The 132,280-nt window shown below is 57.9% G+C and overlaps 12 protein-coding genes across 25 annotated transcripts in view; 5 read left to right on the top strand and 7 right to left on the bottom strand.

Moving 5' to 3' along the window:
* The window catches only part of BSG (basigin (Ok blood group)), a 10,556-nt gene extending 6,585 nt beyond the window's left edge, over window positions 1-3,971 (bottom strand). The window contains exon 1 of the mRNA XM_062509856.1: window positions 3,890-3,971. Within this exon, the coding sequence (XP_062365840.1) occupies window positions 3,890-3,971 (82 nt within the window). The remainder of the gene's footprint in view (window positions 1-3,889) is intronic.
* Window positions 3,972-6,481: 2,510 nt separating this feature from the next.
* Window positions 6,482-11,248, bottom strand: CDC34 (cell division cycle 34, ubiqiutin conjugating enzyme). Its single transcript, XM_062510066.1, has 5 exons — window positions 10,693-11,248; window positions 8,226-8,312; window positions 7,635-7,732; window positions 7,159-7,293; window positions 6,482-7,043 (listed from the first exon to the last, which is right to left on the bottom strand). The coding sequence occupies exons 1-5, from the start codon at window positions 10,867-10,869 to the stop codon at window positions 6,833-6,835; spliced, it is 708 nt and encodes a 235-aa protein (XP_062366050.1). The 5' UTR covers window positions 10,870-11,248; the 3' UTR covers window positions 6,482-6,832.
* Window positions 11,249-11,595: 347 nt separating this feature from the next.
* Window positions 11,596-13,055, bottom strand: TPGS1 (tubulin polyglutamylase complex subunit 1). Its single transcript, XM_062510065.1, has 3 exons — window positions 12,730-13,055; window positions 12,142-12,652; window positions 11,596-11,879 (listed from the first exon to the last, which is right to left on the bottom strand). Exons 1-3 carry the CDS (start codon window positions 13,053-13,055, stop codon window positions 11,757-11,759), a joined length of 960 nt encoding a protein of 319 aa, XP_062366049.1. The 3' UTR covers window positions 11,596-11,756.
* A 318-nt stretch (window positions 13,056-13,373) lies between these two features.
* MADCAM1 (mucosal vascular addressin cell adhesion molecule 1) lies at window positions 13,374-16,071 on the bottom strand. Its single transcript, XM_062510098.1, has 5 exons — window positions 15,750-16,071; window positions 15,255-15,521; window positions 14,852-15,166; window positions 14,041-14,604; window positions 13,374-13,877 (listed from the first exon to the last, which is right to left on the bottom strand). Exons 1-5 carry the CDS (start codon window positions 15,796-15,798, stop codon window positions 13,753-13,755), a joined length of 1,320 nt encoding a protein of 439 aa, XP_062366082.1. The 5' UTR covers window positions 15,799-16,071; the 3' UTR covers window positions 13,374-13,752.
* Window positions 16,072-18,443: 2,372 nt separating this feature from the next.
* Window positions 18,444-28,423, bottom strand: LOC134054311 (hippocampus abundant transcript 1 protein-like). 2 transcript variants are annotated; one of them, XM_062509972.1, is made up of 12 exons: window positions 28,143-28,423; window positions 27,542-27,637; window positions 27,000-27,062; window positions 25,850-25,977; window positions 25,338-25,452; window positions 24,628-24,846; window positions 24,332-24,445; window positions 23,379-23,450; window positions 23,025-23,137; window positions 22,828-22,925; window positions 22,107-22,273; window positions 18,444-22,023 (listed from the first exon to the last, which is right to left on the bottom strand). In XM_062509972.1, the coding sequence occupies exons 1-12, from the start codon at window positions 28,224-28,226 to the stop codon at window positions 21,814-21,816; spliced, it is 1,479 nt and encodes a 492-aa protein (XP_062365956.1). In that variant the 5' UTR covers window positions 28,227-28,423; the 3' UTR covers window positions 18,444-21,813. The 2 variants fall into 2 exon arrangements, with proteins under 2 accessions (XP_062365956.1, XP_062365957.1); XM_062509973.1 differs by having other exon boundaries at window positions 23,049-23,137.
* A 2,496-nt stretch (window positions 28,424-30,919) lies between these two features.
* Window positions 30,920-34,887, top strand: SHC2 (SHC adaptor protein 2). Its single transcript, XM_062509986.1, has 12 exons — window positions 30,920-31,384; window positions 31,840-31,910; window positions 32,285-32,345; window positions 32,527-32,646; window positions 32,734-32,787; window positions 32,983-33,034; window positions 33,213-33,339; window positions 33,470-33,650; window positions 33,743-33,809; window positions 33,901-34,065; window positions 34,282-34,583; window positions 34,759-34,887. Exons 1-12 carry the CDS (start codon window positions 30,920-30,922, stop codon window positions 34,885-34,887), a joined length of 1,794 nt encoding a protein of 597 aa, XP_062365970.1.
* Window positions 34,888-38,696: 3,809 nt separating this feature from the next.
* On the top strand, window positions 38,697-39,953 carry C2CD4C (C2 calcium dependent domain containing 4C). Its single transcript, XM_062510205.1, has one exon. The coding sequence runs from the start codon at window positions 38,697-38,699 to the stop codon at window positions 39,951-39,953; it is 1,257 nt and encodes a 418-aa protein (XP_062366189.1).
* A 20,413-nt stretch (window positions 39,954-60,366) lies between these two features.
* On the top strand, window positions 60,367-69,435 carry MIER2 (MIER family member 2). 6 transcript variants are annotated; one of them, XM_062509902.1, is made up of 13 exons: window positions 60,367-60,418; window positions 60,975-61,062; window positions 61,578-61,726; window positions 62,214-62,339; window positions 62,991-63,114; window positions 63,763-63,872; window positions 64,492-64,561; window positions 65,345-65,496; window positions 65,943-66,024; window positions 66,131-66,225; window positions 67,009-67,136; window positions 68,169-68,305; window positions 68,955-69,435. In XM_062509902.1, exons 3-13 carry the CDS (start codon window positions 61,586-61,588, stop codon window positions 69,428-69,430), a joined length of 1,641 nt encoding a protein of 546 aa, XP_062365886.1. In that variant the 5' UTR covers window positions 60,367-60,418; window positions 60,975-61,062; window positions 61,578-61,585; the 3' UTR covers window positions 69,431-69,435. The 6 variants fall into 6 exon arrangements, with proteins under 6 accessions (XP_062365886.1, XP_062365887.1, XP_062365888.1 ...); XM_062509903.1 differs by having other exon boundaries at window positions 65,330-65,496; window positions 67,009-67,112; XM_062509904.1 differs by having other exon boundaries at window positions 65,330-65,496; window positions 69,234-69,435.
* A 4,529-nt stretch (window positions 69,436-73,964) lies between these two features.
* On the top strand, window positions 73,965-78,408 carry PLPP2 (phospholipid phosphatase 2). Of its 4 annotated transcripts, none has more exons than XM_062510101.1 (6): window positions 73,965-74,069; window positions 75,930-76,081; window positions 76,426-76,703; window positions 76,888-76,945; window positions 77,056-77,232; window positions 77,326-78,408. In XM_062510101.1, the coding sequence occupies exons 1-6, from the start codon at window positions 74,018-74,020 to the stop codon at window positions 77,461-77,463; spliced, it is 855 nt and encodes a 284-aa protein (XP_062366085.1). In that variant the 5' UTR covers window positions 73,965-74,017; the 3' UTR covers window positions 77,464-78,408. The 4 variants fall into 4 exon arrangements, with proteins under 4 accessions (XP_062366085.1, XP_062366083.1, XP_062366086.1 ...); XM_062510099.1 differs by lacking the exon at window positions 73,965-74,069 and adding an exon at window positions 74,081-74,735; XM_062510102.1 differs by lacking the exon at window positions 73,965-74,069 and adding an exon at window positions 74,981-75,527.
* A 6,869-nt stretch (window positions 78,409-85,277) lies between these two features.
* LOC134054440 (transducin-like enhancer protein 1) lies at window positions 85,278-96,173 on the top strand. Of its 3 annotated transcripts, XM_062510219.1 has the most exons (21): window positions 85,278-85,309; window positions 85,841-85,989; window positions 86,647-86,710; window positions 87,177-87,221; window positions 90,457-90,519; window positions 90,617-90,691; window positions 91,027-91,029; window positions 91,235-91,430; window positions 91,881-91,903; window positions 92,077-92,181; window positions 92,326-92,370; window positions 92,643-92,798; window positions 93,064-93,190; window positions 93,277-93,461; window positions 93,533-93,609; window positions 93,883-94,132; window positions 94,334-94,581; window positions 94,801-94,948; window positions 95,030-95,180; window positions 95,514-95,590; window positions 95,760-96,173. In XM_062510219.1, the coding sequence occupies exons 1-21, from the start codon at window positions 85,286-85,288 to the stop codon at window positions 95,865-95,867; spliced, it is 2,319 nt and encodes a 772-aa protein (XP_062366203.1). In that variant the 5' UTR covers window positions 85,278-85,285; the 3' UTR covers window positions 95,868-96,173. The 3 variants fall into 3 exon arrangements, with proteins under 3 accessions (XP_062366203.1, XP_062366202.1, XP_062366201.1); XM_062510218.1 differs by lacking the exon at window positions 91,027-91,029 and having other exon boundaries at window positions 90,617-90,658; XM_062510217.1 differs by lacking the exon at window positions 91,027-91,029.
* An 830-nt stretch (window positions 96,174-97,003) lies between these two features.
* TLE2 (TLE family member 2, transcriptional corepressor) lies at window positions 97,004-111,008 on the bottom strand. The gene is made up of 20 exons (XM_062510156.1): window positions 110,811-111,008; window positions 110,629-110,726; window positions 110,106-110,169; window positions 109,135-109,179; window positions 107,266-107,328; window positions 106,967-107,041; window positions 106,255-106,447; window positions 104,160-104,176; window positions 103,095-103,187; window positions 102,756-102,800; window positions 101,558-101,683; window positions 100,382-100,523; window positions 99,811-99,971; window positions 99,390-99,466; window positions 98,698-98,947; window positions 98,249-98,496; window positions 98,006-98,153; window positions 97,774-97,924; window positions 97,572-97,648; window positions 97,004-97,490 (listed from the first exon to the last, which is right to left on the bottom strand). Exons 1-20 carry the CDS (start codon window positions 110,832-110,834, stop codon window positions 97,383-97,385), a joined length of 2,205 nt encoding a protein of 734 aa, XP_062366140.1. The 5' UTR covers window positions 110,835-111,008; the 3' UTR covers window positions 97,004-97,382.
* A 6,021-nt stretch (window positions 111,009-117,029) lies between these two features.
* TLE5 (TLE family member 5, transcriptional modulator) lies at window positions 117,030-125,870 on the bottom strand. Of its 3 annotated transcripts, none has more exons than XM_062510159.1 (7): window positions 125,705-125,869; window positions 125,297-125,394; window positions 123,799-123,862; window positions 121,533-121,577; window positions 120,232-120,294; window positions 118,889-118,963; window positions 117,030-117,538 (listed from the first exon to the last, which is right to left on the bottom strand). In XM_062510159.1, exons 1-7 carry the CDS (start codon window positions 125,729-125,731, stop codon window positions 117,479-117,481), a joined length of 432 nt encoding a protein of 143 aa, XP_062366143.1. In that variant the 5' UTR covers window positions 125,732-125,869; the 3' UTR covers window positions 117,030-117,478. The 3 variants fall into 3 exon arrangements, with proteins under 3 accessions (XP_062366143.1, XP_062366142.1, XP_062366141.1); XM_062510158.1 differs by lacking the exon at window positions 117,030-117,538 and adding an exon at window positions 118,042-118,261 and having other exon boundaries at window positions 125,705-125,870; XM_062510157.1 differs by lacking the exon at window positions 117,030-117,538 and adding an exon at window positions 118,042-118,264 and having other exon boundaries at window positions 125,705-125,864.
* Between the last annotated feature and the right edge of the window lie 6,410 nt (window positions 125,871-132,280).

Here is a 132,280-nt window from a genome sequence, read left to right as displayed (position 1 = left end):
TGTTAGTGCAAAGCAAGAATTCACCTTCCACAAGCAAAAGTAACCCTCGGCAACTAAGAAGAGGCTGCAGATTGTCGCCAGATCAGCACACTCTTCCCTCCCTCCCCTCCACACTCTGAACTCCGCCTGGCTCAGACAGGGCTGCTCGCGTGCATTTTGCATCTCCTGCAAAACCAGTACAGACAAACCAGCACTCAGTGTGTGCCACTATCCAAACTGGACATCCCTGGCATAGCCCACCTGCTGTGAGGGGCAGCCCAAAGCTCCTGTCTGGCCCCCAGCACTTGCAGTTCAGAATTAAAGCATTACATTTGTGCTTCAAGAGCTTATGCAGCCTCCACATTCCCCAGCCTGTGCTCTGGCAAGGTGCTGCATCACCATGGAAGGCTGGGGACAGTGAGACAGCAAAACCCTGACCAAGCCCACTCCCAGCCCAGTTTAAGACAACTGCAATGGGAAAAGGGCTTCACTGTGCCCCTGTGGCCCCAGGAGGAACGTATCTGTTCCCCCTCACTGCACAGCCTGGGGCTGCCTGACCATAATTCAGAGCTGGCTGGGGCCCAGACCCCCCCTTGCTGTGCCCTGGCACAGCCACACGTACCGGCCACACACACCGGCCCCTTGCCTGCCCACACCCTTGTTCCATCCCTCAGCCCCCACAAAGTGCCCAGCAGGAATTCCTGAGCACAACCCCGAGGTAGGAACTTTTTTGGGGGGAGGAGGAAATGTCTTGCAGTCCGCAAGATGTCACGAGCCAGGCAAGGAAACGTGTAAATTTGTTGTCATACAAACAGTGAAATCCGACTTTTCATCTCAGGCAATACCAGACTGCAGAGCTGAACTGGTAAAAAACAGACCAGAGGCACAGGCAGCAGCTGCAGGCTGGAATTTGGGTATTTTTCACTCTGCCCTTGCAGCCATAGGCTGGAGGGTTCAGTGCTGGAATCAGCCACTCCAAAGGTCGGACCCTGTCCTGCAGGGAACCAGGGAATGGAGCTGCCAAACACCCTCAGGCTCCCAGGCAGGCACAGGGCAGCAGCCACAGCCCCAGGAGCCCTTCCCAGGGCAAGCAGGAAGGGAGGCTCAGCAGCTCCACTTCGGGAAAAGCCATCAGGCACAGGTTGAGGTCACTACGTGACTCACCCCCAGCCAGGTTTCAGAAGGAGTTGAGCTTGAGACATATCCTTCCTGTACTAACAGGCAGCTCGCACCCCAAGAACCTTCCAGGAATTAATTTGCTCAGTTAAAAGCATTTCTTGATAATACACAACTCTCCATGAATGCACCATGATGTACAGGCACAGAGGAAGTGGGCTTTGGATAAGTTTTTGGGGGGTTTTAAAAGCCTCAAGATGTTTTAATGAGAAATCCTACAGATGCTTTTTGTGAGAGTGAGAACAAATCAGTGTCACAGACCCAAGTTTGCTCAAACTCAAGAAAGAGACAAGTTAGCCTGTAAACTAACCTTGCCTCCTAAAGAAATTAATTCCACACTCTTCAAAGGGAAAACCAGGTTTTCCTACTAAAACTTTGAAAGTCTCAAAGAATAAGCATGGCTGAAAGAGAAAGGACCTCCCATGGAGGGGGTCACCAAAGCTCCTAGGAGAAGGCACACACTAATTTTAACCAAACAGGAGGTTCAGGGGTATCCAGAGATGTTATGGGATGGGGGTATCAGCTGGGTTCCATCCCAGAACCACCAACCTGTGTGTCAGAAGGGGTTTTTCCACACCACAGGCCTGTGATCAAACACTCCCAACCCTGACAAGCCCTGGAACTGCCCACAGCACTTGTACGAGCCCGTCTGCTCCAACTGCAGCCCGAATTAAAGCAGGAGCTGGTAAAGATCAAGGGGTTTACAGCTACAAGGTGATTACTGTACGCTGACAAAATAAGCTGTGCAAGGTTATTTGCTCTGAGTTAGAGGGTGCCTCGTGCAGTTCAAACAGGTTAAAAGGCTCCAGCAAGCAGCAGCAGCAAGTACCATTTCAATTCCCATGGGATTAATGTCCTCCCTGTCCCTACCAGAAAGCTGAGAGCAGGAAATCCCAACCGTGGGCTCTCTGGGCTGGGGAAGGTGCCCGTCAAGCCCAAGGCACAGGACCACAGCCAGTACCAACCCATTGGAATCAATCAGGGCTGCTGCCACGTTTTCCAGAGGGTGACAGGCTGCAAGTAGGGCTCAGCTCCCAAAGCCCAGACGCTCCTCGCAGAGCTGAGCTGGATGCTTCCCCGGGCACAGCATGGTATCTGAGCCAGGAGGACAGCAGGGAGGGCAGAGACACCAGATAACATTCTCCAGAGTCACCTTCGAACTAAAAACAACCTCTCCCCCTACAGAGGGAGGAGTCCCCAGGGTGTTAACAACAGGGGGAAGTGGCTGAATCCAGCCAGAGTCCCACTGGGCACATGTTCCTGCCTGGCCTGACCTTTGTTTCTCAGTGTGGGAAGGGAATAGTTGAGGATCTAACATTTTTTGCCATTTAAAACAGCTATAAAATCTGCCCTTAAGCTTTGCACAGCCAGGTCAAAGTCAGGTTCCCTCCCCCCCCCGAGGGCACAGAGTCCAGGCACACACTGACCCATGCTCCATGGAGTGAGCTGCTACCCAGTATGCCCCATAAAGCCAAACATAAACATTGCTGAGAGGCCAAACCCCACTTTCCAGCCCCCACTCTGCTCCCTCGAGGCACCCGCACAGCTCCACACCAAGCCCAGGCATGGCCAGGCAGGACATGGGCATTACACAACTGATGGGCCAGCTGGGCTTTTCAGAGCCAGGACAGGAACTGCCTCCTCCACGTCCCACTGGTACCAGTCCCGAGACAGGAGGATGCTGGCAGGAAGCCCTCAGAGCCACACACGGAGCGGGATGCAGCTAACCTGGGCAGCACCAGGTGATGAGGTTTAGAAGGTTATGCCCTGCAGAATTAAACTGCAGTTCTGTAGCAAAAAAACTACTGGAACACACGCTTCTGTTTTCCAGGATCCTCCCACTCTTTTCGCCTTCACTATTAGGGTTTGGTTCTACTATGCTCTTATTTCAGCGAACAGGCTACAATTTGTTTTAAGTATTCAAAACGCCGAACAGCCGGGACCAGATGCTTGCCACTGGCGACCAAACCGAGCCTCTTCCATTTGCACCTCGTGCACGAGGGCTGATCCGGAGGCTGCGGGGAGAACACGGCCGGGTTTGCCATGAGCTCCTCCAAAACCTGAGAAGGTGAAACGTGGAGCCCCAGCACAGGACACAGCCCGCTCATCCCTGCGGGAAGAGCTCTGAGCGCCCACCCGGGGGCCGCCGGACCCGCTCCCGCCCCGGGGATTATCCTGAACATCTTTAGGGTTTAAAGCCTGGGAACCCGTTGCTCTTCCTCAGCCGCGGAAACAGGAGAAGCGACTGAGGGGATAAACTCGTTTTTCCTAAGGAAAAAAACAACCCAGCGCGGCTGAAGGCACCGGCGGATCCCATCACCCCTCCGGTAAGAGATCAGCGAGCACGCGGTGCGCCGGGGCATCCTCCCCCCAAGCCCCGGGACTGCCCGACGGCAGCTCGGAGCCCAGCCCGGCACGTCCATCGTCCCATAGCCCCAGGGCGCCTCCGTTCCCCTGGCCCCGGCCCCGGCCCCGCCCGCCGCGGACGTGCCCCGCCGCAGGCGCCCGCGCCGCCGCTCCTCCCCCCACGCCTGCCGCTGTCGGAGCCGGCCCGGAGCCCACTCGCGGGGCTAAGATCCCGCCAAGGCACCTCGGAGTCTCCTCAGGATACCCGTCGGTTCAACCCTGCACGGAGCCCCCCAGTAGGCCCCCGCGAACCCCCCGCCACCCCGGGCAGCCCAAACCGAGCCCTCCAGACCGGAGCCACCCCGGCCCTCCCCGGTGCGGTCCGTACTTGTCCCCGCGGCGCCGGCGGCCATCGAGCACAAGACGAGCAGCGCCAGGACCGCGCGGGTTCCCGCCGCGCCCGCCGCCATCTCCGCACGCGCCCCCGCCGCGCCGCGCGCGCGCTATAACCGCGACCGGGGGCACCGGGGGAGGCGGGGCCATGTCGGGCACCTTCCCCTCGCCCTTCGGTCAGCCAATCGCACGGCGAAGCGCCCCTCACGCCCCGCCCACTAGGCCCGGTGCGGCCAATCAGAGCGAAGATGACACCGAGCGCCTTCTCATCTCTCATGTCCCCGCGGGCAGAGCCGGTTCGGGCCGGTCCCGGTGCGGCCACGCCCACTGGCCGGAGCACCCAATGGGGACGCGCGTTGGGGGCGGGGCTGGGGGGTCCCGGGGGAGGCCCCGGTGCAGCCGCTGCCCCGGGCGGGTCCGAGACCGCGGAGGGACGGAGGGAAAGCGAGTCTGCACGTGTCCGTCCCTGCCGAGCCGGGGCACGCACCGGGGGCAGCACGGAACCCACACACCCCCCCAAGCCGTGTGGCTCCTCGGAGCGCAGCGTGGGCAGAGTCACGGGGGAGCCAGCGGGTGATCGGGTACGCGGTGGTTCCCGGAGCCGCTTGCGGGTCCGCCGCACAGCGGGATGTGCGGGAAGGAATCCGGGCAGCTCTTCCTCAGCGCAGGGAGTCCGGCTCAGACAATGGCTCCTGGGGACACCGCGGGGCCGCTGCCAGGACAAAGCAGCTGGCCCTGTCCCACAGCCCCGTGGTCAGGGTTGCCCCGAGGTGCAGGGAACGCACTTGGCCCCGGGCTCTCGGTGCAGTCCGTGGGGCCACGGGATGCTGGGCCTCAAGTCCCTGCTCCAGCCCAGCTGGAACTGCCTGATAACCCCAAGGGGCTGGGCAGGCAATAACCAACGAGGCAGCTGGGGCAAAGAGGCCTCTGCAGGACAGCAGCTTTGTCTCCAAGTCTTCTCTATCCCAGGCATGAACTCTTGACCGAATCAGCCCTGGAGCACTCGCGGCCGGGGGTACTGGGCAGGGGGGGCAGGAAACGCCAAAACAATGGGGCTATAGGCACCAGTCCCCACCACACTCTCCACGGGGATCTGCCAGCTCCTCCCAGAGCATTTCTTCCCTGTGTCCCGCCCCCCTTCATCCACTGGCCGTGCTCCCCCTGCACTGGGGGGGTTTGCAAACACGACTCCTGTGGTGCAGAAATTCGGTGGAGTATGGTGCCCACAGGCTGAGGACCTGGTACTGATCTGATAATGATCTGCTTCCAGCATCCAGTACTGGGGAGGGAACTGGCCACAAAGAGCCAGCAAAGGCAGAGGGCACACGGGCATGGCCCTAGAGATGGGGGTGGCTGCTGGGGGTGCACAGAGCAGCCCCCCAGGAAAGGAAGGAGGGGCCGGCTGTGAACAAGAAGCCGGGGCTGCTGGTCCGTGCCGGCCGGGTGACCTTGGAAGCTGTTTGCCAGGCCTGAATAAAGCGACAATAATCCTATTCACCTTTTAGCCTCATTTCCTAAGGCAATAAAGCACATGCCCTCGCCGCGTGCAGTCACAGGTGTCACTCAAGCCCTGATCCCATTTGCAAGACTACAGCCGAGGGAAGTTTTGCTCATTACCCCTCTGAAGAGCTTTGTGCAGCAGGGGCAGGAGCCCCAGGCAGGCGCTTTGCCAGGGCCTCGTCCTGCCCTGGCTCCGACCGAGGCTGCTCACCCAGCTCACCCCATCCCAGCCGGAGGAGGCACAGACAGCGCCCCGGGCTGGGAGCTCACCGCAGTCTGAGGAGCTCCTCGCAGCCTCTGCAGCTTGCATGTCCTAGCCAGTTCTGGTCTGTGGGCTCAGGGCACACCCAGCTGGGATCAGAGCAGCTGCAAGGGCCCTGGGCACCCGTCAGCTACCACTGAGCACAGGCAGTGGAGGGAGAAGGCAAACACCTTCCCCGTGCAACACTGGAGGGTTTGGACAGGCAGAGACTGAGTGTTGGCTGCAGCTCCAGGGCAGGGGCACTGAATGTTGCCCAAGAAAGGCAGAGATGCTCTCCAGACTAGAGGCAACCCTACCCAGACCCTTCTTGCCCACTCTGCAAGGTGAAAAGAGGGTTAATGTGAGACCCGTAGCTGCCCTGCAGCCTCAGGAGAGCAGTCAGCCCATCCAAACACTGCTCCATGCCACTCCATGTCTGACACAAATACCTTGTATGCTGGGCACAGACCAGGCAGAACCTCACCCGTGCATCACAACACTTCCCTGGAAGAACTTTATTAAATAGTGTCCAAAAAAAAAACAGAAGCAAAAATAGTCAGCATGAGCCTGTCCTCCCAGCTAGTTAAAAACCACAAACAGACCATCCCCATATCCCCATGCTGGTGGCTGCTAATGAAGTCCTCCCTGGTGCCCTTCTCCCTGTGAGCACAGGTCCAGCATCATGGGTGGGGAAGGCAAAAGGTTCCTGTGGGAACAGCCCAGATGGCTGCAGGGTAAACCCCAAAAGGTGCTGAAAGCCAAGGCAGCACTCACATACTGCCCCCCCCACAAAGCAACCACTCATCACCCCCACAAGCCACCCCCCCCTCCCCACCAAACTGCTCCTACCCCATGGGGCTGAAGAGAAGCTGAATATACCCAAATGAGGGGCAGCCAACACCAGACCTGGTTGTCACTCCTCAGCCAGGCAGAGCCACCAGCACCTCAGTTTCTGTGGCTTTGTGAACACCCCAACACAACTTCCCTCCTCTACTTGCCCCCACGAAGTTTATAAAATAGGGGGTTTAATCTTTTCCTACAAAGACAGCAATGGGATTTCCTTTGCAACAGTAGAACAGTCTCCCTGTGAGGTAGAGAGTTAATTTCAGGGCTGACAGATCCTAAATTCAAACCAGTTTGTTCTAGCTGAGGTAAAATTCAGCAGTTTATAATAAGTTTTGCAATGCCAGAGGCCCATCAAGATTCCTCATTGCCAGAGTCATCCTCATCACCATAACAGCTCTCTTCTTCCTCCTCCATCTCATCATCCTCGTAATAGTCATCATAAAAGAGGTCTGAGCCCTCATCTGGGGCTGGAGTCTTGGTCTTCACACAGTACTCAGCCAGCGTGGTGGGGACCTTCACTCCGTCCCGCTCAGCGTCCACCTTGGTGCCCAGCACTTGCTTCCTGGAGGGCGAGAAGTGGGGGGTGAGAACAGAGCTCTGCACCACAGTCCTCCAGAGCCCGTGTCCCATGGGATCCCAGCGAAGCCAGTGCTGCCAGGCCCAGGCTCAGCACACACCTGATGATGTCTGTGTACTCCCGGTCCTTCCCTTTGCTCTCCTTCCATTTGCGGTACATCACAGAGGCGTCCACGTTGGCTGGGGAAGACGTGTTGGGCTCATTCAGCAGTGAGATCACACTCAGCAGAATGGTTCTGGCATTAATAAACATGAGCGGGTCAGAGGTGAGGCAGGTCAGCAGCACCCCAGCAGTTCCAGCAGCCCCACTCTGTCCGTGGGAAAGCCTTGTGCTTTCCACAGAAAGAGAGGTCCCAGCAAAGGGGAGCAGGCCAGGCAATGGCCAGCAGCACATTGGCTGTTGGGCTTATACTCATCCACACACAAGCCCTGGCTTTTCTTCAGCAAATCCAAGAGCCTTCACCAGCCCCCTGGCACCTCCTGCAGGCTTTGCGAGCAGGAGGCTGTCCCCATCCTCCCACCTTCCCAACCCTGCCCTTGGATGAGCCTCCTGCCTGCAGTCCCCCCCAGCCCTCACCGCACGTTCTGGGTGGGGTTCCAGCGCTCCGATGGCAGCTCCCCACTCTGCGGGTCATCCACGGGTGGGTGGAGGATGGAGATGCAGACATCACCTGTCTGAAAGCACAAGAGAAATAGGATCCTCAGGAGCTGCTGCCCCAGGATCTCCTTACTCATTCTTCCCTTTGGCTGAAGCCAGGTGAGGTGGCCCCAGCTGTCCCTTCAGTCCCATAGGAGGGACACAAAAGTGGACAAGTACCCCATGAGTGCCAGCACTGTACAGGTCAGGCTGCCCAATGCCCAGCACTCTGTTCCCCTGGCATGGGCCCCAGGCCCAGGCAGATTGCTCACCCTGCAGCCACTCCTGGCATAGACACAATGTCCCCAAGCGTGGGAGCCATCAGGCCTGCAAAGCCTGGCTGACCTGGAACTAGGACAGCAAAGGGGCTGTCGTGAGCTCGTTAGCGGTGTTCCCTGTGCCAGGCACTCATCGCCAAAGGCACTGAGTGTCCACTGCCAAAGGTTGGCATTTGCATCCAGTGCCATCACAATAGAGGCACACGTGTCCACTGACTGTCCAAGAGCCTCCTGGCTGTGCCAGCGGACCTACCTCGTAGATATTGGGGTGCCACATTTTGGTTAGGAACCTGAAGGCAGGAGGAGAGTAGGGGTAGTCAATGGGAAACCGGAGACGAGCCTGGAAGGGAACAATAAGATGTGAACACCAGCTTGTGAGAAGGAAGGGATAAAAACCACAGAGCTTCTGAGAGCTCCAGGAAAAAGGAACCTCTGCCAAGCCCAGCTAAGAACCTGCTGCGACAAAGCAGCTCTGTGGGCAGAACACCGGTCCAGGGGCAGGATGGACACCGGCCCCAGGGGCAGGATGGACACCGGTCCCAGGGGCAGGATGGACACCGGTCCCAGGGGCAGGATGGACACCGGTCCCAGGGGCAGGATGGACACCGGTCCCAGGGGCAGGATGGACACCGGCCCCAGGGGCAGGATGGACACCGGCCCCAGGGGCAGGATGGACACCGGCCCCAGGGGCAGGATGGACACCGGCCCCAGGGGCACCCTCTCACCACAGAGTGGAGTAAGCAAAGGGGCTGTGAACAGCAGCTGCTCCTTGCCCTCCATCCTGCCCATACCCTCCTGTCCAACAGGGCCCACAGGTACTAACCCAATGCTCTCCAGTGCCGAGGAATCAGCGGGAGCTCGCAGTGCTGGCACCCAGCACAAGCCCCACAGCAGCACACAGAGCCAGGCAGAGAGTCTGGGTCACCCCCCAGAGCTGCTGTCAGGGACAAACCATGGCTGTGCCACTGGAAGAAAGGCTGTTTACCCTTCAGAGCTCACAGGAAGGAAGCATCAGGTGTTTGGTGCTCTGATGAACACACTGAATCTAAAAATAGCCTGTCACTTCTGAGAAGAGACACGGTCCAAACTGGCCACAGTGCGCAGCTTGGAGGCTAAAAATAAAATCACATGAAGCTCAGGCTGTAGCCCAGGGCTCCAGCAGGGACACTCCGCCACCACCGGCTCCTCCCATGGCCACCAAACCCGGGGAGCTGAGATTGGGCAAAGAGGGGTTCACTGTCCATCTCTGAGTGAAGCCTGAGGGGGCACAGGGACCTACAGCAACATCCCACAGTCCTCAGAGCTGCTGCCACAACCCACCAGCACCAGGAATCCAAGAGGATGGGGGCAGCTTCTCCCTGTGTGGATGCACAACTTCTCAGTGACTGATTCAGCTTTCAGCTGCTTCCAGGCCCTGGGAGCAGACTTCCAGATCAAGACTCAACACGACAACTCCCTGCACACTTCTTGCTCTCTCAGTTCAGGTACAAGAGAATCCAGACATCAGATCCGTGGCACAGGATGGGGTGGAAAGAGGGAAAAGTGCAGTGGGGGCCGTGCTGTGTGTGTGGAGTGCAGGGCAGTGACACTCAGCCCCATGCTGGGCTCTGGCCAAACAGCTGAACATCACAGAATAATCCCTTTTGTTGTGTCAGAGGGGATCAGAACAAAACCGGCTGAGGAAAAGCAATGCCAAAGGGGGCTTGGACAGCAATAAGCTCACCCTGCTGTGTGCAAACAGGTTGGCGTCCCCACAGGCTGGAAAAGACTCAGCCCCTCTGCTCTCCTCTTATTGCACAGTCTCACCAGCACCCTCGGTGCTGAGTTTGGAAGCATGAGTGGCTGAAAGGATGAGAGTTCAGAGGGTCTCATGCCAAGATGCTATGGGAGAAAAAAACTTCAGCGGAGAGATGAAATCTGGCTCTGAGGCACTAGCTTTATCAGCCCGGGAAAACAAACACAGCTAACCCTGGGTGACTCACCCTGTGCAATCCCCACCCTGACAGCAACAGGATGAAAACACAACAGCTCAGTGGAGGAGGGAGGATGAGAAAGAGGAAGAAAACAGCTACCCAGGTTGCACAATACCTGGGAACAGCACACACACATCCTGCCGAGGGGGGCTACGCAGTCAGACCTCCAAACACCTTCTTCCACCTCAAACCCCAAACCAAGCCACAACACTCACTCGCCAACCCAGCTCCCTGCTCCCACCCCGGGCTGTCTCTGTCTGCACTCGAGGGATCTTCGTCTCTTCCCTCCGGTCTGGTGGCAATCCCTCGGATCCCCTCCAGGAGAGGGAACATCAGCGACCTAGAGCCTGCTGTCCTGCACCCTCAGACCGGGGAGCAGGGGGGTGGTTGAGGCAGAGTCCCCAAAGGGGCCGAATGCTCCTCACAACGAAGGGGACGCCCGATAGTTTGGTGGCAGCCACCTGCGCACCAGCTCCCTGCCAGGAGCAATCACAAGCACCAGGGTCCCCCAGGTGTCCAGTGAAAGAAAGATCCAGCTCTCCCTGGCCCTCAACACGCCCTCAATCCCGGGAGAAGCTCTCACGATCCCCATACCTCATCCATAGCCCCCTCACAGGGTCTCACCCCTTCCCAAAACACCCAGCACATCCCCCGACACCACCTGCTCTGCCTTCGCCCCCCCTGCCCCCCCCAGCTCCATCTCCCCCCCACACCCCGAGCCGCCCCCGCTGTCTCCCCGCCGCTCACCTTGAAGTACCCGCCCTCGTAGTGGGTGTCCGGGGGTCCGAAGATGGCCACGTCCCAGGTGTACAGGTCCCCTTCGTCCACCAGCCTGACCCGGAACCCTTCCACGGGCTCCTCCTGCAGTCCCTTCAGCTCCAGCAGCAGCGCCTTCTGCGAGCTGGGCACGGGGGGCCGCGCCATGCCGGGGTACCGGGGCTTTCGGGGGGGCGCAGCGGCCGCTCCGGGGCGCGGGGGGGGGCGGCGGGACCGGGGCCACGCGGGGCACGGCGGGGGCTGTAGTCCCGTGTGGGGCGTGGCCACCTCGGGCACCGCCCCCACGGGGTGCCACTGACCAATCAGAGCGCGAGGCGGGGCAGGCGATGGGCGGGGCGGCTCCGCCGGTGCCCGCAGCGCTCCCGGTCGCACCCGTCCCACCGAGCGAATCCAGAGATCGGCAGCAGCCCCGCGGCTCTCCAGCACACAGAATCCCGGCCCGGAGCGCAGTCCCAGATCAGTCTGCAGGTGCCACACCTGTGTGACAATTCACAGCGCTGCCAGGGCAGCACCTGAAACGGGAGCAGAGGCTGCTCCTGGAACGTCCGCAGCGGAATGATGCCTCCGGCATCCCCGGCTCGCACCTCCCTTTGTGTCACATCCCGTCAGCTGTGCCTGCGTCAGGAGCCGCCACCCGCAGCCTCACCCAGATCAGCACCACGTCCTGCCTGCAGGGAGCAGAACATCCGCCCAACACAACATCCCGAGCCCGCGGGGATCCTCCCACCGGCTCCTCCACTCAGGTGCTCCACAGTCCTGCTCCTGCTGCCAACACTAACCCCTGAGCACGAAGCTTGCCTCAGGGATCTGGGCACTGCTGCAGCTCATTCTGGCACTTCATGCTGCCAGAAGGTTAAGAAACTGGCCACTAAAAATAATAAAAAAGCTTTAATGTCTTACAGCAAACCAGGAATTGAACAGTATAAATAATGATCAGACAAGTTTAAATAAATAACCCCAGCCTGACACACAGCTGGTCCCGGGAAAAGGGGATGTGTCTCATCCAGAGCCTGCACTCCACATCCCAAACCACCTTAGCACTCCCCAGCTGCCCCTATGCAGCCACAGCCCAGCCCCACACATTGTTCCTCCTGGGTCATTTCACTGCCCAAAGCAGCTCCGTAGGTCAAAGCCTCCATGTCAATCCTGGATAACACCTAAAAGGGATCTCCCAACACAGCTGAGCGAGAGGAGCCATGCCTGGGAAAGGCTGCACACAGGGACACAGAGCAGCTGGGCACCATCCGAACAGGGCAGGGAGCATGGAAACTGGGACTCTCTTGTTGGGAAGACCAGGGCTCTCCAGCCAGCACCCAGCCAACACTCCGTGCTCACCGTCCAGCTTGCAGGTGGCCCCGCAGGGCCAGCAGTGGCCACAGCCAGTGCTGCTCCCACCCCGCATCACTCCACGGGCTTCACCTTTGCTATGAACAAGGCGGTGGCTTTCCTCAGGAACTCCTCCCTGCTCATGGAGGAGCTGAGCTTCCTCTCCTGCAGCGCTTGGTCCATGGCCAGTGCCAGCCTGTCAGGGCCCAACCTGGAGCCAGCCTCCAGGTAGCGGCCAGGCCGTGAGCCATGCCCGGCACCCAGCGCATCCTCCAGCGCCCGCAGCACAGCCTGGCACAGCCGGGTATCCGCCGAGTCCCCAGCGCCCAGTACGGCGAACAGCGCGTCGGCCTTGGCCGCGAACTCCAGCAGCACGCAGCAGGTGAGGACGCCGTAACGGAACACGTCGAACGGGACGGCCTCGTGGTCGCGGCAGCGGACGCGGCGCAGCAGCTCGGTCGCCGCCTCGGCCGGGGCCGCTCCGCGCTGGCAGATGCGCCGCAGCAACTCGCTGTAGAGCCGCCCGTCCACGCCCGCCGCCCGCCGCCTCCCGCCGCACCCCAGAACCTCGTAGGCCGCGCCGGCGTTGCTGTCGAAGGCCGTCCTGTCACGACAGGGGACAGACACAGATAGGAGGCCTCGCCCCCCGTCCCCGCCGCCCCCCGCCATCGCCCGCCGCACCTGTGTGAGTGATGAGCCAGGCACACGTACCACAGCGCCCGGGCCAGGCGCTGCGGCGGCCCCGGGGGCTCCGCCGCCGTCTCCGCCAGCACCAGACGCTCGAAGTACTCGGCCAGGAAGGACACGGGCTCGGCGGGCCGCGCCTCCAGCACCTTGAGCAGCGCCTCCCGCACCATGGCCGTGACGCCGGCGCGCAGCAGGAACTCTGCCGCGCTGCCCTCCGCCAGCCCGCCCCCCACCGGCGCTGCCCGCCCCGGCTCCGGCAGCCCGCTGCCCCCCACCGGCACCAGGGCGGCGGCCCCTCGCCGCTTCTCGTACGCCGCCATCTTGAAACTCACTTCCGCCCGGGCCGGAAGTTTCCGTGCCGCCACCTTGCACCCTGGCAGCCAATCGGTGGGCAGAAAGGCAATGCGAGAGCGCCGCCATTGGGCGAGGCCGCGGCCGCCATCTTGCGTGTGGGCAAAGGAGCTGCGTTTTCAACGGAAACACGGCGGGCGCCGTGGCCGCCATGTTTACTGAGGGCAGATGCCCCGCCCTTAGCAACCGGGCGAGAGCCGCGGATGCCGCCGGTATCCTGGGCCGGTGACGGGCCGCGGGACCAGGACCGACCAGGCCCAAAGAACACTTGCTCAGGACTCTAACGGAAACAGCTCTTTATTACAGCACCGGTCCCACCCGCCCGCCGAGCCCGCGCTCCTCGCGGGGCTGCCTCGGACTTTCCGTCGTGACAGACAAGCCGCCTTCGAGCTCCCGCCCGTCCGCTGGTGCCGGGAGCCCCAAGCGCCGGACCCAGCGCAGTGTTCGGTGCCAGCCCTCGGGGATCCAGTCCCGAACGCGTCCCTAATCTCGTCCCTGTGTCACCTCTGCTCATTGCCCTGACAGGCTTTGCCTCCCACAGCAGCTCCTCCTGCTGCCCCTCCTGCTCCCACTCGCTCATCAGGGGCCGGGTGAGGCCAGCGACAGACAGGGGGACAGCAGGGACACGGCTGGAAGGCTGGGGCCACCAGCCGGTTGCTCCCACTTCTAGGACAGCTGCCACCGAGATCTGAATCGTTTCCACAGGCGTCGAGACACGGCAGCTGTCACGATGAGCCCCAAGAGCGATCCCGCCGTCCCCAGAGCAATGGCAGGGCTCGTGCTGAAGGAATCTGCAGACACAAGGAGTTGTTATTGCAGCCGTCGCTGCCCAGGGCGGCAAATGCCGAGGGGTGAGCGAGTCCCCCGGGCACCAACTGTGGCACCGACACGACATTACCCACCCAGACGATGAGGGCAGAGCAGGGCAGGGCTCCGCAGATCCCCAGCACTCACCGTCCATGACCATCACCTCCAGGCTGACCATCTGCATGCGGCGGCCGAGCAGGACACACTGGTAGTGGCCCTGGTGCCAGGGCTCGGCGCAGTCCAGCTGCAGCACGGAGCTGCTGCCCGCAGACTCCTCTCGGTACTCCGAGAGGTCTGCGGGGGTCCAGAGCCAGCCCACCGTGGCGTTCCCGGCACACTGAGCATGGCACTCGATGCGCAGGGCCCTGCCCCGCGTCCCGGTGGGAGGCAGCGACCAGATCTGCAGGCTGCAGGCAGGAATTGTCCCCGCAGATGGCTTTGTCCCTGTCGTGTCAGAGCCAGGGAGGGTGGTGGTGGTCACACGTGCCATGGGGCTGCCTGCCATGAAGTCCTGGGACACAGAGGACTCCGTGGAGGGGGGGTTGGTGACAGCAGCCAGATCCGGGGTGGTCCCAGTGTTGGGCTCCCGTGCTGTGGTGGGATCACCTGCAGGGACACTCAGCCCTGGAGGAAGTGTTGTGGTGACCACGGGCCTGGCGGTGCTTGGGCTCCCCATGGAGGTGAGCTCGGCTGCTGGCTGCTCCATCACAGCTGCAAACACACAGTGGCCTTGGTCACAGGTGACCTCGCTGCAGCCCCAACCTCCTCCACCCCCTGGGCACAGCGAGCAGGAGCAAAGGAGCACTGCCAGGAGCGACAGGTACAGGGATGGGGATGTGGGATTCAGGGGGCTGCTCCTGCTTAGCAGAGCTATTCTGAGGAGCACAGACCAGTGGGGGTTGGCTCCAAGGGATGAGGTACATGCGGGTTGGGGTCCCCAGCCCCTCCTGGCACTCACCCTCGGCACTTGCCACCAGAGATGCCACCCGGGTGAAGGTCTCCTTCCCGACATGTAGCGTCACCTCGCACCTGAACTCCACGCCTTCTGCCACCTCTGTCCCGTTCACAGACAGGATGGAAACGATATTGTACAGCTCCTCATGGGCCTCATCAGAATCAAAGTGTGTGTTCTCCACCACCTGGTGCCCCCGGTACCAGGTGAGGGTCACCCCAGTGATAGGATGGAGGTGCATGGCTGAGCAGTTCAGTTTGGCCGGGTATCCCGGGCGCAGTATGTGGGGAGCTGCCTCCAGCCTCAGCGTGTCTGGGAGGGCTGGAAAGGAGTGGCAGCGTCAAGGGGGATTTTTGGCAGCACAACATAGCTCAGGAGGAAAGGGGATCCAGGGCTGGGAACCGCTTACCGTAGACCTTCAGTGTGACGGTTTTCTGGTAGTGCTGCCCTTGGCAGCTGCCCTGGCAGATCTTCATGCCCTCCGTGGCCACGGTGGCATGCCTAATGTGCAGGATGCTGTGGGTAGAGAAGGAGGAGATGGTCCCCAGGGCGGTGTCCAGCCCCCTCCACTCTACCCTGCCCCCTGCGCAGGCCAAGGAGCAGTTCAGCTCTGTCGAGCCCCCAAACGGCACCACCGGGTCCCGCGGTGTCACCACCAGCCTGTCAGCGGGGCGCCCTGGGCAGGAGGAAAGCGCAGGGTCAAGAGAGGGGACAGCCACCAGCACCCTGCAGCTCCCAGCGCTGGGACAGGGAGCTACAGCAGCGACCTGGGGACAGGATGGCTGTCACAGATCTGTGACAGGGAGGTGCTGGGGCTGTAAGGCGAAGCAAGGAGAACAGTAGCAGGACAGGGCAGCACAGTGGGTCGGTGGATTAGGGTGGCTCTTGGCCCCGTGGCACTCACCGCTGCATCCCCAAAGCAAACCGAGGAGGAGGACAGGAGCCGGCTCCATCACCCACAGGGCAGCAGCAGGGCTCGTTTTCCCTTCTTTCCTTCCTTCCCCCCTTCCAGGAGCGGGTGCCGCTGGCCGGGGCTGTCTCTGTCTGGCTGCCGGCTCCAACCTCAGCCCTTCTTAAGCCCTGTAGGAACCGCCCCCACAGCACCGGCCCCAGGACCTCCACAACTTCCAGCCCAAGGGGTATTTCCAGAGGGAGGTTTCTGATTTTCTTCCAAGTTTGGCTCTTTCACACACCCAGCCCCCCATCAAACCCAGGAAAGCCCCTGTCCCAAAGGGTCCCCATGTGGCTACAGGGGCCCCCGTCACCCCACTGGGGAGCCCTGCACAGACACCTGCATGCCGGGGTGTGGCTCAGATCCAGCTTTCCCTGTTTTTTGCAGGCTACATCACTCCCCCAGAGCCCCTGGTAAAACAACTTTGCCATGACCCCAACAGCTGCTGAGAACGCACAGTTGTGAAAAGGGCTCTGTCAGCCTCTGCCCCCAAAGCAGAGCCAGGGCCCTTGGTCAGCCCTGGTGCTGAGTGCATTTATTCCTCAAACACGATATTTTCAGGGACAGAAACAGTTGTTCCTATGAGGGTTGGTCTTGCGGTACAGATGAAGAAAGTGTTGCCACAGAGAAGCTGTTGAACACCCTGCATTATTCAGCCTCAAGGCCCTCAGCATCGGTTCTGGGTCCACACCAGGTCTAGCATCACTCCCTCATTCCTGCCCAGCTCCCCATAGAGAGATGAATCCTGTTCTGCCCCATCCCATCCTGCCAGGCTGCAGCCAAGGCCAGGGAAGGTCCCAGAGAGCTGAGGGATGTGGCCATCTCTGCACCCAGTGTCATCACAGGACCTGGACATTTCCCATCTGAGAACTGTTCTGAGAGGCAACTCAAAGGCGTGCCACGCATCCTTTAAGGAGGTCATGCCATTAATTCTCTGAGGGTCTTGAGACCTCTGAGCAAGGAAAGTGCTCTGTAAACACTCCCCACCAAATGTGCACACTCAGCTGAAGCAGGTGATTAATGGTGCTGGGGTTTTTGTTCCTTCCATCCTGTGTTAACAGAGCCATTTCCCGGATTTTCCAGCAGCCACCAAAGCCCCCCTGCCCAACCCTGGGAAAAGCCATGGCCAGGGCTGCTCCTACACTGCCAGGCTCTTCCCAGAATTAAGTCTGGGAACCTTGAGGATACACACGTGGTGCCAGGGTTTCACCTTCCCCTCCCATAACCCCGATTGTGGCACTGGTGCAGTGAGAAAACCCCTGAATCAGTGTCTGAATGAAAGTTGAGCATTTATGGAACCACCTCATCTTAAAAAGAGGCTTCCCTTTTTCTTCCTGTACCTCAAGAAATTAGCAGTTATCAGAAAACCTAGCACCTTGGGCTGCACTTCTTCTGTTTTGAGGTTTGGAAGTGCCCAGAGCTGCCCCAGCCACCCCAGCAGAGGGGGCAACACAGAGGAAACTGAAGTCATGGAAGCCTCATAACTCTCCAGTTCCAATGGCTCAGCCACCGAGCCAGGGGCAGGTCAGAGGACTTGACCAAGCTCCAAGTGACGTGGCAATGCTCCCAGGACAGCTCTCCTCACCTGAGCAGTGGATCCACCTCAACCCCTATTCCACTACCTGCTTGGGACCTCTCCTCCATCGATTCAGACTTTCCCCCACCCCAGAGGAGCACAGGAGCTCCTGCTGCCCTGGGCACACCCCAGGGACATCACCAGCTTGCGTGCACAGGGCAGAAAGGGCAAGCTTACGCACCAGGAGTGTTTTCTACCCCACAGGAAGCCTTTGAAGAAATGAAGGGAATGATGGTTTTCCAGACTCAGGGGCCTGAACACCTTTCCTGGAAGCCGATTGTGCTTCCTCCCGCAGGGCAGGCGTGGGGATTTGTGCCGGGCAATACTTTGTCCAGAGATGTTGCTCAGGAAACAAAACAGTTCAGTGTGGAGACACAAACCACCAAGGGACGAGTGCTGGCTCCAGCACAGGATACCCCCAGAGCCCCTCGGGTCGGGGTTTAGCCCCAGGCTGTCACCACCAGATGGGACAAGGCTTTGCCACTGCCCCAGGAATCACCGCACCAGGGGGAAGGGTGGTCAACAACATCCTGCTCTGCAACACCTGCTCTTTGTTCTCCAGCGAAGTCACATGAGACAAGTTGGAGGTTTTCTCTCAATTAAAGATGGAAACAAAACAAAAGCTAGCTCCAATCCAGAGGAAATACATACAGAAGCAGCAGGCAATGTAATGGCTCATGTTTCCAGGATACTATCCATCAGGCACCAGTTCCCATCCCAGAGCTGACTTGGATGTGTTTATATTTTCTAGGATTATATTAGTCACTTAAGATCATTCTCAGCCACCACAAGGAGTGTTTAAATGAGTCAGATAAAATCTAAATTAGGCCTGGCTGAAAATTAAGACAATAGAGTCAGGGCTACTAAAAACCAGTCCAGGAGGAGGCTCCAGTGGGGCAGGCAGGAGCCAGAGACCTACTTCCCATCCTGGGCTGAGGCAGGAACTGGCAGCCCCGATCCAGCTCTCCTAAACCTGTCCCACATTTTCATATAATTCTCAAGGGGCATTTCAATTCTGGGCAGAAGGTGCCTGGTACCACTGGTGGTAGAGAGGAACAACGACAGAGACCTTCGACACAACAGGAAAGCAGCAGTTTAATAAATAATCCATCAGAGGGAGAGATTAGCCAGTTCCAAACACAACCTGAACCAAAATAATTACATTTTATCGTTAGCTTAAAAAAGAGACACACAAACGCACATGATGGTGTGAACTGTGAGAGAGCAGAGGTGGGGCTGAGTGCCCACGCTTAAAGATACCACAGCTGTCAACAGCCTTTGGAGTGCAGAAAAAGAATAACAGCAGGGAAGTAAAAAGTTACTACTTGGCAAAATTAATGGCAGAAGAGAAAGCAATGGTCTAACTCGGGTTTTTAATGCAACAAGAGCAGTTGAAACTCACTTGACCTGTCAGGACCGCTGCCAGGTGACTGAGATGATTTTTGCCTTGTGTTTGGGCATTGCTGTTACCATCCCAGATTTTAAGTCCCTGCAGACAAATCCTGGGAATCCCAATGTTAAACAGCCAGGCTCAGGCACTGCACAGCAGATCAAGTGGATTTTAAGAAAAGACTCCTTTTTAAAAAGTTGCTTTTTTATATAAAGTAACAAGAATTGGCAAAATTAGCTGAATGCTCCACACAGCCTTTCCAGCCTCCACGTGGGATGCTACAGAAGCACCGGCCCTTCAGAACAAGTCGTTCTTCATTTGGCTCTGGCAACTCTGGCTCCAGCACTGCCTGGCCCAGCTCCTGCTCTGTCACGTCAAGGCAGAACAGTGCAGGGCTCACAGCCCTGCACCAAGGGAAGGGGAGGCACTGGGCCAAGGCCCCACCAAACCAGGTAAGAGGAACCCCAACAAGGTGGGAAGGAATCCCTGCTTACTCCCAGCAACACTGCACCTCAGAGAGCCCCTGCTCCCAGGTCTGCACACCACCACAAGCCACCTTTCTGTTGGTAATGGCACCTGTAGAGGTCCTGCTGCTGCCTGGTGCTGTACCCCCCTTCCATCCAGTCACTGCCATATCCCCACCCTTGCTGACCAGTGCTGTAACCCCACTTGTGCCCAGTGCCATCAGCAATGACAGCACAGCTGGTCACCAACCAGACCACAGCCCCTGACCTGGCAGTCACCTGCTGGCAGCACCTGGCCCTGAGTTTAGGGGCTGACAAAGGGTCCAAAACACTCCAGGCCCACAATGTACAAGTCAGCATGACCAGAAGCTCAGAGATCACATCCTGAGGGACATGACCAGGGAGGGAAGATTGCTGGACAGTTCTGGGGTCTAAGGGGAAGGAGAGGCTAAGAGGCAACAGGCAGCAGCAGTGGTGAGAGGGAACAGGATTAGAAACACATTGGTTTCAATAAACTATGCAATAAGGGAGAGGAGTTTTAAAAATATATCTCTATATACTTTATATCATATAAATTATGCTCATTTTTTTGTAACGTGTCACTATATTGTACCCGTGAAGCTCCGAGTGCCTCCGTGTGAGCGAGGTAATGATTCCATGTTTTACTTCATCTGTGTGTGAGGGAAAAGCCTACTTCAGCTCACTTTAATCCATTGTAGATCAATGGGACTGCTGGGACTCAGCAAAAGTCCCATCTAAAAAAGGCATTTTTGTGAGGAACACAGAGGTGGGGGAACTGCTGCCTGGAAGTGCAAGTGACAGGATTTCCTTCAGGATAAAAGCTTGCCATGCATACACAGTACTGACCATCCCATTAATGTTTGGGAATTGGGAGTGTCACCACAAGGAGCTTGGGAAAAATGGAGTCACAGCAGGTCAAGGAAGTTCCTGCTGGCTCTGCTTCCCAGACCTGCAGCCAGACCCACCTCAGCATCCCTCTGTGTCCCAGCTGCTCCTAGTTCTGAGCACAGGAGCTGCCACCAGGCCAGATCAATGCAAAACACTGTCAACTCTTTCACTTAAACACCCACCTCTGATAACCAAATGGCATTTGCAGTAGCTGCTTTGTGTCTGCAAAGATCCACAATATAAAGGGCCAGCACTGCCTCCCTTTTGGTTGCTCTCCCCTGGGTAACCTTCCCCAAACCCACAGAGAGGGGGCCCCAGCCAGAGAACAGCCAAGGCAAGACTGGTTTGACTGCTGCACCCTCAATTTCTTTAACAAAGGATTCCTGAAGTGTCCTCAATTTGGTCCTTACTTCCCAGAACTGCTCAATGCCACCACTTATCTACTCAAAGGAGAACAATTCTTTCCTGCCCTCTGCCACATTTCTATAAACAACCACACATTCCCTGTTTGCCTCAGCTCCTTTCACAATGCTCCAGGCACCTCCTGCTCTTTCTGAGCACAGTTCAGCCTGCAGCAGAGGTTGCAGTTCCACTGTTTCATAAACAAAAGCCTTCACAGCAGGCTCAAAAATACCACATGGAATCCAAACCCCTAAGTCCAAATCAACACAACCTTCACCATCAGGATCTATTGGGTTGAGAACAAACCTGCTCTGGACACTTTGGGTTTAGCATCAGATGGCAGGAGCCCAGGGGCTCCAACGTGCTTTACACAAGGTAAACAGTCATTTCTCTGACCTTTCACTCAGGAAACCACACATGTCCAAAGTGTTCAGCACAGCCAAGTTGTTTCTCCAACTTGTCAGAGAACTGTGTCTCTTAAACAACCCTCACAGCTCCAGAAAAACATTTCTGAAAAGATCCTTCTACCTACTGCCCGTGGCGGCAACAGGCAAATGCCACCTCAGAGTGACAAGAAAAAGTAAACCAAACAGAACCACAGCTGCTGTGGCCATCCAAGAGTTTGCAATTCATGTAGTTACCCTTTTCTCACCTGCCCATTCTCCCTTGTGTCAGCTGCCAACTTCTTCATTTTTATCCTTTTCATGACATTAAGTTAATAGATTAATGTTTTTTTGGTCTAAGTTTCACTAATGAGCAAATTCCTGAGGCCCTCCAGCAGAGAGGAAGCTCAGATCTCCACTCCCTGTGCTTCACACATGCACCCCATCCCCTCAGCACGCAGCATGCATGGGTGCCAGTGGCCAGCAGCAGGAACCAGCTCTTTCAGGGATGGGGCATGGAGCAAATGCCATCTTTTATTCCAGGGGCAGCTCAGTGAGCTCCCAAACAGCCCACGCTGGCTCCATCCCTTGTGACTGGAGAGCAGAGGGTTTGGCAGAGCACACAGGGGTCACGCACAAGGGCAGGTTTGCTTTCCAGGACTATCCCTCCAGTGGAGCAGTTCCTTATCTCCCCTTTCCATCAGCACCAGGTGATACAATTCCATTTTTGCACCAGCTGGGTGTATTTGGCTCGAAGGGAAACCTCATCCCTCCTCAGTAGTTGTTAGTGGCACAGTCTGTTACCTCGGATCCCTCTCTCCCCCTCCCCGAGCTCCTGCTGAGTCTGTCCTTGATGTGGAGTCGAGCCACAAGGCAGGTCCCCTGTCCCACCTCACACACTGCTGTCCTCCAGCAGAGGCTCCTTGCCATCAGACCCCCCAGCTGGTGGGCTGTGGGGGTGAGCCTGGGCCCCTGTACTGTGCTTCTTGTGGCTGCCTGACCTCAGTGTCAGGTTGTGTTCTGGAATGAACAGGGCCACCAGCAGTGACAGCAGCACGGAGCACGCCCCGAACAGGAAAGGTGGCCCAGGGATGATGCTGCTCTGTAGAGAGAGAGAGACAGGAATGATTCAAAGCATGAGGGCAAACACAGCCCAGAAAACAGAGTGAGAAGTTGAATGGGTACCTCATCTGTAGGGTTTGCCATGTTGGGTTTGGAGGCCTTGCCCAAAGTTTCCACCTCAGCCATTTCGTTCAACTCCACGTGGAAGAGATAGAAGACAAAACCATAGAGCGCCGGCCCCAGGCCATTACACAGACCCCGAATTCCAGTGATCATCCCCTGCACCACACCTGGGGACAGAGTGAGAAAGGGGGGAAATGCCTCCAGCTTTCCAAAGAAACTTGTTTTATTTGAGGATACATATTTAGAGATATTTAGAGACAGGATCAAGCAGTTGGATCTGGGCTGATGTGCAGGGGGAGGGTTTGCAGATGAGCAGCTTCACTCAGTGCCAGGTTCTACAAAAATCAGTAATGTTGGGCTTGCTGCTTCACAGACTCAAATAAGCATGGGCACAGCAAGCAATAATTTCCAATGAACTGGAATTTAATTGAGGACTCGGAGATGTACTGTGAGGCAGGCAAAATGCAGCAGCCTCCTCTGCCTCAGACAGACAACACTGAACACCCACTTGCATGACTTGGGAGTTCCCTCGTAAAGCACAAGCCATGATCAAAGTGACTGTCAATACAGCTGTGATTACAGTGACACTCCACAGCTGGCACAGCTGGCAGTGGGTGTTCCTGCCCACCCATCCACCACCATGGCCAAGAACCTGCCCTTGTGGCAGCTCAGCACCTTCTGGAATGAACTTCCCCCATCAAATGGGTCCCCAAGCACTCACCCTGCTGGTCAGGGTCTGTGTTCCTTGATACCATGGCACTGATGGCTGGGAAGGTGATGCTGGACATGGCAGCCACAGCTCCTGCTGCCCACATCATCCTGGGGAGGAAGGAGGCAGCTGTGAGGAACAGCCACAACCTCGCCCTGTGCTGCAGGGTTGGAGTGGCCACAGAGGGAGAAATGTGGGCAAACCCTCACCAAGGCTGTGATCCAAAGCCATACCAGGCAAGCTGCAGGATCTGGAAGCCTAGTCCCAGGAGAATGGTGTTTTTATTTCCTATTGAACGCATGAGAATTCCCAACACGACTGTCTGGAAAGAAAAACAGGTGTTTTCAAGACAGAAGCAAAGAAAGAGGGCAACACCAGGAGACAAGAGGACAGGAACCTAAGGGACCTTGATGATCCTTATAGGTCCCTCCCAATTTAAGATCTTCTCTCTTTCAAAAGTCTGTGTGGCCACAGGAGCTCTGACAACTCAGTGGCCCTGAAATCATAAATTTTGGACATTCTTACAGCAGACTGCTCAAGCAAACACAGAAATTGCTTCTCACCTGAGCCAGTATAGAGAGAATTCCAACTACACCAATAAAGGCTGCTACAGTCTCTGAGGAAAAACCAATAACCTGTGAAAACATCAAAGAGGGACTTTTCAGGTAGATTTGCACCAGGTGACAAGAACCCCTCCAATATGTCATTCATGTTTGTTGCATACAGGTAGAGATATTGTAAAAGAAAGACCTTATAAAATCAGGCCTTGCTGTGCTGAATTACCAGCTGGCCTGTAAGTTCCCATAAGGAAGAATTAGAGGAATGAGAAGCAGTTAGCATAACAAACTATTCTCATAGAGAAAAACAGTTTGCACCTGTAATAAACAGGAAATCTGTCCCATGGGAATCAGTGAAAAAATATGTAAACTAACCAAAAATAGATTTGACAGATGTACACCCTGGCCATTTACTGACCAATAAACTGTCAGAGTATTGCTAGCCAATTAGGTCTAACACAGTGCCTTGTGATATTTCCTATAAATATGAGCTTTGTGAATAAAGAAATGGCTTTTCCTGCATGAAGAAACTGAGCCCCGTCTGCTTATTACTGCAACAATGTTTACTGAATTTGCTTCTTTCTCAGGGACCTGCACATTTTATAGCCACTGCCTCTGGGCTGCTACAGGAATCAAACAGAAGATTTTCCTCTGGCTGAAGAAATCACTGAGCTGGTTTTAAATCACTGAGCTCCCCTTCCAGTGCCTGAAGGTGCCACAGCCAGGACAGCCAGGCAGACACCAGTAAGGAGCAAAGCCAGGCCTTGCCCCTGGCAATGCCTACAGAGCAGTCACAAGGCTCACACATTATTCAGGAGAGCTGGAAGAAATCACCATTCCTCACAACTTCAGCTTTACTGAGTTACTGGCCAAGGAAAGCCACCCTGGGACAGGAGACACAATCTGATTGTATTGATAGGCCAGGATTTCCTGCACCCAGAGCTTTGACAGAGACTGACCTGTCGCAGGTAGAGGAAGAAGCTGGAGTACTGGCCGGCCTCGGGAAGGTAGGAGAGAAAGACCGTGATGCAGATGAGCAGCACTGTGGAGTCCTGACCCACCTTCCGCAAGGACTGCAGGGAAAGGGGTGGGGAATGAGAAAGACTGCTTTTAAATTTGACTTAATATCACTGAAAAATCGCCAGGTACAAAGACAACCAAACCAAGGGCTTGCTTAACATCTTAAAAATCAGCAGGACTAAAGCAAACATTAAGCATTACCAGCACACAGGAAAACAGCAGCAGGCTCACTCACAGCAAATGGGTCAGCTTGTTCCCAGGAGATTGGGGCTCCCCAGGAGACTGGGCGCATCTCTTCAGGCAGTGACTCAGGCACAGCCAGCAGGATGAAGCCAATATCCAGCAAAGCAACCCCTGAAGCCAGCACAACCACCAAGGTATCACCGTAGGCTTGGGAAAGGTACGCGCCGATGGCCGGGCTGGTGACCAGGCTGGCAGCAAACGTGGCTGACACCTGGAAGCAAAAAACATCCCTACAGCCTTTTCTTCTAGAGCCCATTTCCTCCTCCCCAGTGACTCAGGGGAACTCCTTCTGGCATTTTTGATGGACAGGTAAGCAAGAACTCACAGGGACACCTGTGCAGAGACAGATGACAGATTCTCTTGGTGCACCTGGGCTAAGTTCTAGCAAAGGGAAATCAAAGCTGGCCTAGCAATTCCCATCTTCCCCTGTCACTAAAGCTACGGGAAAGGCAGGATCACACCAAGCATCACAGGCCTCTCCTTCCCTGGTGTGGAAAAGCTCAATGGCCAGGTTGATTTATACAACACAGCCAGCACTCAGAGTGGGCAGAGATCAGCCTCCACCCCTGAGCTAAATCCCAAACAGAAGTACAGGGAGACTATGAGTAGTCAATAAATCTCCCACCCTAATTGTATACTTCTCCTACCTGCAAAGCCCCAAATATTCCTTTCAAGAGCCAGGACAGTGACTCAGCTCCTTACCAGGCCGTACGCCGTGCTGCGCTCATGCTCCTGGGTGATATCAGCAACGTAGGCAAAAATCACAGAAAAGGTGACAGCAAACACTCCAGACATGGAAATGACAGCAAAGTACCACCTGCAAGAGTCCAAGGCAGAGTCAGAGAGAAACCACACCATGGTCCACAGCTGCTGAAGCAGAATGTCTCCCTTGTTTTCACTTCAATCCATCCAATGCACCACAACAAGAACATGGAGCCTTGGTCTGGAGACCCTTGAAGTTCCACCGCTTATGCTCCCTAATAGAAACAATGCACTAAGGAAACAAGCACAGAGGACAGACTAACCCTTTATTCCCAACTGAACCCTCCAACAGAACCAGACAAGTCAGCCTCTAGGCTGAGCATCCTCCTCCATTCGTGAGATGGATGAGACTTCCATCTCACCCTGAAACAAGCACCTGCAAACTGTCCTCTTTCAGCCTCGTGCTCCTTCCCCTCTTTAGAACCCTGGGGCTGTACTGAGGGTGAACTCACCACGGGCTGATCTTCATCAGGGGAATTGGTGCACACGTGAAGAAGACGGTGAGAAGGAGGAAGGATTTCCTGCCCCAGACATCGGAGAGAGCACCAATCAGTGGGGCACTTAGGAAAGAGAGCAAACCCTGGGATGGACAGACAGACCAGGGGACAGAGAAACTCCTCAGTGTGAGCTTTCAACAACATCAGGAGGAGACAACCCATTACTGATTGCTACAAGCAGCAATGCTGTTACAACACAGCAGTTTATCAAACTCCCCACATCCTTTTATGGAGGGAAAACCAAATCCTCAACCAGCAAGGCCCAACTGAGCACTCCTGCTCCCTGCAGAGCTCTGCCCGTGCTGTGGGCACCCAGGCAGCCCTGCCAGGACCTGGAAATCTGCTGGCACAGCTCCACCATGGCAACAGCTGCTGCAGTTCTGGGGAAAGCTTTCTCTTCTACATGGAGACAGGACAGAAACAATGAGAAGCCAGGGCCATTAAGCACAAATAAAATCATTCAAGGCCTTTCCATGTCTCCCAAGCCGGAGTCAGGCAGAGCAGAGCCTTTTAGTGCTGATAGGAGTGCCCAGCAAACCCATCTGGAGCTGTTTTCCAAGATCCTCTTGCCAAAGACAGCCAAGAACCATCTGTGATACCTGACTCCCCAGTCAGAACACAGGACCATTGCCTGTTCACAACTGTTGCCTGCAATTCTTCTTTGGGAATGCTGGTCTAGTGCAAGAAGTACCCCAGTCCCATTCCCTGGGCCACATTCCCACCTTCTGCCTGGAGGTCACTGAGGCCACTTGGTTTCAGCTTCTACCACTAATAAGTTTAGATGTCACAGATTTTTCATTCTGTTATGCTCCAGAGGATGGGCACAGGGCTGATCTCGTGCTGATGAGAATATTTCCAGCTGAAACACACAGCTGCTGTAACTCCAGCCTCACGCTGACAAGCAGCATGTTGTCATTCCTGCCCAGTAAAATCAGCTGAACAAGCTGCCCCATGTCTGTGTCCTTCCCTTTGCATCGGGTTTGCCAGAGCCCCTTCAAACTGGCCAAGTATTAGCTAACATCAGCAAATTATATAGATAATAATGGCTTGTCCTTCCTGCACCGATGGTAGATTTAAAGGAAATCCTGGAAGGAATATTCCTTACTTTGACTCCATGAATTAGACCATTCATCAGGAATGTGTGCTGAGGAAAAGTCTGGTGTAAGACCTGGAGGGAAGACAAACCAAAACCAAATGAAAAAGTCAGAGCTAGCAACTTTTGCAAAATTTCCGTAAGCATCTGCCAGCCAGAGTCCTGGAAGGGCACAATCCAGGGAAAAGGGGAAATATCCTGCCAACAATGCCTCCACGTGAGGAGCTCTGCCTGCCCTTTCCAGTATGGGAAACCACTGTCCTTAACATTTTCCAGGTCTATAAATGGTTCCAGCATGCTTGGGTCAGGCTCAGACAGCCTCAAACAGGCCTTCCCCCATCACATGAAGCCCCTCTGGTTTTACTTAATGACACCACATCAGTTCTCTGCCTGTGCTGTCTGTATGTTTGATTTGCATTTTATATTACCAGGCTAATATGTCAAAATGTTTTTGCATAACCAAAGACTCCTTTTCCACAGTTGTCCAAGGAAAGGTTGTGCTAAGCCCTTAATTCTCAGGAGCGCTAGGAGAGCTCCCATGGAGACACACTCACCGTCAACATCGGCGTGGTCAGCAGGCCCCAGGCAAAGAACTCCAGGAAAATCACCACCACGGCGTGGTACACGCTGGGCTCCCCGATCCCCTGTCGCTGCAAAAAAGAGCAAATTCAAAAACCTTTCAGCAGCCTCGTCCTGCATTTCAGAGAGCTCCAGCAGCTGAGCGGGATCCGAAACACGAGTGGAGGCAGCGAGAAATGCTGTTCTGAAACATTATTTCTGTTCACAGGCTACAGACAGCCTAGGATGCTTAAATCCAACCCCAGCAGGACGGTGGGGGATTCCCTGTCCGGACCCGCGGTGTTTTTGCTGGCCAGGAACGAGAGCGGCACAAACCCGGCAGGTGCAGCGCCCATCCACGGGATCCTTCGGGCTTCAGCATCAGCCGCGTCCATCGCGTCGGCGCCCTGGGCCGGCAGCTGCAGCAGCGGCGCCGACAGGGGCGGTTTGAGGAGTGAGGCCCACCGGGGAGAGCCCTCACCTCGCACCGGGCACCGGCACCGCCCGGGCCCCGCGCGGCCGCGCTCCCGTCAGTCCCGGCCCCCACCATCCCCACCGGGGCCCTCCGTCCCCCGACACCCCCAGCCCCGCGCTCACGCCGGCCCCGTCCCGGATCACGATCTTCTTGGCCAGCAGGACGCTGCGGTTGAGCCGCTTCTTCTTCTTCTTCTCGCCGGTCATGGCGCCGCCGGGCCGCTGCCGATCACCGGCCGCCGCGGCTGCCCCATCCTCCCTGTGGCGGGCCGGGCCGAACCGGACCGAGCCGCGCTGCGCCGAGCCCGAGCCCGGGCCCGGACCCGGCACCGGACCCGGACCGGCACCGGGCGGGGAGCGCCGGGCCCGGGGCTGAGGGAGGGCGTGGGGAGCGGAGGGGGCGACCCCGCCCACTGGTCCCGCCCCCGGACCGGGAACCGGCACTTCCGGCGCACCTCATTGGTTGCTCCGCCCCTTCCCCATCGGCCGCGGTGGCCTGTGATTGGCTGGGCGGGGTAGGGGTGAGGGCGTTTCCCGCTGGCTGGGGCGGTGCCGTGACGTCACGGACCGGCGGTGGCACCGGGAACGGGCGGTGGCACCGGCAGCGACCCAAGGCCCCGGGGCGCCTTTGAAAGGGGCTGCTGTTCCGTCACGGGCATAGGTCCCGGCTGGGGCAGGCAGGTTGAACAAGGACACGCGGCCGCTCCGAGGGTGGCGGCACCGGCGGCTCGGGAAGAGCCGTGTCTGCCCCGTCGCGGCTCTCTCGGTGCCGAGCTGATGGTTCCGTCCTCAACACCGGCATCCTGCGGTGGTGGCACTCAAGCGCCTCCCCAGGATGATCCCCCGAGCCCCTGGCTGCGGGTGGGGAGCAGCCCCTGCTCCGGTGCCGTCAGGGCTTGGGGAGCGTCCTAATTAATCCTGCACGGGCTGGAGAGCGTGTGGTGCTGATTATATTGGTGCGAGGTCACAGGACATTAATTTGGCGAAGTTTAGACAAGTTTTATGCTAGCCGGGGCCCCTCTGCTTCACCCCGCCCGCTCGAGGTGGCCACTCCGGGCAGCGGGTGCACAAGGGAGGCGACCTAGGATGCTTGGAGGGGTCTCACTGTGGGACAGCGAGAGACTGCCAGGACTCCTGCCCATCCACGGAGCGCTAGAGGCGGCGATCCAGCCTTTGTCCACGGAGGTTTTCCTTTAAGTAGTGATTAAAGCCGAGGAAAAGTCCCCTCAGGTAACTCCACCTGAAAGGTGAAAGTAATCCCCCGATTTTCTGGGACTTGTGTGGGAGTGGAGAGCAGCTCCTTCTCCCCAGGGCTGCTGCACCATGCCTGGCTGTGCTGTCCCAAGGCCCTGGGGTGTCCGTGGTCCCCGGAGTGCTCTACACGTTTTACACCGTTGTAAACCCCTGTAACCCCTGCAAGGACACGGTGCCTTCCCTCGGCTGACCCCAGCCTCCGAGAACCCCCACTCCCTTGGCCCCTCCTGGAGCTGCTTATAAGAGTATGGAGAAGCCTGATTTGTTCCAGTGCTCTGCGAAGGCTTAAAAACAAAACCAAGGAGAGAGAGCAGGGAAGCTGTTCCAAACATGGCAACAGCAGATGTAATTCTATTACCTTGATTTATTGATCGCACTTAGAGCAATTACTGGCTCTCACCCCATCACCTGCCAGGGAGCAGGAGACAGTGAGGAGGAAAGACAAAGGCTGCTGCAGCATCCAGGCCATGGCCAGCCCCCGGGGAGGCTCAGGTTTTGTTTGTGCCGGTTGCTGTGAGGGCTGGGGGGTGTTGAACCAAAGGCTGGCCCCAAGGAAGCTCCTCGGGAAGCTGTGAAGAACCTGTGATGCTGCGGGGATGGAGCCCCACTTTGGCGATGGAGGGGATGCAGGGCTGGGGAAAGGAGAGGGTCCCCGAGGCTCCAGCACAGCAGAGCTGCTGTGGGTCTTCTTTGGCTTCCTCGCTCTTCTGGGCCCTGCCAGCCTGGAGTCCTCTGAGCCGCTAAATCTGCCGTAGCCCCGGGGCAGGAGCAAGGGCAAATTGCTCGACTGAGGTCAGAAAGTCCCTTTAAGGGTTTTGTGGGATTTTTCCCCCCCCCCCCGCTTGCTGCAGTTACAAGCAGAAAAGCAAGAAAATGTTTGTGCTTTTTTACTGCCTGTGCTCTCTAGACAGATATAAAGAAAGCGGGAGTCAGATCTGGCTTTGGAGGCAGATGAAATCAGAGCGAAAAAGACCAGTGGGCTGAGAGGCGCAGAAGTAGGGCAGCGCACTTGTGCATCGAAGCCTGGCCAAGCCCTCCCCCACCTCCCCGGCCAGCCCTGGGCTTGTGCAGCGCTTCCCGGGAATGCAGAGGTGGAAAGAGCAGAAAATGTCTCTGTTGTGGGCGAGGGCAGTGCCGGGGGCTGCTGGCCGCTTTCGCTCCAACTAACGCAAAACGCGAGCGGGCGACAGCCTGCGCCTCAGCCCTGTGGCTCTGGGAGGGGCCGTCGCCCTCCTCTGCCTGATACCCTCAACCCCTCACTCCTGACGGTTGCGGCAAAACTGGAATCTCGCTAGGAGGGGGCCAGCCCCGCTTGGTTTGGCGGGGCCGCGGGCCGTGGCCGTGGGGCTTAGAGCAGGAGGGAGGGCAGAGCGTGGGTGGCTCCGGCTTCCGCGGGCCGTGTTCGCGAGAGCAGCCCCGGCGTGGCGTGGGTGCTGTTGTGCGCGGGGATGCTCAGGTGGGCGGGGATGCTGGGCGGGACGGGGATACTCTGGCGGCCGCGGGTCCAGCGCGGCGGGGGCGGGGGATGCGGGGCCGGGCGGGCGGCGGAGCGCTCGCACCATGACATCAGCGCGGCGCGGCCCCGGGGGAGCGGGCGGGGGGTGGGAGCCGACGCGGCGGCAGCGGAGCGGAGCGCGGCCCCGGGCATGCTCCCGGAGCCCAAGTATGACCGCTTCCGCGACGAGCCGCTGACCGCCCCCATGCCGTCGCCGGCCCCCGCGCCGTGCCCCGCGGCGGGCGAGGAGCCCGAGCACGGTACCACCTTCTGCGCGCTGCTGCCGCGGATGCCGCAGTGGAAGTTCCCCGGCTCCAGCGGCTTCCTCGGCCGCGGCTCCGCCGGCGCCGCCCGGGATGCCCCCGCCGCGGCGGAGTCCCCCTCGGGGCTGGCCGCTGTCCTGGGCGCCTGCGAGCCGCTCTGCGCCGCGCCCTGTGCGCTGCCGGGCGGCGGGAGGGCGCGGGGGACGGCGGGGAGGGCGCGGGGGGCGGCGGCACCGGCTCGGCCCGGCGGGGACGAGTGGAGCCGCAAGGGCAGCTTCATCCGCAAACCGGCGCAGGGCTGGCTGCACCCCGACGAGCGGGTGCTGGGGCCCGGCGTCTCCTACATTGTCCGGGTAAGTCCCGCCGGAGTCCGGCGACGCGGGAGGGCGCGGAGACCCCGGCCCCAGGTTTGTGCGGGGCTCGGCGCGTCCGGCCGCTCCTCCCGACGGCTGCGGGCACAGCCCTCGCTCGAATTCCACCCCTCCTCCCCACGGCTGGACCGCGGCAGCTGCCCCCCGGCATATGCAGCTTCCGTGATGGGGCCGGAGGCCAGGGGCTTGCTGGGCCGTGGAGCCCACCTTGGGACTCCAGCGTTGTCAGTGTTGAGGCATCACAAGCTGTAGCACATAGATGAGTTTGCGGGGTCTTAGCACGGGGTCTGGGCATATAATGGGGTATTTTGGGGTGGGGGGGTGAAAACTGCCGTGTTTCATCCCTGGAGCTGGTAAGGCCTTTCTCCCTGACACCGGCCTCTCCTCTCCGTTGCCTGTCCTGTTGTGCTGCCTGCTCGGACTGATTTTCTCCACAGTACATGGGGTGCATTGAGGTGCTGCGCTCCATGAGGTCCCTCGACTTCAACACCAGGACACAGGTCACCAGGTATGGCCCTGCAGTCCCACTCTCCCCCCATGCCAGTGCCACCCCAAGCCCCCGGTGGCCCTGGATGCTCTCTGTGCGGAGTGGGGAACACGGGTCAGGGGGAGCCGTGCCTTGCAGGACCCACCCTGTGTGCAGGGACATGGACGAAGGGCACTGGCGCAGATCAATGGGTGGAAAGAGGAGAAGGGAGGTGGCCCCAGCTGGGATTACGTACCACAGTCCATGACGTGGGGCAGGGCTGCGGGGAGGCTGCGGCGCCGGGGCTGTGGGGGCTCGTGTCACCAGACCCCCCCAGAGCAGTGCTGGGGGGGAAAGGCAGCTGGGAAGAGCTGGGGGTCTGGACCAGCGACCAGGCCATGGTCTGTCCACTGCAGGGAAGCTATCAACAGACTCTATGAGGCAGTGCCGGGTGTGAAGGGCATCTGGAAGAAGAAGGTGAGTTTCCACTCGGTTTGTCTGTCCCCGGAACAAGCCAAAGCTGTGGGACAGGGCACTTGGTGTGCCTGACCAGTTTGTGGGCCTGGGGTTTCTTGGAGCACCCCTTCCTTTCCTTGTTCACCCCAGGAAGCATGGTCCTGGTGGTCTTCCCTGCCCCCACCATCCTCTCCCCTGTCAGGCTCCCAACAAAGCCCTATTCTCCATCCTGGGCAAGAGCAACCTGCACTTCGCTGGCATGAGCATCGCTGTCAACATCTCCGTTGATGGGCTGAACCTCATGATCCCCACCACACGCCAGGTGAGTGTTCTTGGGCACACAGTCCTGCTACCTGCCAGCCTGCAAACTCCTTTGCTAATGCCCCCCCGGGCCATGTTCCCCATGCAGATCATTGCTAACCACCACATGCAGTCCATCTCCTTCGCCTCCGGTGGGGACATGGTGAGTCATGCACACCCCGGTCCCCCAGAACGGTGGGGACAGACTCTGTCCGAGTCTGTCCAGATGCTGATCCCAGCACAGGGCGATCTGGCCTGGGTCAGGATGTGGGCCTGGGACTGAGCTGTCTCCTCACCCTGGCACCTCCAGCCCTGCTCCCCACACAGTAGCAGGACACAAGTACCCCTCTGTCTGCAGGATACCACGGACTATGTCGCCTATGTCGCCAAGGACCCCATCAACCAGAGAGGTGACACGGCCTCCATGCCTGGGAGCTCTGTGGAGGAGGGATACACTGGGGGGGTGAAGGCTGCAGGAGGAGATCCCTCATGGGGAACATGAGGGGTGCCTCAGGGTGGTCCTGATGCAGCGCTGTGGGAGGGGGGTAAACACTCAAACCATCTGTCTGTCTGTCTGTCTGTCCACAGCCTGCCACATCCTGGAGTGCTGCGAGGGGCTGGCACAGAGTGTCATCAGCACGGTGGGCCAGGCCTTCGAGCTGCGCTTCAAGCAGTACCTACACAGCCCCCCCAAGGTGGTGGTACCCCCAGAGAGGTAGGGGGGTTCTGCTGCACCCATGTCCCAGGCATGTCCCCTTGCTGGGGGTGGCTCTGGGAGCCCCTGTCACTGCAGGGTGTTATCTGAGCCAGGCAGGGTGTCCCCAGCTCACCCATCCCTGCTACAGGGCGCTAGCTCCAGAGGAGTCAGCTTGGGGAGAGGATGAGGAGGCAGCTGAGCACGACTACTACAACAGCATCCCAGGGAAGGAGCCCCCCCTGGGGGGCCTGGTTGACTCCCGGCTCCGCCATGGCACAGCCCTGGGCCACGTCCGCACTCAGCCCTGCAGCTCTGTCCCCCCCAGCCAGGTGAGCCCCTCAGAGCCACTGCTGGCCTTGCTATGGGGGTTCCAGGCAGGGACCCCCCCCCCCACCAGTGCTCTTACTGTCTCCTTTCCTAGGGGGGGATAGCAGCCAGACGAGACCCAAGCAGCCACCTAGGGCCACCCTGGGACCTGGAGAGCCAGGGTGGGTACTGCTGTGGGGGGAAGCCATGAGCTGCGGGGGGGTCCCTGTGACCCTGCCCAGTCCTGGCCAGCGGTGATGGCCGTCCTCGCAGGCCAGCCCTGCGACGGGTATCTGCAGGCAGATGGCCACACCGTGGGGCCACGGGACTACGAGGAGCACATGTACGTGAACACACAGAGCCTGGATGCCTGGGAGCCAGAGCTGGTGGCTCAGGGGGCGGCAGAGGAGAGCCCCAAAAAGGACCTCTTTGACATGAGTAAGCCACTGCACTGGGGGAAATGGTGCAGAATCTGCTGTGGAGCGGTCAAGCTGTGCCAGCAGCTCTCTGGGTCACCTGCCACAGCCCCGGAGGTGCTGGCACTGGCCGAGTCCACGGCAGTGCCCTGCAGTGCGTGGGGGGCTGTGAGCTGGGGTCTGTCCACACCACAGCCCAGCCCCGGCTGGAACACCCCACAACCCCTGGATCCCACAGGGCCATTCGAGGATGCCTTGAAGCTCCACGAGTGCATTGCAGGGGGTGGCACCAGTGCCCCCATCAAGGACCAGTGGCCAAGCCCTCCCACGCGGAAGGCTCCCATCGCCCCCACGGAGGAGCAGCTCCGGCGGGAGCCCTGGTACCACGGGAAGATGAGCCGGCGGGATGCTGAGAGGCTCCTGCAGATGGATGGGGACTTCCTGGTGCGGGACAGCCTCACCAACCCGGGGCAATATGTGCTGACGGGCATGCACAGCGGGCAGCCCAAGCACCTGCTGCTGGTGGATCCCGAGGGAGTGGTGAGGGCAGGGCACAGGGGTGAGGGCACGGGGTGGGTGATTGGGACTGGGGTAGGGGCAGGACAGGGTTGGGTGATGGGGGACACAGGTGTGGGCAGGCACAGGGTGTTCCAACTGGATGCTGTGTGAGAGGCAGCTCTCCTGAGTTGAGGACTGCTGTGCCCCCTGGCCCCAGGTGAGAACCAAGGATGTGCTGTTTGAGAGCATCAGCCACCTCATCAGCCACCACCGGCAGAACGAGCAGCCCATCGTCGCGGCAGAGAGTGAGCTGCACCTCCGCCAGGTTGTACAGAGGAAACAGTGATGCCAAGGGGGTACGTGAGTCCCTGACCTGCTCCCCTGGCTCTGGACTCACCCTAGGGCCGAACTGGGTCCCTTTGTGCTCCCCTTCTCCAGTTATGCCTGGTCTCTGAGGTCTGGGGTGAGGCTCCCCATTTTTCTTCCCAGGGAGATCTTGTCCCTGGCCCTGCAGGTCCTCCCTGGCTGCTGCCTACCTCCATCATCTGCATGGGGCACCCTGCCCAGATGGACACAAAGACGTTTAATTCCACTCATACAGGTGAAACGCTGTTGGGGTGGGAACTGCTCGGTGGCCTCAGCAGGAGGGATGGAGCCTGAAGCCATCTCAGGCAGGGCTGCCCCCCACTTGCCCCAGCACTGGAATGGGGGCTGGTGGACATTGCTGTAGCCCCCAGGTTGGCTCTGCCCGTGGGGTGAGGCACAACCATCTCTTGGATGCTGGTGCTGCTGGATGTTCCTGTTGGGGACATCCCTTTCCAGATGGATTCTCCCCAGGAATGGCTTCCACATGATGCTTCCTGTGGTCCCAAGCCCCCGCAGCCCTCCCCAGGCCAGGACCAGGAGGGAGCTACTGTGAGAAGGTGCAGGGCAGGGTTGAGCTGCTGGCACTGCCTCATGAATTGTTCCTTGGCCCATGGGGGCTCCCTGGCCAGCTCAGGGTTTTGGCAGGTTTTTATGGCACTCATAGCCCCCTTTATCTACCCTGTGCCTGGTGCTGGGCACAGGTTTGTGGTTTGGAATACATTTCTAATTAAACTTGGAAATCAGCAAGGAACACAGGTGGTTAATGCCACCTCTGGGCATGGTGCTGGGACAGGATTCCATCACCACCAGTTCCTGCTTGGTCTCACCTTGGCCAACCTATCCTGTTCAGTCACACTTGTCTCTGCCCCTCTGGATCACCTTGTCTCCCATGGATCACCCAGTGTCCCCCTGGCTTCAGAGTGGCCTTTGGCACCCAGGGCTGGCCCTGCACAGCCTCTCCTCCTCACACCTGGCTGCTCCCTGCCCTGCTGGCTCCTGCTGCCAGCTCCCCTCCTGCCTCCACCTGGAGCAGCACATGTCCACCCACCCCTGGGCCTCCAGGGGTGGCTCTGAGTGGCACAAGCCAAGCTGTGACCCACTAGTGAATGTGGCAGCCAGCAGAACTAGCTGTGGCCTTGGCTGTGGCTCCTGTGCTACAGGTGGTGAGCAGCAACCAGCCGGGGGGGGGGGGGGGGGGGGTCCAGCACCACTCCTGGATGCTGGTGTTCTCTCCTGGCTCTGCTCCGCATGCCCAGTGCTGCTGCCAGCACCCACCTCGGGCAGCGGGGCAACCCCAGCACCCTCAGCCCCTTGCTGGGGATGGCCTCTGCCAGACGAAGCATCCAGGCTGGCCAGTGCCGGCTGAGCCAATGAATAAAATAAGCCCCTAAATAAAGCCCAGTAATGAATGCGTAATTTTCCATTGATAGCTGGATTCCGTGGGGACATGGTGCTTCCATCTCAGCTGCTATTTTTTGTCATGAAGTGATGCGTCTGCAAAGATAATTGCACTGTTCCCTCAATAGAGAGGCAGGGAAAGGCAGTGAGAGCCCCGACTTTCTTCTTTCACTGCCAGAGAACCAAGCCTGTGTGGTTCACCTGCTGGCACTGCCTGGCGCTGCAGCCCAGGGGATGCTGTCCTGCCGGGATGAAACGCTAGCAGGGATGTTGTTTTAGGGGTTTAACCACTTTGATTGAGGCTGGTGTGGTGCCAGTGGATGCAGGGAGCTCTGTGCCTCAACCCAGGCTTGGGTTGAAGGGCTGCTGTTTCTTCTGCCCCTGTGATGGGAAAGCTGCGGTGTAACGGGGAGGCTGAGGTGTTTTGGGAAGGTTTGGAAGACACAAGAGCAGCTGCAGAGGACGTGGCCTCCTTGCTGTCCCAGGGCCTTGGGGATCTCGCTGACCAACCCATCCCTGCACCTGTCTCAAATGTGCAGACAACAGACGCGCCCAGTTCGGTTATTCAGGGCGTCCTCGCACAAACCGTTTCCAGCAGGTGGTAGCACACTGCCGGCTCCACCAGCTATGTCCCCAGCTCCGCCAGCCCCTGTCAGCGTCCCCAGCCCTGCCAGTCCGCAGCCAGGCAGCTCCCAGCACTCTGCTCCCCTCCCTGCCCTGCAGGCACCGGCCCCGAGCCGCGAGGACAGGGCTGGCCCGGCCCCAGCGCTCTTTGTTATCTCAAGGGAACTCAACCATTTCTGCACCTTGTTTACCCGCAGTTTCGCAGGGTGGAGGAAAAGCAAACATCGGCCTTTTGTTCACCAGCTTCTCCTTCCGTGAGCCTCGTCCTCCTCCCCCCGGGCTCCATCTGCCCTCTCCTCCCTGCGAGACCCGGCTCAGCATCCCGCAGTCAGAGCCCAGGGTCCAGCCAGGACATCGCCGTTCCCTCCCCACTGCTGCCCCTGAAGCATTCCAGCCCTCGGTCTAGTTCGGCATGGCCGGACGCCTCTTCTTACCAGCTCCAAGTGCGAATGCAAAGGGAGCCGAGGCCTCTCAAGCAGCCCCCGCGGAAGGCTCTCACCACAGCAGGCTGCTCTTCCTGGCCGTCATTCCCAACCCTGCACTGCTGCGGAATGATGGTGCTTCCCGGCAGCCTGACGGCACCCGCAGGGCAGCAGCTAGAAAAGAACAGCCTCTTGACCCTTTTGTGCCACTGTCCCCCTCGGTGCATCCCTGTCCCCAAGGCTGTAAATCCCGTGGGGCCGGGGCTGGGTCCGATCCCTCGGTTGGGTGTCCCGGTGCCCCTCAACACCGCGGCTTGCAGTGATGCTCCGTGAACTCTCCTGACGTCTTGTCCCGGTGTCCCCAGCCAGCGCCTCATCCCTCTAGGGGCTGGTGCGCTGTGTGACATGGAGGAGTGTGACATGTGGCACTGCCCCCCCCAGCTCCTCCAAAGCGATATTAAACCACTCGATGAGGGAACTCTACAGCCCCGAGACGCTGCTGGCTTCATTCAGTGCTTTGAGATCAAGAGCTGGGACTGGAGACTGGCTGCTCCCGGAGAGGAACGACCACGCTCCGGACTGGAGGCACCGGGTTGGGGGGGGGGGGGGTGGTTGAACGGGGCTGCTGCCGTCCAGATTCCACTCCCGGCCCCATCCCAAACCCGACACTCCCGTGGGAGCACAGCCGGGTGTCCCGCGTTCGGGTTCCCGCACGTCCCGAGCATCAGCACCCCAGAGCCTCACGGTCCCGGTCCCAATCCCTCTCGGTGCGGGTTCCGGTCCCCGTTCCAGCCCTGGTCCGGCCAAGAGCGGCACGCAGAAATGTGGGGGCGCCGCACTCGGAGGATTACGGCGGCGGCTCCGCTCCTCGTTCGCGCCGCCGCCGCCGCCGCCGTATAAAAGCGCGTCCGCCCCGCCCGGGCTGCGGTGGCGGCGGCGGCTCCGCTCCAGGTGCGGCGGTTCCCGGCAACGTCCCGCTCGCGGCGGCGCCGGTCGGTCGGTCGGTCGGTCGGTCAGTCCGTCGGTCCCGGCGTCGCGTCGCGTCGCGTCTGCTCCGTCCCATCGCATTCCTCAGAGCCGCCGGGTCTCCGTTCCCCGGGTCCCCCGAACCCCGCTCCTCACGGCCGGTTCCTTTGCGCTCCTCCCCGGGCTGGCTTGTCCCCGTGTCCCTCGGCGCTGCCAGTTCCCTCCCGTCCTTGTCCCGTCCCTGCCGGCCTGACGGGTCCGGGTCCCTCGGCGCCGCTGGTCTCTCCCGGGGCTTCCGGCTTCGTCCTCTTGCCGGTGCCTGGTCCCCGGTGATAGCGTTGCCCCTCGGGTCTCTTCCAGTCCTACATCCGACAGCAACATGTGGCTCCTGGAGCGGCTGCGCGGGGTGGCGGAGAACGGCGGGTCCCGGGGCGCAGGAACAGAGGAGTCCTCGCGGGGGTCCCGCTACAGCAACGTCCTCACCCCCGACAAGATTCCCGACTTTTTCATCCCACCCAAGCTGAGCGCGGCGCCCGCCGAAGCTGAAGGCTCCGAGGTCCCCGCAGCGGCTGCTCTGGGTGCCTCAGTCTCAGAACAGGACCTGGCCAGGCGCAAGCCCCCCCGCAGCCCCCGCCCGTCCAGCCGGTCCCGGTCCCGGACCACCGGGCGGCACATCATCCAGATCGAGACCGCTGAGGACTGGACCGAGGGGAGCTGCGGCACCAACGTGGACCCGCAGGCACAGACGGCCATGTCGCTGCCCTACGTGCCCAAGGCTCAGACCTCCTATGGTTTCGCCACGCTGATGGAGAGCCCGCACACCCGGCGCAAAGAATCACTCTTCCACAGCGAGCACAGCAGCCTCTGCCCCTCGCCCGTCACCTCGCCCAGCGCCCAGCGCAAAGCCAAGCTCAACGGCGAGAGCGGCCGCCGGACACCCGCTGACCTCGGCGCAGCCCTCATGCACCCCGGGCGCTACTTCAGCGGCGGCGAGAGCGACACGTGCTCCTCAGCAGAGTCCTCCCCCTTCGGCTCCCCGCTGCTCTCCCGCTCCGTCTCCCTGCTGAAGCTCTTCAGCCAGGAGAGCCAGTCCAAGGTCATCAAGCTGAAGCACTCGGTGGCCCGCAACAGCTCGCTGTCCACTGACGACAGCTCGGCTGACACCAGCCCCAGTGCCCAGCGCCGCGCCAGGAGCGCCCCGGCCGGGACTCAGCCTCCCACCGCCCTGCTGCCCCTGGACCTGCCCGCGGGCCGTGACCGGGAGCACAGCCTGCGGCTGAGCCGGGGCGGGAGCCTGCGCCTGGCTGCCGAGTACGACCCCTCCAACGCCCGGCTGCGTGTGCGCCTTGTGTCCGCTGAGGACGTCTACGATGCCCTCGTCGACCTGCGCAGCATCAACTGCTGCGTCTCGCTGTGCCTCAACCCTGGGAAGCTCCAGAAGCAGCGCAGCACGATTGTCAAGAACAGCCGCAACCCTGTCTTCAACGAGGACTTCTTCTTCGATGGGCTGGGCCCCGGCCACGCCAGGAAGATGTCCCTGAAGCTCAAGGTGGTCAATAAGGGCAGCAGCCTTAAGCGGGACACGCTGCTGGGGGAGAAGGAGCTGCCGCTCACGGCCCTTCTGTCCTGCCTGTAGGTACCTGCTACTAGCCCCGGAGGGAGCCCTCCCACCTGTGGGACCGGGGCCAGGCAGAGAGGCCGGCTCTGTCCCCCAGCCCCACTGGAGGAGGGTTTGGAAGGGCTCCCTGAGGAGGGCCGGGGTCGTGGCAGAGCGTGGGGGTTCCTAGGAATGGTGCTGCTGTGGGGCTCTGCCAACACCAGCTGGCAGCCACAGCCTCTGCCCCTGCTCCCTCCCTGCTCTTGCCCCAGGGCTGCATCTCCTGGAGCCCAGCAGAAAGTGGGGAGCCTCCAGCCCATTCCCCACCAGGAAGGATGGAAGCACTTGTTGGACTCTTCCCCACCTCCCCCCCCAACCCCGTGCCTGCGGTCTCCAGCTGTTACCAAGCAGGTTGGAGGTGGGTAAATCTCTGTGGCACACTTACAGCCACCTCTCAAAGCCCCAGCACCTGTAGTCAGGTGACAACTTTAATTTAAAAGACAAGAGTCTAGTCTTGGAAACCGCAAAGAAAATACTGCAGAGGTGACTCGAGAGTGAGCCAAGGTTACCCACCCTGGGGGATGAGTCAGGTTTGTGATTTTTGAGCCTTTCCTGGACTTGTCCCAGTTCTTCGGGCTGTACAGGTGCACGAGTTAACTTGGTCTGATACCTGCAGCCTCCTGGGTTGGCCTCCCTGCCCACCCCGGCACTGTCCCCCACTGCTGATCCCCAGTGGGAAACTGCTCATGGAGCTTTGAGGGCTTTGGTTTGCCCAAATCCAGGAGGCTGCCTGTGCCTTTTCCCTGCCCATGGGAGGGAGATGCCAGGGGCTGGCACCCCTTGCCCTGGGCACATGGATGGTCAAAGGCAGTGTCCCAGCAGATGTGCTTGCTGACAAAAGCTGAGGTGACAGGAGCAGCCCTCCCTGAGTCCTGGGGCCATCCCAGGTGAGGCTGGGCAGGGGGGCAGGCTGAGACTCCACAGCCCTCCACCCTCTTTTGTCTAGGAGGGCTGAGGATCTTTCTGCACCCACTGGGCAGCAGAGATGTGTCCTGTGGGGCCACAAAGCTCTTGTGCCCAGCAGGATCTTGTTTCTCAAAGTGACTGGCCTGGCTTTCAGTTTTCCTCTGGGGAGGGAGTGAGGTGCTCCCAACCCTTCCCATCCCACCCTGTCATCCCAGCAGATTGCCTGGGGACAGTGGGAGCGGGGAGGGTGCCGGCCAGGACATTCCTGCGGGTGGATAAAACACGCTGCGTTGTTGTTTGGTGTGGTGTCACCCATTGTGTTGGGCTCTGCATGTTTCTGTGCAGGGAGCAGGATTTGCAGTGCTCCCGTCCCTGCCTGTTGGACACACGTGCACACATGTGCTCCCTCTGTGTTAACCTCTGTGGTGGCAGTCGATGTTCCTCCCTTGTCCTTTTGCAGCAGATGGCAGATCTCAGTGTTGGCTATTTATATCCGAGGCTGATCTTTTGCAGTGTTTTACTTCTGTCTGTAAATATGTTCCAGGTACAAAAGGCATAGTTCTGATTGTGCCGTGTTTGCATGTCAGGGGGATTCAGGGTGATTGTGGCTGTTTGCCAAGCTTGTGGTTGAAAACAAACCATGCAGGACATAAGGAGCTGACATGTCCATCCTTCACAGGGAGTTCCAACCTGAGGCTTCACTGTGCTCCCCCAGGAGTCAACTCGAGGGATGGTCCCTGGCCCCCAAGTGCCCAGGTTCATCCTGGGGGCAGATGAGGGCTCTGGGGAGGGGGGGATAGGGAGAGGTGTCACATCCTGGGGTGCAGGGTGAACATCCTGCTCCTGAAGAGATCTGGGGCAGGAAGGGGACCCTGCCCAGCTGGCTGCTACCTGACAGCCCCTGCACACCCCACCAGCACCCTGTGCTCCCTGTGAGGGGCTGGGGGGACCTGGGTGCTACTGGGGTGGGGTGGGGGACAGGCTGCAAGAAGAGAGGGAATGGGAGCTTGGATGAAGACATTGGTGCTCTGAGAGGTTTGAGGGGTGATACATCTCCTGCAGAAGAGCTGTGTGCCCTTGGGTTTGGGGGAGGAAGATGCTGAGAGCAGGAGCCCAGGCTGCTCCTTGGGTTGAGGCTGACCCCAGAGGGAGACCCAAGGGTCTGGGGCTCTCATTCTGTCCCACCCCAGCCTCTCCCAGGGCTGTCTTGCTGGAGCTGGGTGTGAGGCCATACCAGTGAGCCCCAGGATGAGCTGCTGTAATCCCTGCTCTGTGCTGGGCTGGTGGTGTTGGATGAGCTGTTGCTTGAATGGGTCTCTCTGCTGCTGGAGCTATTTTCTATTGTTCCTGCTTTGATATTTCTGTGGCTGGATTTAATGATGTATTTTTGGAGTGAAAAATATATTAATACCTGAATGGAATGTTTGTTTACAGATTATTTCCTCTTTCTAGTGCAATAAAAGAATTTCTAAAACAGATGCAGGTGTGGCCCTGGCTCCTGCTTTCCCCAAGATATTTCCTAGCATTATTCTTGATGGCTCCCCGTGTGGGGGAATGGAGCTGGAATCTCAGCACTGTCCAGGCACAGGGTAGCACTGCTTTTCTGGTTGCTGCTCCCCTTTCCAAACAGCCTTCCAGGGGCTCAAGGTGCTTCTGAAGCTCTTCCCCTGGTGCTGCTGACCAGCCGTGGGGTGAGGTGGGAATGAGTCTCCTGGGGAGAGGTGAGTACATGGGGAAAGGTGTTCCTGCTTGAGAGGGAACTCAGGGCTGTGCTGAGCCATGGCATTGCCAGCTCACAGACAGGGCTGTGGTGAGGGAGAGCCCCTTCCCATGCTCTGTGGGTGTCCTTCTTCCTCCTCACCTGCTCCCCCAGCCTGTCCCCTGCAGCCCTTCTCAGCACTGGTGATGAAGAAAATTGTAATTGTTTTTGTTCTCAATACTCCCAGGGCCACCCTGCCCAGCTGATAGCATTCAGGTTGCTTTCTTTTCTCCCCACCTGCCACTTGCAAATCTGCTCCTAGCCAGATGCTGCTGAAGAAAAGAGGAGTGTTTGCCTGTTACCTAAATGCCATTTTTCTAATTTCCACAATTCTGATGATTTGTCATGTTTGGTAGCTATAGAGTCTGGGTGGGAACAGATCTGTTCTCTCACCTCTGGCTCCTACAGGGGTGGTGAAAGCAGCTTGGTAGGTGCTAATAATTTAAGTTGTGCTTTTTCTAGCGGTCCAAATCTGCAGTAGTTAGTAACAAAATGAGGCTGATTAAGTTAGTCTGAACCAGGGTGGATGAGGTCAGCCTGAGCACACAAAAATCCCTGGAAAGTGTTCAACATTCCAAGTGCTGGAAGCAGCCAGAGGGGTGGAGAGGGGTATCTTGTGGGGGAAGACTTAACTCTGAATTTGTAATTGAGTCACCGTGGGAAGGAAATGCGTCTGCCTCACTGGACCTGGGAGAGCTTGGTGATGCTGAGAAGAGTGCCTGAACTGGGAGCTGGTGGTGGGTAAGAGGATGATACATCCCCACTCCACAACGCAGACTCTTGGGTCAGGGGATGCCCAGGTAAAGCACAGCCAGGTAAAATTCTGAGCCAAGGGGTGGCTCTGCCCATCGCCTGCACACACCAAGTGATTGTCTGAGCCCTTGGAGATTTCCCCTGCACAGGGATTCCTCTGGCCAGGGGTCCCGAGGCCATCACAGCTGTGGTGCACATTTGGGTGGCCTAATCTGTGCAGGAAACTGAGGTACAGCAGTAGAGGTGGCTGGATGTGGAGGAGCCCTGATCTCTGGAGTGAAGGAGTGAGGCTCACCTGGACGAGAAGAGCACATATGCCTCGGCTATTTTTAGCCCTTGTTCCCACAGCAGGAGGACTCAACTTCTGAGAAAATTGCCTGGAGCTCATTTAGCCATGGCGTGATGGCTGGAGAGGGAGGGAGAGGGCAAACAGGGGGTTCACAATCTCAGCCAGGACTTTGCGCAGGGCCAAGGCTCCCGGGAGGGTTCCACAGTGAGGAGGCCAGCAGGACTGTCCCTGCTGGGGGAGGCACCATCCCTGCCTCATCCTCCAGCCAGGCTGGGGGTCCCGGTGCCGAGTGCCATCCTTGGCCCTGCTCGGGGGTCCTTGGCAGTTTTGGCTGAGCAGAGCTGCAACGGCTGCTTCTCCTCTTTGGATTTTTTGGGTGCTGCTAAAGCTGGAGGAGCCTCGCCTGCTCCCGCGGGCAGCCCCAGCCCAGCCATTTCCCTGCCCCCAGCTCCGGCTGCCGATTTCCCGTTTCGGTCAGAAAAGCATCTTCCCGTTGCCTGGCAACGCTCGGCCGGTGGCGGGGGCGCTCCGCGAGGGGAAGGGGGTGGCCCTGAGGGTCCTGTGCCGGAGCCAGCCGGGTGCCAGTGGCGACTCTGCCACACGGTTCTGGGCACATGGGCCGGGCCGGCTGGTGCGGGACCGGGCGTGCAGAGGGAAGCGGGGGAGGCGATCCGGGCAATGCCGGCTGCGGGGAGCATCGGCCTCCTCCCGGCACCGCGCTCCAGCGCTTTATTGCAAGCATTTGTCTTCCATGGCAGCGTGTCTGCCTTAAAGGGGAGAGGAGAAACTCCCACTGTTACTGGGAGGAAAACAGAACTTAATTGAATCCCACAGTCTCTTGTAGTCACATCAGGCAAGACAGTCACATCGGTGGAGAGTGACACCCTGGCATTACCCCCCGGCACCCAGCAGTCCGTGCTCCTCCACGGGACATGGAAACCTCCGGGCTGGGGTCCCAAGAGCTCACCAGGAGTGGAGATGACCTCTAGCTCCTTGTCAGCCCGATGGGGCTTGGCACTCTGCAGAAATGCAGCACTGTGGCAGCAGCTGCCAGGGTGTGCCTGGGGCAGGCAGAGCTGCCCGGCACTCTCAGCTCCAGCACACACTCCCTCTGTTCTGCTTTTCTGTTTGCACTTTACCCTCCTGTTTTGAGGCTGGCAATCTAACAGGCACCTGGGCCCAGATATTTGCTTCCATAGCTGAGAAAAAGCAACCAGTGAATGGGAAGTGGCACTTTGGACTCCCTCTCACCATTAATTCAAGCCCCTGGATCCAGCCTTGACCTGGGGCTGGGGCCAGGGTGGGTATACAGAACATGGGGAGCTGCAGTGGGAGAGTGCAGGGAGCATGCAAGTATGGATGAGGGTGAGAGTAGCAGCTGCCTTGCAGGGTGGAGGATCTTTCCTGCTTCTCCTCACTCTTTCCAGTGACCTGCTCCTCACCAGCTGCCTAGTGGACTTAGAAATGCTGCCTTTAAAACGTTAGCAAAATTCTCAAAGTATCAAGAAGGCCCAGGTGGGAGGGGGGAAAATAACAAATAAGCAGACAGGAGGATTTATTAAACGCCAGCAGCTTCTGGCAAACACTTTAATATCAGTGCAACCAGGTTCTGCTCAATACAACTTTTGGGGCCAGCACAGGGGGGCTATGGCTAAGCCCAGGGTGGCTGTGGGGCACAGGGGTCCTGCTGTGGTGGAGGGCACATGGCTGGGTGCAGCAGGGCAGGGCTGGGAGATGTTCCAGGTGCAGACTTTCCTTCTCCCTCTGTTTCCCACCCAGATATCACCTCTTGGGTGAGGGGACACATCCATCTCCACTTCTGCGGTGTTTTGGGGTTGTGTTAACTCCCCTGCCCATGCCGTGGCCGTTCAGCCGGGTGGGCTGTGGAGGGAGCAGGGCTCCAGCCCGGCGTGGGACCGCATCTGCCTGGTGGAGGCACAGGCGGACACGCCGTGGGAGCCGGACTGGCATTGCCATGGCAATGGAGATAACAACGGCAGCTGCCTGGTGGAGAGCAGGAAGGGCAGGGATCTCCAGCAATGCCGCAGCCACGCTCACCCGTGCCAGAGCAACACTGGGATCCCAGCCCATCTCCTGTGACATCCCCCGTCCGAGCTCTGTGATGGCCTGGACAGCAGAGAGCGCGTCCTTGCTGTGGTGAAGCCCTTGGCACTCTTCACACCTGTGGCAGAGCTAGAGGTTGCACTGAGAAATGCATAAAAATATAGATTCAAGCCCTCCAACCTCTCCACTGCCAGGTTATAATTAATTCCTATTTGCACTTCCGTCCAATTTCCCTCACACGACTCCTGACCCAGACCAATTGTCGTATGAGGTTTCTGTAATTGCTAATCTTATCAAGCACATCGGTGTGAAGTGAGAACACTGCAATTAGCAGGGGCAGGAACCACAGGTGAGCTGCTGCTTGGCGAGTGTTCGTTTCACCTGTGCCAGGGAAGGATGTGTGCTGGCTCCGGTGCTTGCCGTGGCTGTTCCTTGCCCAGTCTGAGCAGGATGGGATCCTCAAGGCCACTGAGGCCACAGCAGTGCCCAAGCCACTGAGCACCAGGAGCTCCACAGTCCTGCTGGTAGCCCCTGAACCCTCTGCCGGGGTGGGGGCTCACCTTTCCTAACCCCACATCACCATGGTGCTGCAAGGACACTGGCAAGGAGTCCTTAAGCAGTCCCAGACCCTCTGAGCGGGCTCAGACAAACAAGGTATAAACCCGCAGGAGATCCTGCTCCGAGCTGCCGGTTGGGAACTGACGCGCTTTTTTGCGGACAATCTGTTCCCTCCCACTGCCGCTGGCTACCTGCCCACCCCAGCTCCCGGCAGAGGCGTTGGGTGGCGAGAGCGGGTCTGGCCACAGGGGCAATTCCGTGGAAGCCCCCAAGCGCCACAGGGCCAGGCTGGGCTGAACGGGCAGCGCTGGCAGATCCCAGGAGCAGCCATGGCTGCAGAGCAGCAGCTAGGAGCAGGGCGCAGCCATTCACTCTCCCAGATGTTTCTCCAAAACAGGCAGGTGACCTTCAGCTGGGACAGATGGGGCTCACAAACTTGTCTGGAAGCGGCCAAAAGCGTCGTGGCTTTGTGGGGAGTTTAGGGGTGCCTCGGGTACCAAACATCCCTGAGGCACAGGGAGAGGGCTCAGACAGCCCTGAGCTGCACTCCCGGGCACCAGGAGAGCATCGCAGCACAGGCTGCCCCGCCGATGGCACACGGCAGGGGGTGGCAGGGTCCCCACCCTCGCCGCAGCTATGGAGTCCGTGGGGTGGTGTTGCACGGGCGCCTACCAAAACCTCTCGCTTTGCCACCCCCAGCCGTCTGTCACTGCTGACACTCACCGACAGGAATAAACTCCAACACCTACCATATGCTTTGCTACTTCTGCTGCCCGCGCTCACTTGTTACTATCTATTTTCAAAGCTGGGGCAACCTCTGCGTGGGACAGCTGTTGGGCCAGTCCCCAGCAGTGGGGAGATGAGCTACGATGGGGTGCTGGCGTTTCTGGCGCAGATGAGCGTAGGAGATCTCTCTCTGGTGGTCTCAGCCCTGCTCTGTGAACAACTCTCACTCCCCAGCACTCCCCACGTGGGCACCAGCTCTGGGCCAGCTCTGGCTGGGCCAGCTGCTGTGGCAGGGGCTTGGGTGCTGGTGGAGCCGGCTGGTCCTGCCCTGCCCTGTCCTGCCCAAGGGGCTCAGCACGCTGCTGGTGTGGCCCTTCCACAGCAGCACCCAGCCCCGCAGTGCTTTGTCCAGGCACTGCCCGCTGGCTCACCGGCCATCGGCACGGCTCACCAGGCACTGACAATGCTCGTGCTTGGGTGGTGCCCCGAGCCCTTGTCCTGGGCTCCATCCCCCTGGCCGGGAGCAGGACACCAATGGACTGCCCGTTCCCTGAGCTGTTCCCTGGCAGAGACACGTGCCAGCAGGATGACTCCAGGTTCTGGGCAGGGGAGATGCATCCTGAGGACTGTTTCCAAAGAAAACCACGGGGGAGGGTGCAATGAGCAGCAGCCAGCATGTGCCCCCCCAGCCGTGAGGACTGGAGGATCCTGTGCAGGGATGAGCACAGCCCTCCCCTGGCAGGACAGAGGTTCAATGTCAGTGTAGAGGCACCGTGAGCAGCGCCTCTTCCCCACTCTGAGCTGCTCTGTGTGTTTACGACTCTCACAGCCAGGAAAATTCATCTTGTTACAGGAGTGGCTGCATCTCGGCTCATCCTCCAGGTGCCAGAGCTAGTGATGCTGTAAACGACAGAAGATCCTTAGAGCGGATCTCGGGCTGGGCTCAGCCTGCGCCTGTCTTGCCTCCTCGCACTGCCACCACTCCCCGAGGCCGTGCAGGGGACAGGCTGTGCGTGAGCAGAGCCCAGCGCCGGCTGCCGGCTTCCCCGGGGCATCCCGCGTCCCGCCCCGAGTTTTAATTGCACCATGCCGCTTTGATTCCTGGCTTTAATTGCAGCCTAACGAGGCCCGGGCAGCAGGAGAGGAAAACATCGAGCTTAAAGGGAAACAAATCGGGAGAGAAAAGAACATTTACTGGTGACTAATAGGTCCGTGGCTCGGCGTGTGTGTTTGCCTGCCACAGTGCAGGACGTTGCCAGGAGGAGAGGGGATTTCTCCCTACTTGGCAAGCCGAGCCGCACAGCGAGTGCAAGGGGAGAGGATTTTTCCTAGGCCCATGCTTTTTTTGTGTTTGTGTGTTATTTTTAACACCCGTTGCACAAAAGCTGAAACCCATCCTGAGCTCCGGGTAAACAAAGATTTTGCCTGCTTTCACAGGCAGAATCGGGGCTAAATAATCCGACGGTGATAGATGGGCACGTTCACACACTTCAGTGGTCGTACCAGAGGAGATTGAGACTGATTTGGTGAAAGGATGAGAGTTTCTGGTGCTGGCACGCAGAGCCCAGGAGCAGCCACCACGCTGGGTGAGGATGGGGCAGGGCAGAGAGATTGTGGCGATGGGAGTCTCTGAACATGAGTCCAGTTTCCTGGGTGGGCTGTAGGACCTCTGCCCAGGACTCCCTGGGCTTCCCTTGTGCACAGGGCCCAGCAGGGAAGCATCCACCCAGTGTCCCCAAGAGCTGCCTGGGGGTGGCCGGGGTCCCTTCATGGGCTGAGGCCAGAGAAACTTTGCTGTTGTGGTGGGGGATGCCAGGGATAATCCTACAGACAAGCTGGATGGAGCAGGGGAACGAGGGTGGAAACACTGGACTGGGATAGGGATGAGGACCTGTCAGCATAACTCAGTGCTGCTGTTCCTGATGCCCACTCTGCTCAGCACCATCCTGCTCTACTCCCTTGGCTTCTGGGGTGGCCCCATAGACATTTGTGTGGCTCCAGCATAGCTGTCTGGGCTGTTCCCCCACACCAGCCAGAGCTGGGATCTCATTAGTGAGCTCTTGGACTCTGAGCATCTTGGAAAACAGTGCTTGCTAATAAGAGAAAAAGAATGACAGCAAATAAGCCCAGCCACAGGAACATGGCCTTTTCATCCAGCATTTTTTATTCCCCCACATTCTCCCCCCCTTATCTTCTTTGCCAGTGGATTGAAGCCACTGTAATAAAATTATTAAATATAAAAAAAAAAAAAGTAGCCCCCACCTCGATGCGGCAACCATGGAAACTGGATCAAGGGGACACCTGTACATTTCCATTCTGGGCTCCTGCTTGCTGAATATACAGAGGAGCACTAATTAAAACCCCAGTGAGAATGGCAGGCGGAGGGAAGGAGCCGGCCCTGGGAGGGGGTTGTGTAACTGGGAGTTTCTGCTGGTGCAGGGATGGGCCCTGGCAAGTCTCTAGTGAGCCTTAAAACCTCCTGATGTTTCCAGCTCCCTCTAGGTCCTGGATGTGGAGCAGGAGCTCGCTGGACCCCATACACTGTGCTAATAAGGTGACCCCATCCCTGATGCACCCCTGAGTACTGAGGGGTCCTGGGGACCCCATCTCAGTCAGGGATGATGCTTAACAGAGCAGGGCAGAGCTGGACCTCAGTGATTTTATATTTTTAACCATTTCAACGGGAGGAAGCTCCCTGATCTGCACGTGAGCACCCAGGAGGAAAAGGCTGTGTTTAACCTGCTGGTTTATTTTTACTGACAGCAAATGGCAGCGCCTGGAACATTCCCCTCTTTGGAGTTAAACTGAGCTTCAGTAAAAATTTAGTCATTGTTGTCTAAATCTGACTCCTCCACATTTATCCCACGAAAAGCTCTCGAAGCTCAGCCCTCAGGATTTCAGTGCCCCCAGGGCTGGTGCCCGATGCCAGCTCCTGCCAGCCCACAGGACTGATGGATGGGGAAAGCTTTTCCTTTCATCAGAGCAGACATCAGGCCGTCCTCTTCCTGCCAGAGGTGAGCAGAGCGGTGAAACCCTCTGATTACCGAAGGACTGTCTCAAATCACTCCCCAAGTGTCCTTCCCAAAGCCGGGCTGGCTCCCACTGTGTGGCCATCAGTCTCAGGGCCCCATGCTGCACGATACCAGGGGCTTGAGCGAGGGCTCTCTGGTCACTCTGCCAGGCTATTTACCCAGCAGGTTGCTCATTTTCTCTGTTTGAGCTGTGGAGATGACAGGATGTGCTGAGAGGTGACGATCCTCCTCCTCAGCCCCTCTCCCTCTATCAGGACACCCTGGTCTGGCACAGGAACAGCCAGTTTGTGCTGCCACAGCTCCACAGCTGTCTCTGGCTCCACAGACACGGCTGAGGCACTGCACCAGCCAGACCAGCAGCTCCCACCAAACCATCGACCCATGGGGCTTTGGCGAGGGGGCTCGACTTGGGCAGAGAATGCAGGCACACAGCTCAACTTTGGGGAGAATAAAATTCCTCGTTTCCATGGGAACCAGAGGAGGAAAGTTTCTGGGTCTGCGGTTGGGATTCTGCCAGCCAGGCAAGGCAGTGGGGACCCCAAAGCAGCCATCTCTCCCCTCTCCTGGGGGAAGGCTGGTGTCCAGCTGCCAGCCCCACTGCCTGTGCCCCCATAGGTGTCCCCCGAGATGAGGGGTGTGCCGGGACTCCTCGCCCTCCCCTTCGGAGCTGTGTCAGATGTGATCTGACATTTAGCTCTCAGCTCAGCGAAGAGATGCAGCGATAACTCTAATCTGCTTTTCTCCTCCTCATGCTCTCCCTGGAGGCAAAATCTGCTGCTGGGAGAGCAAGGGGGGCTCTGGCAGCTCGGTACAACCGTACCACAGTGCTGCGCTGGGGGTCTGGAGGGTCCCGAGGATCCGGAGGTGTCCCAGCAGCACCACGCCCTCCTCACCCATGCCCTCCCAGCAGGCAGCAGCAGCTGGCAGGACCCAAATGCCAGGGGCTAGAGCTCCTTGGGGACATCCCAAAGACTGCAAAGGACAGAGGCACGGCAGCACCCTGGGCATGGCAAACAGCTCCCAAGTCCAGGTGGCAGTGGCCCCTGCTACACCATTGCACCCGTCACCCATCAGCAGCCGGGTGCCAGAGCCACCCTGGCCCGTGTCTCTCTCTTTCCCTGTGTCTCAGCTCCAATTAGCAAGGCCCCTATTAATTTTTTCCACTTAGCAGCTCACGTCAGTGTCAAGCCGGCAGCGTGAGCAGCAGGAGGGAGCCGGGGCGGAGGGGAGACAGGGTGCTAGGATCAACCCAGTAATGAGGCACACAGGGGGCTGAGCCTGGCTCCACAGCTGGCCCAGGATGGGAAGGAGTCCCTGAAGACCAAAACCATCTCAGCATTCCCCCCTGTCGCAGGCTGTCGGGTCCTGCGGTCCAAGTCACAGACCTGGTTTGGAAGGGATTTGAGCCATCTTTGCAGGCTCTTGCAGTTGCAGACAGAGGCTGATCCCCAAAAACCCTGCAGCAAGGGCCAACCCTCATCACTTGGGCTCTGCCCAGGGTAGCGCCACCCTACCCCTGCTGCGGGTCCCACGGGGCGAAGCCAGCACAACTGAGACCCCGGAGACACTTCTCTAGCCATTGGAGATTGCCTGGAACAGGGGGTTAATGAGGTATCCAGATGGAGCTGACCTTTCCACCTTTCAGCTTCACCTGCAACTCCCTTTCCCCTGCCATTATCTGCATGGATGCCTGTGGATTTCATTTCCATATTCATGGTGTTTTAATGACCCTGTAATATCTTTATGTTCTGCAATTAAATGTGGAATCTTTTTTTTTTTCCTTCTGCAGATTAGCATCTGCAAAGGATCATTTGTGGCATTTGAGCAGAGGAAGGGAAGCCTGTTCAGGGGGGAGACGGGGTTAATTAAACTTCAGAGCACAGCAGGCTCCACTGCCAAATATCCTTCTTCCAGCGGGACAAGTGAGGGTGAGGAGGGAGCAGCTCTGGGCTGCTTTACAGTCAGATGGCTTGGCCAGCCCCTGAGGCAGCTCCTGTGGGTGTCGGAGTAGCTTTAAGTCATACAGGCACACACAAGGCACACGTATGCATGCACAGGGTTCCACACCTGCATCGAAATCCCTATCACGGACTGCAAACCTGGAGTGAACCGCTCTGGTGTCACCCCAGTGCGGACAGGGACAGCCAGGCTGTCATCAGAGTCCTGGTGAGGCCATTAGAGCTCCTATCGCTCCATCTCCATCCCCGAGGCTAATGGACATCTCTGCCGCTGCACCACCCCCTCCCTGGGACTGTAATTGGGTTTCAGCCCGGTAAAATGGATGGGGCTGCGCTGAGAGTGGAGCAGGGAAGAAAAGGAGGGGGCAGAAGCAGCTCTGAGTAGGACAGAACCCCCTTGCCCTCCATTCACCTCCTGCCCCTCTGCTCCACCATGTCCAAGGCATCTCGCATGGCCTTGCAGGATGACTGGGGACAGCCAGGACTCAGCAGCCCAGGGGAGAAGAGCTGGAGTGGTGTCCAGGGGGTCTCAGCTCTACCCTGATGGGACATGGTGACCACAAGCAGCCCCAGCACGCTCCGTGCCTCCCACACAATCTCCCCCTCCTTCTCCCCTGGTCCCTTTGAAGCTGCAGCTGTGAACAAGATGTTGTGAGTGTGAGGCCCAGGAGCGGCCTGTTTGGCACATTGAATAAAGATGGGGACGAGAAATGCCTTCTCCTGTGACTGTTTGCTGTTTCAGGGCAGCACTGAATTCATTAGGAATGCTGCCAGGCACCACCAGATCCTCTGTCCGTGTCCAGGCAGTCAGAGCAACCCAGGCTGGTGCCCTGTGAAGGTTCCACCCCGTGCAGTGGCACACACAGGCATGTGGTCACACACCAAAGCACCTGTGTGTGCACAGGGCTGGAAAGGAGAGCACAGTCCCTGTCCCAGGGGCTGGTAAGGAAGGCATCATCCCTGTTCCAGGTGCCATCCAAGCCCACACACCTCCAACCCTGCTGCCACAGGGTTGCAGCTGTGGTGCATGTGGTGTCTGCACAATCCCACCTTTATCCACCCCACAATGCTCCCACCCCTCCTGGGTGATCCAGAGGAAGAGGGAGACTGGATGCAAGCTCCATGTCAGGACACAGGGGTGCAGGATGGGGGGCCTGGCTGCAAGGAAGGGTGTGGGATGGCCAGGCTGCTCTCTCCCGGTCCTGCCGCCACCTCCTGCTGCTTCAGAAGGATGCAGCATTTTATCATCATCCTGTGAGGCTGACAGGCACCAGAATTAACGAGTTCCTCATCAGTGCTCCCTCATTTAGCTCCTTCCCTCGGGGTTACATACCCACAGCCCCCAGACATCATGGAGGGAATGGGGGGGAGGGGGATTGTTCACAGGGGTGAGTGTGCAGGACACGTGCACAGGTAAACAAACACATTTGTGCCACCCCGGCCAAGGGCTGGTGGGGACAGGCCCCAGGCTGGAGGGGGGTCAAGCTGCCCAGCCAGGTGGATGTTCCTGGGATGCCCTGAGCCACAGGGACATGGAGACTCTGCCCTGGCAGAGGGGCTCAGGGACCCAAGTCCAGGCATGGCTGACCTCCACATGTCCCTCATCAAGTATCTGCTATTAATTACTGAGACCAGCAAGAAACACTCGCCCTCAGCTTATATTTCAGATGCAGGAGCTTCACCGACTGCAGGATTGACCCCACAGAAGCCAAGGAGCTGTGGGGAAGCAGCAGGTCAGGGGGACACTGCATCATAGGCCAGCAAGCAGCCGTTGTGTCCCTCGGCAGCAGAGGCTTTGTGTGGCTTTGCTGTCCCCTGGGCTGTCCTTCTGTCTGTCATCACACAGCAGAGCAAAAGAATAAAAAGACATTCCTGTCCTCTTGGCGTTAGCCTTTTTGGAACGTTGACATCCTGAAAGGATTGGCCATCCCAGGGGTGGTTTATTTGGCAGCTCTGAGGAGCAAAGGCTGTGAAACTGCAAACCCTCGGTGTGCTTACTTGAACTGTTGTCAAACCACATCTTCCTGCCTGTACCCTCTGGTGCCGGCTGTGATTTCAGCATATGGGATGGCAGCCTGGGTGTTATCTGACCTGGAGGATTCATCCTGACTGTGCAAGCCCAAGCCTGCACTGAATTTACATCTGTAGATATCGCACCCATTTTTGTGAATCCTGCAGAGACCGTGATATGATAATGTTTTACTGTAAATAAATTATATTTGTGGGTTGTGATGACTTGAAGTGGAAGGAAGAAGGGAGGGAGGCAGGCTGGGAGGAGAAGAGGACAAGAAGGGAACTATATAGCCATGATGCTCACCTTGACCCAGCCATCCTATCACCTATCCTCTCTGGCTCTGAAAACCTGGAAGGGGACCCTGGAAGCTGTGTTGGGCAGCTGACAGCCACACCACAGTTCAGAAGTATGAACACTCCTCTGAATGCCTACAAGGGTATGGTGTTTGGAGTAGCAGAGCTCCACCTAGCATTGGTGAGAACTGATGCTTCTCTAAAGCCTAATTCACAACTGCTTTGTTAAGCCTGTGAGCTGTTCTGTCTGTCAGCAGCCTCAAACTATCAGAAACCCAGAGTTTTTTATAGTCCAAGCTTGTCTGTGCCCTCCTTGGCATCGAGCCCACCCTGCACCCAGGGCAGGACAGAGCCTCACACAAACCTCTCCTCTCCCAGGCAATCAGTCCTTTACCAATAGAGACACTTCCCCCCCCCCCCCCATCAACACTGCTTTTTTCACCCATGTAAACTTTTTTTTTAATCTACAATCCATTGTGGCTAAACACCCCGTGGCTGAGCTGCATCAAAGAAAAAGAATTTGCCCTTTGTCTCAGGGCTGTAAAGATCTTCCAAGAAGCAGAATTGCTTACCAGGCAAGGCACAGGTGGAGGAGAGAAAGGAGGCCGAGATGTAGGGCCACCCTGGTTTTGCAGGCAGATCAGCCCCAGATTTAGCCAAAGCCATTTCACCCATCCGGGGTTTTCACTGTGTCTGTCTGTCCACAGAACAGCAATTGTACAAGAGCTGTTATCAAAGTGTCCTGACCAATCACTTGCAAACACCTGGAGAGCCTGAACCACCTGGTACTCCACTGACCTTCAGGCTTTTTAAAATGCCTTTGAAAACCTCAGAATACTGAATGTCAGGCACTAAATTCTCTGAGTTAGGATGATGGCTTCGGGGACAGGGATGGGTGATGTGCTGCCTTCAGAGCCTGGCGGGGCTGCAGGGTGTGTCACCTGCCCATTCTGAGGACAGAAATCAATGTCCCAGGCAATGAAGGTGTCTCTTGACAGGTGTTTCACTGCTCCCTCAGGGAACTGCAGCTGCTAGAAGACACTAAATTTGCAGTAGTCAGCACAAGCACTAAATGAAGAAGCAGAGCCTGGCAGAGGCATTGCTCCAGGACAGACCCTCAATAATGAGTGGAGCTGTCCCCAGACCTTAACCCAAAACCTTAGGCCTTGAGCCAAACCTCAAACCCCCAGCTTCTCTGCTTTTTGTGGTGACAGAACACCCGGATGCACTGCTAGGAGCAAGGCGGAAGGCAGCATTTTCTGCAGACATTTTTCTGAAGCTGGAGACGAGATTACTCTTTTTATTGAACAAACAACATCTGCAAACTGTTAGTCCTTTGAGAAGAGCCAGACAGCTCCCAGCAAGGGAACAAAGAGCTGGTGAAGTGCTCTGGTTCTCAGCTCGAGGGCCACCACCACTTCAGAAGCACTTGATAACACTTTGCTTCCTGAGCTCAAAAGCGTGAGCAAAACCCAGCATGGAGCCAACTGCCAGGGTGGAGAGGCTGCTCCAGAGACTGAGCACGAGGCCTCACGCGGGCACAGCCAGAGGCAGATCCAGGCACAGGCACTGGTGTGAGCTGGATGATGACCCACAGGACCTATCACACGGTGAGATCTGGTGGCAAATGTCCCAGTGGCAAATGTCCCCGTGCACTGTGTCACTGCTCACCCTGAGGGAAGGGCTGACTTGCTGGCTCAGCCATGAGTCCCTGAAGGATCAGGGGGTCCCCGAGGGGCTGTGGGGATGGAGGGGAGCCTGGCAGAACCATTCACTGCAGGAATCCCTGGAGATGGGTTCCTTCCTTGTGCTGGATGTTTGTTCTCTGAAAGCATGTGGTCTTCACTACTTAAACAGCTGGTAAATCCCATCAGGCAGCTTCTACAAGTGCATCTCTGGGGTTCTTGAAGTGTCTATACCCCAGTCCTTGTGAGGCACTGACCCTTCTCTCTGGGCTCTAACACTTATCTCCCTCTTCTGTGAACTCTAAATTACATGCAGTGACTTTTTATCAAGGGAGTAATCAGTGAGGATCACTGAAAGCGTTTCCTGGAGGTTCAAGCTTGGTGATACATGAAGAAGGCTGGTGCTGTCATCACGGTTTTTCCTCTGACCTGTGTGGCCCCCGGTGTGTCCCTGTGGCCTGGAGGAGCTGGGGGCCATCCCTGGGCCTTCCCACCGCCTGCCCCGGCTGGCGGCCCGAGGGACCCAGCACAGGGGCACAGGACCGGCCCCCGGGGGATTAATTTCATTGCGGGGCTGGAGCGGCGCGGCCTCACAGCCGCGGTCCCGGGGCGGTTCCGACAGGGACCAAAAACGGCCCGGCCGGTCCTCAGGGAGAGTTGCTGTGGGCACCGGTAGCCTCCACTCCCCTCCCTCCGTGCCGCTCCCCAGGGACATCTCCGGGCGGTACCGGCGGGGCTGCACAAGAGCCCGACCCAGACCCCGAACCCGCACCGGCCCCGGGACCCGAACCGGGACCCGAACCGGACCCCTCAGACGGCCTCGGCCCCGCCTCCTCGCGCCACAGCCAATCAGCGGCCGCCGCCGCATCCGGGGCCCGCGCCCCCTGCCGCTCGCGCTCGGCCATGGCGGAGGTGAGCGCGGAGGCGCTGCCGGGGTCGCGCTGGGCCCGGGGCCGCTCCCGGCCGGGCTGGGACACCGGGACCCTCGAGCCGCGGCTGTCCGGGGCCGGCGTCCTGCAGCAGCGGGGTGATAGGCCGGCGCGGGCCACCAGGGCGGGGGCCTAATGGCCGAGGGACGCTGAGGCCCTGGGCGGCAACGGGCCGAGGGGCGGGGGCGGGCTTGGGCTGAGGGGCGTCGGGGCCGGGCAGGGGGCGCCGGAGGGGACGGGCAGGGGAAGGGGCTCCTGGGTGGGACCCGGCGGGGTCGGGCGCCGCCGGCACCGACGTGGGGACCCCGCGGCCTGACGAGCGGCAGAGGGGCCCGGAGAGGGGCGTGAAGGGGCTTCGGGCTGGGAGCTGCGGGACCGCGGGAGGGAGAGGGCGGGCGGAAAGGCCCGGGGGAAGAGCGGACTGAGAGTCCCGGGGCTATGGCCCCGCAGAACTCGGCAGCGGTGTGGGGTAGCTGGAGCCAGGTCAGGGGTTTGGAGCCCTTGGAAGGGGCTCGCAGAGGCTCTCAGATGGGAGGCGGCCTGAGCAGCGGGGGAGCACGGAGGTCAGGATCCTGGGAATGGCAAAGGGCTGGGGGATGTGTCGGGAATGGTTGGTTTGGGTGGCCAGGATGGTTCTCACTGCCTTGTCTAGGGGCCAGAAGGCAAGGGGGACTTGGTGGGGACTCTCCACTGCCTCCCCAATTGCCATGTTGTGTTTACCTTGGTGTCTTGTGCTGAAGCTTTTCTGCCATCACACTGTCACACTTTGAGCTGGCGATGCCATTGCCCATGAAGTTTTGCTATGTCCCTCAAATATCCTTGACCTGATGTAATGGTTGTTGTGACATATGCACACTTCATTTCTATGGTGTGACCCTCATGGTGACCACAACATGGAACAAGGGTCCTGAGAAGACTTCAAGGTACTCTGTGGCAGGATCTCGGATCCCCTTTGGCTGTAACAGCATCTTGTTTGAGGGCAGGACTTCTCTTCCAGGGTATTTCAGTGTTCTGCATGAGGAAGGTGCTGTCTGGCCTGTTTGCCCATCCACCATGCTTTGGCCTTTGGTGGAGCACCAGGGCTGTTGCATTCACTTGTGCCAAAAGTGTTATTTGGGCACATTGTTGTGCTGTCTTGGCACCCTGCACGGCTGTGGCTCAGAGGGGTCTGTCCAGGGGACACCCAGGAACTGTCGTCGTCTCTTGGATGAGGTTTAGCTGTGGAGCATCTCTGCTGTGACACTGCACAGGTGTGATGGAGCCCTGATCTTGCTGAGCCGTGCAGAAGATGGTCCATGTGTTGTGTTCATTCTTTTAGAGACATAACTTGCAGGATGAATCTGTTTCCATCTGTACTGCTTCCTTCTGGCCACAGCTGGAGTTTGTGGAAAATGGCCCCATGGCTAAGCAATGTGGACAAGGCAGAGGAAGCAGGAACGCTTCTCGCTGAATCTGAAATCTGTGTTAGACTGGCTCAGGAATCTACATTTTTTGAAGCGTAACACTGGAAAGGGAAATTTCTTTTTCTTTTCCCTCACTTTTTTGCAAGAGTGGTTTCAGTCTGGAAGGTTTTCTCAGGGTAGACACAACTGGCCTCACACTGGAAAACACTTTGTCAGGGCAGAAAGCTCAGACTCTGCCTCTGTCTGTGTTTCCTAAATGATGGCTGAACTTCATTCCATGTGCTCAAAACCTTGAGTCCACACCTAAGGAGGGAGTGCAGGAGTCACCCAGAAACACAAACATGAGCGTGAGTAGTTGACCAACCTCAGTGTAACTTCTGAGAGAAAAGTTACTCTTATCCCTGACCAGCAGAAGCTGGCAGAAGAAAAGCAGTGCTGGGGACAATAAAGTGAGATTAAAGTAATTTAATCTCCCTTTTTGCCCCCAAAGATTAAATGCCCCATGGGCATAAGAGCCAGTTCCAGCATCACTGGAACTGTGAGAATAACTGGAGTTCCCTGCTGTGACCTTTGATGGTGATGGAATACTTCACCAGCAGCAAGAGCAGTGACACCCTGGCCCAGAACTGTTCTCTGTTTCTGGTGCATGCCATGCTCTTGCATTTCTGCCTCCTGTATGATGTTTGGATTTGGAGTGTCAAGCTGCAGCTACCTCACCTTCAGACCAAGTAACTCCACATCCCATGGCATTGGTAATCAGGGCAATCAGGAATATTCTGTCATCAGTTGCATTTTTAAGCCAGGCTTGCCTTTTTCTTCTATTCCTTTGACTCTTTTTTTTTTGGGGTCTTCTGGATTTGTGAGTAATCTGAGGGATTATTCCATTCCATGTGTGTTTAAATTTGGACATGGAATGGGTCATTTGGTTCGTGTGTCACTTGTTTCTGGTTTCCTCAGCCCCAGCAGCACTGGTTATGGTGACTCCAGCATTCCCACTTTCTCTGGTGCTCCCTTATTTCTTCAGAGAACTAAACTCTTGATTAGTTATGGAATTGTCATGCTGTTGTAGTGGCCAATCCTCCTACTTTCAGCACCTGGTTATTAATAGGAGATCTAATTGTTCCTGAAGTATTCTTGATACCTTTTCAAGCCAGCCCATCCATGCCAACAGCTTCAGTCTTTGTTTTCAGAGGCCTTATTGATCTGCAGGCAAGGAGGTACCATTGATCTACAGATCATTGCCTGAACAAAGCGAGTTCTGCAGATTGTCCAAGACCTGGAGGGAGTAAGGGTAGACCATACCCTTTCCATGAAGCCACTGTTTGCTTGGAAGGATTTATCCAAGGGGGTTTTGTGCTTGGTCACATTACAGCAGAGACCAGCAAAGGCACACTGACACTTTCCCAGCTTACAGAGCCATTTCCTGGTATGACCATCCTCAAAATGGAGTCATTACCCTTCTCCTTTCATCATCCCATAACTTCTCCCTTCTCTTTTCGTGTGCACTGTTGCAGGGCTCTGTCTAGAGTCAGGGTGGTCTCTGGAGGGAGCTTTATCTTGGGGGATAGTGGACTGGAGGTATCTCCTTCATTATTATGGAATTTCCAGTCTGTATATTGATAGCTAAAGGTACTTACCCAGAACCCACAGTCTGTGGTGGCTTTTTTGGTGAATGCTTTGCTTTGTTGTTAGTAGATAGATTTTAATGTGAAGCTATACTGTGTTTTCTTAAATAAATTGTAAGAGGCTCCTATGGAAGGCTGTAAATGTCCTGGCTCCAACCGAGTAAGTGAGGAGTGATGGTGCACAGCTGAGATTGTTGATGGCTGGGTATCCTATAAAGATGTTACTGGGGACTGGGGGACTGTCTCTGGGATTTTCTTCTGCAGTCAGTTGCTCTCAGTCACCCAGAAGCTTTGGTTGTTGACTTGTTTGCTCCCTGCCTAGGCTGAACTTGGTGAACAGCACTTCCATGCACAGCAGCCTGAGGAGCAGCAGATGTTCTGTCTGGGTTGTTTTCCTCAGCCCATGCTGCTGCCTGAACTTGTGACCGAGCACCAAATGCCACTCTGCAGGTGCCTGTTCTCGAGCTCTGCCTGGCTCAGCCTCTCCCACCTTGCTTGTGCCACTCGTGGTCCTACCAGACTCCTTCTCTGCCTGCTCAGCTGTTTCTTTGCTGGTGCCCCTGAGCTCCTGGGTGCAGCAAGGCATCAGGGGGAAGCCAGGGTGTCGTGGCTGGTTGCTTTCTGAAGGATCAGTCCCTAAAAATGCTGTGCTCAGACACAATGTGTGTGTTTAGAATAGCAGCTGAGGATCCAGGTCCTTCTTTTAAGTGAAGATGTAAACCATGAAGGACTGAGGTGGGGAGATAAGTAGTGAATAAAGTGCTGGAGGTAAAACAGATGGAATGGAAACACATGGACTGAGGGGAAGGTGAGGAGCCAGGAAGAACTGTTCAGTACCCGATGAGCTCTTCTGAACAGCACAGTTCCTAACACTGTCCTGTGGGGGTTTGGGGAACTTTTGCTTCAAACTTAACTGAATTACATTTGCTGGTGGGGTGAAGTGGGTGGAAGGGTGTTGTGGTTTTGAGGAGAGCTGTCTCAGCCATGTTTTTCTCTTTTCCTGAAGGCCTCTGTTGGCCGGCAGAGCCCAAGGGTGGTCGCATACCCAGCCCGTGGCCTATGTCCTGGAGAGCCCGCCCTTCAGAGCGCAGCAGGTACCTCAGGGCTCACATCCCTCTGGCTGTTGGTCTGTTTTCCAGAGGAAACAGTGCTACTGTGATCACTTCTCCTTTCAACATCTCCCCTGCCTTTTGCTTGATTCCTATGCTGTTTGACAGAGGCAGGAAGGCTTAAAGATGCTGAAGCTCCTATAGGTGTTGGATTTGCCCATTCTTGAGTAAGGGGTGATTACCCTAAAAATGCCCCCAGATAAAGGAAAGGCTGCAGTGTGCGCACACATGAATCCAGTGAGGAGTGAGATACAAATACTTAGAAAACCTTCAGATTCAGCTTCCCTTCAGTTGTGGGGACTCAAATGTGCATAGAACCAGGCGTTGTGCTGATGCAGTGACTGCTGCCAGTTGTGATCTCTGTTCCCCTCTGTTTTGCCTAATCTCTTCCTTTGGCTCATCATTTCTGCATGCACACAAGAAGGGATCATCCCTGGCTTTGTTGCATTTCAAGATTTGGTCCAAATTTGATGCTAGTGTCCGACTTCTGATCCCTGCAGTTGTGTCAATGGGCTCAGCTGATCATCGACTGAACCTGGCAGAGATCCTTTCCCAGAACTACGGTGTGAGGGAAGAAAGGGAAGAAGATGATACTCAGGAGAAGCAGAAATCTTTAGAAGAGCTGGAGAAGAGTTTCAGTGCCTCTCAGGTAAAGGCAGCAGGGGAGGGGAAGGGAAATTACCTGGAGGATTTGCTTGTTTGCTGTGTGAAGCCCTGACTTCAGCTGTGGGTGGTCCCATGGAGACCTCAGTGGAACACAAACTGTTCTTGGTGTCAGGGAGTGTCTCTTCAGGCCAGCTACAAGACTGGTACAGGGATTTGCTCCTCCCCTTCCACTGCTTAAACACAGTTATGCTGTCTGGCATTTTTCACCTGTTTGAAATCTAGAATAAAAGATAAATGTATTTTAAATATTCCCTAGACTATATTGCTTTGGGGTGAAAGTTCCTGGCTTTTCCATACCTTTGAGAGCAACAGGTTACAGTGGGTCCCAACAGTGTCTGTCACCTGAGGCTGCTCAGAGCCCCCAGATGAGCAGAGGTGCCCTGACAGCCTCTGGCTGTCCATGTTCCAGCTGGTGTGGTGCTCTTGTGGTTGTTCTCTTCCTGATGCAGCTTTGTCCTCCTCTTGCTCAGAGCAGTGAAATGCCATTTGAGGAGCTGCTCGCACTGTATGGCTATGAGGCATCTGATCCCATCTCGGAGCAGGACAGTGAGAGCAATGACATCACTCCCAACCTCCCTGATATGACTCTGGATAAGGTGAGGGCAGCTCTCTGCCTGGGTGTCTGCACAGGTTGTTGAGGTTCCCCCCGTTTCAGAGGGGTTGGAAGGGACCTGCCTAGCTCAGGTGTCCCAGTGAGGAGCACGAGGTGCAGAAACATGCGTGTGAAGTGTTTAGAGAAGAAGGGAGAAAGGATACCTGTTTCAAAATGTAAAAACCCTGTATGCAACTTTGGTTGCAACTATTTGGACATTGTTGTGGGTGTGTGAAAATCCAGGGAAACTTTGTATCTTCCCAGGTGAAGCTGTGGCTCTTCCTTTTCTAGCTAGAGTCTAGATAGTGGGGTTTTTAGGGGGGGATGGTTTTTTTTTTCTTTCTTCCTGTTTCAGGATCGTTAAGATATTTGCTGTGAGTGGAGCTTTACAGAAAGGATTGCTTGCTCATACTCTCTGGCTTCCTATGGAAACTACTCATGACACTTGTTAAAGTGCTTCTAGGGAAAATAGTCTGGGTGTTGTGGGAGTGGGAGAGAGAATCTGTCTTTGGACAAGCTGTGGGAGGGTGAGGAGATCTGTGGATGCAGCCACTGTTGGCCAGAAATGCTTTTACTCTAGGCCTCACTCCTCTTCGTGTATTCTTTTCTTTTTTTAATTTAAAAATATTTTTCACTTTCTTGTTGTTGTTAAAAGGAACAAATAGCGAAGGATTTGCTTTCAGGGGAAGAAGAGGAGGAAACACAATCTTCAGCTGATGATCTGACTCCATCCGTCACGTCCCATGATGCATCAGACTTATTCCCAAACCAGCCTGGCTGTATGTGTCACTAGTTCCTAAGTAGCTGCTGTTCACTTTTACATATGATGTGCAGGGGAGGGTGAGAATAGTTCTCTTAATTTTGTCAGTCACCTGACATCAAATTTTCCACTTTTCCTCCTGGGGACTGTCTGCCTGGCAGAGGCGTTCCTGGGATTTGGGTAGGACAGGACAGAGCGTTGATGGGCAGTGGGATGAGGGGAGAATTGTTTTGAGCTGTAACTCAGAATACTGAGAGAGTGGGAATTGTTTTGCTGCCTGCTGTAATTGCAGTCTAAAAGATCAGTACCTCATCTGACATCTCTACAAGTGAATAAATTCAGTAGTAGTAGTGGAGTGATGTACTGTGGCAGTTCCTAAATATTGGAATATGTGGGAAGCCAAAGCACGTGACAGGGACTCAGCATGAAGTGATGTTATTCTTCTGCTGTCTTGCAATATTAAGGTGTCTGAGCTCCCCAGGTTGGCCATCCATGTGACAAGTGTCCAAATTCTTTTACTTAAAGTGAGAAAATTAAAATACAGGTAAGTTGTCACTGTAGACTGTGCTGAGAAGGAGTTTAGGACAGAAAATGAAGGGAAGGAGAGGGAACATAAAGGTATAGAATAAAAAATTTATAACTACAGATCTTTTCCTTTCCCACAAAGCAAACAACTTCCTTGCTGATGAAGACAAAGAGCCGTGTTCATCTCCATGTGCTTCCTCTATGGCTGAGGACTCAGAGGTGGATTCCATCCCATCCAACGAGTGTAAGAAGGTAAATGACCCAAGTGCATTGGGAAGGGGGGCTCCTGAGTTTGAAAAATGCATGACACCAAAGCACTGTGTTACTTCCCCAACTGGCTTCTCGATACCTTGCATTTTGTGGATGGCAGTGGCAGATGTGGGTTACAAGAGGGGTTTTTAACACAAGTTTGAAATTATCTTCTGCTTCAGATAAGAGAAGTTATGTCTTGGTAAATTAAATCTGCAGCCTGTAGCCCTATAAAGGTGAAATGCTGTGCAGTATTGCCAGTGGGATTTACTGAGGGAGAACCATCTTTCTAAAGAGAGGAGCAGGCTTCCAAATTTATCCTGGCTGTGAAGGTTGCAGGAGAACCTCTGCCTTGCTTTATTTTCAACCTTAGCTGCTTGCCATAGATCTTTTACATTAAAACTATGTAAATGCTGAAGATCCCCACAGTATCATCTGGTTGGTAGTAAATCTTCTTAGTTACCCTATAAAACAGTCAGGGTTCACTAGAAATAATAGTGACAGAGGGGGCTACCAATAAATAACTCAGCCTTGTAGTGGTGTAGTCCCTAAATCATGAAGTACAGCCTGCGTGGAATATTTCCCATTTCAATTTTCTCACCTTTCTGTTGTGGGATTTCAGGAGATCATGGTTGGACCTCAGTACCAGGCCGCTGTTCCTGTCCTCCGCTTAAACAGGCACAGGCAGAAAGGTAAGAGAGCCTCTTCTTTGTGCATAGTTTGGGTGTAGGGCTGCTGACAGGGGGATGTGGTGGGCTCTGGATCACCAGTCCTGCTCTGTATCTCCAGGCTTGGCAACTTTCAGTGCTGACATTCCAGTTTACTGGCTGAAATGAGCCTGAGTTAATAGGGCTGGGAACATAGGTACAGAATTGGTGAAGCTCACTGAGAACTGGGTTGGTGTGACAGGTTTGCAGGAAGGGGTCTCAGCTGTAGCCAAAGAGAAGGAATGCCCATCTGGGGATGCTCTAATTTTTCTCTCTGACATCTTTCTTAAGCAGTGAGTCAGTGTCATTCAGTGCTCCCTGGAGTTGATCTGTTTCTGATTTTGGGATGTCTGCAGAGTAGACAGAGGTGCCTTGATTTGCAAATTGTGTCCAATAATGAGCGCCAGCTTGCTGAGCTTTTGGACAAGAAAGCTAAAATGGTCTTTATTTGCCAGGATTAATTAATCAAAACAGCAATCTTGGAGAATATGACAAGGCAAGATTTGTCAGCCAACCATTCTGAAACAATGGAGCAAGCTGAGCCTGTGCCAGGGCCCTAAAAGAGATATAAGAGCTTATCTGCCTCCAAAATCAGGAGGGAAAATGCAGTACCTTGAGAGATGTTTGTCATCTCTAGTGCCGAGTTGGAATACCAAGCAAAGATTTCCTCCCTCCTCTGTCTCCCCCATGCATGTCCATGCAGACCACTTCTCAAAAAGCAGCAGAATTCTCTGTTTGATTATCTTATTTCAGTGCTTTTTCTGTTAGCCTATGAGAATGAAGATCAGCTACTTTGGGACCCAAACATCCTCCCTGAGAGGGAGGTGGAAGAGTTCCTGTACCGCGCTGTGAAGCGGCAGTGGGACGAGCTGTCCAGCAGCAGCCTGCCAGAGGGAGAGGTGGTCAAGGACAATGAGCAGGTGAGCTCAGGGCCTCCTGTAGCCCACATAGACCCATGTGGTGCTGGCCCAGCAGTGCCACGTTCCCTACTGAGGTCAGAATGAGGTCAAACTCCAGTGATCCTCATGGATAAGTGAGGGTGTGTGCCCAGCTGCAGTCTGGGGAGGTTGTTTACCCTCCCATTGGGAAGACTGGAAAAGTCAGCAATTCAACCATTTCAGAGCACCTGTGTTTACTTCAAGCCAGCCAGGTTAGATTCTGGTGGAATTGCATCTGTCAAGTCCCAGGGTTTGTAATCCAGTGCCTTAAAAAGTGGAGTAGTCTCTGCTGGTGGTCATGCTGGGCTTAACAGAGGGGTGGCTCCTGGGAAATAGGAGTTTTATGAGAGAAATGTGAGTCATGAGCGGGCTGGTTTATGATGTGTTGCTCAGGTACGTGCTGTGAGTGATTTCTTTCTGTTTCTCAGGCTTTGTATGAGCTGGTGAAATGCAACTTCAATGCAGAAGAGGCACTGCGGAGGTTACGATTCAATGTGAAGGTTATCAGAGGTGAGGACTCCCCTTATTTGGGTTCATCAAGGCACATGCAGCTTTTTCTAGATTCTGCACATCTCCTCCAACTCTTTCTGTCTTTCTTTCTTTCTTTCTGCTACAGATGAGCTTTGTGCCTGGAGTGAGGAAGAATGTAGAAATTTTGAACATGGCTTTAGGGTCCATGGAAAAAACTTTCACCTTATCCAAGCAAACAAGGTAAGGCTGCTCCCCCCAGGTCAGGAGCAGGGGAAGGAGGCAGGTGCTCAGGCACCAGAGGTGTGCTTTGGGCCTCAGCTGACACAGGGAGTTCAGGATGGCCTAGTTCCAATCCCAGGCTTTGTATTGACTCATGCCAGCAGGTGATGGGCTGTTCACTGCCCTGCTCTGCCTTATTTTCCAGGTGGGAGAAGTCACAAACACCACTGACCTGCATGAGTGATGTCAGTTAATTACTGATTAGCCCTTTCTGGAGTCTCAAAAGTTCTTTCCAAACTCTCAGCCCTTGCAGTACTTCTGTGAATGAGTGAGTTGAGCATGTGGATGTTTCGTAAAGTCCCCTGGGATCCTCTAGAATGGCAGATGCTGTTGTAGGGAGAGCTGGGCCCCGGGACATGCTGCTGTGCTGGGAGTTGGCAGAACCAGAGAGTCCAGTTCTACCACTGGTTAATTGTAGGCATGTTGACGCTGGCCAGTGACAATGGATGCAGGTTTGCTCTCTCTGCTAAGTGTGCTGCTGCTGGAAGCGCAGGAAAGTCCTGCACGAGTGTGTGTGGCCCACATGGGTCTGTGACAACAGCTGTGTGCTGTGGGGAGTTCTTTCTCTGGCCACCTTGGAAACCTCAGTATGTGCTTCTGTTCTGCAGCAATGTGTCCATAGCAACGTAAATCACTGTAATGCACTTTTAATTTTCTGTGCTGATTAAATGGGAAAATAGCTCCTTGCTCCAGGAAATGCACCTGGATGGGGGTGGGTGTCCTGACTGGGGTGTTTCTCCTCAGGTCCGTACCCGGTCGGTGGGCGAGTGTGTGGAGTATTACTACATGTGGAAAAAATCAGAGCGTTATGACTACTTCACTCAGCAGACACGTCTAGGAAGGAAGAAGTACGTCCTCCACCCTGGAGCCACGTGCGTGGAATATTCTCACACTAAAATTAGTAATATTAACCTCCCAGTGAAGATTCCTGCTGCAAAGCACCTCCGCTTAACAGACTGCGCTTTCTTCTCCAGAAGGTTTCTCGGGTGGGAGGATGGAGGGATGCACGGGGTGTTCTCAGAGCACAAACACTAAGTTGGTGTGGGGAGGGAAGATAAAAGAGCTGCTTGCTTGGATGTGGACTTCCTTGTCCTTTTCTGTGTGTTGAAAGTAGTTTTGTTTCAGACAAACGCATCCACAAAGGACTGGGGGCAGGGATTCAGAGCTGAGTTAGGTGAAAGAACTCAGTTTGATGAGGTTTTGGGAAGGGAGTATTTTAAATTCAGAGATGCACTTATTTCTGGTGGTTTGGAACCTGAATTAATTTACCTTTGAGGCAAATTCTTCCCTTTGAAATGTATGCTAATTACAGAAGGTACTTTTCAAAATGCACCTTTTCAAAAGGGTTGAAACGGAAATCTTTTAATAGGTCAAAATGAAATATTGGAGCTGAATCAGTTTAAAACATCAGATGAAGGCTTAGATTTTAATTTTTTTTTCTTTCCAATTCTGATGCAAGACAGGAAAATACCTGAATTCTTAAATCTTCCCAGGGTGGGAAAATATGTTCTCATCATTTGCTCTTTGCTGGCACACTAAGGACCCACCACAGCCATTCCATGAAACTGGGTGTTCCCTGGGTGTTTGACCATGTATTTATTTCCCTTTGGAATGGGCTGAGGCTCACAGAACTGAGGGCAGTGCTTTCTAGGAAGCTGGAGAGCCTATGCTGGCTTATCATGGGCTGGTCTTGGCTACACTATGTTACCTGAGATCACCTCCCCGGGGCAGAGTCCTAAACCAGGCTCTCCAGAGCCAGGGAGGGGGATGGACTTTCATTCTAGTGATGTCTCTCCAGTCCCATCGCTTTATTTGTTGATGGATTTTAATCCCAGCCACCCTTTCTCCTGCCTGCATCTCTCTGCTTAGCAGGTGGTGGCAAGGCTCTCTCTCTTTCCCCACAGGGATTTCACTGACAATGACCTGGATGGGGTTGAAGTGGAAAACACAAGTCGTTCTCGGAGCTCCCCACCAATTCCCTCTGCAGCTGGCTGCCTGGATGCTCACTTTAGTCAAGATCAGATAGCAATTGAGAGCACAGGTAATTTTTTTTTGTTTTTTGGTCTGTCTGCCATGGAGTTTTGATGTCAGCATTTTGTCAGTCTCTGCATTGACCAGAGGTGACTATAAAACAGTTCTTCCTGTGTTGGGCTTGGAGAGGTGGCCTAGGTTATTCCCAAGACAGAATGATTATTCACTGGGCACCTGAGGGAGGTGCTTCTAAAGCACTGACACAGGCAGCTCCTCTAGAGGCTGGGTTTAAGCCCCAGACGTCAGGTGCAGATTGGTTTCACGCAGAGCTGGCTATGAGAAGATCTTCAGGGAGCCCAACATAGTTTCATTCCCTCACTGTCCTACTGCAGATGAAGGCTTTGTGTGGGCAGCTCCCAGGGGTTGGCACAAGGGGATAGGATTTAGGGTTTGGCTTATCTTGCAGCGTGTCTGCGAGGTTTCCTTTAATTTCCATAGAAACACTGATGGCCTCCCATCTGCTGTGGGCATCTTGCCTCCTTAGGTGCTGGCGGGGGATCTTGATTGCTGTAATAAAGAAACACTTGTGCCATCAAACAGATCCTGTTTGGATTAGGTGGGACAGACCTGGGTGTGTGGGTATTGGGGACTCACTCTGGCTTTCTTTCCCTTCCTGTGTCCCCCTCTCTCTTCCCCCCTGGCTGTGCCTACCTGAGCAGAGCCCCTGAGTGTGGAGAGCACGGCCTGCAGCCTGGGCAGCATCAGCGAGTCGGGGCAGGGCTATGAGTGCAGCACCCCCTCGGAGACAAACTGCTCCTTTGACCCCTCAGAGGAGACATCCTCGGGTGCTGTCCCTGTGCCCTGCCCACGCCACACTGTCACCCCCTCTGAGCCGGAGCTCTTTGCTTTGCCACCCGTGGGACCAGGACTGGCACAGAAGCAGGAGACGTTGCAGAACTCTGGTGAGACAATAACCATGGACTTCACTCTCCCTGCAGACATTAATGAGGGGCTGCCTTTAATTGCTGGCCCTGTGGATTTGGACAGAGACCCTGAGGCAGTGGTGGCCCCTGCGCAAGTGTCCTTATCGGTCACAGATTTCGGTCTCATTGGCATCGGAGAAGTAAATACTTTCCTGACTGCTCATCAGGCTTGCCCAGCACCTGTGGCTCGGTCAGAGCCTCTGTCACAGTGAGAGTCTCCAGTCACAAATTTGTCACAGACCCAGCAAGGACTTTGACCTGACTGAATGAAATTCTGGAACTTCCACTGTCCTGTAGGGACAGTTTGGAGCTGTTGGTCGGAATCCGTCTTTCCATCCTCCTTGATCCAAGGCTACAGTGAAACCAAACACCTTTCTGCTCCAGTGTATCCTGACACAATTGTGCAAAGTGGTGGCTGGCTTTCCTGAGTGGGGAGGTCCATCACCCCCCTCCTACGCTGTGACCGTGTGTCACCCCAGGTGATGCCAGTCTGCTCAGAGAGTCCCTGCCTCGGGACAGGGGATCTGTCCCTTGGCCCCAGCGGGACAGTTTGAAGGCAGAGGTGCTTTGGGAAGAGGGATGTGTCACCATCATGGTGAGGGTGCAGGCTGGGGGTCCGAGAGCTTGGGAGGGCTGCAGGGCAGTTTCCTGCAGAGATGGGCATGGCAATGCCAAGGGAGGCTGACGAGTCTTGGCCCTTCTCCCACGGGGCAGTGTGTTGCAGTAGGAGCCACTCACCCTGTCCTTTTCCTAGCAGCCATGGGTCCTGACAGGCAGGCACACAGCTGCTTTCCCTTCCAGCAGCCACATGTTCCTGACTCTCCACCAGCTGCAGGTGGGATGTGGCCCAGCCCAGCCCTCGGGCAGAAGTGTCAGGTCTTGGAAAGGGATGCTGCATGTGCAGCAGCATCCTGTGCACTCGAGTCCTTCTCACCTTCCCGTGCAGTGCTGGGCCAGCGAGAACTTGTGTGGGGAGAACAGTAGTTTCTAGACTCACAGAGTAATGCTGGCCCAGAGCTGTGGTGCTGCTGCTGGCAGAGGATGACCTGATCTTCACTGACCTGCAGTGCAAGAGGGTAAAATGCTGGCGAAAACATCTGTAACTTCTCAGTTTATCACAACAATTTGTCAGCAGAGGGAGGAGGTTGCTTAGCTCCCAGGGTATGAAGCCTGGGATATGGGTGCTAGCACAGTCCCAAACAGGGGAGCACAGCATCCCTGCTCCTCCTTGTGTCACAAAACAGGCTGTTCTGAGAGGAAAGTGTATCTTTTTTGTCATGTTCAGGGAGGTGCCAGCTGCTGTACAGAGCTACGGGAGCCTATCCTTGGGTGTACTGGAGTCCAAAGCTGCTTCACTTCCCAGGTGTGTTCCAGGTCTGGGATTGGCCACTGGCTCAATGCGTTCTCAGTCCCCTTTTTCCATGAAGGAAATGTTCTCCACTCACCTGCTGGGCAAGGCTCTGGTGCAGACAGTCCTTTTCCTCCAGTTGTATTCTGCACTTGGGAATGGGCTTGAGTTGAGGGTTTTTGCTTGCTTTGGTAGAGGCCTTGGGGCTGTGATTGTGCACTTGGCTTTGCTGCCAGTGGATTTGGCAGGTACCTAAACCCACGAGCATCATCCTACTACCTGGCCCTGGGAAGTTGTGCCCAGCCCTGCAGCTGCATCAAACAGTCCCATGGGATGTCAGGATTAGACCTTGTCTTACCTCCTAAGCCCCAGATCTGGTTTGTGTGCTTTAGCAGGGGTTTGCTTTGGTCCCCGGCTCTGTGCTGGGAGGTGCTGAGCCCCAGGTATGTGCAGCTGCTTTCACCTGGCATGGCTTGGTCAGCCAGATGTGGTGGGCAGAGGCCTCCCCTCCATTTGCTCCTGGCAAACATGAGTGCCCGCTCCATAGTGGAACTGCCCAGGCTGTGATTCCCATTTTCTGGGGGTGAGAGGAAGCTTCTTGGCTGAAGGGAGAAGAGGAGGCAGGGTGAGAGCACAGGCATCCCTCCCAGGGAGGGCCAGGCCTTGGCATCTCCTCCATCAACTGAGAACATTCTTAGTTTTCCTGAAACCATTTTTTCTTTTGGTTTATTTCAAGCCCTAGTGAAAGGAGAGGGGAGCTGGCTGAGGCAGAAATCTCTTTATGTCCTTCAGTGTTGTTTACAGATTTGCATGGGGTCTTTCAACATGAGTGTGGCGCTTTTTCCACATAACTTTGAGGGAGGGGGTTAAAAAAGGTTGGGACAGGGAGGGGAAGTCACGAGGGGAGGAGGTTTGGTTCTGTTTTTTCTGTTGGGGTTTTCTTTTTTCCTTCTTACAAAGCACATTCACTTTGAGCCACTCCCAATGCTGGACTCTTTTCTCCCTTGCCCCCCAGCCCTACACTGTGAAGTGACACTGCCTTGAAGACCCCTCGCCATTATTTATTTAATTAAAAACCTAATTTGAAAGTGAGCCAGAAGTCCGTCTTCTTTTTGGAGGCCAAGATGCAATAGTCCAGTGTAAAACGATGATGAAGCAAGAATGGGGGTCCCTGATCCTCTCCACACGTGCTCTCCTCCAGGCAGGGCACAATTCCCTGTGCCAGGGGTGCCATCCCAGCTTAGGAGGAGGCCCAGAATTTTTCCCTTCCAGTGCTGCAGGTGGAGGGAGCTATTTGTTCCTCTTACAGGTGCCCCAAGTCCTCCAAAAACCCTGGCAGCCTTTGCCAGGTCTGGAGCATTGAGAGGCAAGGGTGCATCCAAACTTTAACCAGAAAAAGCTCCTGGAGGCAGGAGCAGTGTTCCTGCTGCAACTGCATTGTGTTTCCCTACCCCGCTGTCTCTGTTCCATCACGGACTCCTTTAATTCTTTTCTGCTTGTGCCTAGTTCTGGCTGCCTGTCCCGGGGCCCTGAGGACTCCAGCTGTTCAGCCCCCCTGCTCTGCCCCTCAGACTGGGTACGAAAGTGGGCACAGCCCAGGGAAGGAGGGGCCGGGAGCGAGTTCTCCCCCTTCTTCGAGGCCCCGACCAAGCAGCAGGACCCGCGGGTGTGCTTGAAGCCTTTGACTGGGACCGCGTTCCCTCCCCTCCCTTTCATCCTTTGACACGGAACGATGTTTTCGGCCCTGTGTGACCCGAGTGCTGTTTCCGAGGCGGTGAGAGCAGCAGGACCGGATTTCCCCGGGTTCTGCAGTCCCCCGGGTTGCCGGGGAGGCTCCGGGATGGATTCCACAGCTCCTCAGGCTCCCGGGGGGCTCCGGGCTGGATTCCGCCGCTCCACGGCCCCGGCTGCAGCTGCGGCGCTCGGACAGCAGAGGGCGACACAGCGCCGTGCCCGGGACCCGCCCGCGCCCCCCGGGACCGCGCCCGGAGCCGCCGAACCCACCCTGGGCTCGCCGCGTTCCGCCCGGGCTGGACCGGGCTGGGCTGGGCCGGTCCCGGGCGGCACCGCCTGCGGCCTCGGGCCCCCGTGGGGCAAAGTCCTGCGGCGGCCGTGCGGTGCTTCCCCTGCGAGCTCCAGCGCGGGGGGTCCGGGCCGCGTCCTCGGAGCCACACTGTCACATCTGTGTCCCCACGGTGGCCCGGTCCGGAGCCTTCCCACATCCAGGACTGCTGGAGGCTTTGGTGAGGAGGGGGGAATTTATCAGCGGTGAGACAGTGTCTTAATCTTCACATCCGCTCCACGACACAGCATGGCCATCCCCCCAGCTCTCCTGCCTCGAGGCTCTCAGGTGTTTGGTTGGGGTCTGAAGGCAGCATGTGTGGGGCAAATCCTGCCCCAGCGGTGTGCCAGGGCCCTCGTGGCACGGGAGGGCAGGAAGAAGCTGCACCGGGGCACATCAGGGCAGAGGGAAGCTGGCCCGTGGTTCTGTCCCCTCTTCTGAAGTTCCAGGGCAACCTGAGAGCGTTTCCAACTCTCTCGGCTTCCCACAAACAGCCTTGACGTTCTCCACAGGCCACTCACGCTGCACTTCAATCACCCGCAGTTATCAGCCATGGGTGGTTTCTGTATTATTTATTTCCTTCCCCAGACATCCGGCATGGAGCAAACAGCCGGGATGCGACTGTCCCTGATCCCACCAGGGATCTGCTGTGGGACCTGTGCTCCAACTTTTGCTCCTGTCCCCATTCTGGGTTTCAGCATGTCCCCAAAACCCAACGGGAAGCACCGAGAGCCTGTTCTGCTCCCAGGACGTTTGAGGCTCAGGAAATGCAGCCCAATGACTCAGCGGGTAAATCAGCTCCTGTCTCACCCTATGTTCTCACACCGGTGTCTGCAGCATCCACAGGCTCTTGGACGTCCCTGCTTCACCTCAAGAACCCATCTCGCCACCGAGCCAGCACGTCTGCTTTGCACAAGCCGCCACCAGCGCAGCCAGCGTTTCATGGGCAGAATTTTCCTTTTTGTCCCTTTTTAGCCCTGGGGACATAGGCCCGAAGCGAGTGGGACTCGGGCGGCTCCCAAAGTGGCCTCGCTCGCTTTCTTCTCCCCCTTGCCCTTGGCGCAGCGACGGGAGAGAGACGAGGCGAGGCGGCGAGACCGGCCAGGCGGGGTGGGCACCGGGGGGCTCGGGAGGGCCGGAGCCGCGGACGCCGGAGCGGGGCCGAGGAAGCGGCGGGGGGCGAGCGGGGTCTGGGTCCAGAGGGGTCCCTGCCCCGCCGCACCCCACACCTGCCTCGTCCCCGCCGCTCCCGCCCCGCCCCGGCCCTGGGCGGGGGCACCGGCTCCTGCTCCGCCCCGTCCCGCCCGGACTTTACCTCCCGGCCGGGCCCGCGCCGTTCTGGGCCATGTGAGCCGCGGGGCCGGGCCGCGGGGCCGCACCGGCTGTGGGATGGAGCGCAGGAAGGTCTTCGTGGCACTCGACGTGCTCTGCCTGGCGGTCGGTGAGGGCTCCGTACCGGCGCCCCCGCCGCGGGCGGCTCCGGAGCGTCTCCGCGTCCCTCCGGTGCCCTCGGTGGGGCCGCGCCCTGGGCTGGGGCCAGGTCCGCGGGAGGCACCGCGGCCGGTGCCACCGGGCCGGGGGCAGTGTGGGAGGCACCTGCCCGGCCGATGTCCGGAGCTCCGGGCCTCCACCGAGAGCCACCGGCGGCGCGGGCGGGGGCGGGCGGGCACCGGCTCCTGCCTCAGCCCTACCGGGTTCCGTCGTGGCTCCTGGTTCTCGGGGCCGTTCCCTTTTCCTGGAACGGTCCCGCGGGGGGGCGGGAGCCCAGTCTGTCCCTGGCCGGGACGCTGCGGGAGGCTGCTTGGGCTCGGGCGGCACCGGGACGCTTCCTCCGCCGCCCTGGCCGCCTGCCCGCCGCCGAGCCCGGCGTTCCGCGGGCGGACGGAGCGGGGCCGGGGGCTCCGCAGCTCCGGGCCGGTGGGTTCGGAGCACCCCTTATAGGACCCCCCGGGCGGGTAAATGTTTCTAAAACTACCGCAAGGAAGTAACGAATTAAGACGGACTAAAAATAAAGGCCCCGATCGGGATCGCGGCTGGAGCTTCCCTGGCTGCGGGGCGGGAGGAGGCCGGGTCCCGGTGCCGCACGGAGCGCGTTTCCCTCCTGTGGGTCGGTGCTTTATATTTTTAGGGGAGCTTTTTTTGGAGGATGAAATTATCCAGAAAGAAAATTGGTGTCTAATTTGAGCTGAAAATGGACGTCTGAGGTGTGCGGGGAGGAGGCGGAGGGACTGGGACGGTTCCCTGCCCCCGGCGCTTCATCACCGCGCTCCCTGCCGCTCGCTCGGGGAGCGCAGGAGGCGTCGGGACCCCCGGGGCGGGGACGGGCGGGGACAAAGGTGCGGGCTCCAGGGAGATAGAGGAACAAGGGGAGGCGGAAACCGCAGGGAAAGGCGGAACCGGGAGAGGAGCCCGGCCTAAGGTGGCCTCCGGGGAGAGGTGGGGGGGGAGGCCGCTTCCCTGGAGAGCGTCCTAGGACCTGTCCTTGGCTGTTCTGAGCAGGAATGGAGCAGGGGCAGGGGACCCGTTCCAGCGGGGGCGTTGGCACGGCTGCTGTGCGGCGCAGAGACCCCAAACCCCCTCTGTATCTCGGGGACGGTTCTGTCCTGGGTGAGCTCGCAGCTGCCCATAGCCGGGGTTGCAGCGTGCTGGGTGGAAAAGTTTCCTTGCCCAGGCTGACCCAGCCAGTGCAGCTTCTCTCCAGAGTCCCGAGGAGCTGGAGGTGAGGAGAGGATGACAGAAACAAGGGCTGTGGGAGTATGAGGGGAGCAAGCCAAGTGCACTGGAGTCCCACTGTGCCGGGACGGGGTCACGCACCAGCATCTCCCAGCACTGGCTCTCCTGGAGCTCCTGTGAGGGTTCTGCTGGGACCATCTGGGGGCCCTTCCCTGCCATAAAACAGGTTTGCAAGATGCCTGTGCTCATTAACTTTATCAGCTCTGTCTTCCTACGCAGAAAGACTGGGCAGTGTGACGAGAGGGCACAGGATCAGGCCTTGCCACTGTTGTGCCTGGGGAGGATTGGGGTGGCTTTAGAGGCTCTGTCGGTGCCCTTTTGTGGCTGTCTCATGTGGTATCTGGGTGCTGCAGGCATCTGTGAGCTCTGATAGGGCCCTATCGCTGTCAGGGCAGTGCGCTGGTGGGTTCAAGGCCTTCCCTGGGTACAGGTGGCCTAGGACTTCATCCATGGGGGGATCGCTCCCTGGCATTGGGGAGCAGAGACTTAGGGATGAGAGTGTGTGCTGTGTGCTGGTGTGGAGCGTGCTGTCTGCTGTCCCCAGTCCTCACCTCTCTCTGCCTTGCAGCATCTCTGCCCTTCATCATCCTGACTCTGGTGAACTCCCCGTACAAGCGAGGGTTCTACTGCAATGATGACTCCATCCGCTACCCCTACAAGGCAGACACCATCACGCACGGCCTCATGGCTGGGGTCACCATCAGCTGCACTGTTATCATTGTAAGGAACTGCCACCCCTTTTCCTCCAGCACAGGGTCATGCTGACATGTTGTATACGGAAGCTGGGGCCCAGCACAGCCACCTCCAGAGTCCTGGAAGGGCAACAACACCCTCAGCTTGAGCCCCGCTCTGCTTGGGGACAGGAGCTCCCACTGGAGTGGCGGGAGGCACATCCCATGGGACTGGTTCCCTGCAGGGAGGGGGAGAGGGCCCGTGAGCTCCTGTGGCAGGTGGATGCCAGGGGCTCCTCTGCCACAGAGCCAGAGCATCCTGCTTTGCTCCTGCACCCCTGGGAGCTGCTCAGAAGCCCCCGACCCTTATCCCTTGCTCCCTGGTCTCTGCAGATCTCATCGGGGGAGGCGTACCTGGTCTACACTGAGCGTCTCTACTCCAAGTCAGAATTCAATAACTACCTGGCTGCCCTCTACAAGGTGGTTGGGACCTTTCTCTTTGGGGGAGCCATTAGCCAGTCCCTGACTGACCTGGCCAAATACATGATTGGCCGTCTCCGGCCAAACTTCCTGGCTGTCTGCAATCCTGACTGGTCCAAAGTGAACTGCTCCATCTATGTGCAGCTGGAGAATGTCTGCCAGGGAGAGAGCAGGAACATCACCGAGTCCAGGTGAGCTGTGGTGCCGCAGGATGTGTCTCTTCCACCTGTCCAGCAGTGCTGGGCTCACAGTGGCAGCCCCAGATGGGTATTGAGGTTCTCCTGTTGCAGGGCAGAGCTTGTGGAGTGAGTAGGGGTCTTGTGGGGACCAGCTGGGGGCTCACTCATGGTCTGACCCATCCTTTTTGCCCCACAGACTGTCCTTCTACTCAGGACATTCTTCCTTTGGGATGTACTGCATGATGTTCCTGGCGGTAAGTGCCATGCCACAGGAAGCCCCCATGGGTCCCATGGCCCAAGCACCCATGGCTGGGCTGGCTGCTGACCCCTGCCCTAGGTAATTTCTCCCTTCTTTGCTGCCCAGCTCTATGTGCAGGCACGGCTGGTGGGGAAGTGGGCCCGGTTGCTGCGTCCCACCATCCAGTTCTTCCTCATCGCCTTTGCCATCTACGTGGGCTACACCAGGGTGTCTGACTACAAGCACCACTGGAGCGACGTGCTGGTGGGGCTGCTGCAGGGGGCTCTCATTGCCGTCCTCATTGTGAGTGTCCCCCGTGCAGCCTGGTGCTCGGCTGGGCTCCTGCTTGACCTGCACGGACATCCCCAAACCATCTTTCCTGTTGCTCTTTTCCAGGTCCACTACGTCTCTGACTTCTTCAAGCACCGTCCCCCACGGCAGTGTGAGGAGAAGGACCTGGAGCGCAAGCCCAGCCTGCCCCTCACCCTGAGTGACCCCGACCACAATCACTACAGCTACCGGGGTGCCCCGTGAACCCGGACTGCACACCTGCCCCTTGCCATGCTCCTGGCTCCGGGGACAGGGATGCTGGCTCTGTATTAACCATTGGCTCCACGGCTCTGGTGCCTCTGGCTGACACAAGTGGGACAGCCCTGCCTGCTCCCACTCCCACAGTGCCATGGCACCTGACCCCCCGTGCCCGTGGTGCTGCCCTGCTTGCCGGTACCTGGTGATGCCAGCACCCTGCTCGTGGGAAGGGGATGTCCCCACTCCCTGTGTGTCTGAGTCACACCCCAAGGCTGCTGTCCCAGCCCTCCGTGTGGAGGAAGGGAGGGAGGGGAGGGCGGCACGTGGGGGTGGATTTATTGGGCTGGCAAAGCACACTGAGTGAAGAGAAAACTTCATGGGAAGTCTGAGATTGCCTGGGCCGAGTCTGTGTTGTCCCTGTCAAATTATCCAGCCATACAAGTACAAATCCTCACAGGCACAGAGGGAGGAGGACAGCTGCTGGACTAGCTATACGTTTTTGGAAAGGATTAAAGCAATCCAGAGCTCTTCTCTGCTCCATTGATTACCTTTAAGAGCAGTCCTGCCTGCCAGCAGCTGCTGTGAGCAAGGGGTGCCTGGGCAGGCTCTTCTCTGGCTGTGCCCAATTCTGCAGTGCTGGGAGCCAGAACTCTTTGCTCCCTGCCTGCTTCACGCCTGGCTTGGGCAAAGGGATGCTCCAGCCTTTGTCCCTCCTGCAGCTTCATCTGATGCTTTAGGGTGTGTGGCGGGGCTAGGGAGACATTTTCTGTGGTAAAGGAAAATAAATGGGGATGTGGAGCTGTCCAAATGTCCTGGGAATGTGGGAACAATGGGTACAGAGCAGTCCTATCACTGACACGTGGCTGCCTCCAGCCCCGGAGTGCTGTGGGTCTCTTTTTAAAATGCATTTTCATTATGATGTTGTTTTTAAATTAGATCATCCTTAAAGAATGTCTGTGTCAAGCCTGTTCTCTTTCTTTCATGGATGCTTCTGGCCTTGGAGTGGATAGGCTTAAGTGTTTGGGGTTTCCTTTTCCCAGGGAAAGGTGTCTGAAGCCTCTCAGCTGTAGATGGGTCTGTCAGGGCTGCTAAGCCATTCTCCCAGTTGCACTGGGAAAGGTGGGCTTGACCAGGGCTGCTGGGAGCAGCAGCATCCTTGAGCCACGTGCTTATTGCCTGTGATGCCTGTGAGATGTCACATTCATGGGGACTGTGCTTTGGCTGGGCAGCCCTTTGAGCTGAAGAGAAAATGTGGCTGGCGTGGGGCTCCAAGACCCATCCCAGCCAGGTCCAACCTGGCGTTGCCTTTGCCCTGACCCAGGAGCCTCCTGCACTCCCCAGAACTGTGGCTCTGCTCTGTGAGGGAGGAGGGATAGCAGGGAGAGGCTCTTGGAAAAAGTGACGCTTTGTGCCTGCAGCTCCCTTGGCTGCTCCAGCAGCCAGAGTGGAGGGAAGGCAGGGAGGGAGCTGAGAGCCTTAGAACAGTGACCTCGGTCCCTCTGCTGCCCAGGGGCTGTGGTGGGGACAGGTGATATGGCCAGGCTGGGAAGCCTGGGGGCACAGGGCCTTCTGACTGCTGGGAGGCAGTACCCTGGAAGCCTGAGGGTCCCCCCAGTCCCTTTGATGGTGGGATGGGCAGTCCCAGGGTCAGCTCTTGCCCACACTCGGTGAGTGCAGCTCCTCTGTCCTGCTGGGAACAGCAGGAAGGCCCGGGCTGGCTGCGTGGTGTTGATGTGCTTGTGCAGTGTGGGTGACTCCAGTCTAGACAAGCCCTGATCAAAAACAACCTCCCTGTGTGGAGGGAACTCCCTTTCCCTGACGCTACTTTACTGTTTTCCTCCAAGAGCCTTCTTCCCACAAGTACTTCCCTGCTCCCCCAGCAGTCCTTTCCCCATCCCAGCCCTCCAGGCTGGTTGTTTAATATCCGTTGGTGTAAAACAGAGCTGAAGGAAGTGCCAGGGCAGGGCAGCTCTGCCGCAGGGTTTGCAAACAAAGATCTGCAAAGGCTCAGCAGCTCCTGGAGTTGGGCAGTGAGGCACAACCCAGGTTTGGGAGCTGCCTGCTTGATTTTCCTTTGGCCTGTTGTGATGCCCAGCAACTGCCCCAGTTCCTGGCACTGCCTCGACAGCTCCTCTGCATAGCCAGGAACGTGCCTGCTCCCTTCCCTTGAGATCTGATTGCGCCCCTTGGATGCATCTCTGGAAAAACCAGCCGGGCCACAATGCTGCAGTGTGTGGCTCCGAAGGGCAGGGCTGGCTGCTGCCAGCTGGGAGCTTGGCTGCTCCATCCCCCGGCTCACAGCTGTGCCCCGTGCGGGATGGGCTGAGACCTGACCAAACTCGTGGCATGCCAAGCCACATGTAAGCTGCAGGAGTTCCTGAGCCACGTCCAGGCACAGCAGCCTGCTCCAGGTGTGCTCCCTGGCCCACCTCTGGAGGGACAGGGATGCTGGCAAGGGGCTGCCTGTGCTGGCTTCTCAGCAGAGCTCCTGGGGAAGGCAAAGCAGGTCCCTTGTCAGCTGTGAAGTTTGGGATCCATCCTAGACCTGGTCATGGCTGAACACCACAGCACCCTGACTGCTGCTGCAGCTTCCAGCTGGACCCTGCTGCCATGAGAGTCTGAGCCCCTGGAGAGGCTGGATTGGGCTCCTGACAGGCTGGTACTGCTCCAAGTAGCTGAGGAGAGGGGAAACAGGGTCCAGGGGTGGGATGAAGCCTGTATGCCTCTTTCTTGGTTCAAGATTTGAGCTTGTACCTCACCGGATGGGTCAGAGCTGGTATGAGCTCTGTCCATCCTGTTTGGTGAGTCCCAGGAAGCCCCTCTGGTGTTCAGGGTGAGTTGTGGCTCTGGGCAGTGTGATGACTTTTGACCGAAGTGTCCACCCTTTTAAGTGGATGACTCAGGAGCTGGGGATCCAGTCCTGGTTGTGCTGGGGCAGATTTTGCTGCGGGCTGAAGCCAAGCAGCGTTGGCCTGCGAGGCATGGCTGGGACCTGATGAGAGCAGTCCTGTTCCCCGGCGTCAGCAGCTCCACGCACCAAGCATTCTGCCAACAGGCCTCCCTTCCAAAATAAGCTGCTTCTGGCAGCACACAGCCAGGATCTGGCTTCCAGCCCGTCTCTAGAGGGGGCCCGGAGCTGCCTCCCCCAACCTGTGCCTCCTGGCTGCTTCCCACCGTGCCACGCAGGCATCCTCCCTCCCTTCTCCCTGGCACCTGGGACCCGTGCCGATTCCACGGGTTTGGATTGCCCTGGTCCCATCCCCGTGTTTCTCCTCGCTCTTGGCTTCTTTCCCTGGCTGAGCGGGGCAAGAGGCGGGCGGAGGGGCTGAACTTTTCTGTGCCTGCAGCAGCTTCCAGGAGCGGGCAGCAGCCCTGCCAGGAAGGATGTTACTCATGCCCTAAACATCCCCTTCCCTGGACGGCAGCCACAGGAGATTCTGCGGCCAGATGCGCCCGCGGCTCAGGGGCCTGAGGTGGCCCCGGTTCGGGGGTGTGCTGGGGGACACCGACGCCATCGCACCCCGGGCTGGGATGAAGGCAGCCCCTGGCCGAAGGCAGGGGTCTTTCCCCCTCGGCTTGCAGTGGTCAGGGAGGCGGTGGGTGCCGGACCGGGACACGCGGAGGTGGCGGCGCTGGCCCGGAGGAGTTGAGGGGGGTCCGGCGCGGTGGGGACCGCGGCGATGGAGTCCAGGCTCGGGTCTCCGAGCGGCCCCGGCCCCAGGGGAGCCGGCCGGGAACGGGCACTGTCCCGTCCCGCCGGGGCGGCAGGGGGCAGCAGGAGCCCGGCGGAGCCTCCGAGCGGAGCCCCGGCGTCCCGGCCGGAGGAGTCCCCGGTCCCGGCAGCGCCGCCGCCCAAGCTCCGGTGTCGCCCGCGCTCCTCGGCCCGGCCCATCCTGCGGGGACTCTGCGTGGATCCAGATGCTCCCTCCAGCCTCTCTCCTCCTGTTCCTCTTCCTCTGATCCCACCAGCGCTGCCTCCCCCACTGCCTTTAATTGACGTTTCCGCTGAAATATGCCCGGTTCCAGGGATTTCTTTGAACTCACTAAGAGAAGAAGGGAGCTATAGAATAAATTAAATCGGCGGAGAAGAAGGAAAGGAGAGAGGAAAGCGCTCTCGAGGGAGGCTGTTAAATATCTCCTCTTTCTCACCAGAGCACCAGGCAAGAAAGAACTTGTCCTCGCCCGTGCCTGTCCCGGGTCACCTGCGCTTGGCGCTGGCCGGGGATGTCCCCGGGCAGAGCAGGAGCTGGGGGGGCACCGCTGGAGCCGTCTCCGCCGCGCAGGAGCCCTGGCCCCGCTCGAGCCGGGCTGGCATGCGGGGAGCTGGCAGCCGAGCCAGGGGAAGCAGCCTGAGGGTACGAGCAGCAGTTTTGTTTTCTGCCGCTTGCCAGGGTCCGCGCAGAGCTGCAGCGCTGCCAGGGACGTGCTCTGGGGAAGCGCTTGGCTGCTGAGCCCCGGGCATTGCGGGGTGGCTGGCTCTTCCCCACCGGCCCTGGCTCCTGCTCAGGGGCAGCTCTGACCTGTGGCTGCGGGTGAGTGGGAAGCTCCCGGGTCCTTTCCTGCCTCTCTCCTGCCACGGCATTTCTACCGAACCAGAGCTGCGCTGCCAGGCTCCCGTGGCTGCAGGTCCCTCCGGTCACGGCACGGATCACCGTGCTGCTGCGAGCTGCTGTCTGAGCGCTGCCTGCTGGACACCCAACGTGGTGTGAGCCAGGTCGTGCCTGCCAAATCTGCGCCTCTCCCCGGGATGCACAGAGTGAGCGGCCGTGGTGATGGATGGCGCTGCCAGAGCCCTGCTACCAGGGATGGGGTAGAGGGACTGCGGGTGAGGACAGGAGATACGGCAGTGACAGGATTTTCCTCATCAGTGCTGAAATGGCGTTTCCCTGCAGCCGGGGGGGGGGGGGGGGGGGGGGGGAATACGGGGAGGGGACAGCCCAGCCTGTCCCTACTCCCAAACCCTGAATGGCTGAGGCCTCCCCAAGCACAGCACGGTGTGCGGGGGCTGCTGCAGGGGGCTGTTCCTAGGGCAGAAGGGATCAGCAGGATCCTGCAAGGGCCCTTGCTGGGGTCTCTGTTCTCTTCTTCTCCCTTGGTCTCTCCACTCAGCCAGGCCCTCACACATATCTTGGCCCCCTCAGCCCCATGGTGTAATGCTGGGAAGCAGAAGAGCAGGGGGGACAGGGTCCCAGGCCGGGGAGAGGGGTTTAGAACAGACATGGTGCTTCAGTCCAGCTCTAAACTGCTGCTTTTTTTTTTTTCCCCTTCCTCTCCTCTATTTTAATATTTTGCCTTAACATGACCTTGGCCAAATTATTTCCCCTCTGTTTGAGATTTATGGGCCTCTTCCAGAAATGATCTGTTCTGTCTACGAAAATAGACATCGTGCTGTTATTACATTTTAAAATATAATAAGGATTGGGAGACTGCTCTTCTGCTGCTCTCCCCAGCAGTTCCCCTCTCTCTACAGAGCACAAGCCCCACTGGTTGCTGCTGTGGGGCCAAGAGTGGTGCAGTGAGAACAAGGACATCCTCAGCTCCAGAGTGGGGGAATCTCTCCCTGTTTGCCCTCAGCAGAGCTGGAATAGCAGGAGATCTCCCATCTGAGATCACAGCTGCTCTCAGAAAATCCCGGGGCTGCCAGGGAACAGACTGGGCAGAATGGGGCTAAACAAACAGGGCTTCCCACAGTGGAACTAAGGGCAGTCTCAGACTCAGTAAAGGCAGCAGAACCTGGCTCAGAGCTGGAAAATCCTGCTCCCAGCCTGAGGGGCCAGCACAGCCCATCACCCCCAAGACTGCTGAGTCCTTTGGGCAGGAACAGGGTGGCTCTTGCACAGTCCTGCTCTATTTCAGTGGGTTTGTTGAGGTTATGATTGTTATTGTTCTTTTATTCCAGGGGCTGGAGGCAAGTTGCCGTGTCTGAGGAGGGGTTCTGGTCCTCCCAGTCCATACCCTGCCAGCTCCGCTGGCAACCGGCGTCAGTGGCCGGCCACTGTCTGTCCTGTGAGCCGAGCCATCGCTGCCTTTGGACGACGACAGGACCACGAGGATGGAGCTGTGGAGAGGAGGAAAGGGCTGCTGGCCTGCTCCTGGATTAAGGTTAAAGAGGGGGAGAGGTGGACAGACTTCTCACAGCTGCTGCTCCTCAAATGTTTTATTTCCTGCTCAATGTAAGCCTGGATTGACCTGCAGCAGCAGAAAATGTCGAGCAATCACGGATCTCCCTGAAAGGAGTAAAACCACCAGAAAAATCCACGAGGAAACCCAAAAGGGGTTGTGTGCACCTCGGCCTTCTGGCTGAAAACTCAGGGAGCTCTGGGGGGACAGTGACAGCGCTGGTGGCGATGCAGGGCTGTTGTAGGGCGGCTGGGATGGCGACATGGGCGTCCCTTTCCCATCTGCCCACCCCAAGGGACTTGGGGTGATGGCAGGAAGCTGGGGGCTGTCAGACCCCTTTCCTGGAGCTGAGAAACAAGGCTGGCCCAGGAGCCTTTCCCAGGAGTTCGGTCTGGCAGAGGGGTGCTGCTGCTCCCCGCCATCACACGCTGCAGGGAATTCCCGGTGAGGCGGGACCTGCAGCCCGGGAAGAGATGTGTGGGTGGTGTCGGGTTCGTTTATTTTCTTAATTAAAAAAAAAAACAAAAAAAACAACACAACAAAGAGGGGGGCGGACACGGAACGGGACACGAGGACTTCTTGTGTTTACCAGCAAAAAGCCCCGAAACCGAGCCCGGGGCAGCAGCTCCGGTACAATTTCCCGACTCCGTTTTGCGGGCAAAGCCGCGGTACGGGGGACGGGGGTCTCCGCCGCGGGGCCGGGCCGTGCCCCGGGATCCCGCGTGCAGCGGCGGGCGCGGCCCCTGCCCGGTCCCCGCTCGGTCCCCTCCGGTGCCCCAGCCCCTCAAGGGTTAAACCGCGGCACCGCCCCCTCGTTCGCCTCTCTTGATTGACACCCCGCGCGCCGGCCGGGCCCGAGCTGGCCAATGGGGAGGCATCTCCGCGCTCCCCACGTGGGGGCTGCCTCCCTCGCCGCGCTCCCATTGGCTGGCGGCGGGGGCGAGTGCCCGCACGGGCCAGGCCCCACGTGGAGCTGGCGCTCGCGCTCGTTCATTGATCGCGCTCCGCAGAGCGGCGGCCGCGCGGGCGGGGCGGGGCGGGGCGGGGCGGGGGCTCGGCCCGGCTCGGCTGCACTCGGCTGCGCTCGGCTCGGCCCGGCCCGGCCCAGCCCGGCTCGGCCCGGCTCGGCTCGGCTCGGTTCTACCGGGCTCGGCTCGGCCCGGCCCGGCCCGCCCCGCCCCGCCGCAGGGGCGTGCGCCTGGGGCCGGGTCCGGGTCTGGGACCCGCAGCGCGGTGAGTCCCGTCTTGTTCCGTCCCGTCCCGTCCAGGCGGTCCGGTCCGGTTCGGTTCGGTTCGGTTCGGCTCGGAGTTCCGCCGGCCGGCGTCCAACCCCGCTTGGGGATGGGTCGGCGGCGAGGCCGGTCCCGCCCCGCGGCCGTACCTGCGGCGGGCGGCGGCGGGGCCATTGTCTGCGCGGCGCGGGGGGCCGGGGCTGGGCGGGTCCGCGGAGCCCGGAGGGAGCCCCGGGGCCCTCGGTCCCGGCGGGAACGGGGGCGCGCGGCGCGGGGGGGGCTGCGGGCGGGGCCGGGGCTCCGGGGCTCCGCTGCGGCTCCCGAAGGGCCCCGCGCCCCCCGAGCAGGGCCGGGCGGTGACCCCCGGGTTCTTCTCCAGGGCCTGATCCGGAGCTGGGAGCAGTTTCCAGGCCCCGTCCCGAGCCTGCGGCGGGGCCCGCGCGGCCGGAGGGTTCCGGGCCTGTCCGGTGCCAAGGATGTTCCCGCAGAACAGGCCCCCGGTGAGCCCGCGTGTGGCCCCGTCCCCTCGCAGCAGTGCCGCCCTCGCGGGGCCTGTGCCCCCAGACCCCAGCTCCCCTCTCGGTGCTGACCAACAACTGGCTGCTGTTACTGTGTGCGATGCTCGGGAGCGATGCTGTGGCTCTTCCCAGAGCGGTGCTGAGCCCCAGCGCTGCGGGTCTGGGCTTTGTGAGGTGCTGGGAGTGGGATTCACTGGGGCGTGATGGTGGGACGGTGACGGGCAGGCAGGGATTTCATCTGTGTGGTGGTTGGGTGAGGACAGGCCACTAGGTCTGTGCCATGCCCAGTGCCACCCGTGGTCATGAATCCTCTCTGGCTCCGTGGCCAAACTGATGCTGACAAGGGTGACTCGGTGCCTGGCTGTGGCCACTTTCCTCTCCAATTACTCCTCCTGTATGTGCTGCTCTCCCAGAGGTGCCCCTAGCCTCTTCCCTGGGCGCAGGAAACCCCTGGGGGATGTGCCAGCCTTGTTGGGCAGCAGCAGTGACCCTGGAGGTCCCATCTCTGCCTAGGCCCATCTCCAGGCACCCTCTGCTGCCTCAGGAGCCACTGTTGCTGCCAGTGCCATCCCCAGCACCCCCCAGTCCCTCAAGCTGACTTACCCAGAGACCTTGGATCGCATCAAGGAGGAATTCCAGTTCCTGCAGAACCAATACCACAGGTGAGAAGCTGCCAGACTTCACATGCCAGTGTGTGAACTGGACGCTTCACTGGTGCTGGCTAGCAACAGGCTCCTCTTGGGCAGCACCATCCAGTGTGGCTGGTGGACTGGTCCCTCCAGAGGATTGCTGTGCCAAGCATCACCTTGGTAGCTTGAAATGACTCTGTTTGAGGTGGAAGCTCAGCCTTTGCCTGCCAAAAACCCCAGGAGGAGGTGCTGGCTTCCAGCACCCAGCTCCTGGGCAAAGCCAGAGCCATCACTTAGATCTGGAGTCCCTCTGATCTGTGAGGCTGCTGTCCAGGATCACCTCCCCTTCCCCACACTGTTCGGGGCAGAGCAAGGTTTGAAACACAGCTAAGCTTTGCAGCTCACTCCATTTGGGAAGCAGATGCTGGGGAGGGGGTTAAGAGTCCGTGCAAATTGCTCCCTGATGCCCAGATCCCTTTGCCGTCCATCTCCTCTTTATCAGCCCCTTCCCTCCCTCTTTCAGGTGGTTTTCTTGGTTTGTGCTGGGAGATGGGATTGAAGCTGAGAGGAGGCTGAAGCATGTGGTACACTGAGAGGGAGGGCTCGTGCTCTGTCCAGCCAGGGACATCCTGTCACTTGGAAGGACCAAGGGGGGTTGCTCCTTCTCCCTCTCTTTCTTTATTTTTACAGCTTGAAGTTAGAATGTGAAAAGCTGGCAACAGAAAAAACAGAAATCCAGCGTCATTATGTCATGGTTAGTGAGCTCTACCTGAAAGGAGAAGGGCGGTGTGGGATCTCCTCTGAACCATCAAAGGACGTGCAGGGATGCTTTGCCTTTCCCTTGCTTTTGGGTTGTGTGGCCAGGCCCTGAGATCTGGTTCCTGTGGCTGTTACTGTCTGGTTTTCTCCCAAAAGTGTTGTGGTATTGGAACAGGACTTTCTGCTGCAGCTTGTGGTGGCAAATCTGCTCCTATGTGGGTTGTCCCCATTCCTGTAGGAGTCCTGGGAGGACTGTGTCCATCCTGTGGGCTGCAGCCATGTGCCAGAGAAACCTCTGCTCCTGGGAGAGGAGCTGGGGACCGCATTGTCCCCATGGCCTGGCCACACCATGACTGTTTGTGGCCAGGCTGACCTGGTGTGCCAGCACCACAGAGGACTTTCTTCTTGTGAGTTCCCCTGGTCTCCAGAGCCGTGCTGATGCTGCCTTCTCTCCCTCACAGTACTACGAGATGTCCTATGGCCTGAATATCGAGATGCATAAACAGGTGAGTCTGGGTGGGTTGGGAGCTCTGTCCACCTCCTTGGTCCCAGCTCTGTGGCCCCAATTTGCTATCTGGGCTCTTCAGGGCTGTCCCCACAGACAACATGGGAAGTTGCTCCCTGCTGTAGCCCAGGAAGCCCAGTGCTTGTGGGGAATATGTCCCCTTCCCTGTGCTTTGTGTTGCTGTGTGCCATGGCCTTGGCTGCCTCCTTAGCTCTCCATGCACACATCTGTGCTCTGGTTTTGGGTTCATGGTGCCCTGCCCATGGTGGACTGCAATGCTCGTGTTGTGTCAGGCAGAGAGCAGTGGAGGAGGACTTGTGCTTGCATGGCTGCTCACACCAATAGTGAGTGGTCATGGAGTGACTTCTGAGGCTCCTTCCTCAGGGCAAGGTGGGCTACAGGGTCACCTGCAGCAGGTTAATGGGCTCTGGCTCGACACCTTTGCAACTGTCTGCTGCCCACTGGCCCAGGGGCCGGGGCTGAGGAGCATTCTGAGGAGAAAGAAGGGTTTGGGGGTGTTGGTGCAGGGTGGGCTCTCTGGGTGCTCAGGGCTGTGCATCCTCCCTCGCTGCTTCCCCATCCCTCCCTCCCTCCCTCAACTCCCTCCCTCCCTCCTTCAACTCCCTCCCTTCCTCCCCTGTGCCGAGCTCCGGGTCACCAGCTGCTCTGAGACAGAAGGTTTCTTCTCATCTATTTTTAAAGAGGCTGCGGAGGAGCCTGGCGAGGCGCGCTGCCGCCGCCTTCCTGCCCGCCCCGCGCCCGCCGACGCCAACTGTTGCACGGGTGCCTGCTCGGGTGGGCACCGTGGCGGTTCTGGCCCCTGTCCCCAGCACAGGGCAGGTTGTCAGCCACTCCTGCCAGCTTTGTACCCGCTGGGAGAGCGTTCTGCCACTCTGGGGTGCCCTCCTTGTCCTGGCATCCCTGCTGAGGCCGAGGTGTGAAGCTGCCCTTGTGAGGGACGATGCCCAAGGGTCTGCCCTGTCCGGAGCCTTTCCCTGGAGGGCTGCGAGCTCCTCTCCTCTGGCTGCTGGTTCTCTTCCAACCCTCTCAGGCTCGTGTTTTCTGCCAGCCCCAGGTGCCGCTGGCCGCCGGCCAGTGAGCTGTCGGCACTTTTAACAAGGGCCCGTAAGTCTGCTCTGACAGCCAGCGGCCATTGTGCGAGGAACGGGAACTGCCGGTGCAGGAGCCGCGGGTTATCGCTGTCCTGGGGGGATTGGGTCGCTCTCTCTCCTCCCCTTCCCCCAAATCCTGTGTTACTCACGGCCGCAGGCAGGTCCTGAGAGCTCCTGGCTGCCCCTGAGCCCCCGATGGCCATGGACAGAGGCTCGGTAGTGGCGTGGTGTGGTGTGGTGTGGTGTGGCCTCTGTCCTTGCTGTGCCCCATATCCCCAGGGGCTCCCCAGGTGCTCAGCAGCACTGGCAGCAGCAAGGGTCAAGACATGGGGTTCTGCTCTGGGTTTGTTTGGAGGGAAATGGGGCTGGGGGGCTGGCTGTGGTGGTGCAGCTCTCCAGGCAGCCACAGACTTGGCAGGAGAGGATCAACACAGGAATGAGCAGGAGACGTTAATTTTTTTTTATTGTTGCTTTGTTTTTGGCATGGAAGGGGCCTGTAGTTTTCTATAAAACCACCTCCCCGAATCTGCCTGGCCTTGGACTTGCTCACAGCAAGCCAGAGGGGAGGCGACGGTGCTGGTGGCTGGGGGGGCTGCAAACAGCGTGATCATTTTTCATGCTGAGAGCGTTAAAGTGCCAGTAAATTGCACATTAACGAGTGCGAGTGAATTGGAGGCAGCTCTCCCCAAGGAGCTGCTGCCCATCAGTGCATTAGGGAAGAGAATCCATCACTGCCGGCCCCGGGAGACAGCTAAATCCTTCCCAGAACTGCCGGCTGCCAAATCTCCTTGCTCCCCCCTCTTCCTTTCTTTTCTTTCTCTTTTTTTTCCTCCATCAGAAGGGGAAGTGAGGGCAGGTGCCAGATTGTTTCTGTGCTCTGGGGCTGGCAAGAGCAGGTTGGCAGCTGCTCTGGAGGGTAGCATAGAATGTCCCTGGGTCTGTGTCCCCACACCAGCCGGGCAGTGCTGTGGCCCCTCACCCTGGCACTTCAGCCCCCGCACTAGCTGGGTGTGGGTGATGTGCCCAAGGTCCTGGCAGGGAGATCCAGGGGTCATTCTGTCCCTGGGGCCCTTCAGCCTTTGGTCTCCTCTGGGGGCTGGTAAGGAAGTCTGGGTTCAACCATCTCATCTCGTCTCAGCCTTTGTGCTGGCTTCACAGGGTTTTCATCCTCCCCACCAGGGTGGACAGGGATGTCCACCTTTGGGGCTGGAGACAGCATCTTACCTGGACTCCCGTGCCTGGGACATCCCCTGCCCATCCAAGAGCAGAAGGATTCCTCCCCCACCGGGTTTAGGGAGAGCTGCTGATCTCTGTCCCCTCTCCGGTGCTGGGGACCGCTGTTGCCTCGAGCAGTGGCTGCTCTCCTGGCCATCAGCAGGGGCAGAAACCTGCCCCCGCAGCCTTTGGGACTTCTTGCCAGGGTTGTGTCTGTGAGGCTGGGGATGGCAGAATGTCTGTGCTGAACGTGTGTGCTCTCCTCTCGCCCGAGCTGTGCAGGGTGCAGCTGGTGGGGGCCCTGGAAGCTGGAAGAGGGGTCCCACGGGTATATGGGGCCCTGGAAGCTGGCAGGGGGGTGCCATAGGAACATGGCACGGCACAGCACGATGCTGCTCTCCCTACCCACCCTCTGCGCTCCTGATTGCCGGTGGCACTCGAGTGTTGCAGAAAAACAGCAGCTGGAAGGAGAGCATCTCTCCAGGGCTTCCTGTGTGCTGGGAGGGCGGCAAGTAGTGGGCGTGGTGCCGGCAGGAGGATGCGAGGAGGGCAGGGGGAGCCTGCAGGGGCCATGGCTGCTGGGCCAGGGGTGGCCTCCATGGCATGGGCGGGAGGCTTCATGTCCCTGGCAGGGGAGGAGCCGGAAGCCGTCCCAGGTCTCTCAGGGTGGGGATGGAGGATGCTGGGGTTTGAAAGGGGTGTTGTTAGGAACAGGAATTGTTCCCCCCAGGGTGTTTCTGCTCTGTAGGGCTGAGCAGCAGCCCTTGGGGCTGAGTGTCAGTACCCTGAGACTGCCAAGCACCAATGGAGAGGGGGCTCTCCTGGCAGCATCGGGGCCCCTCAGCGTGGGATCTGTGACCTCTGCTCTGCCCCTTGCCCTGACGGGCTCTGTCTCTATTCCCCTGCCAGACGGAGATCGCCAAGCGGCTCAACGTGATCTGCGCCCAGCTCATCCCGTTCCTGTCTCAGGAGGTGGGTGAGCCCTCGGGCCCCAGCCAGATGTGCAGAGCTCCTCTGGGGTCCAGGGAAAGAAACGAACCTGCCCAGCCCCACTCTTCTCTCCCCACAGCACCAGCAGCAGGTGGTCCAGGCCGTGGAGCGAGCGAAGCAGGTGACTATGACCGACCTGAACGCGGCCATCGGGGTACGTCAACCCTCTGCCCACCACTTCCCGCCACTCCAGGGCCAGGGCTGAGGGGCTCTGTCATGATGGCACCTCCCAGGCTTGTGCCATCCCTGAGCTGAGCCCCCTCCAGCCCCTGGCTGCAGTCCCTGCCCCTCATGCCTTCTCCCACTCATGGCTGAATTGAGGGCAGGAGAGGGGAAAACCAGGCTGGGCTGGGGGCTGCCAGCAGGACTCAGGAGGCAGGAGACACAGCTGGGGGTGGGGGCGGTGGCTGGTACGTGTTGTTGTGTCCTGTGGCCTGAGTGGAGGGGGATCATCACCACCCCCACTCAGTTATTCCCTCGACACTGCAGCAGGTCCCCATCCAGCCCAGGGTAGGAGGGGTCGGTGGGAGGGACGTGGTGGCCCCCAAAACATTACTGGGGGCACCCTGGGTGCATGCCTTGCCCCTGCACATCCAGGCCCCATTGCTGACTGACCCAGGGCTGCCTCTTGCTCCGCACTTGCCCAGCAGCTGTGCTGGCACAGCCCTTCGACTCTGCTCTCTCCTCTCCTCCCCAGCACCAGCTCCAGACCCAGCACCTCTCGCACCATGCTCCCCCCATCCCGCTGACCCCCCACCCCTCTGGAATGCAGCCCACTGGCCTCGCTGGAATCAGCAGTGCCTCAGGGCTGCTGGCACTCTCAGGGGCACTGGGGGCCCAGGCCCAGCTCCTTGCCAAGGATGACCGAGGAGTCCATGACACGGAGCCTAGGGGTGAGTGTGGGGGGAGCCAGAACTTGGGCTGGCTGGACCTGAGTGAACCTGGGAACAGGTGGTGCTGGGCCATGGGGCTCCCTCTACTCCCCATGCGCTTCTTACCTGGACACTGCCCTGGGGTGGGGGCCAGGGCTGGGTGGGGGCCACTTGTCCATGCCTCAGGGATGCCAACTGGGCTGGAGGGGCAGGGGGCTTACAGCTGCAAGGGGTTTGGGTGGGGAGCATCCTCCAGTGACCAGCACCCTCGTGGGAGGGTGGTGAAGTGGGCTGGGGGGAAGGTGTAATCCCTGGGGGTTGGGCTAGGACCACCCTGCTGCTGTTGTGCTGCTCTGGCCCTGCTGTGAACCATGGGTGAAGTGGGTGACCTTCTTGGGGGGCTCTTGGCGGTGACACAGCATGTCCCCCTTTCCCTCCTCCTCCTCCTGCTGCTCCTCTGCGTTGCCACAGCAACAGACCGAGACCCTGGCCCCGTAAGTGCCTTTTTCTTCTCTTGCTCCATTCTGTGGTAGCACCGGCTGTGGTCGGGACACAGGGCTGAGCTGGGGCCCTCCATGCTCCTGGAGTCAGCTCTGCCTTGGTGCTGCCTGTCCCAGGAGCTGTGCAAAGCATCCCCAGTCACTGACACTGTGTCCCCTCATTCCAGAGTTCCCTGGCACTGTCAAATGGGGAGCGTGCACGAGCCATCGCTGAGTACCTGAGCAGCAGCAAGAAGAGGAAGGTGGAAGAGAAGGACTTTGTTACAGACTATGTGAGCTCAGAGCTGGGGGGCTTGGGGTAACCCCATCCTCTCCTGAGGGGTGATGAATGGGGCTGTCTGTGCCTCTGGCACAGCTCCGGGTAGGAGTGAGGGCGGCTCCAGCCCCTCTGGCTCCAAACGTACTCCACATTTCAGGGCAGTGATGCAGACAAAAGTGAAGACAACTTGGTGGTGGATGAGGTCAGTGTGATGGGACACTGAGAGGGGTCTGGGGTCAGTGTGTGCTGTCCACCTCTGACAGTGGGGCTAACAGGCTGCTCCAGGCAGAGGTGGGCATCACAGGGAGGTGTCAGTGGGAGTTGTGCTCCCTGACCCTTGCCAGCAGCAGCAATGACCCCCAGGATCTGGGCTGGCAGCCTGGCCCTTGAGCTTGAGCTGCCAGCTCTCCATAACCTTGGACATCCCTGCTCTCCTGCCTTCTCTTCTCCCTGCTGATTTCCCTCCCGCCCCAGGACCCCTCTTCCCCTCACAGCGTCCACTCCTACTCGTCCCGGGAGAACGGGGTGGAGAAGGTCCCGCTGGGAAGGAAGGAGACCATGCCCCTCAGTCCGACCTCCATGGCCTCCTCCAGCAGCACGTCCCCATCTCGGAGCAAGGATGCGCCCACGGTACGTGTGACTCCCCTGAGGGCCTGTGCTTGTGTTCTTGTGGCCCAGGCTCGGCTGACAGAGCAGCCAGACGTGGGTCCCCCCACCTCCAAACCCATGGGGCAAAGTGCTGGAGGGACAGGGAGGGGCTCCTGCTCCATTAAATCTCAGCTGGAATCCCTTCCCACAGACCCTTCAGTACTGTCTGGGCTGGGCTGTCATTGAGGGGGAGCTAACAGGGACCTCCTGTGGTGCAGTTGCCACCTCCCCATTCTGTTCCTGGCAGGTGGAGAAGGCAGGGACGCCCAGCCTGAAGTCCAGCACCCCCACCTCCCAGGGTGACACCCTCCCAGGCTCCAGCAGTGCCCAGCAGTTTCGCCCCGCTGCTGCCAAGGTCCCCGTGGACCCCCTGGGTGAGCTTGGCCCCGCTGGGGCCTGGGTGGGTCCCCAAGCTCTGTCTCCAGGGCCCCATCCCTTCACTCTGCCTCTCCCCCACCAGCCCTGGGCCTGAGGAATCCGCTGGGAGTACAGAGCCCCTACTCGGCCGCCTTTGGCTTGGCCCACCCTGCGGTCAACGGGGACGTGGCCGGGACTGGTGCCTATGCCAGCCTCCACCTCATGTCCCCGCAGCTCAACGGGGCTGCGGCCGCCGTGGGAGCCAGCGGTTACGGGCGCTCACCCCTGGTGCGTGACCTGGTCCCCTGGGGCCGTGGGGCCACGGAGTGTGAGCTGCTCTCACCTGCTGTCCCCTCCAGGTGGGCTACGACCCGCACCCCCACATGCGCGTCCCAGGGCTGGTGACCGGCATGCAAGTGGGAACCTCGGGGAAGCCGTAAGTGGGACTGGGATGGCAGGGCATGGGGTGGATTGTGGGGCCAGAGCTGGACTGTGTGAACAAGCTGGGGGCAGCAGAGATGGGTGGCACAGCCTGTGGGAAATGTGGGCTATGGTTGTTGTGTGCCTAGCTGGCATCACTGGGTGTGTTCTGCTCATGGCTCTGACTCCAACTCCTGCTGCCTGTGTCAGACCCGCTGGGACCCGCGTGGCACCAGCCACTGTCCACACAGGGTTCTGCTCTGCTTCTCACTGCTCTGCTCCCTTCCAGCGCCTACTCCTTCCACGTCAGCGCCGACGGGCAGATGCAGCCGGTGCCTTTCCCCCCCGACGCCCTCATCGGCTCCGGCATCCCCCGGCACGCGCGGCAGCTGCACACCCTGACCCACGGCGAGGTGGTCTGTGCTGTCACCATCAGCAACTCCACACGACATGTCTACACCGGGGGCAAGGGCTGTGTCAAGGTGTGGGACGTGGGGCAGCCGGGCACCAAGACGGCCGTGGCTCAGCTGGACTGCCTGGTGAGGAGGAGGAGGAGGAGGAGGAGGAGCAGAAAAGCCTTTGGGGTGGGGCTGGCAAGGGGAATGTGCTCCTGTTCGAGTGGAGGGGACAGAGGGGCCTTTCCCATCTGCAGTGAGAGGAGGAGATGCGTCTCCTGCAAGCCCCCGTGTGCTCATCATCTCCTTCTTGCCTTGCCCTGTTGTCTGTCCCCCCCTGCTCAGAACCGTGACAACTACATCCGTTCCTGCAAGCTGCTCCCCGACGGCCGCAGCCTGATCGTGGGGGGGGAGGCCAGCACCCTGTCCATCTGGGACCTGGCGGCCCCCACGCCCCGCATCAAGGCTGAGCTCACCTCCTCTGCCCCTGCCTGCTACGCCCTGGCCATCAGCCCTGATGCCAAAGTTTGCTTCTCCTGCTGCAGCGACGGCAACATCGTGGTGTGGGACCTTCAGAACCAGACACTGGTCAGGTGAGTCTGGGGCAGAGTGGAGCATGGGCAGGAGTGCTGGAGGCTACTTGGGCCAGGGACAGCTCAGTCCCCTGCAGCCTGTCCCTGCCCCTCTCTGTGTCTAATCCTGGCCATGGGAAAGTGCCTGTCATTAGGTGTTGCACTGCCCACGCTCACTGCTGCAGGTGCTGGCTGCCCTGACAGCTGTGCCCTCGCCCTCTCCATCCCCCTCTTTCCCAGGCAGTTTCAAGGCCACACGGATGGTGCCAGCTGCATTGACATCTCCAACGATGGCACCAAGCTGTGGACAGGAGGGCTGGACAACACCGTGCGTTGCTGGGACCTGCGGGAGGGGCGGCAGCTGCAGCAGCACGACTTCAGCTCCCAGGTAGGGCTGGAGCCCTCTGGCAGTGCCACGGGGCCAGGTGCGACCTGCTGAGACACTGTGTGAGCCTGTCTGTCCCCTCAGATCTTCTCCCTGGGCTACTGCCCCATGGGAGAGTGGCTGGCGGTGGGGATGGAGAGCAGCAACGTGGAGATCCTGCACGTCACCAAACCTGACAAGTACCAGCTGCACCTCCACGAGAGCTGTGTCCTCTCTCTCAAATTCGCCTCCTGCGGTAGGCACGCCTGTCCTGGCCCCCCCTTGCTCTGGAGCTTCATGGATGCCACTTCTACTTCTGTCCATGTGTCATAGGGCTCGTTGCACTTGGGGCAAGCATTTGTTCTGGTAGCCATCCCTGTCCCTGGTGGATTACAGTCAGAGAAGGGACATCCATCCCGCTTGGAGCAGCGCAGGCTGCTGGAGCCAAACTCCCCTTTGTGTTCCCTTGGCTCGTGGTTGGCAGAGATGTGGCTGCCTCTCTGTGTTTCACAGCCTGGGGAGGATCTGTTGCTGGGATGCAGCTGCTGGGTCTGATTTGGTGACACAAGGCTGCTTTGTCCCTCCACAGGGAAGTGGTTCGTGAGCACGGGGAAGGACAACCTGCTCAATGCCTGGCGAACGCCCTACGGAGCCAGCATCTTCCAGGTGAGCAGGGTTGGGGGTTCCTGGAGGTGAGGCTGCCCAGTACAACCCTGCTGTAATTGTGTGTCAGCAGTAACAAGCCCCATAAACTCATCTCTGCAGCCTCCCCAAGGAGTGGGGGTTGGAACCTTGCTCTCTGTCTGCCTCTTGTGCTTACCCCTGTTCTCTGCAGTCGAAGGAAACCTCCTCCGTCCTCAGTTGTGACATCTCCACTGACGACCAGTTCATCGTGACTGGCTCAGGGGACAAGAAAGCGACAGTTTACGAGATCATTTACTGAGCCCAAGAGGTGCCAACTGCAGGACAGGCAGCTGTCCACATGGGTGGACAGGTGGACTCTACCTGCCCTGCTGCTGACTTCCCAAAGAACATGCAGCCAGTTGGCTGTGGCATCCCAGCTGGAGGAGAGCGGAGAGGGGTGGAGGTGACCCTGGGACCGTGGCCAGGCATCGTGCAGGCTGCTGCTCGGGGTGGATTTCCTGGGGACTTTCTCCTTGTTTTGTTCTTTGTGGGTTTCTTTCTAAATCTAGACTGTGGGAGTTGGAGATGGGGGGGGGGGAGGTCTGGTATTGTTAGGGATTTTGTTTGGGTGCGTTTTTATTTTTAACTTTTTGTTGTGGGTTTTTATTTGTTTAAAGCTCTGGGCCTGCCAGGGTGGATGGGCTCTGGTCTTTCTTCCCTCTGTGCCTCCCAGGGTGTATTTAATAATAAAAACAAACCAAAAAAAGGCAGCTGTGCCTTGTCCTGGGCAGTAGCCTCGATGCTCTGTGGGAGTGGGATGGAACCAGGTGAGAAGGGGTGAGACCATGGCAGGGGGCTTGTCCCTTTTGGTCACAACTTGCTGCTCCTTTGCTGTGCTGAGGCGGGTCTGAGGCAGCTTCTCGGTGGGCAGAGCCTATCCCTGGTCCTGGCTGTGGTGAGGAACAGGAGCCAGGACGGGCGGTGTGGGCACAGAGCAGAGCTCGGCCGTGGCTCTGCGGTGCCGCCGGTGGAGCAGCCTCGGGCTCCGCGGGGAGAGGCCAGCACTGGAGGAAGTGGTTTTCGAAGGAAATGAGATGTGAGCACTTACAGCTTGCCTTATCGGTCTGGCTGCCCGCCAGCACTGCCAGGGCTACTCCCCGGAGCCCCGGGGCTGGCGAGGGAGCAGTACAACGGTGGCTGCGGTGTGGCAGCTGCTCTGGGCTCCTGCCCCCAGCCCAAACTCCAGCCACAGCTCACCACAGAGTGGTGCTGGAGCTGGGGCTGCCATGGCAGGCAAGCAGCCAAACCTCTGCCACAATGGGAATGTCCTTCCCTGTGCTGCTGGCCAAAAGCAGGACCCCAGGACCCCCTTCAGCGCCCGGCCCTTGGCACAGCTGGCAGCCCTGGCTGGCAATGATCCCTGCCCAGAAGCAGCCCAGCCCTTCTTTTGTTCCTTTTTATTAGTAAGGGGTTGAAAACATAGTTAAATACATTTCTTTACTGATAATTTACAGCTGTTTCTGCAACAGAAAATGGGTGCCATTAAATCAGTAGCAGTAATTCAGGAGACACACACCCTCAGGCAGCCGGCCTGAGGGACAGATAGGGCCCAGGATGTCCAGCTTAGCCCTTGCCCCACCCCAGGGGATGTCAGGCTACATCGAGCCTTCACCTCCATCCTTTTAGAGGAACGGGGGCAGGAGAACCTTGGTTTGGTGTCTCAAAGTAGAGGAGGGAAAGTAGAGCTGCAGGAGGGCAGGTCCAGCACTGGAGCCATGGTGGTTTTGGGCAAGGAGTATCCCCTTTCCTGATGGGGCAGGGAGTGTGACAGGAATCAGTAAACCACCTCGTACACTGTGGCCTTCTTGTCGCCGGAGCCCGTAACGATGAATTTGTCGTTGACAGAGATGTCACAACTCAGGACTGACGAGGACTCCTTAGACTGTCAGTGAAAGGGCAGGAGGTGAGAGCAGGGCTGGTGCCTGGAGCCACCATCACCCACCTGCACAAATGCCTCACCCACCTGGAAGATGCTGGCTCCATAGGGTGCTCTCCACGCATTCAGCAGATTATCCTTCCCTGTGCTCACAAACCACTTCCCTGGGACAGGAGACAAAGTGGGTGTCAATGTCAGACATTCAAATAAGCTGAGCAAGGGAGAGTAAACCAAAGGGATAAATCTGAGGCCACCCACAGCCCAGGCAGCAAAAACAGCCCATGCCTACCGCAGGAGGCGAATTTGAGAGAGAGGACACAGCTCTCGTGGAGGTGCAGCTGGTACTTGTCAGGTTTGGTGATGTGCAGGATCTCCACGTTGCTGCTCTCCATCCCCACCGCCAGCCACTCTCCCATGGGGCAGTAGCCCAGGGAGAAGATCTGAGGGGACAGACAGGCTCACACAGTGTCTCAGCAGGTCGCACCTGGCCCCGTGGCACTGCCAGAGGGCTCCAGCCCTACCTGGGAGCTGAAGTCGTGCTGCTGCAGCTGCCGCCCCTCCCGCAGGTCCCAGCAGCGCACGGTGTTGTCCAGCCCTCCTGTCCACAGCTTGGTGCCATAGTTAGAGATGTCAATGCAGCTGGCACCATCCGTGTGGCCTTGAAACTGCCTGGGAAAGAGGGGGATGGAGAGGGCGAGGGCACAGCTGTCAGGGCAGCCGGCATCTCGCTCTGTGCCTGCCCTATAGCCCCTGCCCAGACTCACCTCACCATCGTCTGGTTCTGAAGGTCCCACACCACGATGTTGCCGTCGCTGCAGCAGGAGAAGCAAACTTTGGCATCAGGGCTGATGGCCAGGGCGTAGCAGGCAGGGGCAGAGGAGGTGAGCTCAGCCTTGATGCGGGGCGTGGGGGCCGCCAGGTCCCAGATGGACAGGGTGCTGGCCTCCCCCCCCACGATCAGGCTGCGGCCGTCGGGGAGCAGCTTGCAGGAACGGATGTAGTTGTCACGGTTCTGAGCAGGGGGGGACAGACAACAGGGCAAGGCAAGAAGGAGATGATGAGCACACGGGGGCTTGCAGGAGACGCATCTCCTCCTCTCACTGCAGATGGGAAAGGCCCCTCTGTCCCCTCCACTCGAACAGGAGCACATTCCCCTTGCCAGCCCCACCCCAAAGGCTTTTCTGCTCCTCCTCCTCCTCCTCCTCCTCCTCACCAGGCAGTCCAGCTGAGCCACGGCCGTCTTGGTGCCCGGCTGCCCCACGTCCCACACCTTGACACAGCCCTTGCCCCCGGTGTAGACGTGTCGTGTGGAGTTGCTGATGGTGACAGCACAGACCACCTCGCCGTGGGTCAGGGTGTGCAGCTGCCGCGCGTGCCGGGGGATGCCGGAGCCGATGAGGGCGTCGGGGGGGAAAGGCACCGGCTGCATCTGCCCGTCGGCGCTGACGTGGAAGGAGTAGGCGCTGGAAGGGAGCAGAGCAGTGAGAAGCAGAGCAGAATCCTGTGTGGACAGTGGCTGGTGCCACGCGGGTCCCAGCGGGTCTGACACAGGCAGCAGGAGTTGGAGTCAGAGCAGTGGAACAGAGTATTCAGTAGGAGAGAGCAGAAGAGAAGCCTGAACAACCCCAGTGTGATGCCTGAGGGAAGGTGGTGACCTCTCCATTTGCCATGGCTCAAGCCAAGGTGGAAGGTACCCTTTGTGCTCTGGCTAATGAGGGCTTTAATTACCCAGCTCCTCGTTATGCCAGGTGCCAGGAAGGAAATGGCATTGCTGGACTTGGGATTGAAGAGCAGCTCCCCCTCAGCCCTGCCCTGCCCCAGTGAGCCCTTGGGGGGGGAGATGCTCCCAGCACTCAACCCCTTGCCCCCACCCTGCCTGCAGCCCCAGCGTGTGCAGCCACTTACGGCTTCCCTCCAGGGATGGTGGAGAGTGAAGAGGAGAGGGTGGAAGCCCTCAGGTGAGGGTGCGACTCAAATGCCACCTGCACAGAGCAAATGGCACATGAGGAGCAGAGCAGAAGACACCAAAGCTGGGCTCAGGCCTTTCCCTGCACACCCTTGGGACCAGGCCAGCCTGGCTCTATGCAAGCTCCCTGCTCGCTGTGTCCTCAACATGCAGTGACATAGGCCAAAATGGGTTCACACACACACCAGCAGAACCAGTAGAGGCTTCTCTGAGCATGCTGAAGCCTCCAGCAGCCTCACAGCCCAGCCAGCTCTGGAAGGGAGCCCTTCCTACAGTTGCACCCCCCAGCTCAGGTCCCAGATGTTGCCCAGGGGACAGGCAGCAGAGCCAGCACACCCAGCCTCTCCCTCGGTGACTTACCACGGGGGAGCGGCCGTAGAGCACCGCGCTGCTGACCTGGGGTGAGAGGTGGATGCCCATGTAGAGACCCGGGGCTGGGAGCTCCCCGCTGAGGGTGGCGTGGGGCAGCATCCCCAGAGAGGACATGTAGGGGCTGGAGGAGCTCAGGGGGCTGCGGAGAGCTGCACGAGGAGAGACCCGCGTCTTGGCCCTGGCCCACGGGCGTGAGCGAGCGTCACCCGAGGCAGAGGGGCACCTGGTGACTACACAGCCACCCCCTCAGCCCCCACTGCCGAGCCCTGAAGCACACAGCTTCATGCAGCCCCACCGAAACGACAACTGGTCAGAGAAAAACAGATAAAACCCCTGCCCTACCCTGACCACCACCCTCGGCAGGTCCGAGCCCACCAGGCAGTCAGGTGTGTGGCAATGACAGAGGTGCTCCTGTTTGCCACGGTTCATAGGTCTGCTTTTGTGGAGCAAAACAGTCCTGCCAGCTCTGCTGGTGGCAGACAGGGTCCTGCCTCCCTCCACCCCAGCCCCACGGCGCTGTCACAGCAGAGCTGACCCCGTGCTGTCCCTGGACACTCACTGACACTGTCGGTGCTGGGGGCCTTGGCCGGGGGTGGCTGGAGCGGGGTGGCCGAGCTGGGCCCAGGGCCAGGCGTGAGGGAGTCACGGGGTGCTGAGGAACAGGAGGGCTTGGAGATGGGAGCAATGGCCACAGAGCTGGTCTGTGAAGCAGAGGAAAGAAGAGCAGGTTCAGCAGGGGGACCAGAGACCAGGCCAGCCCTCCCCAGCTCCACAGCTGGGCCACAAGCCTCCACAGCTTGCTGGGTGGAAGGAGCTCCTGGATGGAGCTGGACAGGGACTGGGCATCCAGGGCCTGATCCTCTCTCCTCTCCTTGGCCCCGCGCACATCCCCCCTCTCCCCGCCATGTGCAAATGCCCCATGCAAGCTTTGGGTCACCCCAAACTGCCCCAACCCTGCAGTGCCCACCAGCACAAGACCCCAAGGACACATCTGCTGCTCCCTCAAACTAAACTCCTCCTGCATAGGGGGGCACACTCATCTCCAGCCTGGGACCAAGAGGATGCCTGGCATGAACTGGCCTCTCCAATCCCCACAGCTATTTCATTCCTTGCCTTTTTTTTTTTTTTTCCTTGCCTCTCCTATTTCTTCTGCTTTTTTTCTGTCTGGGGATTTTGTCGACACCAGCAAAGGGAAAAAAAAAATTAATAACAGAGAAAAGCTACGTGCTGTGCTGGCAGATTGCTCAGGGCGCTTTGTCTGCTCTAATCCGATTGTGCCGGGGAGCTGCTGCTTGCTGCTGCCCACAGCCCCCAGCTGGCTCCTGACCCCAGATGGGGGGACGTATCACTTGGTCCCTGCGGTGGCTGGGAGGCCAAGGAGTGGCAGAAACATCCCTCCCCCTTCCCACATGCTGATGTTTCAATCTGAGTGCTGGACTGGTGCTTGGCAAAGAAGAAGGAGGAAAAAAAACACAGGGAAAAAAAAGAAAAGGAAAAATCAATTGCTATGAGCAGCTCTGGGGAATTCTGCAGGCAGGCGGGTGGAGAACACTGCAGAGCCTGTCCTCTGCCCAGCAGCACTTACCCTACCCCAAGGGCATGGACCTCTGCCCCCAGGGTGGGGGGTGCCAGTGGGTACAAACCACGGGCATTTTTGCAGCAGACTGGGCAGAGAAAGAAATTCAGGACCATGCTGCTGGCCCCCCCATCCCACCCCAGCCCAGGGGCTCCTCACCGGGCTCTGCTCCTTGGGCTGCAGGGGCGTGGTGCTCCCGTTGGAGCCGATGGACGCGGGGCTCTGGGGCAGCTCCCGGCGGTGGCCGGGCGAGCTGCCAGGGCTGCCGGGCTCCGAAGGCGGGTCCTGGGGGAAGAACAGCACTGTGAGAAACAGGAATCCCTCTGTGTAGGAGAGCAAGGACCCTGGGGAGACACCCAGGACCACCACTAGTCCCCGAGGCTTGAATGAAGAGCATCCGCTCAGAGGCGTCCGTTCTGCTCCCCTGGATGAGAAACTGCCTCGATTTTTCTCTTTGAACAAAATGAGAGGCGACAGCAGGTTCAAAGGACACTGGTGGCCACGGATGCCTTCACAAGGAGGGATGGAGATCAGCACACATGAGGAGCTGAGATGGGGCTGCCATTTCAGAGGCAAGGCCAGCCTTCAGCTCTTGCACTCCTATAACCATTCAACCAGGCCTGTGACTTTTTATCACCACAGTGAGTAGCTTTCATAAGCATCATTTTCTGCACAAATTCCTGCTGATCTTCCTTCCAGGGCTTGTATTTTCTTAAGAAGTGGCACAAGTGAAAAAGATGTCATGTCTTTCTCTCCTCTCTGTCTTCTAGGAAAGGAAGAAGTGTGTCCCCAAAAGCCATGAATAGCGGTGGCTGGGATCAAGTTCTGTCACGTGTGCCTCAGGAAAGGTTGTACCAGAGGCATATGGCAGTTCCATTGTAAAAGATTCAGTGAATCCCCTGCATTGGGGTGTGTTAAAGTCAAAGCTGCTCAAGGACCAGGCAGGGCAGGACATGGGCTCAAGCCCTGGAGCTGGCAGAGCCGTGAGGCTCCTGCCACCTCCACCCACAGGAGCTGCCAGCAGCAAACCCAGCTCCATGGAGCTCTCATCCCAGCTTGTCAGCCTCCCCACAGGGGGTGCTGCAGCAGAGGGGCTGAAAGGGGGTTGTGAAGCAGAGCCAAACCTGCGGCTGGCAAAACTGAGCCCAGGCTGGCACAGCCTTCCCAGAGCAGTGGGAGTGGAATCAGTCTTGGCTGGCACAACACACTGGAGCAGGGCTGGCACGTGTCCTGGCTGGCCACTGCTGCCCAGCAGCAACGAGCTGGAATCTAAAGAACCCCAAAGCTGGGGAACCAGAGTCCTAAACCTAACAACTGCAGCTTGTGCAGGATACCTTGCCAGGCTCCAAGGGCTTACCTCATCCACCACCAGGTTGTAGTCACTCTTGTCTTCATCGCTGTCCTGCAAGGAGGGACAAATCCAGAAGGTATGTCAGAACAGGGAAATCCTGGACCAGGGTTCTATGTTCTGCCCCAGGACCCCAGACAGCAGAGGGACCCATTTTCTCCTGTACCTCCCCCTCCATGGACCAACACCAACCATGTCCTGCTGGCAGTGACCCAGACCTCAGGCTGGGGGGTTCCTGGGGCTCCTCATTTGGTTTGTTCTTGCTCCTAGGACACCAGCCCTCTGCAGCAGGGCAGGCACAGGGCTCCCCAGCCACCTTCCCCCAGCCACAGCCCCTGGTGCACTCACAGAATGCTCAGGCAGCTCCTTCTCCTCCCGCTTCCGCTTCAGCCCCGTCCGCTCCTCGTCCTGCAGGCTCTCGGCAGGGGAGGAAGAAACGCTCTGAGGCAGAGAGAGACAGGAAAGGGTGTGAGCCACCCTGAGAGCCGACAGCCACTCCCCACCTCTTAGTGGGGCCAAGCCCTGCTCCAAAACCACCTCCATCCTGGCAAAGCATCTCCCTGGCTGGTGGGGAGGACCCCAAAACCAAGAGAGGAACATCCCCAGCACTACCTGAGAGAGATCCACCCCAGCAGAGATAACGAGCCAAGGTGGAGCAGAAAATCCCCACTGGATCTGTGTTTCCTTCACCTCAAACCTGCTGTGAGGATTGGAAAGCAGAATGGGGCCAAGCAAGAAGAACAGCCCCCCCCCCCCCAGATGCTGCTGGCAGCTGCAAGGGTGTCACACATCCCCTGACATCCCCACACAGCCAGAACAGGATGGAGATGCCCCATCCCAGGACTCTCTGCAGCTGATTGCTCCCAGCACAGTCAGATCAGCAGCTCTGGCACAGCACCAGGCAGGAAAAAGGGTCATCCCTGGTGCCCAGGCCATCATGGGCAGTCATGGCATCACAGACACTTCCTCTACCTCCTCTTCTCCCACCTAGATCATTAACCCTTCTTTCCCCTGCTTGTACCCCGGATTCTGGAGAGCTACTGTGGAGCCTGGGAAGGGAGTCACAACTCTGGGACTGGGGGGAATCCTAAAAGGGAGGGGGCAGCCAAGGACTGCAGAGGGGCTGAGAGCTCTGAGACCTGTTCACAATGATTCCTAAACTGGAAACTCCTTGAAAAGGACAGAACTGGTTATTTTGGGAGCAGCCCTTGATCTTTAGCTCCTTGCATCAGTAAAGACTGAATTGAGGTGGCCCAGAACATTCAGTTATAAAATCTTGATGCAAATACAACCCACCCAGGCCAGAAAAGCTCACCCAGCAGCCCCATCCCTTCCCAGGAGCCAGTGGCCAGCTTGAAGCACACTGGAGATGCCACCAGGGCCAGCTGAGGCCACTTGCCTGTCACAACTTACTCGGCTTGGGGTGTGTTCTGGAATCAGGCAGCAGTAGGGAGAGTGTCCCAGGTCCATGTCCCAGAGCAGAGAGGAAGACAGGAAGAGGTTGTTAATGCCAAGCCTGTGCCCCATATACCCAGGCAGGAAGGAGAGAGAGAGGCACAAGAAGGCAAGGCAGGAAACAGGTTTAGAAAACAAACAAACCAAAAAAAAAAAAAAAAAAAAAAAAAAAAAAAAAAAAAAAAAATCACACCTGATTTCCCACTTTGTCCACCTGCAGTGGAGATTCTCTGTTGTCTAACGGAAGGTCAACACTTTGCTGTTCCTCAGGGAAGCAGAAGAATGTCTATCCACCCACCTCCTTCCAAGAAATTATCCCAGCTTTGGAATCTCTTCCCTAGACGTGGCTTTCTCTTCCAAAGCCACCAGGAGCTGACGAGCTGGCTGGCCAGCTGAGATCCCCTGAATCACACCCATCCTATTTCCTTAGGAAGCCATGCCTAAAAGCTCTGCTTGGGAACTCTCTGAGGCTTTTGTACATACAGAGCAAAGCAGGTCCACTTCCCTGAGCCCAGGGAAGAAGTGCCAGGCATTTACTGCAAATCCAAGCACAGGGTTGTGGGCTGGGGTTCAGCAACCTTCCCTGGCTGATTTTTGCTCCTAAAGATCCACCAGCACTTGGAGAGGAGTCCAGGTCCCTGCTGGCAAAAAGAGGCAGGCAGGGATGGGAAGCTGAGGGATTCTTGTAGGCACTGCTCCAGGGCCAAGGTCTAGAGTGGGACCAGATGCCTGCCATCAGCCCAGCACCCCTGGCTCAGCTTGACTCACACCAGCTCTGCCTAACTATGGCAGAGCACTGAGGATTAACCCAGGACAGATGGAGCATCTCAACTCCCCCGCACCCCCCCTTTTGTTTTTTTTTGATATAAGGAATGGCCCTCACCACAGCCAAACACCCAGGCTGAGAGAAGTTCTGGCTGGAGGCATGGGCTGGGCTCTGAGGGTTAAGCAGGCTCAGAACAGCCTGCTTTTATTCTCTCCCTGGACTTTGTTTTCCTCCTTTGTGGAAGCCATCCTTAAAGAAACACAGACAGGATTTGAGCTGCAGACAGCTGTGTGCAGGGGGGGCAGAGCTGCCACCGACAGTTTCCTGCTGCTCTTTTCACCACTTTGAAATCTTACAGGCCAAACCACGACAACCTGAAGCAAACCCAAGCCAGTGCCCAGCTCTGCTGCTGCTTTTGGGTCCTGACCCAAGTGCATTTCAGTCAGCACCTTCCCCAGGGGAGTCTGCAGGGAAACATCACTCCTGCTAAATTTGGCTGCCTGTTTCCAGCCCACAGAGCTGCCCAGAGCCTCTCTCCTTGTCCCTGCCTCCTCTTAGCACAACCACTCGATGCCTGTGCTCTGAAAAGGTGACTTGAGCTCAGAGCAGCTTCTCCTTTGTGCAGCCCTTCAGCAGCAACAGGCCACCAGCAAAGCTGGGCAGTGTTACTAATTTGGCCCAGGCCTGCCAGTAGCATTCAGAGCACTTATTTAACGATGATTAAATATTGATGATGTTTATAAGGCACTCGGTGATCCTGACAGGAGGAGGCACCCATATGGACTAGGAATTAGTGTAATTTACACGGCACAACACACGCAATGAGGCTCTGCTTTCTAAATTCCTTGCCCCAGGCCTGTGGCTGTCACGGTTTCTACCAGAGGCTTGCAACAGCATTTTCCCTAAAAGTCTCATCTTTAAGTATCAGATCTTTACTTGGTGTAAAAAGAGAGGATTTCTTTGCTGTGGGAGGAAATGGAGGAGGGGACCCTTGTGCACTGCAAACACCCAGGGGAACAGGGAGACCTGTGTGTGTGCATAAACCCTTGGCAAGAGCCAGGGCTGCACACACAGCATCGCTGCAGAGCAGCAGTTCCCAGGTCAGAAATAGAGCCAGCCTCCTGGGGCTGCAGGCATTTCATGAGCTGGATTTGCCAACCCCAGAGATGCAGCAGCCAGGAGCCTCAAGAAAGAGGCAGAGCAGGCAACAGGATCCCTGAACACGCTGCCCAGCACTGACTCAGCCAGCTTTTAAAGGGTTAACCCAGCTGTGCTTCTTCCCCTTACCTCTGTTCTCCCCATCCTGGGCCACTCTGTCCTCCTTGGTGGCCAGCTGAGCCTGTGCCATCAGTGCCCCCGAGAGGGCCAGGAGCCCCGAGGCGCCGCTGGCCCCACTCAGGCTAGAGGGCTGCATGCTGGAGGGGTGGGGTGTCAGCGGGAGGGGGGGTGCGTGGTGGGAGAGGTGCTGAAGCTGCTGCTGCTGAAAGAGAAAGAGCAAATGGTCCTGGATGTGGAGGAGGCAGCTGCAGCCAGGGCTCTCCCCTCCTCTCCCCGCGGGCTGCGATGCGAAGCTCGATGGGATGAGACAGGGACGAGGAGGGGGCAGCGGAGCTATGGGGGCTGCATAGGCTGGGTCACACCCCTGCCCCTGCCCCTTCCCCCCCTCGGCTGGCCGGGCTCCGAGGGTTCAGCAGGCTCAGCACAGCACAGCCTCTTTTATTCTCTCTCTGGATTTTGTTTTTCTCCTATGCCCCTTCCACCCACGAGTCCCTCTCTGCTGCAGACACGACCCCAGCGCACCGCAGAGCCCAAGCCAAGGCTCTGCCCTGCTCAGGTGGGTATCCCAGAGGGCATCCAACGCCTTCAGAACACCGTGGCAAATCCCTTCATCACAACGTATGCATCAAAATATTAAAAACCCTGACTTCCCTCATCACTGCAGGGCCCGAACCCCCAGGCAGGAAAGAGTCTTTGCCCACAGCCAGGCAGTGCAACTCACCCCGACGATGCTGTTGAGCTCCCCCATGGTCACCTGCTTGGCCCGTTCCACTGCCTGCAGGACCTGCTGCTGGTGCTGGGGAGGAAGAGCATGGGGGTGGTCACACCGTGCTCCTGGCTGATGGGAGCATTTGGCTCCACATTGTCCCACCCACCCCTGCACAGCCCCTTCTCCCACCCCTCCAGCCCAGGCACAGAGGTTTTCTTCCCCAAAACCTCCTGCTGTTCAGGTTGGACTTTGATTCGCCCCTTCCCAAGAAAGCAGAGCAATCTGATGCACATCCCCCGCCTCCTCCTTACCTCCTGCGTCAGGAAGGGAATAATCTGGGCACAAATGGCACTCAGCCTCTTGACAATCTCTGCCTGAAAGAGGAAGCAGGTATCAGCAGGTATCACCAGAGATGGAGGGCACTGAGCCCCATCCCGCCCCCCTCCAGCAGCCAAGCATCCTGCAAACACTCAGCCTTAGCGGAGGAGTTAAACTCTCCCCACCCACGCCCTCTTGGCGGAAATTCTCCTGCTGCTTCTGCATCCCTGCTGGGATTTCCCGAGCTGCTGCCAAGGGAGGGCTCTGCCCAGGGCTGCCGGACCCCCTTAGGCTGCCACGCACATGGGAGGGAACCCACGTCTAAATCCCTCCGTGGCCCCAGGCCAAGGCGAGCTCCAAGCTGTCAGTCCTTTCGCAGCCCAGCTGGTTTTGCTCAGTCCAAACCCATCCTGGTTTTGCAGGCTGCCATGGCCAGCGGGCAGGGACAGAGGGGAGCCGAGCCACAGGCTCTGGCAGCAGGCCCTCCCTGTGCCTTCCCTTCCCAAACATCCAACTCAAAGCCAGGGCAGAACAACCAGGATGCAGAACTGCACAGATTCAGCCTTCTTGGCATCGCACCAGCCGATTCCCCAAGGCTCTGCTGGTTGTACCTGCCCTGACCCAGAGCAGGGACTCCACTCCCATCCCCAACAAGCCCTGGGACAGCTCCCCCTGCTCCTTCAGAGGCACAAAGCACCCCCCAGACCTGCCCCTGCCCACAAGGGAAAGCAGGAAACCCAGTGTATCCTCTGAGGAGAGGCTCTGTGGTTGCAGACAAACCCACAGCCGGGCTGCATTCCCACCACTGCAAGTAGCACTTCTGAGGAAAGGGGCTGCGACTTCCAGCCCAGTCTCTCCAAGAGAAAACCCACATCTCCCGGGGAAAACTGGATTCCCCCCCTGCTGTAAACCCACCCTGGGACTGGCTGCTCTGAAGGGTTTTATCAGCTCAGGTTTCTAACAATCCCTGCCGGTGTTGCAGAGGTCAAACTAGGCTCAGAGCCAAGGGAGAACAAAGGGAACATTTACCTGCCGTGCTCAGAGGCTGCTGTGTCCCACACCCAGCAGCACCCTGTGCTCACCTGCAGGTCTCAGCTGCTCTCTCAGCCACTGTCACCATGCCAACAGAGCCAGAGACCCCCTCCTCCAGCCCTCTACTGCCCAGGCTCACACTTCTCAACGACTTGGCCACCACTTCTATCACCTCGTGGGCAGAGTCCCCGGCCCCACTTGGCTTGGGCCACCCCTGGCTCCCAGTCCCACTGGATCTTGGATCACGTAAGGGTGGCAGGAATGTGCTCGTGGTCTCCACCACGCTCCCTGCTAACAAAAGGAGCAAACTCGGAGGGCTGAGCCAGCTGGAGGGATATGGCAGTTGACTTGCCACTTTGTCAGGCATTGGTCCAAACTAATTTCCCTGGCAGAGAGCCCACGATGACTAGATTGATAAATCTGAAGAGGGAAAGCAAATTAACGCTGGAACAAAAGGGGAACCAGGGAAGGGTGAAAACAGTCGTCTGGCTTTGGGAAAGGAAAAGGGGATTAAGAAAAAAAGAAAAGAAAGACAATCCATTTGCCTCTGGGCTCTAGCTCCTGCTGTTTCCTCCACATCCCTCCTTCAAGTGGGGCCCCAGGGAAGCACTGCGGGGAGCACCAGGGCTCACAGCAGGGCTCTGAGCAGTGTCTTTGGGATGGGGAACTCAGTAACACATCCTGACAACTTCTGGATCCCTTTGCAAGCCAGTCCCTCGAACAGAGCTGTCACACCTCCCATTCCATTAGAGCTATGTGGGCTCAAGGGAGATAATTTTCCAACAGACTCCAACCTTGGCCTCTTCCCCACCCTCCCCTGCTGCACTTACCTGTTTGTGCATTTCAATGTTCAGGCCATAGGACATCTCGTAGTACTGAGAGGAAAACCACAACACAGCCTGGTTAGGAGCTGTCCAGAGCAACTGGCCCAGGACTAGCCTGGGGTTTGGCTGGCTCCAGTCCATAAGGAATGGCTGGGAAGCTGTGCCAGGAGCCTGGGACAAAGCAGGGAGCAGCCACAGGCTGTTAACACCTGCAATTTCTACACTTGTTTAAACCAGGGGAAGCCAGTCCCGCTGCCCCCCAGATCCTGTCCTGGCTCGTCCCACCCCACTTGGAACCTGTTTTCACACCCTGGCACAGTTGCCCACCCACTCAGCCTGTGCAGAGCAAAGATGACAACAGGTTACAACCTCCAGCAGCCACCAGTGACTCTGCCAGGGGTGCTGACCCAAATCCCTCACACCTGGGTAGGAAAGAGGACCAGGGGACCTGCTTTCCCCCAGCAAAGCCAATTCCACAGGTAGCAATCCACTTCTGGAAATCCCTGAGCCTCCAGGATGTGGGGAGTGATACCAGCTGATGGGTGAGAGGAACATGCCCTGGCCTCACATACAGGGAGGTATGCACCCCCATGATGGGGTTTGCCCAAGTTCTCATCTTTTTGCCTCTTGGATGGTGTCACTTGGGTTCCCCCTTTCCCCAGAGGGGCCAGTAAGGTCAGATGCTGGAGGAGAAGGTACTGTTGTCTGTTGTCCCCATCCTCTTTCCGTCCCCCCAGCAGCTCCCCTGCTCCTGGCAGGCTCCAGAGGCAGCAGCAAAAGAGCCGGCATCTCTAGAAATGGTGACTAACTCCTCCCTCCTTCGCGTCTCCCCAGCCCCAAGGTCAGCACAGGGCAGGCCAGTGGCTCCTTTGGGCGAGTGGCTGAGAGGAGCCCCAGCACCCAGATCTGACAGAGGGCAGCAGCCCAAGGGGACAGCCCTTCAGGGGAGGCGCAGGGACACGGTAGGGGCAGCTCACCATGACATAATGTCTCTGCATCTCGGTCTTCTCGCTCATCAGCTTCTCGCATTCCAGCTTCAGGCTGCAAAGAGGAGCCAGGGCTTCCATTCACGGACCTGCAGCTCCTGCCCCATCCTCCCCGTCCCCATGCCTGGGACCTCGGCAAGCTCAGCACATCTCCTGCTCGCCCCTGTGGGCTCACGGGGCAACAAGGGTGTCACACACCCTCCGTGGGGCATCCGCTGTGCTGCGCACACACCTGTAGCAGCCACCCAGAGCTCCGTCCCCTACACCTCGCTCAGCCAGAGGAAACGCGGCTGATCTTCCCCTTGGGACCCCCGCTGAATACCTGGCACCCCAGCTGAAGGTTTCACGCTGCCCCTCAGCCCAAACCCCCCTCGCCTTCCTCCGCAGGGGCTCCCTTCCCCAGCCGCCTTTTCTCCACCTCCTCCTTCCCCACACTTTCCCTCCTGTTCGAGCGCTCCAGCCTCCCTTGTCCCATCACACCTCTGCCCCCGGCCCCCGTCAACCCCCGCCCCACCTGTGGTACTGCGCCTGCAGGAACTGAAATTCCTCCTTGATGCGGTCGCAGATTTCCAGCACCGAGAACTTGAAGGGCTGCCCGGGCTGCAGCGGGGTCTGCGGAGAGACAGCCCGGCTGGAGGCTGCGGCTCGGCGCTCCGGCCCGGCCCGGCCCGGCCCCGCCGCCCCCGCGGCACTTACCGGGTGCCGTCCCTGCGGGAACATCCTGAGCGCCCGGGCTGCCGGTCCGGGCCCCCCGCTCCCCGGGCGCTGCCTGCCCGCCCCTCCCGCGGGGACTGCCCCCGCCAGGGCACGGGGCTGCCTCTCCTCGGCGGGGTTCCCGGCTGTCGCCAAGCGGCTCCGCCGGGGCGCGGGCGGCGCTCCCGGGGTCTCCGCTCGCCCCCGGCGGGGCCGGGGCGGGGCTGGGGCGGCCCCGGTGAGGGGGAGGGGGGGGGGGGGGGGAAAGCGGCCGCCCGGCCCCGCGCGCCCCGGCCGCCCGCGCTCGCTTAAGGAGGCGCGTCCCCGCGGGACTCGGGACAACGCGAGCGCGGCACCGGAGCTCCCGCGCCGGCCCCGCCACCCGCACGGCGTATACCGGAGACCAAGGGGAGCCCGGGGAAGGCGCCGGTACTGGAGCCACCGCTCCTGGTCTTAACGGAGCCGCTCGGGAGGCGCCCGCCCGCAGGGATGCCCCGGTCCGGGGCTCACCGGGCGCTTCCACCGCCCCGGGCCCCGCTAAGCGTGTGCCCAGCGCGGTCCCCGCAGCTTTCCCCGTGCCCGGGGCAGCCCGGTTCCCGGGGAGCGATGCCGGGCGCTGCCACCGACCCCGACGGAGCGGGCGGACGCGGCACCGGCGGGGCAGAGCGCGGGGGCGGACATCACAAACGAGTGAAGTGGGACAGCACCCGCTGAACCGGGGACCGCAGGGGCAGCGGCCCCAGCTGCACAGTCCGGCCTGGGCACCGGGCAGGCCGGGGTCCGTCGAGACCAGCCTTTGGTGTGCCCGGGGCAGCCCCGCCGGGAGGGGTGGGACACGGTGAGACTTCCCCATCCTGTCCCCTCCGCCCGCTCCACCTTAACCGGCCCCACAGCCCGCAGCGGCGGCGCTCGCGCCGGCCATTGGCTGCCGCTGCGGGAGCGCGGGCCAATCGCCCTGCGCGGTTCCCACATGGGTTCGTGACGCCAGAGAGCGAAACGGCCAATAAGAAGTGGCCGGGCGGCCCGAGCCCCCCGGGGAGGCGGCGTGGGGCACGCTGGGAGTTGTAGTCCGCCATTGGTTACGCCCTCGCGGTAGCGCGGCCCGGGGCCGGTCCGTCCCGTCCGTGCCGCCGCCGCGGGCCCGGGAACCGGCCCGGCCCGGGTCTGCCGCGGGGCCCGGCCCAGCACCGGGAGCGAGCGGGGCTCCTGCCGCGGGCGGCCCAGGACAGGCAGACTGCGCGGCCCACGAGGCCTTGCGGCTGCCGCCGGCTGCCACTCAAAGTAACGTGGGGCGGCGGAGCGGCGGCGGCGGGAGGGCCGCGGGTCGGGCGGACCTGAGGGCGCTGGGCTCGGGCTCCGTGGGGCTGCTCCGGCCGGGGAGCGCTCGGCTGTGCTGCCCAGAGTCTCAGAGGGGAATCCACCGAGGGTCCCTTCCCGGTCCCCCGCGACCTCTCCAGCTGCGGCTGCTGTGGAGTCACCGCACTTGGGGATGGTAAAAGCGAGTGAGGAACAACCTTTAAATATTGCAGGACCCAGCTGTACCTGGGCACTGCACAGGCAGGCACAAGGTTAAATATTTAATGCCTCACATTTCATCCTAATCTTTTATTCATTGTGTTATTTACGTGCTGCATGCTGGCAGTGGCCAAGGCAGGAACAAGGTGCTGGGCACTGGAGGCTTTCCCTCTTCTTGCCCCCATGCCATCTATCCCCTGGTGTCTCTCCCTCTCCTTCCTAGCTAGGACTGGGGCCTCACTCGGCAGTGGTCAGGCTGGCCTCAGACTCTGTCAGTTCCAAGCAAGGAGCCAACCCAACCTCAGCACTTGCCCCTTTACCTTTCTCCAGCCACAGGTGTTCACTGGACGGGGCAGGGATGGCCCCCTTCAAACCCTCCAAAACCCTCCCTTCTATGCAGGCACATTGATGTTCTCTATGTGTACACCGTACATCTGCATATTTTAATCCAACTGTAAAGTTTTAAAGGTTTTGTGTGTTTGTGTGGGTGTGTGTGTTGCCTTATTGGGAGAGTTGGGTTTTTTTTAAGGAAAGTGTATTTTCAAAGGCTGGAAACATTTCAGATCCTGTTTCAAGGGAAGGATAGACTGAGGAGATGTTTTGCAGCATTTTTTCAAAACTCCTTTCTGAAAATTGCCAGTTTTTCCTTAGGCAGTCTCTGTGCTCCCCTGTCTCAGGAGAATGACACAGGTAAACCTTGAGCAGGCAGCTCCGGAGTGATGGGTGTCACACGTGTCTTGATCAGCCTCCATCAGTGATTGACACGAGCCCTGGAGCAGCACAGGCTGTAACCCAGAGATTAATTTGTGTTTGGATGGGAGAAAACAACGGCAGTTAACCCTTGGCATGCCCAGCAGCCAGGGGAGATGGTCCTGCAGCTGCCCCAGGAACGGGGACCTGGTTGTCACCACTACAGGATGCTCAGCCACCCCCTGCAGCAGCCACATACTCGTGCCTGGTGGTGGCAGGGCCTGGAAGAGCCCCAAAGGATGAGGGCATTTGAAATCTATGCTGGGATCAAGAGGAAAATGCTCTGAACAGCCCTTTGTTTATCAGCAGCAGAGAAATCAAACCAGCCCAGGCTTTGGGACACCCAGGAGCTCCATTTGAAACTGGATCCCAGCAAAAGAGGTTGCTGCTGCTGGAATTACCCCGGGATTTTTACCTTTCAGCTGCCTCCCCGAATGCCAGCCTGGGACAGAGGACACGGGACAGGAAGGGCAGCCCCACCTCTGGCCTGCTCCATGCCATGGGGTGGGTTGTGCCCACACAGCCTCCTGTGTCCAGCACATCTCCAGAGGGGATGGTCAAGAGCAGAGGCCATCACGTTTTGCAGAGACATCAAGGGTGGCTGTGGCTCACCAAACCATCCTATTTTCAGCTGCTCGCTTGCCTGCTTGAATGAGGAGGCATGAACTCAGCAGAGAGGAGTTCCTGGCACCCTCAGACAATGAGAAATTCCCAGGACAGCTGGCACAAACAGGGACCTCACCCTGGCTAGAGTCAGTCCTGGAATGAACATGAGATGGGAAGGGGAACTGAGGAAAGGATCTGGCAGCAAACCAGTGAGATCTCAGCCAAAGCTGTTCTGGAAATCAAGGTTCCCCAGTTCCCTGAGCTAAACTTCCAGCATCAAACTGCAACTCCCCATCCCCAAACCCCCAGTGCTGGTGTCCACTCTCCAAAGCCACGTGTCCCCAGAGCCCTTAGGGACAGATGTTCCCTCCAGGTACCCCTGGTTCTAGGGGCTGCAAAAGAGGAGTGGGAGCCCTCAGAGCAACCCAGCAGCTGACAGACCCTGGGCTCTGCCTTCGATCCGTGTGTTGGCTCCTGTTTGCACTTACCAGCTCTGAGTGGTTTTTAATTATTGATGCCTCTTTTAGCTTTTATCTGGTGCTCGCTGCAGCCAGGAAGAGCTCGGCGTTCCTGCATTAGCGGTGGATTGGGGAGGAAGCCCTGCTCCACCACCGCTCCTGGCGCTCAGGCTGTGCCATTGTTCCAGGCAGAGCTGTGCTGTAAAATGAGGAGGGTGGGAGCCAGAGGGGGATATGGCAGTGGCGACTCTGACTCCTGCAGGGAATGAGAGCCTGGAGGTTCTGTCCTGTGGGAAGAACCTAAACAGGTGAAAAACTGCCACCTGCTCACTTCATGGAGGAGGAAGGAGGCTGGGTTTTGACCCTCCAGTGACAGGCAGGTGGGAGGAAGGAGTTGTGTGACAGCAGAATTTTGTCAAATCCCTGTCAGCTGTGAACAGGAATCCATGTTGGGCCTGGGTTAATGCTGGGCTGCTCGGTGGTCAGGACATGGGTCACTGCCAGATGGGGTCCTGCCCCTGTCCCCTGCCCTCTGTGTCCACCACAGCCTCTGTGGGCAGTGACCTCTGTGGATCACCTTTGCTGGATCTCTCTCTACCCACCCTTTATAATTCAGGGCTCTGCTGAGTTTTCCCAAGGATTCTGGGGCAGCAGAGCTGCTTCTCAAACCATCAACCTGTATCCCCGTCCCACTCTGGCACCATGACCTCTGGAACACGAGGAGAAAGGGCTTCTCTGCCAGGAGACAGGCTCAAATCACCCCTGAGCAGCGTTGGGGGCCCCTTGTCAGCTGTGTCCTTGTGAGTGCTGAGCTGTTCTGCAGGGCCCGAGAGGGGCTCCTGCCTTCTGAGAGGTTACAAGCCCTGTTTGGAAGGAGAGAAGCTGTTTTCTCAAGTCTGCAGCTACTGGGAGAGTCACAAGCGGGGTATTTTTAACCCTTTTCTTTGCTGCTGGTGTGGGTTAGATTTGCAGATCTTGTTGTGCAGTTAAAATTTGAGCCCAAATCTGGGAAGGTGCCCTATGAAATGGCTCCCTTTGGAGAGTGGCAAACAGAGCCAGGCTAGAAGCACAGGGAACAACGCTGCCCTTCAGTAGGATGGGATATCAGACCTGCAGAGAAATGCTTTGGGAATGGAATATCATAGGAGTGGAGCACAAGGTTCAGCTTAGCATCTGTGCAGGGGATTTGGAGAGTCCAGAAGTTCTCTCTGTACTTTAACAGAGGGTTCATCTCCTACAGGGAACAAGATCCCCACAGCCCAGGGCAGAGCAGCTCCCCAGCCCCAGTGGCCTCGTGGCTTGGCTAGCCCCCTTGCCCACTGAACCGAGGCTGCTGATTAGCTCCAACAAGAGGGACCTCTATTCCTGAAAGCAGCCCTGAACGATTTCTCCTAAATACTCCTCCCTTGCATATCCATCAGGAGTAACATCCCCTTACCCCCGGGCTGAATCTGGGCTGGTGACCTCAGAGCGGGAGCCCCGGGGAAGCTCCCGGTGGGTTCTGTGACACTGCCAGGGCAGGGATGGCTCCAGCAGCTGCCCCTTGCAGCAGCCTGGGCCAGGAGCCGTGCTGGCCTTTCACATCAGGGACCTGCTGGGTGCCAGCAGAGACCCCAGAGCAGCTGTAGGACAGCGGGGTGGGATCGGCAGCGTTCCGGCAGCTCCGGAGTGGGAGCCCCCAGGCAGTGCCAGGGTTGGATGGGTCTGCCCGGGGCTGCAGCCCCCCAGGAGCACTGGGGTCAGGCCAGCCCCTGGCACACGGCTGCTGTGCTCTCCCCATGGGCTCTGCACTCTGGGTCTGCCCCTATGCTCGGTTTGGGGGGGACAGGGCAGAGACTCCCCCCCCTGCAGAGCCTGAGCCACCAGCCAGAGTTCAGTGGCCACCACCACAGCCGTGCTCCTGCACAGACCCCTGGCTCTTGCCAGCCTGCACTGGGCACCCTGCCCCAGCCGTACCCAGACCAGGTTAGGCTGACCAGGCAGATAACAGGAGCATTGTCAAACCCTGGTGCTGCCCACAGGTTCGTCAAGCCACCAGCCCCTCCATACCTCGGTGCTGGGTGCACCATGACTCCCCCAGCTCAGCTTGCTCCCCAGAGGAAAGAAATTTTCCCACTCCAACTGGCCTAAGAGATACCGAGGGGAAGATGTTATCAGGGTGGAGCAGGCTCTGAAGCCAGAGGACAGCTCTAATTATCGAGAGCCAATTCCATTACAGCAATCTCAGCCCCAGGGCAACGCAGGCCAGATTTTCCAGAGGGGCCTGAGAGCCACAGAAGTAGCTTATCCTCTGTGCCCACAGGAAAAATGAATTATGCACACACAGAGCAGACCTGTGGCAGCCCAAAGGGACCTCCACATGTGTTACCAAACCATCACAGAGCTTATAGACCTCGGGGGCACTTGGCTCCTTGCTTTTCTTCTGGAGAGTCCCCTGTTCCCTTTTCACCACCCACCACTTTCACCTTGAGCTCGTTTGTTCTGGCTTTGCCCAGGCATCCTCTTGGCCCTGCTTCCAGCAGATTTCAGCCATGGCACAGCCCCCACCTCTGCAGGGGTGTCCCAGAGCCACAAAGGCCACAGGGAGGGCCCCATGCCACCAGCCCCTGTAAGAGTGGGAGAGAATCCAGAGCCAGAGGTGCGAATGTTAACCCTGCTGGTCCTGGCTCCCAGAGAAGCCTCCAGAGAGGGAGAGCAGAACATCCAACAAGAAAGGAATAATCTGGGATATGCTACCACCTGAAGGAAGGAGTGATGCACCTCCAGACACCTCCCACAGCACAGGTGAACCCTGTACTCCACAAATCATTTCCCCCATCTGATAGGACAGGACACACAGCAAAGTATTTTAACGTCATCCTAGAGGCAGCAAGAAAGCAGCAGCAAGTCATGGTTTTAACCAACCTTCTTATTTCTTTATTTGAAAGGCACAGCTTGTACGTCCTTGATACAGCATTTTCAGTTCCTCTTATTATAGGTCAAGTGATTAAACACAAAAAGCAAAACAAGATCTTTCTAAAGAACTATATACAAACACCAGATTATTATTTATTATTTTTTTTCCATTTTTGTTTTTTAAGAAGACACGCTAGCGCACGGAGATAAGAACAGAGAAAGCTGCTGTATCCTCTACACAGGGCAGGGGCACAGGGAGGGGGAGGGCCGGGGAAGGCTCTCGGTCTGCCTGCCCCCTCTGCCCAGACACCTGGGCCCCCAGAGCCGGATGCTGTGCTGAGGGGCAGCAGGTGGCACAGGCTCCCCCTCCAGCCCAGGGTAAAGCCCCTGGCAGCCAGAGCTGGTCGAGAACAGGTACATGCAGAACAGCAAGGCGCCGGCCTGGTATTAGTGCAGGAGGGGCACGGGGGACACGGGGCCAGGGCGATGCGACGAGACCAAGAGCACCTGGGGAAGGGAGGAGATTGTTCTGGGCCAGGGATCCTAGCAGGGAGTTGTGCAGAACCGTTAGGATCAAGGGGCAATCTTTAAATACCGAGGGGGGAGCAGCAGGTGGAGGGAGAAGCCACAGGGCACCGAGGAGCTGGGACAGCCAGGGAGCAAAGTGGCCCCAAAGCAGCCCAAGCCAGACTCTGTGACGGAGTGGGAGGAGAGACAGGGAAGGCAGGCTGGGCACAGGGAGAGCACGATTGGCCACACGGGTAATGCTATGGCGCTTGCTTTGCTGTGCAGCAGCCGGGGACGGCGCTGGGGACACCCCCCAAGCCCTGCCAGCCGCCCGTGGGGAGAGGCCTGGCGAGCTGCCACCGAGCACGGGTCACCCCGACCCTGCTGCACAGCAAGTAGAGAGAGATACTGCATTTTTGCACTAACCCGCCCCCTCCCTCCCCAGACAGCCCCCTTCCCCTGGCCCCCCTCCCCCCCCCCCCCCCCCCCACAACCCCGGTCGCTCTAATCCGATTTCTCCCCGTCATCATCTTGGTGGGCATCCCCATCATGGCCGTTCTTGTCCTCCTTGGAGAGGTGAGCCTGCGAGCCCAGGGCCGAGAGCGACAGGAGCCCGGTGCCAGCGCTGACAGCGGGGAGTGATGGGGGCTGGAGCCCCACGGGGAGCGGAGTCAGAGGCAGAGCGAGGGCTTGGAGCTGCGACAGCTGGTGAGCTTGAAGCTGCTGCTGTAGGGAATGATGGACGGACATGGAGACACAACGGGGGTATTGTCATTTTGAGTGCAATTGGACCCCCACACCAAGGGTCTGGACTGGCCAGAGCGTGCCAGCAATCAAGTTTAAACCAGGCAACTCGGGGAGCTTGAGAGCATTGCAGCCTCAGGGTTCGGTGGAAAAAGAGGTTCTCAAACCCTGCTGCTGTGACAACCCCTAGAGAACACCCAACAGTGTGTCCCCAGCAGGGGACACGGCCCCCATCCCACAGGACACCTGACCTCAGGTTCTGGCATGTCCCAAGGCTGCAGTTAAACCCCTCGCTCACAATTCTGACCAAGAGCATTTGGTGTTTTCATGCCAAGTGCCTACTGCAGTTCCTCCTCAAAACCAAAGCTCCTCTCCTGGCACCCGGCTGAGACAGAGCAGGGTTCCCTGCAAACATCACAGCAAGCCTGGGAAGAACCAGCCCTGTGCCAGCACAGCCAGCCCAGCCTTGCAGCCTCGTCCCGCTGCAGCACCAGAGCAGGGGTCCCCTGATGTCCCCAGGTCAGGAATCCACAGCCCAGCTCTGCATCCTGGCCAAGGGCCTGGATTCCCACTCCTCCCACCCCAAACTAAATGTGCATCACGTACGCGGATGATGGAGTTCAGTTCTGGCGCCGTGACCTGCTTAGCTCGTTCAATGGCTCCCAAGACTTGCTGCTGATGCTGGCATGGAAAAAACAGAGGAATTTGGGGTCACTCCTAGTGCCACAGGGAAGCGGAACAGGGACCCAGTCCACACCTTCGGGCTGGTTAACCCAGAGCTGGAGACACCTGCATACACTTCACCCAAAACAAGGGCTTCACACCCAGGCCTAGGGCAGCAAGGAGCAGGGAAGAAAGCACCTTTGTCTCATCTATGTCCTCACTACAGGGCTAAGCAGGTCCACTCATACCCCCAATCCTTGTCTTGCTCTCCACACACCCAGACATCCTCGGTCAGAAGGCTCCAAGGTGTCTCTCATCCTGCCACCCTTCACCTACACAGACCCTCTAACAAACAAAACAAGCCCTAAAATCAGCAGCTCTTGGGAAGCTCCTTGGGACACATCCTGGATACCAATTACAGAAGCAGCTGGGTGTTCCAAACACAGGCAGAAAAAAAATTGATGTATCATGTACTTAAAAAACAAAAAGGGAGAAATGTACTTGCTCCTTGCAGAGCACGAAGTCCTTGGAACACCAGGCTGTCCACTGCACTTCAGCAAGGGGATTTTTCATTTTGGCACCAGGACAGGGTTAAGGATTGCATTAAGATGCAAAAGATTTAGCTGGGGCTTAGTTATTAGGCAGCTCTGATCTGATCAGCAAGCGACTTTGTCTGTCCTAAGAACAGGTGGGTGGGAAAAACAGAACCTGTGCCCCAAGCCCAGCACTGACCCAAAGCAAGAAGCCTCCAACCCCCAAAGGGCCAGGAGAACTGCTGAGAGCTCAGCCTCCATGGGGAGACAGAAAATATGGCTCTGGAAGTGCTTCATCTCCCCATCGCCTCAGACAGCAACTCCAAGCACCCCCTCCCCCAATTAATTTCTCAGGGGAGTGGGAGGAGTCCATCAGCTGCATTAATTAATGAGGCAGAGGAACCAGATCTCAAAGAGGAGCCATATGGAGGTATTTTTCTGAGTGTCCCTCTCCCCTGATTAGCACCCAAAGCTCCCACTGCAGACATGGCTGATGGCTCAGGAACCACAGGCAGGACAGAGCAGGACCAGCTTTGTCCCCAGCTGTCACAAAAGGGATGGAGGGGCACCCATTACCCACCACACACAGTTCCAGAAGTCAACACGACCTTGAAGGGCTGGTCCCTGTGCAGGGGCTGAGAGCAAGCAAGGGTTTCCCATCCAGGGGTGGGGAGCTGTCTGTGCTGGAGGGCTGAAACACCTCCTGGCTGCAGAGGGACAGGAGCCAACAGATCCCAAAGCTGGAGGACTCACCTCTTGTGAAAGGTAGGGCAGAACCTGTGCACAAATCCCATTTAGCCTCTTGACAATTTCAGCCTAAAAGGTGGGAGAAATAAGAGAGGAAAGGTCAGGAAGCTTGGGACTAAGCACCCACAGCATCAGCTGCCCCACCTTCCCCCTCCTCTGGCCAGGCCTAAGTCCCCAAATGGCTCTGAGAAAACCCACTTTCCTGGCAGCATCCTGGTGCCACAGGGAATCAATCACCTTGCCCCCTGAGGCTCCTCCCTGCATGGTTAAATGAAAGGATGCTGCTGACTGCAAAGAGCAAAGTTTCATTATTCCTCTTCCTCCCCGACATTCATTTAAGCAATTGGGAGCAACTAGAGAGCAAAGTTACTGCAGACTCAGGTGGGGATATGCTGAATCACATCTCTCATGTGGACATAGCTGTTCAGCCCTCTCAGGCTCCCCCTTCCCAGCTGAGCTGCTGGACAGGGGGTACTGGGGAAGACCAGAGGGGCTGGGCAGCTTCCTCACTGCCCTCACACCAGCAGTGGCAAATCCTGAGGTGTTAAATGTTTTTCTCCTGACAAATAGTGAAGCTACCAGTCCTTTGCAAATCACCTTCCCAAGGAGTCAAAACAAATACACAGTCAAAGGGTACAGGCACACACCAAAACCAGCTGAAAGGACCCCAACAGCACCACAGGGAAGCAGATGAGGCTGGGAGACATTCGAGGAACAGCAGAGGATTTGGGGGCTGAGATTCTTCAACAAGATCCAGGTTTTCCCAGGGAAGCCAGTCTCATGGGCTTAGCAACAAGGGCAATGGGATCAGAAGCACCAAGTGCCTTTGTGAGGAACAGAACTGTGCTAAGAGGCTTAAAACTGAGCCACGACACGCAGCCGACTTTGTGACTGGAGCCAGATAGAGACAGGCTCAGAGGAGGCTCATGTTGTTAACACCACAGGTAATTAGTCACTGGGGATAATTAACAACTTAACCACCAGTGAGGGTAATGAGTAAACTTATCCAGGCTGCCAGAGAATCTCCAAGCCACAGCTCTAGACCCTTCCTGATGCTCAAATACCTGTTGAGGCCCTGGGGAGAACCACAGGGTGCCCAGAGCCCAGGATGGGAGGCCACAGGCCAGCACTGTGATCCTGAGAGGGGGGGGGGCTGAATTTCAAAGGCAGCTCTTTGAAATCTTACATTTTACAGGCTGATGGCATTTCTAGCTCCTGAAACACAACTGAGGTGACAGAGGGCAACACAGAGCAGATAAGGCACCATCCCCAGGAATTACAGCACTTAGAGATGCTTTTCCCCCTACCTGTTTGTGCATTTCAATATTCAGCCCGTAGGACATCTCGTAGTACTGCAGAGGAGGAGAGAAGAGGAAAAAAAACAAATTTTAAGTCGAGTCTCTGCCAGGTAAGTGCTGGGAACCACCACTGTATTCCTGGCAGGGTTTTCAAAAAAGGCTGGGCAAGGCAGGAGAGCAGAAGCAAACCCCAGGAAACAAAGACAGCAGCAGGCAAGCACAGAGACCCCCTCCAGGTGCTCCCTGACCACCCTGTTCCAGACCTGGAAACTTGCTCCACAGGACTCCTCTCACAGACACCTTTCCACAGTCTGTACAGAGGTGAGAGTGAGTGATGCTGTGTCAAACCTGGAAAACGGCTCAGGGCTCCAGACTTCCCCAAGCACAGCCAGGAGAGAGGCAGCCTGGCTCTGCGAGCTTTTGCCTGGCCAGTATTCTAAAGCCCATGACTGCTTCAGCAGCAAATGGGAGAGATCACAACTGGACTTCATCTAGCAAGTAACACATCCAGCTGCACACAGCTCCAGCTGTTTAGGAAGGAGTTATGTGGAAACCTCCCCCCACCACACAAAAACAATCCACCCAGAAAACCCCTGGGCAGCAGCAACAGGCAGCTACAGACAATCTATTGGCAGAGGCAGCTAATTCCTGACCCCTGGAAGAAGCTGTTACAAGGCTGATGTTTTGTGAGTTTAGAAACCTCCTCCTGCAGCCTGCAGGCTGCAATCCTGATTCTTCCAAAGGGAAAAGAACAATCCACATCTGTGCTCATTTAATTGAGGATCACTGGCATCCTGGTACCGATGCCACAAGGCGATGAAGAGCCCGGCTTGGTGTCGGAATGATCTCAGCTTGCTGCGGGCTCTCGAGGCTTCTTTGCATTCTGAAGACCGAGCAGGAAGCAGGAGCCCGTCCCCCAAGCTGCCAATTGTGACTTATTCAAAAATCAGAGCAGCTGTAGCAGCTTTGCACATTCTCAGGAACCCTCCTCTCGGCTCCCCGTGACGGGGAGCAGCAGCAGCTCCAGCTCAGCCACGCAGACAAGGCAGGAGCTGCTGCGCCTGCAGAGCCTCCAGCGCTGCGCCACGAGGAACAGCCCTTCCCCTCTGCTGCTGACAGCAACCTGAATCAATTCTGGTGACTGCCAGCATTGAAGGGGGGAAAAAATTGTATCTTGGCCACTGCTGGAGATGAGGGTTTCTGTGCAGACTGAGGTACAGGAAGCAATTGTTTACCAGTGAGAACAGGGCAGGCTTCCCCATTAATACACCACAAAAGCTGTGACCTCTTCTCCTTGTCCCCAGCCCCAAGCACACCTTGCTCCCCTACAGCCTCAGAGTCTGGCCACAAGGGCAGCAGAGAAAGATGAAGGGGCCAGCTAGCTCCCCTACTGCTGATTTTTTAAGTCTGCTCTGAAGAACTGCTCTATTAATTTCTACATCTTATCTCTTCTTTCCAGGGCAGGTGCAGCAGCTGGCAAGCAGGAACCAGCTCATCTTCATGGACAGTATTGCAGCCTTCTGTTAACTCCGTGATAGGAAAAAGAAGAGACCACAGCCCTGCCTGGCATCCCTTCCCTCTGCTTCAAGGGCTCCAGAGACATTACCTTGCAGGCAAACCCTCACCCTGCTCACCAGAACATGGCTGTTTCCTGGCACATTTCTCCTTGGAAAGCCACAGCTAAGCCTGCTGCCCACACATGGCACCATTTCTCATACCATTACCAGGCACTGCCCTGGGGCTTGCACACCCTGTGCTGGGACACACGTGCCAGCACTCAGCAGCACAGCTCAGCAAGGCTGCAGGGTCACCAGAAGGTATACAAGGTTTAGTCCTTGCACAGAAGCTGATTTCTGCTTCCAACTCACACCTGGCTGGTGGGGTTTCCCAGTTTCATGACTTCTCAGAGCACTGCTTTGTCTCTCACTGGCCACGACCTTCCCAGAGTCCCCAAACACCTGCACACCAGCACATTGCAGCACCTCCTCAGGTGTGTAAGAGCTGCCACTTCCTTTAGGCACAGGGAGCCAAGCCATCAAGCAATCACCCACCGGGACCCATTTTCTACATCAAAAAAACTCCCTGCTACCATGCATTTCAACAGCCCCCTGCGTGCAGCCAACACAAAACAGCCCCATTTTCAGAAAAAAAGCCAATTCCAGCCCTGCTGAGAGCCCTGGAGCTCTGCAGGGCGTGGGCTCCCTGCCAGGCAGAGCCCACCACAGGCACCTGCTGGTGTTGCCACCCACACGCTCTGCTCTCGGCTGGTCCTTACCATGACGTAGTGACGCTGCATCTCCGATTTCTCACTGGCTAGTTTGTCACATTCCAACTTCAAGCTGAAAAGCCAGAAAACAGTAAGAAAACCACAAACAGGAGGTGAGAGAGTTGATCGCCACAGAGCAGCTGCTTCCTGCATGGCCTTGTCCTGGCCAGGCTGGATTCTTGGACATCACGGTCTGGACTTCAAGGGGTGACCAGAGCCCAGACAGGCTCTGCCGGCACAGTGGTGACCACGCAGAGCTGGCTCCCACTTACTCAGCTGGAGTCTCCCCAGCACATATTCAGGAAAAGGACACAAGGCTATCCACCAGCAGAACACTGACCTCCCTCAGGCAAATCCATTCCACAGGAAGGAGAATGCTGGGGAGAAGCAGAGTTGGCTGCCCAGGGAGGGGTTTGCCTTTCCTCAACAGATCGCTGGCAGCTGGGGACATATTCTGGCACAGAACCTGTCTGCAGCACTCAAGAGATGTTCCAATACAACATCAAAACCAAAGCCAGACCCACTTCTGCTTAGGGGGGGAGGCCCAAGTGCAGCACACCCCTCCAGAAGCAAGGATTTTTCCTCTCTCCTGGATTCTTCACACCCTTCAGAGAAAGTGCCGCTGCTCCCAGTGTTTTATGAGACTCCAACTCACCAGCCGAGCAACTGCAGCCAGCATGTGCTGTGGTTTTATGTTTCAAACAAGAAACAGCTTCACCTACACAAAACCTGCTCCTTCTTGAGCAGATTAAGTCCAAGGGGGTGGAGCGGCGTGGGGGGAGAGCTTCCCGTTCAGCAGGAACGTTCTTTGGGCTGCCCTACTCCCCTGATGGCACTGCCAAGGCACAGAGACACCAGGAAATGGCCACTTTCCAGCAGTTTTTCTGCCTGCTACTGCCAGAATGACACCACCACAAACTTGCAACCTGCCTGCAGGCAAAGCCTGGGCTGGGGGACACTGCAGCCACATGGCACCAAGGCACACACCAAAAGCAGTACCAGGCTGTGGCAGAGGGCATCACCCAGACAATTTCAACCAAAGGCCTTCATTTTTTATGTCAGACACACAAACGCAAAGCAACAGATTGTTTCGAGCCAGCTTTTGGGGCAGCAGCACTATTTACAAAAACACACACAAAAAAGTAGAAGCTTTTGGTTTTAAGCACTCCCTGCAGCATTTGCAGTCCAGGAATGGCAGACAGCGCAAAAAAACTGAGGAAAACTCCCAGCAAGAGGCAGGAGGCCTGGCAAGTGTCTGTGCAGTCCTGGCTGAGCAGCACTTGGAGGAAAGACCTTGGCTGGAGAAGGCAATGGGCGTTCTCCTCGCTGGGCTCCCATGTGGACACGACCAACGCTGTGCCCGAGGTCCTCCTCCAGCCAAAGGTGTCCCAAGCTACGCCACCGGGTTCCCCTTCCCCACATTCTCATCCGGTCCCCGGAGCGAAGCAACCAGCCGAAGAATCGGAGCGATTCCCGTGCATGGGACAGCACGGGGGGAAGCACATACCTGTGGTACTGGGCCTGCAGCAGCTGGAACTCGTCCTTAATGCGGTCGCAGGAGTCGGAGGTCGTGAACTTCAGCTGCTGAGGCAGGTGAGACGAGCCCTTGAACAACAGGAGACAGCGCTGAGGCCGGAGCCGGCGGCCGCCGGGCCCCCCCGCCCCGAGCCCGCCCCGGGGCCCGAGCCCCCGCCGGGGGCACCCCCGGAGCCCAGCGCCCGCTCCCGGGACGCGCCCAAGGTCACCCGTGGGGCCCCTTCCCGGGTACCGCCTGCGGCCCCGCCGCCCCTCGGCACTGCCGGCGGCGGGAGGCGCTCGATCCCCTCGACCCCGCGGGGCCGAGGGAGGCCGGGCTGCCCCCGCACCGTCCCGCGGCCCCGCCGGCGCCCGGCCCCGCCCCGCGGCCGCTCCGTACCGAGTGCCGGCTTTGTGGAAACATCATGTCAGGTTACGGCTCGGTCCACCGCACGGAGCGGCCCGGTGCCGCCTGCCCGCCCGCCCCCGCCGCGGCTCCCCGCGCCGCACGCCGCCTTTGTCCGCGCACGGGTCCGGCCGCCCCGGCCCCGCGGCCGCCCCGCCCCGGCCGCGCCGCTCGCCCCGCGCCGCTCCCGCCGCCGGCGCCTATTGTCTAATGGCGGCTGCGGCTCCGGCTCCGTCCTGCGGCTGCTCGGCACCACCTGCCGCCGCCGCCGCCTCCCCGGCCCGGGCGGGCCCACGGTCGCGCCCGCCCCCGCCGGTCTCCGCCCCCGCCGCGCGGAGCCGCGGGCACCGGGCCGGGCTGAGCTCCGGGCCGGGCTGAGCTCCGTTCTGGGCTGTCCTTGCAGCGGGGCCCGGCGGGGACGGGCCTTGCCCCGCCGGCCTCTGCTCCCCGCGCTCCGGTCGGGGCTGCCCGGCCCTCCCCGCAGCCACCCGGCCCGGGGGTGTCACTGCCCGGGGGTGTCACAGCCTGTAGGGTGTCACAGCCCCTGGGGTGTCACTGCCCGGGGGTGTCACAGCCTGTAGGGTGTCACTGCCCGGGGGTGTCAGTGTCCATGGGGTGTCACAGCCCCTGGGGTGTCACTGCCCGGGGGTGTCAGTGTCCATGGGGTGTCACAGCCCCCGGGGTGTTTCCACCCGGGCTCCTCCGAGCCCCAGCCCGGCAGAGGCCGCGGGGTTTGCCCGGGCCGGGGCAGAGCCCCCTGGGCAGGTGCAGGGTCCGGCTTGTCTGAGGCAGGTCCAGAGCCCCGGGCCGGCCCTTGCTGGCAGTAAGACTCGTCGCCCTTCGCAGCTGATTTTCACACCCTTCCCAAGCAGAACAAGCTCTTTTTTTTTTTTTTTTTTTTTTTTTTCAGAGTTTCATTTTGCTTTATTTCAGTGTTGCCTTTGGCTGAGCATGAAGGAGAGCAAAGGAAAAAGGTAATTCACCTACAGCTGGCCCTCAGACAAACCTCTGATCTCCAAACAATGGAATATTCTGCTCTGGACACAAACTTTGGTCCTAAACCTGCTGCCTGAGGAGCAAACCCTACAGTTCCTGTCCTGTGGGCTCAATTGCATCCCCCCCAGAGAGCAGTGGGGTGGGGAATTCAGCCACAGACTTTATTTCTGGAAGGACTTAGTTGCCATGGGGCCTCTTGCAAAGCCACACACATAAATATGCCCGTGCTGAGGCAGGATCAGGTCCTTGGAAGCCATTCGGAGAATAACAGGCAGGAGCACGGTTGGTACGTGTGAGCACACAGGGAGCTTTCATAAATTTTGGATGTTGCTCCATGTCTATCTTTAAAAATCAGTACGTTTTCTGATTAAAAATAAAACCCTACATGACTTCAGCAATGTGGGCTGGCCTGTTGTGGTATTTATTTTTAAAAAGAACAATATAGCAGCTGAGTTATTGTGACACCTCCTGCATATTGTGCAGTAGCTTTTTCACTTCAACATCTCCATATTAGTGGAAACTGTGACAGCTTCATGCCAAGGATTATTAATAGTGCAGGCAGGCTTTGTGTCCCTGCAGAATAAGGGTTGGAAAACAGGGCAGACAGTCTTCCCCCAGTGGGGTTGGCATCCTGGTCCCCCTTTTTACATGGAGAGTAACTGAGTCACCCCAGCTTAGGCTCTGCTCAAGGGCAGAGAAATGCAGTTTTTAGTCAGTGTGTGCATTCAGCCAGACCAAGTCTCTGTTGTCCCCTTCCCCTGGTCCTGGAGCAGCACAGGCACCCTGCCCTACCCTTGCAACAGCTTGCAGTCACTCCCTTCCAAGTGGGAAATGAAATGCTCCTTTATTGGCATTTCAGTTGGCTACAAAATGTTCCATTTTATCCTTTTTTTAATATTTTTTTTCCCTCTCTCCTTACATTCTTCCAGGAAACATTCTAATTTATGGTATAATCTTGGCAAGTCCCAATCCAGGGGAACACAAACTCGCTTGTGCCTGGTAAATGACTTTTTAATGGGCCTGTTTCCAGCCAGCCAATGCACCTGCATCTGAAGAAGGGGGGATTTTAGCCTGGCCCAGGCTGTGTGAGTCAGTGGGGCTGAATATGGCCTGGGCACAGAGGAGCTGGTCCCAAACACAGCCTGGTGAACAGTGGGGGTTCCCACAGCCCACCTCAGACCTGGCTTGAGAAATGAAGGTTTTTCCAGCACAGGAAAGGGAGTTCTGTGTAGGAACTCTCCAAGTGAACCAATATTTGCTGCAAAGCTGTTTGAAGGCAGTGTGGGGAAGCCCCCCATTCCCTCAACATCTTGGCCAGGAATAAAGTCATGCAGGACTCACTCTTGCTACAACCAGGGCTGGGTCAGAGTTGGACATGCAGGTGGGTTTCCAGAAAGCCGTGGGGGACAGAGAGGGCAGAAACATTTTGCATTTCTAATGGAGCAAGAAGCTGTCCCAGTCCCTGGCCCCACTGGAACAATTCATACAGGGATGTCCTAATGAAACCAGAGAAACTTCCTATTAGTTCCTAAAAGGAGCAGTCTAGCAAAGCTGCCAAAAATAAATCTGTGTAATGAAGAGCCTTTGTAAATTATTCAGATATTATATCCCACTCCAGCACTGGTTCAAGGAGAGAGGTTGTACAGACATTTTCTGCTCTGAAACTCTGGACGCAAGGTGAAAGCCATGCTGTCATTATTACAAAAATGTAGGCTCTAAGATCCTGCTTTTACCCTGAGAATACCCTCTCTTTTACCTGGCATTAAAGAGGAAGAAATAAAAAAGGCACAGCAGCAATTCAGTCACTGAGACAAAGCAAAGTTTTTTCCCCTTTCTCCACAGCCTCAGGATCTCTCTTGAGTCCTATCACCTCAAGATGACCACACACACAGGTGCTTTGCAGGATGGATTCTGAGGAATGTGGGGCACTGCACAGCTCAGAGTGGCACAGACAGGACCCCACCGGCTGTGGGGTGGCTCAGCCAGCAATTCCTTTGCTTCTCACTTGTGGTTTGAATGCTGTGGCCTCCTTCCAGTACAAACAGGGCTGACACCCACCAAACTCATTAAACTTCAGCTGCCCTTGATACCCCACCTGCTAAGAAACCCCAATTCCCAGCTTCAATCCCCCACTGCTAACCTGTATTCAGACATCTGTGAGAAATTTTATAAGGGCCAGTGGTGGGACTCACAGTGTTTTCCCCTTCCTGCCTCCCTGCTTTCCCAGCCCCTCTTGGCCAGAAGCAGGGCTGGTTCCTGCTTGTTTTTCATTTTGCCCAGCCCTGCTGCCTCTGCACACTGACAGCCCTGCCAGGTCTGCCAGGTGCCACCTGGGATGGGATGGGGAGGCCAGCACTGGTGGGGGAGGTCGGGCACTGGACCTTGGCCCCCTGCCACATCCAGGCCAGACTGTCCCTTATCACCGCTGTTATCACAGGAATTATTGTCTTTTTATATTAAACTTTCTCTAGATAGCACAACACAATCAGCCAGACACAAGGCAAGGGCTGGGCAGGCCTGGGAGTAATTTACACGAGATCTGCCTCTCAAGTCCCTCTTTCACATAAGGGGCTGTTTTCCTTCTCTCCTTCATCACCTTCCAACTCTCCTGCTGCTGTTATGAGCTGTGCAGGTCTTCCTGCTGCAGCAAAAGGTTGGGATGAGCAGTGGGGCTGCAGGGGATGAGCAGTGGGGGCTGTAGGGGATGAGCAGTGGGGGCTGGAAGGGATGAGCAGTGGGGCTGGCAGGGATGAGCAGTGGGGGCTGTAGAGGATGAGCAGTGGGGGCTGTAGGGGATGAGCAGTGGGGGCTGTAGGGGATGAGCAGTGGGGCTGCAGGGGATGAGCAGTGGGGGCTGTAGGGGATGAGCAGTGGGGGCTGGCAGGGATGAGCAGTGGGGGCTGTAGAGGATGAGCAGTGGGGCTGGCAGGGATGAGCAGTGGGGGCTGTAGAGGATGAGCAGTGGGGCTGGCAGGGATGAGCAGTGGGGGCTGTAGAGGATGAGCAGTGGGGGCTGTAGAGGATGAGCAGTGGGGGCTGCAGGGGATGAGCAGTGGGGGCTGTAGGGGATGAGCAGTGGGGGCTGTAGGGGATGAGCAGTGGGGGCTGTAGAGGATGAGCAGTGGGGCTGGCAGGGATGAGCAGTGGGGGCTGTAGAGGATGAGCAGTGGGGCTGTAGAGGATGAGCAGTGGGGCTGGCAGGGATGAGCAGTGGGGGCTGTAGAGGATGAGCAGTGGGGGCTGTAGAGGATGAGCAGTGGGGCTGTAGAGGATGAGCAGTGGGGCTGGAAGGGATGAGCAGTGGGAGCTGCACAGGCTCCCAGGGAGCTAAGGAAGCCAGAAATGCAGCACTCTTCTCCACACAAACATGTCACTGGCAGGGCACAGATGCAGTGTTGTCCCTCACCCCCATCACCACCCAGCCCCATCTGCTCCATCCCCTGGGACACCCAGGTACCCCGATGGGGCACAGCAGAGTCCAGCACCTCAGTGCCCGCATGGGCAGCGGACAGAGCACTTGCTCTGCACTGTATGTCCATGGTTCCATGCTCATTTCTTGCTGAAAATGTCCTGCTGCTTGCTCTCTGAGGCAAAAAATGAACACCAGCCCGAATTCCTTGCCTACACCAAGAAGAAAAATGAGGAACTGTCCCTGGATGTGCATAAGGTCCCAGCCAGGAATGGCCTGTAGGCAGAAAGGGCCTTTCTCCAAGAACAGCCTGGGTTCAGGCAGGCTTTTTACAGCTGGTAAAACATTCCTACCTCTTTGATCCTGTTTTATCAGTGACTTGGAATAATTGGGCTCCATTCCTCATGGTGGCTGCCCCCCACCCCTCCCTTGTGCTGTGGCCTGTGTTTTTGCTGCAGACTGATTAGGGGTAATTATCATCCTTTTACCAGCCAAAGTGCAAGGAACAGTTCACACTCCTTGCAGGAAGCAGGAAAGGGATTTTGCAGCTGAGCCATGATTAGGAAGCACATGGCAAAGATTCCTGAACCTGCTTGCTCCCTGGGTGATGTCCCTGAGGCATTTGGTGGGAGATAAGCAGGAAATTTGGAGCTGTGAGATGGTCAGGAGGTCCAGGGGAATCCACTGACCCATTGGTCATGAGAAGCTTTCCAGCACAATGAGTCTGCAGAAGCAGCATGTGAATCTCTCTGCATATGAAACCCAGACTGAGCCTGAAGGGAGAGACCCATTGGGGCTGGAATGGGCAAAGGAGCAGCTTTTTGACCAGGCCCATCTGTGCTGTGGGCATGGCCAGGGTTCAGGATTCTCCCCTCTCTCCTCTGACTCCCTTGTTGGACAAAGGGAGGAGCAAGATACCGATTTTAGGGTCAAAAGGATCATTCAGGCTTTCCTCCTGCCTCATGTGAGGCAGATTCCTCCTGCCTCTGTGCAGGATCAGTGTTCATCTACTGCACTGGAGCTTTACCAAATGCATATTTGCAGCAGTTTCTGAGATTTGCACAGGAAAGACAGATTACTACACCCTTAAGAGTCTTTATGTACTTGCTTAGTACAGCAGCACTCCTCCAGGTAGGGAGAACATTTCTTCCTGACCTCAATTTATGACAAACACTGAAGCATGAGGCTGGATTGATGGCACAAGGAGATTGTGTCTTAGTAACTTGTGTGAATGCTGCAGCAGCTATGCTAATTCATCATTCCTTTATTTATGAAATCTGTGTGCAGGTTGAGTGCAATTAAATGATGTGCTTTGGGATCATAGGGGATGAAAGGATCACAGAAAATGTAGGTTTGTTATCCTAGTTTACTGTGCACTGAGCCCACCTACAACACCGTGACAAACCAGATGTGAAACATAAGGTTTAAAAAAACTAATCCAGCAATTGCTGTCACGGGCTGCATTTGTCAGCGTTGTTTGATCTCGGTGCCTTTCCTCCTCTTTTCAGAGAACTCAGATCTCGTGGCATCTTCCTGTGACAGGCAATTGAAGAACTTGTAAAATTAATTTTGGGGGAGGCTGAAACATTTGACACGTGCTCTGCAGCTGGGTCCCTGGTCCCTATCAGCACCCAGAGAGAGTCCAGACACATTCCTCCTTTGAATATTACAAGAGAAGGAGACTCTGCAACCACTCTGGGCAACCTGTGCTTTGTCAGCAGCACAGGAAAGTTCTTCCTCATGTTCAAGGTGGAACTTCCTGTGCATCAGTTCCTCCCCATTGTCCTATTCAGCAGCTGAGCAGAAACTGCTCCATCCCCTGGCACCCTCCTTCAGATACTTATGGATATTGGTAAAATCTCCTCTTGCTCTTCTCCAGGCTGAACACACCCAGCTCCCTCAGCCTGGCAAGACCACCTCCCTGACCTGCTGGCAATACCTGCTCTCAAACATCTGGAACTCACAAGCAGCTAAGAAATGGGGCCAGAATGGAGAAAAGGGATGGCACTCTGAAATGTCTGCAGCGCTGCCCAGCACGATGTGTCTCCATCTCGATGGGCCTTGGGATCTTCTTCCCTGTAAACAAATGGGGGTCATGTTTGGGCTCAGCATTAACTGCTGCAAATGGGAACGGTTGCTCTGGAAGTGGCATGACATGTTCAGGT

This window comes from Cinclus cinclus, chromosome 28, assembly GCF_963662255.1.
Source record: "Cinclus cinclus chromosome 28, bCinCin1.1, whole genome shotgun sequence".
In the NCBI taxonomy this organism is placed as follows: domain Eukaryota; kingdom Metazoa; phylum Chordata; class Aves; order Passeriformes; family Cinclidae; genus Cinclus; species Cinclus cinclus.
This window is presented reverse-complemented; position numbering and strand designations above follow the sequence as displayed.

Coding starts and splice junctions, on each gene's coding strand:
- CDC34 (XM_062510066.1), bottom strand. CDS start 10,869: ATGGCGCGGCCCCCCGTGCCCAGCTCGCAGAAGGCGCTGCTGCTGGAG. Junction 8,313..10,692: donor ACGAGGGCGGGTACTTCAAG/GTGAGCGGCGGG, acceptor GTTCCCTTCCAG/GCTCGTCTCCGGTTTCCCAT. Junction 7,733..8,225: donor GGCACCCCAATATCTACGAG/GTAGGTCCGCTG, acceptor TTGTGCTTTCAG/ACAGGTGATGTCTGCATCTC.
- TPGS1 (XM_062510065.1), bottom strand. CDS start 13,055: ATGGCGGCGTACGAGAAGCGGCGAGGGGCCGCCGCCCTGGTGCCGGTG. Junction 12,653..12,729: donor CTGGCTCATCACTCACACAG/GTGCGGCGGGCG, acceptor CTGTCGTGACAG/GACGGCCTTCGACAGCAACG. Junction 11,880..12,141: donor CCGCCTTGTTCATAGCAAAG/GTGAAGCCCGTG, acceptor GATCCCTTTTAG/GTGTTATCCAGGATTGACAT.
- MADCAM1 (XM_062510098.1), bottom strand. CDS start 15,798: ATGGAGCCGGCTCCTGTCCTCCTCCTCGGTTTGCTTTGGGGATGCAGC. Junction 15,522..15,749: donor TTTGCTTTGGGGATGCAGCG/GTGAGTGCCACG, acceptor CCTCCTGCCCAG/GGCGCCCCGCTGACAGGCTG. Junction 13,878..14,040: donor GGAGGTGATGGTCATGGACG/GTGAGTGCTGGG, acceptor TTGTGTCTGCAG/ATTCCTTCAGCACGAGCCCT.
- LOC134054311 (XM_062509972.1), bottom strand. CDS start 28,226: ATGACCGGCGAGAAGAAGAAGAAGAAGCGGCTCAACCGCAGCGTCCTG. Junction 23,451..24,331: donor TCTTCCTCTACCTGCGACAG/GTCAGTCTCTGT, acceptor ATGTTTTCACAG/GTTATTGGTTTTTCCTCAGA. Junction 22,024..22,106: donor TGGCAAACCCTACAGATGAG/GTACCCATTCAA, acceptor CTCTCTCTACAG/AGCAGCATCATCCCTGGGCC.
- SHC2 (XM_062509986.1), top strand. CDS start 30,920: ATGCTCCCGGAGCCCAAGTATGACCGCTTCCGCGACGAGCCGCTGACC. Junction 33,035..33,212: donor GGACCCCATCAACCAGAGAG/GTGACACGGCCT, acceptor GTCTGTCCACAG/CCTGCCACATCCTGGAGTGC. Junction 33,340..33,469: donor GTGGTGGTACCCCCAGAGAG/GTAGGGGGGTTC, acceptor TCCCTGCTACAG/GGCGCTAGCTCCAGAGGAGT.
- C2CD4C (XM_062510205.1), top strand. CDS start 38,697: ATGTGGCTCCTGGAGCGGCTGCGCGGGGTGGCGGAGAACGGCGGGTCC.
- MIER2 (XM_062509900.1), top strand. CDS start 61,586: ATGGGCTCAGCTGATCATCGACTGAACCTGGCAGAGATCCTTTCCCAG. Junction 61,727..62,213: donor AGAGTTTCAGTGCCTCTCAG/GTAAAGGCAGCA, acceptor CCTCTTGCTCAG/AGCAGTGAAATGCCATTTGA. Junction 62,340..62,990: donor CTGATATGACTCTGGATAAG/GTGAGGGCAGCT, acceptor TGTTGTTAAAAG/GAACAAATAGCGAAGGATTT.
- PLPP2 (XM_062510099.1), top strand. CDS start 74,588: ATGTTTCTAAAACTACCGCAAGGAAGTAACGAATTAAGACGGACTAAA. Junction 74,736..75,929: donor AGCGCGTTTCCCTCCTGTGG/GTCGGTGCTTTA, acceptor TCTGCCTTGCAG/CATCTCTGCCCTTCATCATC. Junction 76,082..76,425: donor TCAGCTGCACTGTTATCATT/GTAAGGAACTGC, acceptor TGGTCTCTGCAG/ATCTCATCGGGGGAGGCGTA.
- LOC134054440 (XM_062510219.1), top strand. CDS start 85,286: ATGTTCCCGCAGAACAGGCCCCCG. Junction 91,431..91,880: donor CCATGACACGGAGCCTAGGG/GTGAGTGTGGGG, acceptor GCGTTGCCACAG/CAACAGACCGAGACCCTGGC. Junction 92,182..92,325: donor AGGACTTTGTTACAGACTAT/GTGAGCTCAGAG, acceptor TCCACATTTCAG/GGCAGTGATGCAGACAAAAG.
- TLE2 (XM_062510156.1), bottom strand. CDS start 110,834: ATGTTCCCGCAGGGACGGCACCCG. Junction 107,329..109,134: donor ACATTGAAATGCACAAACAG/GTAAGTGCAGCA, acceptor TTCCTCTTTCAG/GCAGAGATTGTCAAGAGGCT. Junction 98,154..98,248: donor CAGAACCAGACGATGGTGAG/GTGAGTCTGGGC, acceptor CCTCTTTCCCAG/GCAGTTTCAAGGCCACACGG.
- TLE5 (XM_062510157.1), bottom strand. CDS start 125,731: ATGATGTTTCCACAAAGCCGGCACTCG. Junction 125,395..125,704: donor TTCCACAAAGCCGGCACTCG/GTACGGAGCGGC, acceptor CTGTTGTTCAAG/GGCTCGTCTCACCTGCCTCA. Junction 121,578..123,798: donor TGCAGCGTCACTACGTCATG/GTAAGGACCAGC, acceptor CCTCCTCTGCAG/TACTACGAGATGTCCTACGG.